General features: G+C 47.6%; 7 protein-coding genes across 9 annotated transcripts; 3 read left to right on the forward strand and 4 right to left on the reverse strand.

Moving 5' to 3' along the window:
• Nucleotides 14177-28201, forward strand: SFTPB (surfactant protein B). Of its 2 annotated transcripts, none has more exons than XM_018055372.1 (11): nucleotides 14177-14264; nucleotides 14846-14973; nucleotides 15429-15500; nucleotides 15841-15966; nucleotides 17558-17710; nucleotides 17922-18011; nucleotides 22177-22360; nucleotides 22503-22663; nucleotides 23477-23557; nucleotides 24319-24403; nucleotides 24523-28201. In XM_018055372.1, the coding sequence occupies exons 1-10, from the start codon at nucleotides 14201-14203 to the stop codon at nucleotides 24379-24381; spliced, it is 1122 nt and encodes a 373-aa protein (XP_017910861.1). In that variant the 5' UTR covers nucleotides 14177-14200; the 3' UTR covers nucleotides 24382-24403; nucleotides 24523-28201. The 2 variants fall into 2 exon arrangements, with proteins under 2 accessions (XP_017910861.1, XP_017910860.1); XM_018055371.1 differs by having other exon boundaries at nucleotides 14187-14264; nucleotides 25713-26065.
• USP39 (ubiquitin specific peptidase 39) lies at nucleotides 39893-76909 on the reverse strand. The gene is made up of 13 exons (XM_018055373.1): nucleotides 76538-76909; nucleotides 72396-72465; nucleotides 69168-69262; nucleotides 67602-67738; nucleotides 65554-65706; nucleotides 60902-61127; nucleotides 59492-59569; nucleotides 58410-58477; nucleotides 57353-57541; nucleotides 50051-50193; nucleotides 42915-43050; nucleotides 41329-41415; nucleotides 39893-40380 (listed from the first exon to the last, which is right to left on the reverse strand). Exons 1-13 carry the CDS (start codon nucleotides 76803-76805, stop codon nucleotides 40333-40335), a joined length of 1698 nt encoding a protein of 565 aa, XP_017910862.1. The 5' UTR covers nucleotides 76806-76909; the 3' UTR covers nucleotides 39893-40332.
• C11H2orf68 (chromosome 11 C2orf68 homolog) lies at nucleotides 80130-86088 on the forward strand. Its single transcript, XM_018055376.1, has 4 exons — nucleotides 80130-80415; nucleotides 80499-80617; nucleotides 81780-81931; nucleotides 82298-86088. Exons 1-4 carry the CDS (start codon nucleotides 80309-80311, stop codon nucleotides 82418-82420), a joined length of 501 nt encoding a protein of 166 aa, XP_017910865.1. The 5' UTR covers nucleotides 80130-80308; the 3' UTR covers nucleotides 82421-86088.
• TMEM150A (transmembrane protein 150A) lies at nucleotides 88429-93506 on the forward strand. Of its 2 annotated transcripts, XM_018055374.1 has the most exons (8): nucleotides 88429-88543; nucleotides 89069-89252; nucleotides 89676-89723; nucleotides 90041-90127; nucleotides 90957-91024; nucleotides 91325-91452; nucleotides 91561-91738; nucleotides 91961-92731. In XM_018055374.1, the coding sequence occupies exons 2-8, from the start codon at nucleotides 89188-89190 to the stop codon at nucleotides 92200-92202; spliced, it is 816 nt and encodes a 271-aa protein (XP_017910863.1). In that variant the 5' UTR covers nucleotides 88429-88543; nucleotides 89069-89187; the 3' UTR covers nucleotides 92203-92731. The 2 variants fall into 2 exon arrangements, with proteins under 2 accessions (XP_017910863.1, XP_013823167.1); XM_013967713.2 differs by lacking the exon at nucleotides 88429-88543 and having other exon boundaries at nucleotides 89176-89252; nucleotides 89676-89865; nucleotides 91961-93506.
• RNF181 (ring finger protein 181) lies at nucleotides 93629-106725 on the reverse strand. Its single transcript, XM_018055375.1, has 6 exons — nucleotides 106673-106725; nucleotides 95372-95526; nucleotides 94613-94743; nucleotides 94317-94426; nucleotides 94045-94119; nucleotides 93629-93767 (listed from the first exon to the last, which is right to left on the reverse strand). Exons 1-6 carry the CDS (start codon nucleotides 106673-106675, stop codon nucleotides 93708-93710), a joined length of 534 nt encoding a protein of 177 aa, XP_017910864.1. The 5' UTR covers nucleotides 106676-106725; the 3' UTR covers nucleotides 93629-93707.
• VAMP5 (vesicle associated membrane protein 5) lies at nucleotides 98479-106794 on the reverse strand. Its single transcript, XM_018055377.1, has 3 exons — nucleotides 106673-106794; nucleotides 99400-99537; nucleotides 98479-98925 (listed from the first exon to the last, which is right to left on the reverse strand). The coding sequence occupies exons 1-3, from the start codon at nucleotides 106673-106675 to the stop codon at nucleotides 98716-98718; spliced, it is 351 nt and encodes a 116-aa protein (XP_017910866.1). The 5' UTR covers nucleotides 106676-106794; the 3' UTR covers nucleotides 98479-98715.
• VAMP8 (vesicle associated membrane protein 8) lies at nucleotides 109232-112614 on the reverse strand. The gene is made up of 3 exons (XM_018055378.1): nucleotides 112364-112614; nucleotides 110933-111088; nucleotides 109232-109674 (listed from the first exon to the last, which is right to left on the reverse strand). The coding sequence occupies exons 1-3, from the start codon at nucleotides 112364-112366 to the stop codon at nucleotides 109531-109533; spliced, it is 303 nt and encodes a 100-aa protein (XP_017910867.1). The 5' UTR covers nucleotides 112367-112614; the 3' UTR covers nucleotides 109232-109530.

A 121896-nucleotide genomic window follows, 5' to 3' on the forward strand; every position in this document is an offset into this window, starting at 1 on the left:
GTGGCCAAAGTATTGGAGTTTCAGCTTTAGCATCATTCCTTCCAAAAAACACCCAGGGCTGATCTCCTTTAGAATGGACTGGTTGAATCTCCTTGCAGTCCAAGGGACTCTCAAGAGTCTTCTCCAACACCACAGTTCAAAAGCATCAATTCTTCGGCACTCACCTTTCTTCACAGTCCAACTCTCACATCCATACATGACCACTGGAAAAACTATAGCCTTGACTAGATGGACCTTTGTTGGCAAAGTAATGTCTCTGCTTTTGAATATGCTATCTAGGTTGGTCATACCTTTTCTTCCAAGGAGTAAGAGTCTTTTAATTTCATGGCTGCAATCACCATCTGCAGTGATTTTGGAGCCCAGAAAAATAAAGTCAGCCACTGTTTCCACTGTTTCCCCATCTATTTCCCATGAAGTGATGGGACCAGATGCCATGATCTTTGTTTTCTGAATGTTGAGCTTTAAGCCAACTTTTCACTCTCCTCTTTCACTTTCAAGAGGCTTTTTAGTTCCTCTTCACTTTCTGCCATAAGGGTGGTGTCATTTGCATATCTGAGGTTATTGATATTTCTCCTGGCAATCTTGATTCCAGCTTGTGTTTCTTCCAGCCCAGCGTGTCTCATGATGTACTCTGCATAGAAGTTACAGAAGCAGGGTGACAATATACAGCCTTGACGTACTCCTTTTCCTATTTGGAACCAGTCCGTTGTTCCATGTCCAGTCCTAACTGTTGCTTCCTGACCTGCCTATATGTTTCTCAAGAGGCAGGTCCGGTTGTAGAGAGGTCTAAATAAAATTTTATTTTATTAGTTCTTGCTTGTTTTGGGAGCTCCAATTATGTATTAAAATCTGAAGACACAGTTTTTTTAGTCTTTGTCAGCATTCAAGGCTACTGCCTGTCATTTTCCATGGTGATGACTTTATCTATGACTTATAACCTCTGATCAGAAGTTATGATCCTTGGACAGGCTATTGAGGATAACTTCCTGTATGAATGATGACTATTCTCTCTTTTCCCTTTTTATCCCTCTCCAATTATAATGTGAGCTCTAAAAAATACTCTTGTCCAAGCTCATTATCTGTTTTCTTGGTACCTGGTAACCATCTGTGCTACTTCAGGTAGTCATCTTTTTACTGAAAGTACAGACTCCAGCATATTTGAAGAGGAACATTTCTTGGTTCTACTTTGTCAACAGTTTTCTTACTATTACAGTCGATTGGTTTAATTGTCACAAGATTAATTTAAGAGACATCATACTGGACTTTCCTAGTGGTCCAGTGGTGAATAATTTGTCTTCCAATGCAGAGGATGTGGGTTCAATCCCTGGTCAGGGAACTAAGATCCCATGGTCTACAAGGCAACTAAGCCCTTGGGCCACAGCTACTGAGCCTGAGCCCTCTAGAGCCCGTGCTCCACAATAAGAGAAGCCTGAGCTTCACAACTAGACAAAAAAAAGAAAAAACCACACACTTCAGTGGTGACCCAGAACATTCAAAAAAAAAAAGAGGGAGAGAGAGAGAAAGAAAACATTATTTGCAGTTCCATTTGTCAACTGGAAACTCCGCTCTGTCCACTTTTAATTCATAATCTTGAGCAAATTGAAAAGTCAGTAATAATTTTTTTATATTTTAACAACTTAGTTTTAATATTAAAGCTAATCAAAACTTACTACTACAACAAAATCATAATTTTTAAGTGAATTAGAATGAAGACACAGGACGTACAAAAATGAACTGAACTGTTGCTTTCCCCTCTAACTTTTATACCTCTTTATAATGCATATTTTAAGACTTTGATACTATTCATTAAATAATGCTTTCTTTTCAAAACATGATAATTCCAAGAAACAGTCTATACCTGTCCAGGAACATTGTATATTACAAATGATACTTTGTAATGAGTTAAATGAGTTAATTTTGTTAACTTTTAACTTTTCTAAAGTTAAATGAGTTAACTTTTGGATATACTGATATTTGTGTTACCCAGAAAACTACTGAATGCAAACTGTTATGTAAATATGAGATTCACTGCAGACTTACTGCAGCCCACCAGGCCCCTCTGTCCATGGGATTCTCCAGGCAAGAACACTGGAGTGGGTTGCCATTTCCCTCTCAAAAGGAACTATAGAAAGAAAGAAAGTGAAGTCACTCAGTCGTGTCCATCTCTTTGTGACCCCATGGACTGTAGCCTACCAGGCACCCCAATCCATGGAATTTTCCAAGCAAGACTGCTGGAGTGGGTTCATTTCCTTCTCCAACCTACAGTAGAGCACAAGGATTTATATTAAATATCTTGTAATAACCTATTACCAAAAAGAATCTGAAAAAATAGATATCTATGTATATGTATGGAGAAGGCAATGGCACCCCAATCCAGTATTCTTACCTGGAGAATCCCAGAGACGGAGGAGCCTGGTGGGCTGCTGTCTATGGGGTCACACAGAGTCGGACACGACTGAAGCGACTTAGCAGCAGCAGCAGCATGTATATGTATAACAATCACTGCTGTACACCTGAAACACTGTATATCAGTTCTGACAAAGTGCAAGGTTAGTCACTCAGTCGTGTCCAACTCTTTGTGACCTATGGACTGTAGCCCACCAGGCTCCTCTGTCCGTGGGATTCTCCAGGCAAGAATACTGGAGTGGGTAGCCATTTCCTTCTCCAGAGGATCCTCCCAACATAGGGATCAAACCTGGGTTTTGTGCATTGCAGGTAGATTTTTTTCACCATCCGAGCCACCAGGGAAACCCATATCAACTCTATTTCAATTTAAAAAACAAAAACAAAAACTTTTAAACCTGTCAGCAGCAGCTTACCACTCAAAATATAAATTCGAGAGAGGAAAACCAGACAAAGACAGCTTTGGGTGGCTATTATGGTTAGACTCTCTCACCTCCTCTTTTTCCTTCTTTTAACCTAACAAGGTTGGAAAGTTACACCAACACTTACCAGAATTCATTGCAACTTGCGTCTAGGTGTGAAACCATGTCTACAATTAGATGCACTGAAGTGCATTTGGGACACTGACCCCAAGACCATCTCTCTATTCTCTTTTGACGATTTTGGCTGCTGAAGCAAGGTCATAGAAGTGTGACATTTGGGGGCAGGAGCATTTCCATTACCAGAAGTCTTCTTAAATTGGCTTTCCAATCCCTGGATGGCAGTTTTTGATGTGTCTTCTTGAACTCTGAGCTGTAGAACCAGCTTGAAATTGTCTTCAGAAACAATCATTGAGGGCAAGTTCTTAAAGTTCCAGGAATATTCCTTGAAGCCCATTTCAGAGCCTGCTTCTTCAGTCCCACAACCATTTTTAATGACCCAAATCCCTGTGTTAAGTCCCCTACTCTCAAACTACCTGGGATGTTTCTCTTTCTGGCATTGAACACTGACTGACGTAACTTTCATAATCCCAGTAAGCCTTCCAGAGAAGAGAGAAGTGGGTAGGGTCTAATGAACTCTGCCAAAGACAGGCTTCTCTGGAGTTGCACTGTGTCCTCCATGTCTTCAGTGGACCCTGAAGGTGTGGTACACACACACACACACACACACACACACAGTTTTGTCCTCATAACCCTGCGGTTTAAACTGCCAACTCTTGACCACGTGCTTAACAAGCATGTGGCTGAAGTTTTGAAGAGTAGATCAGTGTTAGAGGTGATAAATCATCTTAGAAGGACGAATGCTCATCCTTTGCACCACTTCCCCTGTCCATCTGAACCAATGGGGTTGACAGTGCAGCCTCTCAGCCAATGTCCTTCATTAATCTGTCTCCATTTTGCTCCCTGAAGCCCTTGACCAATGGAACATTGTCTTCAGGACCCCCTTATTAGTTGTTGTTCAGTTGCTAAGTCGTTTCTGACTCTTTGTTACCCATGGACTACAGCACATCAGGCTTCCTTGTCCTTCACTATCTCCCAGAGTTTGCTCAAACTCGTGTTCATCAAGCTTGTGATGCCATCCAACCATCTCATCCTCTGTCACCCTCTTCTCCTCCTGCCCTCAATCTTTCGCAGCATCAGGGTCTTTTCCAATGAGTCGGCTCTTCTCATCAGGTGGCCAAAGTATTAGAGCTTCAGCTTCACAACAGGCATTCTAATGAATAGTCAGGGTTGATTTCCTTTAGGATTGACTGGTTTGATCTCCTTGCTGTCCAAGGGACTCTCAAGAGTCTTCCCCAGCACACAATTTAAAAGTATCAATTTGTTGGTGCTCAGACTTCCTTATGGTCCTACTCTCACATCTATTTTCTTGGGCTCCCAGATCACTGCAGATGGTGATTGCAGCCATGAAATTAATAGACGCTTGCTCCTTGGAAGAAAAGCTAAGACAAACCTAGACAGCATATTAAAAAGCAGAGACATCACTTTGCCACAAATGTCCATATAGTCAAATCTATGGTTTTTCCAGTAGTCATGTATGGATGTGAGAATCAGACCATAAAGAAGGCTTAGTGCCAAAGAACTGTTACTTTCAAATCGTGGTGCTGGTAAAGACTCTTGAGAGTGCCTTGGACTGCAAGGAGATCAAAGCAATCAATTCTTAAGGAAACCAACCCTTAGTATTCATTGGAAGGACTGTTGCTGAAGCTGAAGCTCCAATACTTTGGCCAACTGATGTGAAGAGACCCTCGCTGGAAAAGACCCTGATGCTGGGAAAGATTGACAACAGGAGGAGAAGGTAGCTACAGAGGATGAGATGATTGAATGGCATCACAAACTCAGTGAACATGAGTTTGAGCAAACTCTGGGAGATAATGAAGGAAGGGGAGCCTGGCATGCTGCAATCCATGGAGATACCAAGAGTTGGATACAATTTAGTGACTCAACAACAACAAGAGGTCAAGTGTGTTCCTTTCTGAGCTGTAGAATGTGCCAGCCAATGTGAAATCCTCAGGGTTCTCTTTTCCTGGCATGGTGAGTGAAAATGTTCAAGATGGTGCTCTGTGTCAGCCTGTACCCCAGGGCGGGGCTGTGATGAGCTAGCCCCTGGCCACCCACCATGCACAAGAACTTGAACATGAAACAGACCTCTGTGGTCTTAAACCACTAAGCTTTGGAGTCTCATGGTCATAATTTCCTGAGCTTGAGGTTCCTGATGTGTGAAGAAATAGTTATCAGGGTTTCCTCCCAGTATCTGCTGTCTTCCTTTTGTGTCACTATTGCGAATTTGAGGGCCCTGTCCCCCATCACTTCAGTCATCTGCCAGGACAGAGCCTGACTCTTCCCAACCAATCACTGTGTCCCATTTTCATGGCACAGTCATGGGCTGAGGGGTGGGGTGTATCCCAATTTCAACCTTGCTTCCCAGGTGGCTCAGTGGTAAAGAATCTGCCTGCAATGCAGGAGACATGCGTTCGATCCTTGGGTGGGAAGATCCCCTGGAGAAGGGAATGGCAACCCACATCAGTATTCTTGCCTGGGAAATTCCATGGACAGAGGACCCTGGCTGCCTACAGTCCACAGAGTCACAAAGAGTCAGGCATAACTTAGCAACTAACTGAGCACGCACACACAATATGAGATATTTGCTGTGGTTTTAGAGAAGAAAGGCTTCTTCTGATCCGGCTCCCTAAACAGCACCCACTGGGTGGGAAGCTCTTTGAAGGTAAGAACAATACTGAGTTTATTCACAGATGTATCTCCAGTGCCTAGAACAGTACCTGGCACATTGCCGATTATGTATCACTGTACCTTTCTTAATTCAGTGTGTGTGTGTGCTCAGTCACTCAGTTGTGTCCGACTCTCTGTGATCCTATAGACTGTGGCCTGCCAGGTTCCTCTGTCCATGGAATTTTCCAGGCAAGAATACTGGAATGGGTTGCCAGTTCCTACAGCAGGGGATCTTCTCGACCCAGGGATTGAAGATGTGTCTCTTACATCTCCTGCATTGGCAGGTGGATTCTTTTACTGCTATGCCACTTTGGAAGTCCCCTTAATTCAGTGAAATAAATAAATAGTCATTATTCTTCAAGTCATCCCACGCTTGGTTGCTCAGTTATGTCCCACTCTTTGTGACCCCATGGACTGTAGCCCACCAGGCTCTTCTGTCCATGGGATTCTCCAGGCAAGAATACTGGAGTGGGTAGCCATTACCTTCTCCAGGGGATCTTCCTGAACCAAGGATCAAACCCATGTCTCCTGCATTGCAGGCAGATTCTCTACTGTCTGACTCACAAGGGAAGCCCCAAGTCATCACAACACAGGCTTAAAAATGGAATCAATGTGAGCGTAATAACTTGAACTTCCTGTATCTCTCCCTTCCAGTTACGGCAAGAATCTCAGCCCTTACAAAGTCTCTTCCACTCTCTGTATCTCAGGAGTTCCTGGGCTCACCCTGGTGTCCAGGAAGGCAGTGAGCATTGTGATTTAAGCTCCCAGATCATTAACTGTTCTTTGGTCAAATGAATGAACAAATGAAAGTTCTTTCTAAACTCCAAGTTCCATTGTCCTCCCTCCCTCTTTTCCCTTCTCCCAAATAAATAAATTTCTTCTTTTGAAAGAAAGTAAAACACAAGAAAAAGCTGTGCTGGGACTTCCCTGATGGTTCAGTGGTCAAGACTCCACACTTTCACTGGAGAAGGTGCAGATTCAATCCCTGGTGGAGGAACTAAGATCTTGCATGCTATGCTGCGCAGTCAACAAAATAAAATAAAATAAGTAGACAGTCAGAAGAAAAAGGGAGAAAGAAATGGCAACCACTCCAGTATTCTTGCTGGAATCCAGGATGAGGCTGGGTCTCTGTCCATTGGGTTGCACAGAGTCAGACACAACTGAAGCGACTGAGCATGCATGTATGCATTGGAGAAGGAAATGACAACCCACTCCAGTATTCTTGCCTGGAGAATCCCAGGGATGGAGGAGCCTGGTGGGTTGCCATCTATGGGGTCGCATAGAGTTGGACATGACTGAAGCGACTTAGCAGCAGCAGCAGAAAAAGAAAGAAAGGACTGTGCTGGGAAACCTGGCATTTGCCTTGTTTCCTCCCATGGGTTCTACTCCAAACCCAGAAGCTATATTCAAATACACTCCACTAGGACTTCGCTGGTGGTCCAGCAGGTAACAATCTGCCTTTCAGTGCAGGGAACAGGGGTTCAATGCCTGATCTGGGAAGATTCTACAGGCCACAGGCAACTTACTTTGTACATCAGAACTATTGAGAGTCTGTGCTCTTCAACAGGAGAAGCCACCACAATGAGAAGCCCAAACACTGCAACTAGAGAGCAGGCCCTGCTCTCCACAACTAGAGAAAGTCCACGCGCATAGCCTACCAGGCTTCTCCGTCCGTGGGATTCTCCAGGCAAGAATACTGGAGTGGGTTACCATTTCCTTCTGCAGGGGATCTTCCTGACCCAGGGATCGAACCCTGGTCTCCCGCATTGGAGGCAGACGCTTTAACCTCTGAGCCACAGGGAAGCCCTAACAAAGACCCAGCCCAGTGAAAAAGAAAGTAATTAATTAATTAATTAATTAATTTAAAAAGCACACCCCATAAAAGAACAGAGGTGGGAGAGGGGAAGAAAGTCACAGACCCTAATGAGTCACTCCAAGAGCAATGTTGGGGAAGTGCAGCCTGAAACGACAAAAGGAATTGATAGGAATTCTCCTCTTCCCTTTCATCTCTCAGAGGATATAAAAGAGATTTCAATATGCAACCTGTAACAACACTTGGCTGATCCTCTTGAGTCTCAGCTTTGAAGGCTCTCAAGTCCCCACTTTGGAGCTTCGTGTTTCTCACAATTCAAAGAAAAACAGGGGGAAAAAAGACGAAAACAAAAGACAAAACGAAAGAGAAACAGGGAAGTCCAGTAGTTAAGACTCTGTGCTTCCATTGCAGGGTACAGGTCTGATCCATGGCCAGAGAACTAAGATCCCACATGCATCGAAGCCACAGAAAAAAAGAAAAGGAAAACAGTTTTTCTCTCCTCCAGCTTGACTTATTTCTTGCCTTCTCTTCTCTCCACCCCACCCCATTTCTTTTTAACTGGGGTAAAACATTGAATTTACAATTTTAGCAATCTTTATTCCCTAGCCAGGGATTGACCCTGCACCTTCCAAATTGGAAACAAGGAGTCTTAACCACTGGACCACCGGGGAAGTTCCATTGTAACAATCTTGAGCATATAGTTCAGCGGCATTAAGCACATTCACAATATTGTGTAACCATCACCACCATCCACCTCCAGCATTTTCTCATCTTGCAAAGCTGAAATTATGTCCCCATTAAACATTAACTCCTCACTTTTTCTCCCCTCGGCCCCTGGCAACCACCACTCTACTTTCTGTCTATGAATTTGACTGCTCTAGAAATTTCATATAAACAGAACTACACATTATTTGTCCTTTTGTGTCTGACATTTCACTGAGCATCTTGTTTTTAAAGTTCGTCTATGTTGTAGCATACATCAGAATTTTATTCCTTCATATGGCCACATACTATTTCATTGCTGGTTTCCCTGGTGGCTTGGTGGTAAAGAACCTGCCTGCCAATGCAGGAGACACTGATTTGATCCCTGATCTGGGAAGATCCCAGATGCCTACAACAGAGAAACTAAGCCCCTGCACCACAACTACTGAGCCCGAGCACCCTAGAGCCCAAGCTTTGCAAGAAGAGAAGCCACCACAATGGGAAGCCCTCACACTGCAGCTATTGATAGAGAAGAGCCCCTGCTGGCCACAACTAGAGAAACCCCACAGAGCAACAAAGACCCAGCACAGCCAAAAATTAATTAATTAACTAAGTGAAAAATTCATGATATCAAAAAAAAATTGTTACTAAAAAAAACACATACAGATGGCCAAGAGGCACGTGAAAAAATGTTCAACATCACTAATTATTAAAGAGATGCAAATAAAAACTATGAGCTATCACCTCACATCAGCTAGAATGGCTATCACCAAAAAAATCCACAAACAATAAATGCCAGAGAGGATGTAGAGAGAAGGAACCCTCCACACAGTCAGTTCAGTTCAATTCAGTCACTCAGTCATGTCCAACTCTTAGTGACCCCATGAACTGCAGCATACTAGGCCTCCCTGTCCATCACCAACTCCCAGAGTCCACCCACACCCATGTCCACTGAGTTGGTGATGCCATCCAACTATTTCATCCTCTGTTGTCCCCTTCTCCTCCTGCCCTCAATCTTTCCCAGCATCAGGGTCTTTTCAAATGAGTCAGCTCTTCACATCATGTAGCCAAAGTATTGGAGTTTCAGCTTCAACATCACTCCTTCCAGTGAACACCCAGGACTGGTCTCCTTTAAGATGGACTGGTTAGATCTCCTTGCAATCCAAAGGACTCTCAAGAGTCTTCTCCAACACCACAGTTCAAAAGCATCAATTCTTTGGCGCTCAGCTTTCTTCACAGTCCAACTCTCACATCCATACATGACCACTGGAAAAACCATAGCCTTGACTAAACAGACCTTTGTTGACAAAGTAATGTCTCTGCTTTTTAATATGCTGTCTAAGTTGGTCATAACTTTCCTTCCAAGAAGTAAGCGTCTTTTAATTTCATGGCTGCAATCACCATCTGCAGTGATGTTGGAGCCCAGAAAAAGAAATTCAGCCACTGTTTCCACTGTTTCCCCATCTATTTCCCATGAAGTGATGGGACCACATGCCATGATCTTCGTTTTCTGAATGTTGAGCTTTAAGCCAACTTTTTCACTCCCCTCTTTCACTTTCATCAAGAGGCTCTTTAGTTCCACTTCACTTTCTGCCATAAGGGTGGTGTCATCTGCATATCTGAAGTTATTGATATTTCTCCCGGCAGTCTTGATTCCAGCTTGTGCTTCATCCAGCCCAGCGTTTCTCATGATGTACTCTGCATAAAAGTTAAAGAAGCAGGGTGACAATATACAGCCTTGACGTACTCCTTTTCCTATTTGGAACCAGTCTGTTTTTCTACGTCCAGTTCTAACTGTTGCTTCCTGACCTGCATACAGGTTTCTCAAGAGGCAGGTCAGGTGGTCTGGTATTCCCATCTCTTTCAGAATTTTCCACAGTTGATTGTGATCCACACAGTCAAAGGCTTTGGCATAGTCAATAAAGCAGAAATAGATGTTTTTCTGGAACTCTCTTGCTTTTTCCATGATCCAGCAGATGTTGGCAATTTGATCTCTGGTTCATCTGCCTTTTCTAAAACCAGCTTGAACATCTGGAAATTCACTGTTCACGTATTGCTGAAGTCTGGCTTGGAGAATTTTAAGCATCACTTTACTAGCGTGTGAGATGAGTGCAACTGTGCAGTAGTTTGAGCATTCCTTGGCATTGCCTTTCTTTGGGATTGGAATGAAAACTGACCTTTCCAGTCCTGTGACCACTGCTGAGTTTTCCAAATTTGTTGGCATATTGAGTGCAGCACTTCCACAGCATCATTTTCAGGATTTGAAATAGCTCAACTGGAATTCCATCACCTCCACTAGCTTTGTTCATAGTGATGCTTCCTAAGGCCTACTTGATTTCACGTTCTAAGATGTCTGGCTCTAGGTGAGTGATCACACCATCATGATTATCTGGGTCGTGAAGATCTTTTTTGTATAGTTCTTCTGTGTATTCTTGCCACCTGTTCTTAATATCTTTTGCTTCTGTTAGGTCCCTACCATTTCTGTCCTTTATTGAGCCCATCTTAGTGGGAATGTAAATTCGTACAGCCACTGTGAAGAACAGTATGGAGGTTCCTTAAAAAACTAAACATAGAACTTCTGTATGATGCTGCAATCCCACTCCTGGGCATATATCTAGCGAAAAACATGATCCAAAAGGATGCATACACCCTAGTGTTCATTGCAGCACTGTTTACAATAGCCAGGACATAGAATCAACCTAAATGTCCATCGACAGAGGACTGGATAAAGAAGATGTGGTGCATATCTACAATGGAATATCACTAAGCCATTGGAAAGATGGAATAATGCCATTTGCAGCAACATGGCTGGACCTAGAGAATGTCATGATGAGTGAAATAAGTCAGACAGAGAAGGAGAAACATTGTATGACACCCTTTATATGTGAAATCTAAAAAGAAATGATGGAAATGAACTTACTTACAAAATAGAGACTCGCAGACTTAGAGAACAAACTTGTGGTTTCAGGGTTTGAGTGGGTGGAGAGGATGGGGGAAGGAATAGTTAGGGATTTGGGGATGGTCATGTACACAGCACTGTTTAAAATGGATAACCAGCAAGGAATTCTGCTCAATGTCATTTTGTAGCCTAGATGGGAGGGGAGTTTAGGGGAGAATGGATTCATGTATTTGCATGGCTGAGTCCCTTTGCTGTTTACCTGAAACTATCACAACTTTGTTTGTTAACTGGCTATTCATCAATACAAAATAAATAGGTTAAAAAAAAAAAAAAAAGGTGGGTCAGGACAACTAGCTATACAGCACATCTATGCAGCCTCTCCCTGTAGAAGCCCAATATTATTTTCTTTCTTTTCCTTTTATTTTTTTGTTTTTCTCTTTTTTAATCTATTTTTCATTTAAGGAGAGTTGATTTACAATGTTGTGTTAATTTCTGCTATACAACAAAGTGACTCAGTTATACACACATGTGCATTCTTTTTTATATTGTTTTCCATTATGGTTTATCACAGGATGTTGAAGATAGTTCCCTGTTCTGTACAGTAGGAGTTTATTTTTTTATCCATTCTATATATAATAGTTTGCATCTACTAACCCCAAACTGCCCACCCTCTCCCCCCTCCTCCCACCCCTGAGAAGTAAAATTTTAATCATAGATTGAGATGCAGGTAACATCAAAGCAAGAAAAACCAGAGACCCACCCAGGGACCAGGAGGCCAACAATCTCACCCCTGCCCTGGGCCAAGGCAGCTCAGTCTATGACTGGTTTTGTGTGTTTATTTTATCCTCTTGGATCGCAGCTCTAAAGAGTGGGGTGACCTGGATCTCTCTTTGAGGATTTGGGGGTGAAGGGGGGCTGAAGCAGAAGAAAATAGCTTTATTACTTTGCCAGGCAAGGGGGGACACAGTGGGCTCCAGCCTCAAAAAAGTATGTGTCTTAACTTGGAGGAGTTTTATAGTAATGGTTCATACTCTACATACAGTTCATACAATGGTTTATAGTAAAGGGTGTGATCAGCTCATGGACTTTCTTCTGAGTTTGTGGTGAAGCAATTGGGAGTCAGCATCATTAATCTTCAGGTCCAACTTATCTGGGGTCTATGTGCTTAGGGGCAGCATACGAGTTACCTTCTCCCACTTGAAGGAGTTTCAGTATCTTTACTTCAAGGTGGTTGTCTGAGACATTTGGTCACCTTGTAAAATGGAAATTCTCTCTGCCCCCGACCCCTGCTCCACTCCCAGAAGCTGCCTAGGCCAACTTTATCCTCCTGCCATAGCAATTGGTTTGGAAACCTGTGACCTAATTAGAGCCAAATGTAGGCTTCCCTTCTTCTGGAGTTACTGTGTCACGAGGATGTGAGTCCAGAGCAGCAAGCATCCACAGTGCCTAGTTTCAGGACTTAATGAAGCTCAGATTCTTGATGTCTCATTGCAGACAGAATTCAGTGAGAGACAAAGTGAAAGGTAAGAAATGGATTTATTTACACAGAGACATACTCCACAGATAGAGCATGGGCTATCTCAGAAGGCGAGAGCGGCTCTTTGAGGATTTGATGGGAGCCGTGGACACACTATTCAGAAACCCCCCCAGAACACACAGTGTTGTGTTTAGCATGATGGATCTGAGACAATGCCATGTGTCCAACCCCAGGTCCCATTCCCCTGGGAGCCTGGGAGCCTGGGGTCTCCCAGCCTTCCCGCCATTAAGTGGGACAGTGTGATGGAGTCCTGCCCCACGAACTGGGAGCAGAAATGAAGGCCACTCTTGGGCCTGATCCTCAACTCCCCACTCCCCGTCTTTCTGCAGTCCAGATACAGAGGAACCAGGGGAGGACCCCAAGGCCTGGGGAACAGCAGAACAAGCGGAAGGATGGGCCTGGGCCCCAGAGTGACTGCATGAACCTGAGCCTCCCTGCTGAACCAGCCTGCCGTGCGGTGTGCTGTGAGCAAGAAGACAGTTAGACACCCTGACCATCACCCCACAGGCAGCCCCCACCCTCTGCGGCTAGGGCAGTCCCGAGTGTGCCAGGGCATCTCCTCTGTTAAACGCTCACCAGTCCCACCTTCTTAGGAGGAATTCAAACCACAGGGACCCATCTTTGTCACATGTTTACACACACTCTTGGCTGACTCCTGTGGTAGCAACAATTTGTCATACTGATGAAGGCTTGAGGCCAACAGAAACTGCCCAAACCCCTGTGCGACCTGGAGAGCCATTCAGCTATCCTGAGTCCAGTGGTACTGATTCCCACCTGCCTGAGCCAGAAGTAGCACCCGTGATCCTCTGCTGGAGAGGACTCAGCCACACTGGTGGCCACGAGCCCGCACCTGACTCCCTGCCCTCACCCCTTGTGTCTGCCCATCATGGGTGGTCAGCTTATTCCTGGATGTGCGCTGCCCGGGGGGACCTGACCAGGCAACTGTGAAGGACAGTTTCTTCCCCCTGAGCTGCCAAGCTGTGCCCGTTGTCTCAGATACTTGGGATACTTGGGCTTTTTTTTTTTTTTTTCTCTCTTTGCTTCATGTAAACGCTCTTCTGACCGATGCCAGCCATGTTCTCAGAGAAACAGAGGAGTTTTCTAGAGGAAAGAATAAGGAGAAGGTCGCGGTAGGTGGCCATCTCCAGGCTCGCCCCTCCAGGGCTTGCCCCTGGTCAAGAGCCAGGCAGGAAGCTCTTTAGAGTCATTGCTCAAGAGCAGAGGAGGCCAGAGAGGCCCCGGGTGGAGAAGGGAGGGGACTCACCCCTGCTACTCTGGTCCTGTCTCAGTTCCCCTTCCGTAACCCAGGGAGATGGGATTGGATGTGAAGGATCAAGAGCCCCCAGGTTGGAGGGAGTCCAGGGCCCTGAGAGGAAGAATGTGTGTTTGGGGGTGAGAAGGCGGCAAAGAGAGCAGGGAAGGTCGTCGGGCAAGATATGGCAGGGTGGGGGTGGCCAGGGGGGCAGGCAGGGGTATCACTGCTCGGAAGAGGTGGGGATCAAAGCATCTGGAGGGCTCTCTAGGGCAAAGGCAAACACTAAGGTCATCGCTGCTCCCACAGAGCCCTGCCCCCACACCCCAGCCCCCAGCTATAAGGGCCCCCGCCCCAAGCAGGGTGTCCAGGCTGTGGAGGTGCCATGGCCAAGTCACACCTGCTGCCATGGCTGCTGCTGCTGCCCATACTCTGTGGTCTGGGCTCTGGTGAGTCCCCCCAGCCTCCCCTTGCCTCCCCACCCTCCAGGGCTAGGTGTGCAGGGGGCATTGCAAACTTCTCCACCATTTGCTGAGCCCTGGCTCTGTCCCAAGCATTATCCTTAGTTTGGACATTATCCTCATTTTAAAGAAGAGGGAGCCTTGACTCAGAGACTCCAGGGCTTGTCCAAGGTCACACAGCTGGTAGGCACTAGAGCGTGTAGAGGGCTTCCCAGGCGATGCTATAGTAAAGAACCCGCCTGCCAATGTAGGACATGCAAGAGACATGGGTTCGATTCCTGGGTCAGGAAGATCCCCTGGGGAAGGGCATGGCAACCCACTCCAGTATTCATGCCTAGATAATCCCAGAGACAGAGAAGCCTGGGGGGGTTACAGTTCAAAGGATCTCAAACAGTTGGACACGACTGAAGCAACTTAGCATATACACACAGAGCAAGAGAAGCCAGAGCTGTCTGACTCTAGCAAGTTTAAGAGCCGTGCATCCCAGTAAAATTAGGTGTGGAGTTTGGGGGAGGCCAGTGCACCAGGTGTGGCATGGATCCCAGGGTTTCTCTGGCTTCAAACAGCAGCTGCGGGGACCACCTACTCCCTGGCCTGTGCCCAGGGCCCCACATTCTGGTGCCAAAGTCTGGAGCAAGCTTTGCAGTGCAGAGCCCTAGGGCACTGCCTGCAGGAAGTCTGGGGACATGCGGAAGCCGTGAGTACTATCCAAGGATGTAGGGAGACAAAAGGGCTCAGGGTAAAGGGTCCTGGGTAGACTCGGGATGTGCCTGATGGATTGGAGCCCCTGTAGGGGATAGGATGGGATGGAGTGGAATGGGATAGAATATGATTTGGATAGGGTGGGGTGGGATGAATGGGATGGGGTGGATGGGGTGAGATGGGATGGGATGGGATGAGATGGATGGGATAAATGAGATTGGATGGGATGGGGTGAGATGGGATCGGATGGGATGGGTGGGGTAGGATGAGTGGGATGGAATGAATGGGATGGGATGGGATGGACAGGGTGGGATGGGATGGGATGGGATGAATGGGATGGGATGGGATCATGGACACTTGCCTGTGTCTTGGAGTGCCCTATCAGCCTTAGCCACCTGAGCTGGGAGCATGCCCCCCATCACGTGCTCCACCTTGGGGCCCTCTCCTCAGGATGACCTGTGCCAGGAATGTGAGAACATCTCCCGCATCCTCACCAAGATGGCCAAGGAGGCCATTTTCCAGGTAATGAGGCCCATACCCTGAACTGAAGTTTGGAGGTTAAGAGATGGAAGAAGAGGTGAACCTCTTAAAGGAGCATCTCCAAGCTGGGGGTGATGCCTGGGTTTACCAGGGGTCTCCTGGTTGGGAGAGGGTTCTGGGAGTGATCTCAGCATCACAGTCTTTCCTAAGGGGAGCTACCCTTCCTGTGCCCAACCACTCAGCTCCTTTAGCACCCTCCCAACTCCAGAGCCCTGGGCGAAGGTGACCAGTCAGCTGGGCAGTGGCCCCATGTCCAGGGGCTCAGATGGGGCAGACTTCAGAGAGGCCAGGCTAACAGTCCTCTCTCTGGCCTGCCTCCCAGGACACAGTGCGCAAATTCCTGGAGCAGGAGTGCGATGTTCTTCCGCTGAAACTCTTGGTGCCCCAGTGTCGCCACCTGCTGGACACCTACTTCCCTCTGATCATTGACCACTTCCAGAGCCAGATGGTAAGGCCTGCCCACCTCGCCTCACAGCCTCCATGCCTGCCCTTTCCCAGAGTCACCCCCAGCACACACACACAGACACATACACGCACACATCCTACCCACACCCAGTCCAGGAAACTCAGTGCCCCTCAGCTGGTGCCCAGATTACAGCCCCACCCACTAAGCTATACACAGTGGGCCTGCACACTTGCAAACACCTACACACACCCTCACACTCTTCATACAAACATATACTGGGTCACAAATCCATACTACAGACACACTGCTGCTGCTGCTGCTGCTAAGTCACTTCAGTCATGTCCAACTCTGTGCGACCCCATAGACGTCAGCCCACCAGGCTCCCCTGTCCCTGGGATTCTCCAGGCAAGAACAATGGAGTGGGTTGCCATTTCCTTCTCCAATGCATGAAAGTGAAAAGTGAAAGTGAAGTCACTCAGTCATGTCCGACTCCCAGCGACCCCATGGACTGCAGCCTACCAGGCTCCTGCGTCCATGGGATTTTCCAGTCTCCTTTCCAGTCTCCTTTCCAGTCTCGCCTTCTCCACAGTGTCAGGTAAAACTCACAGCATCCCACAAGAATAACAAATTCTACTTTGTGCTAACTCTGAGTAGGCTCTAAGCTTTAAGTCCTTAAAATACTGTAATTAAAGGAACCTTCCAACAACTGCTTCAGAGGAGTTAACACCCAAGAATGTGTGTCCTTAGTCACGCAGTTGTGTCCGACTCTTTGCGATCCCGTGGGCTGTAGCTCACCAGGCTCCTCTGTCCACAGAATTTTCCAGGCAAGAATACTAGAGTGAGTTGCCATTCCCTTCTCCAGGGGAACTTCTCGACCCAGGGATCAAACCCCAGTCTCCTGCACTGCAGGTGAATTCTTTACCACTGAGCCACCAGGGAAGCCTTGGTGGTAAAGAATCATCTGCCAACGCAGGAGATGCAAGACACACAGGTTCGATCCCTGGGTCAGGAAGATCCCCTGGAGTAGTTAATGGCAACAAACTCCAGTATTCTTGCCTGGAAAATTCCATGGACAGAGGAGCCTGGAGGGATACAGTCAGTCCCATGGATATGACTGAACACATAAATACCCAAAGATACACAGATAATAATTGGTCAAGCTTTGATTTTGACCTCTGTCCTTTGAATTCACAACTCACATTCTTGATTAAGGAAAGGCAGCGTCCATGTAGTTTAAAGGTTTATTACAGAAAATGCAAAAAGAATAACAATTTGTCTAATAAAATTTGAGTTTCTCCTCCAGAAAAAAAATAAAAACCACATCATCTGCACACTCACACAAAAGATACAACCTCATGTACTTATACTCCTTCATTCCCACAAACATCCATGCTCACACTCATTCACACACATCCACAGACAAGTGCCCCAAAGCCCCCACATGACCTCCCTCTCTGCCTTTGGTCTCCCCCATCCCCTCTACAGAATCTTAAACCACAACCCCAAACCAGCCTGCTCCCCTCATTCCAGGCCAAAAACAGTGGCCTGGTATCTGAATCCTTGAGCCAGACTGAGCAGGAGTGGGGCTCCCTCCCCCACCCTAACCACCCCCTTACCCTGTGTTGTGCCCTAGAACCCGAAGTTCATCTGTCAGCACGTGGGCCTATGCAAGCCCAGGCACCCAGAGCCAGGGAAGGGGCCAGAGCCATGGGGTCCTCTGCTGGACAAGATGGCCCTCCCCCTGCTGCCAGGGGCCCTCCAGGCCAAGCCTGGGCCTCAGACACAGGTGAGGTGGGGATCCAGAGCAACAGGGCCACAGCCGAGGCCCTGGAGGCTGGGAGCACTTGACCTGGGAGGGGCAGAGCTGGGAAGGGCACTAGCAACTACAGACAGGGCCTAAGACGGGAGCAGGAGGAGAGGAGAAGGAGGCAAGGCTGGTGAGCAGAGCCTGGGCGAGCCTGCTGTCCAGCCTGCCTCCAGCATGATTCTTCCACCAGGACCTCTCCCAGCAGCGGTTCCCCATCCCTCTCCCCTTCTGCTGGCTCTGCCGGACTCTGATCAAACGAATCCAGGCTGTGATTCCCAAGGTGAGTCGTCCAGGGCACAGGGCTCCCCACTGCTCCACCTCCCCCATCCTTCCTCAGAGGTTAGGAGGGGGCCATTTGTGCATTGTTCCCACCCGAGGCACCCTGCCCTCGGGCTGGGCCTCTAAGTGCCAGGACTAGAGCTTCTTCAACAATTGTGAAGCCCTCACTGGGTGCCAGGCACTATGTGTGTGTTCTCAGTCACTCAGTCGTGTCCGACTCTTTGCGACTCCATGGACTGTAGCCCACCAGGCTCTTCTGTCTATGGAATTCTCTGGGCAAGAATACGGGAGTGGGTTGCCATTCCCTTCTCCAGGGGATCTTCCTGACCTAGGGATTGAATCTGCATCTCTTAGGCCTCCTGCACTGACAGGCAGATTCTTTCCCTCTGTGCCACCAGGGAAGCCCTCCAGGCACTATGCCAGGTGTCAAAATACAGAAAAGAATCTCAGTTGTCTTTGTGGAAATGCTGCTTTCAAGTTTTCTATTCAGAGTCATATCCTCATATCCTGAAGGTTGGGATATGTATGTATCAGAAACAAAGTGAAACATTGTTCCAGTAAAATCTATACCAAATTGCTGGGAAAGAAAGAAAAAGAGAGAAACAAAGAAAGAGGGAGAGAGAAATGAAGAAAGGAAGGACGGAAAAAAGAGACAGAGAAAGAAAGGGAAAGAGAGAAAGGAAGAAAGGAAGAGAGAGGAAACGGAGGGAAGGAAGAAAGCAAGAAAAGGTGCTTTCATTTTACAAAAGAAGAATTAGACACCCCATCCTTGCCCACCCTGAACATGGAGTCTTCCAAATTTTGTAGTGACCATCGCCCGACAGCCCTGCCTTGAAATGGGGCCCAAGTGAGGAGAGACATGCCCTGTTGGCCCTTCCAGATGGGGCCAGTATGGCTGCCTGCTCCCTGAGGGCGTGTCCACCCTCCTGAGTCTGCATTGCAGCGGGAGAGATTTTTTTCAGGTAGTGATGAGTTAGAGCAGAGAATTAAGACAGATGAGGGAAGGAAGAGTGACAGGAGAATGCGGGTGGGATGGTTGGTCAGAAAGCATCCCTGAGGTTAAGTTGAGACCTGAGGAACAACTAGGACCAATGGGCAGAGTCTTAAGCAGAATGAGCTTGGGCTGCAGCACGCAGCCTGCAGGGAGAGGTTGAGAAGAGAGCAGAGGGTAGGCCAAGTGAAGGGACCCTGGGCTTTGTTCTGCTGCTTCTTTCTTACGGTTTTATTTATTTATTCATTTCCGGCTACGCTGGGTCTTTGTTGCTGCACAGGCTTTTCTCTAGCTGCAGAGCTCAGGCTTCTCACTTCTGTGGCTTCTCTTGTTGCGGTGCACAGACTCAGCCGTTGTGGCGCACGGGCTCAGTCGTTGCAGAGCACGGGCTCAGTCGTTGTGGCGCACGGGCTCAGTCATTGTGGCGCACGGGCTCAGTCGTTGTGGCGCATGGGCTCAGTCGTTGCGGTGCACGGGCTCAGTCGTTGTGGCACATGGGCTTAGCTGCGTGTGGGATCTTCTTGGGGAAGGGAGCGAACCTGTGGCTCCTACATTGCATATGGAATCTTTACCACTCGGCCACCAGGAAAGCCCTGGGCTTTCTTCTGAAGGCAGTACACAGCTGTGGAAGGGTTTCAGACAGGAGGAGCCATGACTGGATTTACACTTTAGCAAGATCGCTCTCCTGGTGTTTGAAGATGGTATCAGGCAGAAGGGAGGGAACAATGAGAGCAAGGTGAGTCCTTAGGAGACCACGGCAGGAAGCACGGTGGGCCTGGAACTAGCAGGGGGACTGGGGTCTGTCTGGGAGGTGGGCTCCGCAGGACTCGGTGATGGAGGTCTGTCTGGGAGGTGGGCTCCACAGGGGCATGAAGACAAGTGGGGAGTCAGCCATGATTCTATGGACTTTGGCTTGAGCAACAGGCTCTTTGGAATGCCCCCCACCCCCCACTAAAATGGGTGGATTTGAGAAGAAACATGTCTGGGCAGAAAAATTAGGACTTCTCTCCTGGCCGTGATAAGTTCGAGTTGCCTGTATAACACACAGGAGGAGGCGACAAGCAGGCAGCCTGCCAGATCGCTGGCCAGGTCCAGAGACGTCAGTCTGAGAGTCGTGGCTACAGACAAGATTTAAATCCAAGATTTAAATCCAGGGATGTGGGGTGGACCAGGTGGAGGAAGAAGAAAAAGCCAGCAAAAGAGCCTGAGGAGGGACAGCCAGGGAGGTGGGGACACCACAGCGTGAGGATGTGGAGCCTGAGAGAAGAAAGCACTTCAGCATGGAGGGAGTGGTCACTGGGGTGAAATCTGCTGACGGGTCGACGAGACATGACCGGGGGGTTGCTGGTGACCTTGAAAGCTGTTTTGGAGGAGTTCCAGAGACAGAACTACAGCATTCAGTATTGATAACTCTTGAAGTTTTTCTGGGAAGGGAAGAAAAGATGGGTGAGACTTTGGGTTTGTTTCTTTTGTTTTTACTTTTTGGCCTGTGGGATCTTAGTTCCCTGACCAGGGATTGAACCTGCGGCTCCTGCAGTAGAAGCACAGTCTTAGCCACAGGACCCCCAGGGAAGCCCCAAGATGGGTGAGAGTTTTTAATGACAGAAGCTATTTTAGCATGTTCACATGCTGATGAAAGGGAAGGGCAGGAGGGAGAAGCAACGAAGCAGAACAGAGGGGGATGCAGGGTGGACCCTGTGCACAAGGAGATGCCCAGCCTTTGACAGAGCTGGGGCCCCTCATCATAGCGGGAGGAGAGGACGAGTTGGGATCTGATGCAAGCAAAACGGGTCCTGTGGTGAGATGCGTCATTTGGAAGGTGTCACATCCCCAAAATATACATGTCCCCCTGTTCTACTCCTTCCTTGGCTGTCCTGATGCTGAGGGACAGCAGGGGCTTCAGGCAGGAACAGGGCCCAGGCCAGCCTGCGGCATACCGGTCCTTTTTTTAAAATTGAAGTATGCTGCTGCTGCTGCTGCTGGTAAGTAGTGTCAGTCGTGTCCGACTCTGTGACCCCATAGACAGCAGCCCACCAGGTTCCCCCATCCCTGGGATTCTCCAGGCAAGAACACTGGAGTGGGTTGCCATTGCCTTCTCCAATGCATGAAAGTGGAAAGTGAAAAGTGAAAGTGAAGTTGCTCAGTCGTGTCTGACTCTTAGTGACCTCATGGACTATAGCCTACCAGGCTCCTCTGTCCATGGGGTTCTCCAGGCAAAAGTACTGGAGTGGGTTGCCATTGCCTTCTCTGAAAATTGAAGTATAGTTGATGTACAAGGCTTCCTGATGGCTCAGCAGGTAAAAATCTGACTCAGGAGGTGCAGGTAGGATCCCTGGGTCGAGAAGATCCCCTAGAGGAGGAAATGACAACCCACTCCAGTATTCTTGCCTGGGAAATCCCATGGATAGAGGAACCTGGCAGGCTACGGTCCATAGGGTCGCAAAGAATCGAACACAGCTGAAGCAACCGGGGACACACACACAAACATAGTTGATGTACAATATTATATAACTCACAAGTGTACAATATAGTGATTCACAACTTTCAAAGGTTATACTCCATTTATAGTTATTTAAAATATTGGCTATATTCCCTGAGACGTGCAGTAGATCCCTGTAGCTTATTTCACGTATGAAAGTTCTTTACCTGAATTGGCTGAATGAATAAAGGAGTGGAGGAATAAGCGTGCCTGCATCCTCTCTCCTTGCTCTTCAGCAGGGAGGTTGTGTTTGGAATCAAGGGTGGGGTGGGGTGGGGATACTCCTTACTTCCCCATGGGGCTCCTGAAACCAGGGACTGCTTGACTCTGGGAGCCACAGACAGGAGCTTGTCCACCTGTGGGGGAAGCATGGCACTGCCAGGTTAGGAGGGAAAAGACTCGGGTTGGTTCTGCCTCTGCCCCAGGCTGCCATGCAGCCTGAGCAATGTCCACTTCTCTGAGAAACTCTGGAATTTCAACAATTCCAGAGTCTTTGAAGTCAGAGTTGGGGTCTATGGCCTGGTTCTCGCACCAGCTCAGTGACTCTGGACAAGTCCCCTGGACTCCCTGATGTTCAGCGTCTGTCTGCAAATAGCATGATAATTCTCCAAGGCGTCCAGGGAAGGTCTGCAAAGCACCCTGAGCAGGTCTTTCGGGGGAAGGTCCCACTCTGTCCTTTCTTGGCCCCCACCCCAGGGTGTACTGGCCATGACTGTGGCCCAGGTGTGCCACGTGGTCCCCCTGCTGGTGGGCGGCATCTGCCAGTGCCTGGTTGAGCGCTACTCTGTCATCCTCCTGGACACGCTGCTAGGCCGCATGCTGCCCCAGCTGGTCTGCGGCCTCGTCCTCCGGTGCTCCAGCGAGGACAGCGCTGGCCCAGGTGAGCCTGCCGCCCCAGCCCCTGCCCATCACCTGCTCCCACCTCCTCCCCTGCCAACCACAGCCCTGCATGACCCTCCCCTTCTTGGGTCCACCTGCACTTTGCCAGTGAGGACAGGAACGCGGCTGTTTTTTCTCTCTAGCCCTCCCTGCCCTGGGGTCCCTGCCTGGAGAATGGCTGCCACAAGACTCTGAGTGCCAGCTCTGCGTGTTTGTGACCACTCAGGCAGGGAACAGCAGTGAGCAGGCCATGCCACAGGCAATGCGCCAGGCCTGCCTGGGCACCTGGCTGGACAGGCAAAAGGTGAGGGGCAGGCGTGCGGGGGGCTTGGGACCCAGGAGCTGCCCAAGGGGGAGGGTTGGGTCCAAGACAGGTTTCCCAGACAGAGATACACAGAGTGGGCTGGACTTCTGCCCTTAAGGTGCTCAGACACAGACAGGACGCAGGACAAACAATGATATCGTTGTAACTTAGGGCAAAAGGTCAGGAGATGTCTCTGACCCAGGGGCATGGGCTCAGGAGGATGAGCAGGCCTCCGTCATGGACCAGGAGAGAGGCCCGGTCATCCGCCAGGAGATGAGTAATGCCAGGCCAGCTGAGCAAGAGAAGGCCTGGCCTCCTCTCCAGGTCCCAGTCCTGTCCCTGCCCCAGGGCTCCTCCCGGTGTGACTCAGTGGGGACCAAGCCACCGGCAGGAGAGACCTGGGCCTGGGGTCCCGGAGCCCTGGTGTTCTCTGAGAGTGGGTGACACGCCTGCTGACTCCTGGATAAGGCCGCTTTCCGCACAGTGCTCCCCTTGTCAGGTCTCTAGGAACAGATGAACTTCAGGGTGGCTTCCAGAACTGAAATGGAGAGGGGAGGGAAGAATGGGGTCAGGTTCTGCCCCTCAGTCTCCATCTCTGAGGTCCCTGGTTTTCCTGACGGAAACCCCCATTTCCACCCAGTGGCTTGTTCAGTCTTACAGCCAGAGCTGCTCACTGGGGGCCGAGGGCTGGACCTACACCAGGCCCAGGGAGCTCTGAGGGGATCCACATAAGTGGGGAGGCCAGACGATAAGGCAGGAGGGCCCTGCCCCGGGCCTGGGTCCACCTAGCCCTGTGTCTGTCTCCTCCCTCAGTGTGAGCAGTTTGTGGAGGAGCATGCGCCCCGGCTACAGACTCTGGTGTCCAGCGGCTGGGATGCCCACATGGCCTGCCAGGTATCCTCACCCCTTCCAGCTGGTTCCAGGACTTGCCTCAGCTCCCAGAGTCCTTCCCCAACCCCAGCCCCCTGCTCTAGTCCATAGTTCTCAGTGCAGGGCAGCCCCAGGAGTGCCGGCCCACGACTGGGTGGTGTCCTCCTATGTTTTACTATAGACAAGGCAGTCTCAGAGAAGTCAAGAAAACGCCACAAAAGGATGAAAAGGGGGGAGTATGGGAAGGAAGGAGCTTCCCAGATGGCGCTAGTGGTAAAGAACCTGCCTGCCAATGCAGGAGACCTGGGTTCAATCCCTGGGTCGGGAAGACGCCCTGGAGAAGGAAATGACAACCGACTCCAGTACTCTTGCCTGAAGAATCCCATGGACAGAGGAGCTTGGCAGGCTCCAGTCCAGAGGGTCGCAAAGAGTCAAACAGGACTGAAGGGACTGAGCGTGTGGGAAGGGGGACAGCCTTAACGAGTGTGGTTTGATGTGTTTCCGGGGATGGGGGTTGTTCACTGAGCAGTGTGTGCTTAGTGGGGGTGGGGGCGGGTACAAATTGTGTGTCCTGGGGCAAGTATACCCCTCCTCTGGCTCCACACCCTGAAGGCCTGTGTCTTGGAGGGTAGCCTGAGGGATCCACAAGGTCACACCAAGAACGCTCGCAAGGTGGCAGGTGGAGTGAGAGCTGCCCCTATGGGGGTGGGGGAAGCCTCCCCAGCCTCTTAGAGCTGGGAATCAGGGGTGCAAGGCCTCAGGGCCCTAATACTGTCCCATGGCAGGCCCTGGGGACATGTGCGACTCCATTCAGTCCTCTCCAGTGTATCCACAGCCCCCACTTCTGATGAGAACGCACAGCCATGGCAGGTGAGTCCAGACTCCCACTGATGGAAGCGGGGGCGGCCCTGCCCCCATCGGGAGGCGGGGGCTCTTCTGTCCCCAAGCAGGAAGAGGCAGCCTCCGATCTTCCATCCTCCTCCACACAGGCTGAACTCAAGGCTCCTGAGGGCCCCGGCAGCACCATCTCGACTGTCCTCTCTCAAACCCGCTCACCCCTCTGCCCAGATCCCCGTGGTGTTCAGTGCCAGGCCCGGCTCCCAGCTTGCTGGCCCTCCCCCAGCCCAGAGGGAAGCTTCCGCGCCTGACCATGGCTTTCCCCTCACAGACCACCCTCTGCATGCACTGATCCTCAGTACCAAATGTGCTTGCACCAAGCCCTGCCTTTCCTGAAACTCAGGGGACACCAGACTTTGCTCCCCAAAGATGTCAGGAACTCCTCCATCGCCTGACTCCTCCTACCTGAGACTCCTCCCTGTCTCCCTCAATGTCACTGGGTCAGAGGTGACCACTTAGGACAGAGTGGGGGTCAGAGGCAGACTCCATGCCAGGTGCCTCCGGAGAGGGAAGCGCCCCTGAGAAGAGACCTGGCAACTTCACAGTTCTGTCCAGAGCAAGCCCCCAACATGAAGGTCATGTATTCATCTCTTCTCACTCGTTTTTTTACAATGCAATGAGTACCTGTGACCAGGCCACATTCTTGGAGCAAGAGCTAGAGGTGTGAATAAAAGAGTGAGCTCCCCCTTCACCCTCCTGGAGCTCACGCCCCAGGGCCCATCTGCGGGTGGAGGGAAGTCCAGCCTGCTCCAGAGACCCTCCAGAATCACGAGCCCCTGGGGGAGGTGGTGGGGAGGAAGTGTCTGTGACAATTCAGACCCTCCCTGCAGGGACAAGTTTAATGTCATCCCTCCCCATTGATGGCAGCTTCTGGGGCCAGGGGGTGGGGGTGGGGGTCAGGGAGCTGCCAGAAAGAGCTGGGCCTTCCAGCCCTGTTGAAACAGGAAGAGGAGTGGTTGGCACAGAAGGCCTGGGCTCTGGTCTGAACTCTGCCAGCCCCTGGCCGTGGGTCCCCAGCCAAGACACACCACCCCTCTCTGGCCCTCACTCTTCTCAGTGACAAAGGCAGAGCTGGGTGAGGTGGTCTTCAGGACTCTCCATATGACAAGACCCCACCTCTGGCTTCCTGCCCTGCCCACACTGAGAAGAAGCGTGGGCTTCATTCCCATGCCCCCCTTCCCCATCTCCTTTCCTCCAAAGGCTCTGAGGCTGGTAGGCCACAGGCCTGCAGATTGTGCCTTCAGTCCTGGGTCAGCCTGGTATGTCTTATCTCTAACCACAGCCTGGAACCAGAGGCACTTCCATCCACTTTGGGAGTGAGATGTGGCGAAGGCCTCATCTTCTGGGCAAGGAATGCAGATGGGGCCTCCAGCCCAGGGCCACCTGCACATCCCACCAGAGCCAGCCCAACGCTCACAACACCCCCAGCACTGGGCTGAGGCGACCTTGTCGTGGGCTCTCAGTCCTTCTCCAAGTCCTGGCGTCAAGAGGACAGTGGGGGGAGAATCCTGTCCTGGCATCACTCCCATCTCCATGTGCATGAGATACTAGCTTTTACGATCACTCTGCAAACACTTTCACAGAATTAAAAATTCAGAAGAATAAAAGTGGGAACAGAAAGTCCCAGAAAAGACAGACACATGAAATCCTTAAACTTTTTTTAAACATCAAGAAATCCCTGGTGTGGTCGAAAATGGGCACAGCGGGGCTCAATGCTGGTGGACGGTAATTAGGCACGTTGTATGTGAATGTTTTCCTGTTGCTTTTTGTTAAGACGTAAAAGGGGGTTTTCTTTTTATCTTTTTGTACGGTTGTTGTTCAGTTGTGTGTGACTCTTTGCAACCCCATGGACTGCAGCACTGTTGAACTTCCAACTTTTGTTAGAAATGTGAGGGTGGCTCGATTTCCTGCTGTGATTTATCTCCTCAAAGCTCGCATGGGGCTGGGCACACTGAGGATTGGTTCCCAGGTAATACAGCGCCTGTAACGATGCCAACAAAGTGCCATCTCCTTGTCCTGAAAGGAAACACACTGCCCTTTAAGATGCTGCGGAAGCCGCAGCCCCTCCCTGAAGGTAAGCCAGGCTGGGGGCTGCCTCACTCTGCTCCGTGTTGGCGAAAGAGATGCCCGTGTCGCCTCTTTCTCCTGTCACTGCCTCCAGCCTGATCCCTACCTGTGACCCTGCCCCCACCAAAGAGTCCTTCCACTGAGATGAGCTAGGGTGCCCTAAACTCCAAATATGCCCTGCAGAATTAATCTTCAGCATTACAGACCTAAATGCCTGGAAGTGTCCCTTCACTTATAAAAGAGCTTTTGTCATTACGTCTCCTAGCATGAAAAAAATACACATTTTTAGAAAGGATCCTGATGCTGGGAAAGACTGAGGGCAAGAGGAGAAAAGGGGACAACAGAGAATGAGAAGGTTGGATGGCATCACCGACTCAACAGACCTGAGTCTGAGCAAACTCAGGGATATAGTGAAAGACAGGGAAGCCTGGTGTGCTGCAGTTCGTGGGGACGCAAAGAGTCGGACACGACTTAGCAACTGAACAACAATAACCACATGTTTATTGTAGAAAATTCAGAAACTGCAGATGAGAAAAGAGTAGAAATCACCCACAATCCTACCAGTCCCAGGAGAGAGCCATAGCAGACGGAGACTGTGCCCCTGAACTACAGACTTTTCCAGTCCACCTGGCTACACTTTGGTTCTACCCTGAACGGCTCCACTGTTCAAGCAGGGAAAGCTTATTATACAACCTCCTGTCGGGGCAGGGACGGACACAAACCCTTGGCCTCAGAATTTGAAGTTTTAAAGAAGTCTTCTTGTAAATCTATAGCAGACCTTTGTCTTGAATGCCATCACTTCAATTACAAGTTCAAGCTCTCTGAGACAAAGAGTGTTTTACATTTTGAAAAAAGCTTGGTTGGGAAGATGAAGATCTACAGCCTGGAGGAGAGGAGGCATTAACTGTTAACCCTGGAAGCAAGCATAACAATGAGCTCCTGATAGCCGAAGAGGAGGCCTCATTCAAAAGGCCAGGAACTGGGACTTCCCTGGTGGCCCAGTGGTTAATAATCTGCCTTTCAATTCAGGGGATGCAGGTTCGATCCCTGGTCAGGGAACTAAGATCCCACATGCCGTGGAGCAACTAAGCCTGTACACTGCAGCCACTGAGCCCACACGCTCTGGAGCCCATGTGCCATGACGAAAGAGCCCACATGATGCAATGAAGATTCCATGTGCCACAGCTAAGACTCAGGGCAGCCAAATAAATACATAAATAAAAAGTTAAAAAAAAAAAAAAGATCAGGAGCTGATCCCCTGTGGGAGGAGAGAACTGGCAGGAAGAGCCAACCTCTGTCTCCAGCTGAGACGCAGGAGTCCCTGAGATGTGTTCAGCACCCTGCACTCCCAAAGAAGGTGGGAAGGAGAAGCCCCAGGAGGGGTTAGGGCCCCAGTGCATGGGGGGCTTGTTCTTCAGTTGCCAGGGTATGGCCTGAGGAGGACACATCAGAGTGGACTCTGGGAGGGACCCAGGTAGGAGGGCTTGGGGGCTGCCTCAGAGGGAGCCCCTCAGTCAGTCACTTCAGTTTAGTCGCTCAGTCACGTCTGACTCTTTGCAGCCCCATGGACTGTAGCATGCCAGGCTTCCCTGTCCATCACTAACTCCAACATATCACTGCTAATTGCTTTTTTTATAAAACCTTTTTGTTTTTTAAAGCAACTATTATCAACAATGTTGTGAAGAATAAAAATCCTGGCAGTAACATCTTTGTTTACCAGTCCAATTATTTCCTTAGAATCAATTCCAACTCAAACTTATGAGTTGATGCCATCCAACCATCTCATCCTCTGTTGCCCCCTTCTCCTCCTGACTTCAATCTTTCCCAGCATCAAGGTCTTTTCCAATAAGTTGGCTCTTCACATCAGAGTACTGGAGTTTCAGCTTCAGCATCAGTCCTTCCAATGAATATTCAGGACTGGTTTCCTTAAGGATTGACTGGCTTGATCTCTTTGCAGTCCAAGGGACTCTAGAGTCTTATCCAACACCACCATTCAAAAGCATCAGTTCTTCAGTGCTCAGATTTCTTTATGGTCCTATACTCACATCCATACATGATTATTGGAAAAACTATAGCTTTGACTAGACAGACTGTCATCAGCAAAGTGATGTCTCTGCTTTTTAATATGCTGTCTAGGTTGGTCATAACTTTTCTTCCAAGGAGCAAGTGTCTTTTAATTTCATGGCTGCAGTCACCATCTGCAGTGATTTTGGAGCCCCCGAAATAAAGTCTGTCATTGTTTCCATTGTTTCCCCACCTATTTGACATGAAGTGATGGGGCAGATGCCATCATCTTTGACTTGATACAGAAGAGCAAGCACACCCCACAGCCCAGAGGCCATCAGGATGGGCTCTATGTTTTTTTCCCAACAAGATGGATGGCCCCACGAGAGCCCACAGTTGGTGACGAAGCAGTGAAAATTTCAAGGACCTGGAGAGGATTAGAAATCATACCTGTGCAGCCAACGTGAGATAGCAAAGATAGGCAAAATGAGTGACACTTGGGGGAGGGGGCCTGGAGGGCCCAGGAGAGCACAGTTGTCAACATTTCTCCTCAAGACAGTGTAATGTGTCAATCAATCTCAGGGGAAACAAAAGGAGGGCTCAGTGGGTGGTCACCCAAGATGAGCTGCCTGCATTTTAAACAAGAAGGGACTGGGCTGTTTTCAAATGGAAATATTAAGTAGGAAGAACTTACAAGCCAAAACAAGTTCCGTTATAGAGAAATAAAGACAATTATGGATATGTCCCCCTGCTTAATAACTGAAGTTTTAAATCCATAACACAATCGTTGTAACATTTATAACATATATAACATATTATTCCAAACCTTTCTCCACACGTGCGAAGATAGATATAACAGATTTACAAATACGGGAATACCCTATACACACTGTTTTGTAAACTGCTTTGTTCAGTTAAAATAATCTTTCCTCTAAAATTAACAACAAAGATCTACTATATAGTACGGGAACTATATTCACTATCTTATAATAACCTAGAATGGAAAACTGAAAGAGTATATATACGTGTGTGTGTATGAATTACTTTGCTGCTCACCTGAAATTGGCACACAAAATTGTAAACCAACTATACATCAATCAAGGAAAGTAAACAATTTTTTAAATTTAAAAAAAAAATCCTTTCATGTTAATAAATATAGATACCTATCACCACTGCTCCATGCTTTTTTTGACAAAAACTCCTTGTTTTTTAAAACAACTATTATCAACAATGTTGTGAAGAATAAAAATCCTGGCAGTAATATCTTTGTTTACCAGTCCAATTACTTCCTTAGAATCAATGCCAAGACATGAAATTCTGGGGACAAAAACCATGTACATCTTTACTTCTAAGATAGTCTGTATCATCAATCTGGCTCTGTGCCAGCCATACCAATTTCTGCCTCAACAGTAAATAAGTGCCTTTTTTCCACTCTCATCAACCCTGGATATTAGCAATCTTTCAAATCTTCGCTAAAGTTTAAAAGATCTCTAGTTATTCTAATTTGCGTTTCTTTGGTTACTAAGTAAACTATTTTCAGAATTTTTTTGGCCATTTATGTCTAATCTTTCATGAAATGCCTATTTGGGTTTTTGGCCTGATTTTCTTTTTTTTTAATTAATTGGTTAATTTTTGGCTGCGCTGGGTCTTTGTTGATTCCACTTGCTTTCTCCTGTTGCTGTGAGCAGGGGCTACTCTTTGTTGCAGCACACAGCCTGCTCAGTGTGGCGGCTCCTGTTGTTCCAGAGCACAGGGCTTCAGCAGTTGTGGCTCACGGGCTCTCGAGCGCAGGCTCAGTGGTTGTGGTACACGGGTTTAATAGCTCTGTGACATCTTCCCAGACCAGGGATCAAATCCATGTCCCCTATATGGCAAGCGGACTCTTATCTACTGCGCCACCAGGGAAGTCCCTTGCCTGATTTTACACTGGGATGTTCTTTTTATTGTCTTGCCAGTAAAAATATATCATGTATATTTATTTATTTACTGTCCCATACACTGCAAATTTTTCCCTAGTAGAGATCTTTCAAATTTGGGATGTGTTTTCCATGTGTTGTGACATCCAGCTAAGAAAGCATGGATTTCACTTCTTTCCCATCTGCGATTCCGACGGGCCAGAGTTTGAGGTCTCCAAACAAGAAGCATCTGCTGAAATCACAGCTGTAAAGACACATGAGCCCAGAGCCCTGTTCAGACAGTAGTGGCGGAAGCCAGCCACATATCCCTCACAAAGGACCGCAAGCTACTGTACACAGGACATGACAGTCAGCCTCAACAGTGGTCCCCAGCATTTCAGACAACTGCATCTATCGTCAACTCCTTTGTTGCTATTGTTGTTCAGTTGCTAAGTTGTGTCCAACTCTTTGTGACCCCACGGACTGCGGCACCCCAGTCTTCCTTGTCGTTTATTATCTCCTAGAGCTTGCTCAAACTCATGTCCATTGGTGACGCCATTCAACCATCTCATCAACACCTTGGGAAGGGTGTAAAGAGACCAAAAAAAAAAAAAAAATCATCTGTGCAAAAGAAGGCTACAGGGAACACAGACTCAGCACTATGCCATTTGCTTAATGGACACTATTAATCATTGACTCCAAGGTGTCAAGCATTTCCCTAGAAAGTGAAAGTGTTCTCAGTCACATCTGACTCTTTGCGACCCCATGGATTGTAGTCCACCAGGCTCCTCTGTCCACAGAATTCTCCAGCAAGAAAACTGGAGCAGGTAGCCATTTCCCTTCTCCAGGGGATCTTCCTGACCCAGGAATCAAATCCAGGTCTTTCTGCATCGAAGGCAGATTCTTTACAGTCTGAGCCACCTATAACTAGGCACAAAAGAAACAGTTTCTGTCTGCTTTTTTGGAAATTAGAGTCTAGTTGAGGACACAGACATTAATCGCAGAATCGCAGAAAACAAAACAGGAAGCTTCAGGTGCCCTCAATTAGAGCTATGCATGGTGTTGAGCAGACACAAGGGCCAGAGAGGTGAAAGAAGAGTGGCAAAGAGAGCACCACACGCAGAGGAAGCAGATGGCACAAAGGCCTGGTATCTGGTGGTACATTTGAGCAACAGAATGAAAGCCAGTGAGTCTGGGAATCAAGATCAGGATAAAAGTCCCGAGAGGTGAGACTAGAGAGGCTGAGGATTTCAGTCTGTATTGTAAAAGCCAAGGAGTGTCTCAAGAGGGAGATCAGGGTGTGGGGAAGAAATGATTCAGTTAGACTGGTGCTTTAAAAGATTACCCTGACTAAAGTGCATGTGGGGAGAAATTTGGCAGTAGCTTAGACAAGAATGACAGTGGCAGAGGGCCTGTGCGGAAGTCACAGGGATCTTAGGGAGCAACTTCAGACAATCATAAACTTAATCAGATGCTGACTCCAGTGGGAGATGTTGTCCCAGACGTATCAACATCTTTGCTGACACAGCGTCATCTTTACTGATACTGCATATCTACTGATCTAGCATCTTTACTGATACAGCACAGCCTCTGCCACTGTGTATGCCTCATTCTCCATGCTAGTTTATAAAGGTCCTCAGAAGTCATGTGCTTCTCCCTGGTAGGGCCAACAGTACACCTTCACATTTTTTCATAAGAATGATGTCAATTTTCCCACTCTCTATCATTTAAAGTCTACAGACATCTTGATCATCTTGATATCCCACAAAACAGTAGTCCACTATATTGATGACACTGGATGTCATAATGTCCAATAAGCAGGAAGTATCAAGCATTTTATTACTTTTTTCAATTTTATTCATTTTTGGCTGTACTGGGTCTTCATGGCTGCACACAGGCTTTCTCTAGTTGTGGCGAGCAGGGGCTACTCTCTACTGCAATGAACAGCATGGCCTCTAGAATGCAGGACCAGTAGTTGTGGCAGGTGGGCTCAGTAGTTTCAGCTCAAGGGATTAGGTGTCCCATATGGAATATTACCAGACTAGGGAACAAATCTATGTCCCCTGCATTGGCAGGTGGATTCTCAACCATCCTGTATCAAGTATTTTTAAATGTCTTAGTGAGACATACACAATGGCAAAACCAACACAATATTGTAAAGCGATTATCCTCCAATTAAAAATAAAATTAAAAAAAAGACACACACAAACAAGAAAATGGGATTTAACCCCAATACAATTCAGGGACGGTCACCTCAGTGAAGTTTCTTGGCGTCAGTGGTTGAAAGTATGCAAAGTAGCTCCACAAAGGTGCTGTACCTCATATGACCTAACACACAGACACACACACAGGCAATTTAGTAGGATTTTTAAGTTTTGGAGACAACATATATCACATTTGAGTGTGCTATTTTGATCGATCTAGGAGTCACTTGCAGCTGTATAACTGTAGCTTCATGGAGACCAGAAAGAGAAGATTCTGCAGTAAATTTAAGTGGCACAGACACTCTACTACTTGGGCCTTATTACCCAGGAAATCTATGATATCTTGAAGTGTTCATGGCAAGCAGGAATGCTGTATGGAGCCTCCAGCAAGGACCAATGTGAGAATCACAGTGCAGAACTCCAGGATTTTGGAGCAAGGCTATGCCCTTTTCTGCAAATACTTACTCTCCTTTAAGAAATAGTTTATACAAGTGGTAGAGATGGAGCATCTAACAATAGGACATCAGGGGGCCATGCAGCCTGGCCCTCCTGTCATGAACTGGCTGCCGTCTGACACCTTGCCATGCTGGGCATGTACAGCTGCAACCTACCATTAAGTGGACCTAGCACACAAGACCAAGCTCAGACAGGGCCAAAGTCCCAAGTTAACATGAGAAGATCCCTTTAAAAAAAAAAATTTCTGCGCTGGTCTCCGTTGCTGTTGCACAGGCTTCTCACTGTGGCAGCTTCTCTTGTTGCAGAGCACAAGTTCTAGGGTGCCCAGGCTCAGCAGCTGTGGTACACTGGTTTAGTCGCCCGGCAGCACATGGAATCTTCCCAGACCAGGGATCAAACCCATGTCCCCTGCATTGGCTAGTGGATTCTTATCCACTGAGCCACCAGAGAAGTCTTTGAGCAGATTCCTGACACAACTCCTGTCCCATTGCCTCCTGGGGTGTCCTTTTAGGTCAGTTGGACAAGAAAAGACAAAACTCAAGCCAGGTTTATGGATGGATCTGCACATTATGCTGGCACAACCAATAAGCAGTCAGTTGCAGCACTTCATCCCCACACTGAAAGACAGAAATAAAGGAAAATCCTCTAGTGGCCACACCTCAAGCGGTATATTTGGTTGTTCACTGTTTGGAGTGTGAGATGGCCAGAAGAACAGATCTAGACTAATTCAGAGGCATTTGCCAGTGATTTGGCTGGATGATCAGGAATTCAGAAGGCACAGGATTGTAACATTAGTGAAAAAGAAGGCTAGGGAAGAGGGATATGGATGGACAACTTGAGTAAGACTGTTCGCAATAATAGCTGTGTTCCATATGAATGCCCACCAAAAGGCATCTGCTGCATTAGAGATCCTTAATAGTCAGGGGTACACAAGTGAGATGCTTTGTGGATGTCACCAGTAGCTTCTTCCTCCAGCCGCCCCTAGCACCTGCTCAGTGACCTCATGAGCTATGGTGGCAGGGACAGAGACTATGCATGGGCTCAACAATACAGGCTACCGTGATCTGAGTTGTATTGTTATTCAGTCACTCAGTTGTGTCCGACTCTTTGCGACCCCAAGGACTGCAGCATGCCAGGCTTCCCTGTCCTTCATCTCCTGGAGTTTGCTCAAACCCACGTCCATTGAGTCGATGATGCCATCCAACCATCTCATCCTCTGTTGTCCCCTTCTCCTCGTGCCCTCAATCTTTCTTTCCCAGCATTAGGGTCTTTTCCAATGAGTCAGTTCTTCACATCAGGTGGCCAAATTATTGGAGCTTCAGCTTCAGCAACAGCCCTTCCAATGAATATTCAGGGTTGATTTCCTTTAGGATTGATTGGTTTGATCTCCTTGCAGTCCAAGGGACTCTCAAGAGTCTTCTCCAGCACCACATTTCGAAAGCATCAATTCTTCAGTGCTCAGCCTTCTTTATGGTCCATCTTTCACATAACTACTGTGAGAACATGACTACTGGAAAAACCATAGCTTTGAATATACCGACCTTTGTTGGTGAAGTGATATCTCAGCTTTTTAATATGCTGTCTAGGTCCGCAGATCTGGATCTAATTTGCAAGTCCAGCGATTAACACTGAGTGCCCAGTATGACCACTATTTCTTATCGGGATTGGCCAGCCACCTGGTGCCAGGCTGATTACCATCTTCCATTATTGAAGGAGCAGAGGTCCAACCTCAGAGGAATGGAAATGTTGTTTTGGATACAGATTTATCTTCCCTGCCCATATTTCTACCAGCATCACCATCTATGGACTCTCAGAATGCCTTATCAACATGGCATTCCACACAGCATTGTATGTGATCAAAGAATTCTTTATAACAAAGCAAGCGCAGCAATGGTCTCGTAACCATAGGATTAACTGGACTTACCACATACACGTCATCATCTGAAAGTGGGTAGCCTAATTGAAAGAATCACCAGAGAATTGCCTGGCGGTCCAGTGGTTTAGGACTTGGTGCTTTTACTGCCAAAAGCCTGGGTTCAATCCCCGGTTGTGGAACTAAGATCCCACAAGCCACACAGCACAGCCAATTAAAAACAAATGAGCAGATAGGTCTTAAAACAAACAAACAAAAAAATTATAGTACTGTAGTGCTTGTTTTGGAGAAGGCAATGGCACCCCACTCCAGTACTCTTGCCTGGAAAATCCCATGGAAGGAGGGGCCTGGTAGGCTGCAGTCCATGAGGTCGCTAAGAGTCGGACACGACTAAGCGACTTCACTTTGACTTTTCACTTTCATGCATTTGAGAAGGAAATGGCAACCCACTCCAGTGTTCTTGCCTGGAGAATCCCAGGGACAGGGGAGCCTGGTGGGCTGCCGTCTATGGGGTCTCACAAGAGTCGGACACGACTGAAGTGACTTAGCAGCAGCAGCAGCAGTGCTTGTTTTATGGGATGTAATATGTGCTTTGAATCAGAGACCACTGTATGGTGTTCTTTCCCCCATAGCCAAAATATTAATACATGGGCCTAGAAAATAGGTGGATGTCAGAGTGACTCCTCTACTGCTCCTAACAGACTTCTCATTGAATTTTTGCTTCCAGTTGCAACAATTGAAGCCCCACTGGTTTGGGGATCTTAATTCCCAAAGAAGGAATTCTCCCACTAGAACATGCGATGGTTCCACTGAATCGGAAGATGAGACGACCATTTGAGCTCTTTATGGACATTTTGAGCTCTTTATGCTAGTGAACCAACAGATGGCCAGGGGGTGGGGGGGAGTACAGTGGGAGAGTGTAACCTGTATTTGAATGATAATCCTGATTACCAAAGGGAAACTGAGTTGCTTCTACACAACAGAGGCAAGATGGACTATGTTTACTGTGCCTGCATGCTCAATTGCTAGGTCATGTCCAACTCTTTGCGACCCCATGGACTGTAACCCACCAGGCTCCTCTCCCCATGGGATTTCCCAGGCAAGAATACAGGTGTTGCCATTTCCTTCTCCAGGGGATCTTCCCAACCCAGCGATTGAACGGCGTCTCCTGCATCGGCAGACGAATTCTTTACCACTAAAACACCAGGGAAGCCCATGTACAATAGCAAAGGTTAATGAAAAACTACAGCAAGAAAAATGGGGGAGGGTGGGGTGGGCCGCATGATTAAGGAGCCAGGCCCTTAGAGACTGATTCCGGGCACTGCACCAGGTAAATAACCTGAATAGCTGCGGTGTGAACCAAGAGCAGCGTAAACACAGAGGTGTGCTGGAAGAAGCAAGCATTGGTATCAATCATTTACAGAAATGAGGACTCTGAGTAGCTTTATTCATTTTCTAATTGCTTGTTACACGTACATGATAATCTGTACTAACCATTTTTTCTCTTCTTCCCATCTTTAAGTTACCTTGTTAACTCTACAACCAAAGTCTTTAGGGAACAAATATTCAGTGTGGCTGTGACTGATGCGTGGAGTAATATATATAACCAGCCCCTTCATGGATCACACCCTTGGTGGGGTGAAGAGGCTTGCATAACTCATTGAAGCTATGAGCCATGAGACACAGGGACACCCAAGACAGACGGGTCATAGAGAAGAGTTCTGACAAAATGTGGTCCACTGGAGGAGGGAATGGAAAGATTGAAGGCAAAAGGAGAAGGGAGCAGCAGAGAATGAGATGGTTAGATAGCATCACTGACTCCATGGACATGAATTCAAGCAAACTCGGGAGACAGCGGAGGCCAGAGGAGCCTGGTGTGCTGCAGTTCACAGGGTCGCAGAGCCGGAGGTGACTTAGTGACTGAACAACAACAAATATATAACTATCAACGGATACGACTCTTGGAGCTGCACCTCAGTTTGAGAAAGGTTGGTAACTGTTCTCTTGTAGGAAGGGCAGCTGTTTTTGTAAGGCATAAAGACAGTTGTCTTCATTGCAGTGGCAGTAGCATGCAAGTTCAAGGGTATGCCAAAACACATATGGTGGCTGAGTCATCAAAGGGATGGGCTGGGCCTTCACCCCTTCTGCCTGCTCTGTGAATGGACTGGAGCCTTTAGATTTCCACCCCCAGCTGCCACTGAGGCTCTGTCAGGAGAGGGTGGTGGAGACACAGCACAGGAAGAAAGGGCGTGGCTTTCTGGTTCCTGTGGGTTCCCTTGCAGGCATCGTGCGCAGCTTTCGCAGCAGCAGGCTCTTGCTGTGCTCAGAGTCTCCAGTGCCTGGATCCAGTGGTGCACGGCAGCCAGCAGCTTCACCGGGCACGTCCCTTCTCCCCAGGCAGTTCGGTAGCACAGCAAGAGGCCTCGCTGTAAACAGTTTCCCTTAGTGCACTAAAGAGAGCATTCCTGACAGGTTCGAGTGGACACATTTTCAGCAAAGTCTGGATTTCAGCCTTGGACACTTCATGTCACCCCCAGGGGCAGTAGCTGTTCCTTCTGTCTGCTATTCCTATTCTTTCGTGGTGCATACTAAGTCACTTCAGTCATGTCCAACTCTTTGCGACCCTATGGACTAGAGCCCACCAGGCTCCTCTGCCCATGGACTTCTCCAGGCAAGAATACTGGAGTGGGTTTCCATGCCCTCCTCCAGGGGATCTTCCTGACCCAGGGATAGAACCTACATCTCTTATGTCTCTTCACTGGCAGGAGGGTTCTTTACCACTAGCCCCACCTGTAAAGCCCTCCTATTCTCTTATTTCTAGCCAATTCTTCGTTACTCCAGTCCCATTACAGTTAATAATTCCTGAAATCAAACTTCCCCCGATCAAATTTTTACACTGTTTCTCTCTCCTGATTGGACCTAGATTAAGCTGGGGCTTGATGTGACTGCTGCTGCTATCACTTCAGTTGCGTCCGAGTCTGTGCGACCCCATAGACCGCAGCCCACGAGGCTCCTCTGTCCCTGGGATTCTCCAGGCAAGAATACCGGAGTGGGTTGCCATTTCCCTCTCCAATGCATGCATGCATGCTAAGTCGCTTCAGTCGTAGCCAACTCTGCGACCCTATGGACAGCAGCACACCAGGCTCCTCTGTCCACAGGATTCTCTAGGCAAGGGACTGGAGTGGGTTGCCATTTCCTTCTCCATAGTTGTGACTAAACAATGGGAAAAACGGAAACAAGTGGGGAGATTCAAGAGATACAAGTAGGGAGATTCAAGAGATACAAAGCAAAAGACAAGACTTTGTAATGGATTAGACAAGAGAAGTAGGGGTAGACAGAGGATGACTCCTGGGAAAATATCCAGTTTATAGATGAACACGTTTATAGACTAGATGAACAGGGGAACGCTTCACCTACAGACTTTTAGAAAGGGGTCACGATCGAGGAGAAAACTTACAAGCTCAGTTTTGAACAATCCTGAGCTTGAGTAGACTTTAAGACACCCAAAACATACCAGGTAGGCAGTTGGCTCCAAAGTTCAAGAATTTAGTGGAGTCTAAGATTAAGAGTGGGTTTCAATGCTGGCTCAGACAGTGAAGAATCCGACTGCAATGTGGGAGCCCTGGGTTCAATCCTTGAGTCAGGAAGATCTCTTGGAGAAAGAAATGGCTACCCACTCCAATATTCTGGCCTGGAGAATTGCAGGGACAGAGAAGCCTGAAGGGCTACAGTCCATGGGGTTGCAAAGAGTCGGACACGACTGAGCGACTTTCACTTTACACTTACTTTCGGATTGAGAGTACAGTCATCTGGAGTTTCCTGGTACTCCAGCGGTTAAGACTCCATGCTTCCACTACAGAAGGCATGGGTTAGATCCCTGGTCAGGGAAGTTCCACATGCTGTGAGGTGCAGCCAAAAAGAAAAAAAGAAAAGACTGGGATCGTCTCCCTTAAATTGGTAAATAAAGCTGCAGACATAGCTGAAATGGCCCGGGGAAAAAGTAAACAGTGAGAAGAGGGGGCCTGGTGAACCTGCAAAGGGTTGCTGGAGCTATAAGAGGTGGAGGAAAACAAAGACGGTGCAGTTGGCCCCCCACATCTGCAGGTTCTGCACCTGTGGATTCAACCAACCTTGATTGAAAAGATTCAAGGAGAAAAAATTCCAGAAGTTTCCAAAAAGTAAAACTTGAACTTGCCATATGCCTGATAACTATTTACCTTGCATTTACATTGTATTAGGCATCATAAGTAATCTAGAGGTGACATGAAGTAGACTGGAGGATGTGTGCAGGTTATGTGTAAACACTAGACCATTTTATATAAGGGGCTTGAGCTTCCTCAGAATTTGGTGTCTAGGGCTGCCCTGGAACCAAGGTCACGAGGATACTGAGGGATGACTCTACTGTGTCCTGGAAGCAAAGAATGGCAGCCTGAGGTGCAGGGCTCCGACCTGCCACATAGAGAACTTGCTGCAGCTGACTGACTGCCCCCCACACTTGTGTCTCCAGATCGCTGTATCTTCAGGTCTGCCACAGCGCCCAGCCCCAGGCCACACTTCCTCCAGGCAACTCATAATCAATGAGTAAGCTGGGCCGAAAACCACTTCTGCTTGATGTTTCTGTGCTCCAAGCTCCCCGCTGACCTGGCTGAGACGTTCTCAGAACTGTACTGTGGTCAGACACTCTTCCTCCCTCCTTCCCTCTGCCATTCCTCACGGAGCCCTGCACTGCAGGCTGAAACTGCCCACTTCCAGAGATCCAGCTAAGACTGATGATGATTTATATCTTTTAGTCAGATACTGTCTTACTTAGAGGATGGATGCATCCTAACTGACACACCACGCACAGGCTGACAGAAGCATGATGTCCACCGGATGAAAGATCATAGGGGAGACAGTTTGTGAGGACTTTCTTTTTAATCCCCCCATAGGCAGAAGCCCAAGGGAATGATATGAAACAAGAGGCTGGTTTAAAAACAGGAAAATATTTAATCCATCCCAAAACACATATCAAGAAATGAAGAGAGCCACAGGAAAATTACTTATGATGGAAGAAGGGTGTTACTGGCTTCAAGCTCTAATTCCTATAATCCTGAGGCTTTGATGCTTCAAAGAAACCCATCTAGTCCTTTAGTATTTCTGGCTATTCGGAAATAAATTACATACATCTGTAAAAGAGTTCTGGCCTGCTAGAAGGGAGCTAGCCAGGGAGGAGAAAGGGGCACCAATCTACTGCAAATGATCAAAAACCAGCTGAGTGACAGCACGGAGCCATCGGAGGCAGATGGACCACTGATGCTCTGGTGAGAACCAGAACACAGGGCTGGCTCAGGGGCTTGTGCCATCCACCTGTGCTCAGAACGACGTCAGCCAAAGCCCCTGGGAGCAAAGTTCTAAACACCTCCTTCATGCCCCCTGCTGGTTGGTTTCATCATTATCTCGCCTCTTCCAAATCTGTAAGAAATGAATACAACGGATACTTAGGAGCCTGTGTTCCATCCACAAATATTTATCATGCACCTAAATCTGTGCTAGGAAATAAGCAAACTATCACCCCAACTGTGTATTTGCTAAGTTCCCTAAAACTAACTCCTAATCTTTCAGAAAATTCCCTTCCATTTAATTTTCACTCTTCTACCCATCCTTCTCTTCCCATTCCAAACTCCTTTTCTGAAAAAGGACCAACAGTCAGGCCTGCAACTTCAGACAAAGAGTTCTCCTTGGAACAAGCAGTATCTCTCTCCTTTTTTATAAAGCTGTGGCCTTCTCTTAGCCTCAGTCTTCCTTCTCTGCAGGGACTAGGACAGTAAGAAAAAGAAGACAGGGGCACTTCCTTGCAGGTCCAGTGATTAAGACTCTGCGCTTCCACTGCAGAGGGCATGGGTTCGATGCCTAGTTAGGGAAATAAGATCCCATATGCTGCACGGTGTGGCCAAAAAGTAAAAATTTTTTAAAAAAGAAGAAACAGAAGATAGAGGCCCTCAGTTCCATGAACTCCCAACACAGTGGAGAGGACAGTTAAAACATGCAGCTGCTGCTTCACAGACATGGGACAGTGCTGTGGGGTCACAAAGAGTGCTGACTTTGCCTAGGAACTGGGGAGAGCTTCAGAGATGACTCCAGATGATTCTGAGCTCTTCCTCCTTGAAATCAGACCACATATTTGAAAAACTGACCTGGCTGACCGCACACACAGAGAACCTCCTTGCTCACTCATAACTCGTCCGTGCTTTCCTGTCCTTCTCTTCACTGAAGATCACTCCTGGCCCCGCCTCACTCCCCACTGCATGTCAAAAGGCACCCAAGCTAACTCAGTCCCACTCCCTGCCTTCACCCTCAACACTTCTCTCACCAGCCCCCAAACCCCATCACCTCCACGCTCATTGAGTGAAGCCAACCCACCTGAATGTAAGCCTCCGACAGTGTGATCATCTGGGGAAGGATGTCGGTCACCTGGAGGTCCTGTAATTCATACCATTTGCCTGTCCCCTGCAAGGAGTATGAAGGGCTAGGTCAGTTTGCTCCCGGAAACCAATAGAGTTTTAGAGGTAAAGAGATGCAGCCAAAAGCTAGAAAAGTCAGAACAGTCACTAGACCATCACCCAGCAAGAGTTCTAAGAAAGAAAGTATAAGGCCTCTGCTGGGCATCATTCAATGTCAAGAGCTTTTAGGGTGTTGATCTTGACAAACAAGTCCTGCTGAGGACTCCTTAAAGCACAGTGGAGTCTCAAACACTGTTCGTCTTTTAGGAAGAGACTAGGAGGATAACACAGAGAAAGAAGAGGAAGGCCCTACTCCTCATCTGAGATGCCTGGATTATGGCAGAGATACTTCTGGAAGCTCATCTGCCTCATCCATCCAAACTTTCAAGAAATGCCAAAGACAAATATATTCCGGTTATTCTGGATATTCCAGTAGTTCAAATAGGATACACAACAAAAGCTCAGGATCCCATAATGAAAATCCCTATTCCTGGTGCGAGGACTGGTTAATAAGAATACAGTGAAACCTAGTATCCAGGTTCCAATGTCAACTCTTCTAACTTCAGATCAGTTATTCCAACTCTAAGCTAGGTTCCTCACTTGTAAAAAGATGGTATTAACACCTGTCTTGGAAGTGTGTTTAGGGATATAAACAAGATGAACATACATGAAGTATGTGGCGTACTATCTAGCACATGGCCAAGTGCTTGACAGATAGAAGCTGGTTATCATTAAACCCAGATTCTCAGAAGACTCATCAAGTTAGAACAATCTGTGCCAGTAATCTGTATGATACCAAATACATCCTAAGCACGTTTCCCCCATTTTCAGCAAATTCACAAAATTTTTTTTAGCTGAAAGGGAACCTCTCTACCAGTGCTTTGTAAACTTTAATTTCATACCCTTCAGAGGGTCTTGTTAATCGGTAGACTGTGATTCAGGAGGTATGTGAGGGGTCTGAGATTCTACGATTTCTAAGGAGTTCTCATATGATGTCAATGCTGTGGATCCAAGGCACTTTTGGTGGCAGGTGCTAGTCTAGGACAGTGCTTCTCAATCTTGGCTACACACTGGAAATCTGAGAATTTTAAAACTATCAAGATGCCTGGTTCTCACCTCCAGATAATCTAATCAAGTCTTAACTCCAACATTTTGGACCAGAAAACTCTTTGCTGCCTGTGGGGGCTGCCTGTGCATTGGAAGATATTCAACAGCATCTCTGGCCTCTGCCCCAGTGGAAAATCAACAGGCACAAATTACAGTTTTCACGTAACTGGTCTGGGATGGCCCAGGCTTCAGCAGTCTAAAACCTGCCCCCAGGGAAGTCCCACATGCAGCAAAAATTGAGAACAGTTGCCTTAAACCGGTCCCTGACAACTCTGTTTCTCACAGAATCCCAAAATCAAGGACAAGAAAGAGCAAACTGAAAGGAGCTGCCTTCCAAAAGGCCAAGGGAACACCACCGGCTTCTGCCACTCTGCACAGTGAGAAGTCAGCCCTACTCACATGATGGAGCACGTGGATCCGGTAGGAGCCCTCGGAGGGTTTGCCGTCGTGTACGATGTTGGCGATGAGGTCATAGGTGGTATTCTTGTGCACTGCCTGCACTTCTTCAGACAAATACTCTCTCAGGTCCACATTTCTGAGAATGAGGAAAATAAGGTGAAGATCAGACAAAGCCTATGAGGTTTGCCCTGTAGAGGTTAACTGTCCTCCCTAAATGGACCACGAAGCTGTGGAACCCTATTTTGGGAACTTGGGTCTAGGTGGGCTTGAATAGCTAGGGAGCCCAGGTTTGTGGAAATTTATAGTTTGCCACAAAAATGGGTCCAACTAGGAGGACTGGCTCTATGGGAAAAGCATATTTTAAAAGCATGCCTAGGGCTTCCCAGGTGGCTCAGTGGGAAAGAATCTGCCTGTCAATGTAGGAGACACAGGTTCAATCCCTGGTCTGGGAAAATCCCACAAGCCGCGGAGCAACTAAGCCTGTGTGCCACAACTATTGAGCCCACAGGCCTCAACTACTGAAGCCCAGGTGCCCTAGAGCCTGTTCTATGCAAGAGAACTACGAAAGTGAGAAGTCGGCCCACCGCAACTAAAGAGTAGACCCCCTCTCACTGCAACTAGAGAAAGCCCACATGCATCAATAAAGACCAGTGCAACCATAAATTAATTAATTTTAAAAAAGCATGCTCAGAGACATTCCTGGTGGTCCAGTGGCTAAGACTCTGCACTCCCAATGCAAGGGGCCCGGGTTCGAACCCTGGTCAGGGAACTAGATCCCACATACCACAACTAAGAGATTGCATGCTGCAGCTAAAGATCCTGCAACTGAAAGATCCTACAACTGAAAGATCCTGCATGCTGCAACTAAGACCCTGCACAGCCAAATAAATATTTTTAATTAAAAATTTAAAAATAAATAAATAAAAGCATGCCTAGGGGAGTCATGCCTCGTGGTCTTGTGGTTGGACTCCATGATTTCACTGCCAAGGGCCCTGGTTCAATCCCTGATTGGGGAACTACAATCCTTCAAGCCACGAGGCATGGACAAAAAATATTCAAAAATAAAAATTAATGCATACCTAGCAGTCTGAAGTACACAGCTTGGAGTCATTCAGACCTGAGCTGGAATCGAGGCTCTGTTACCTCGGAGCTGTGTGTAAGTTTAAGCAGGTGACATAAGCTAAGGCTCTTCTATAAGAGAATGAGAGTCACCATCTCCTCTGAGATGAGAACAAGGGTAACCGCCTCACCCTCTGCTCCGTCAGGGGATCGGCTGCAGTGGCAGTGTTCAGGGGGTACCTGGTCTCTGGACTCAGGCTATAGAAGCCTGCTCACCTGATCATGTCAGCTATCACTGTATACAATCACTGTGACAATTTCAGTGTGGCAAAACAGGACTTCCCTGGTGGTCCAGTGGTTAAGAATCCGCCTGCCAATGCAGGGGACACGGGTTCAATCCCTGGTCCAGGAAGATTCCACGTGTTGCCAGGCAACTAAACCACCCCTAAGTTGTGATCTGCAACTACTAAGCCCACTAGCTGCAACTGAAGCTCTTGAGCCCATGCTCCACAGCAAGAGAAGTTACCACAGTGAGAAGCTCCTGCACCGCAACCAGAGTAGCCCCTGCTTGCCACAACTAGGGAAAGCCCATGCACAGCAACAAAGACCTAGCACAGCCAAAATAAATATATCAATTAGCTTTTTAACATACAGCAAACCAGGCAGATCATTCAGATGTGTTTCTTCCTTTGATTTTATGAGACTGTGTTTATTGATTATTCTGCCTTTAGTCAAGTAGGCAAAATGATTACAAGTAACAGAAATCCACCTTGGGCAGCCCAAGTACAAAAGGGGGATTAACTGATTCAAAGTTTCAGACTAGGAAATGCATCAGAAACCAGGCACTAGAGAAGCAGCAAGATCCAAGAGTTACCTGCCCTCTTTTCTGCTTTGAAAGGCTTTATCCTTTTCCCATCCAGCTTTCTCTCCTTTATGGAACCCACCTTGACTCCCCCACAGCTTCCAAATTTCTCAGTTCTGGTTGTCAACAGGGACTACTGACTAGGTTCCTTCAATTGGGACTTAAAAACATCAAATTTATTTTTAAGACTTGAACACTCATTATTTTAAACACAGGGAAGCATTCTTGATGTACTTGGAATAAAACCTCCTTTTGTGTTTTATCTGTTGATGTACAAATGTGGTATAAATGTATACCAGTTTTTATGAAGTCAAGAGCTATAATACAGGCTTACTGTGAAGACGGCAATCACAATTACCAAGAACTTTCAAATTGGGAAGTAGATTGACAGTTAACGTGACTATTAAGAGAAAGCTAACTATACTATTTTCAGGAAAAATATAACCTTCTGACACCTACAAATATTTATAAAAATGTAAATACATGGTAGAATAAGAGAGAGTATGTGTGTGCTCAGTCACTCAGTTGTGTCCAACTCTGTGATCCCCTGGACTGTAGCCCACAGGCTCCTCTGTCCATGGGATTCTCCAGGTAAGAATACGGGAGTGGATTGCCATTCTCTTCTCCAGGGGATCTTTCCAACCCAAGGATTAAACCCACATCTCTTGCACTGGCAGGGAGATTCTTTACTACTGTGTCACGTGGGAAGCCCAAGAGAGATCATATCCTTTTTCTCATCTCTAGAACCGTCTGCTGTGCTACCACTCATAACATGAAACACAGCACTATCATCTCTAGAAAGATTTACAATAAATGGTAACAGTGATCACATCCAGGGATCATTTCTAGATATGTATCTCCTTTTGAATTTTACACTAGGAATTTATGAATATATCATCTGTCCAAAAAATACAAAAAATTTCAATGTAAACCATGTATTAATAAGCAGGCAACTTTGTTCTAACTATATTATGCAGCTTTCCATGTGTTAAGGATAGCTACTTATTTCCAAAAACTGACAGCGACCCATATAGATTGCAATAAATAGTCATTGTTGTTTGGGGGCTTTTGGGATTTTTTTTGGCCCTGCCATGCAGCTTGCAGGATCTCGGTTCCCCAGCTGTGGAACACAGTGAAAGTGCTGAGTCCTAACCACTGGACTGCCAGGGAAGTCCCTAAACAGCCACTGTTAAAATACATTTTAGATAGGAGTCTGAGGAAACCGATGAGGGCTCAAGAGAGCCAAAATGTCTGCCAGCTGCTAAGAACTGGCTTCTCATACTGTCTTCTCAGCTTTAACAACAGCTGTTTGGACTTCTTTGAACAAGTCCAGAAAAGTCTTCAGAAGTATTTATACTCAAAAATTTCATGACTGAACCCAAACTGTTTCAGTGGCAAAAGGGAATAAATTGATGTTAAATCATTTTGCTTTAGAAAACAGTCAACAGGGAAAACCCTATTTGTCCCCCCATGAAACAGTCCAATGTTGAGACCACCTAACTAGCTGGAAGTGAAACTTTATACCTGTGCCCCAGAAACCCTATCTCCAAACAAGCAGGGGGCCACTAATCACTGCACGTCTGATGGATCTCTACTATGAATAAAACACAGGAGAAGAATTAGATCTGACAAAGGGTTTTTCAAATGGGGACTTGAGCATAATGAGAACTGTATTAGTCTAAAAGTGACGACACTGCATTAATAATCAAAGTCTAGGTTTCCAGGACAGTCACACAGTGTGATGGTCTCCATTGGACTAGTGGAAAAGTAATCTTTTCCTCAACTTCTCCAAAGCTTTCTGATAAGACAAGCTACTAAAGTCACAGTGACCAAAAATCCAATTGTAACTGGTGGCAAAATACACACACTCCAGGTCCATAATATAAAAGAAACTTCCTACCAGTGAAAGGAAATTTCTGTGCTGACTGAGCAGGAACTACCATCAACACACAGTCCTGCCTAGGGGGCTGCCCTAGAGTCAAGAGGGCTCCTTCCTTCCAGGCACAGACTGGTGACTGCAGCAATTCACAGAAGTCCAGCTCTGAATGAAAACCCCTAGTCTTTCAGAGAAAGCCCCTCTGTGGTCCTACTCAAGTTAGCAGACAGCTGGCCTTCATATCCCCAGATTTTATTCTACTTGTCACACAAATAAGATATTAGAGAAGAACAGGAAGAAAAGTGCATGAAAAGAGAGAAAGAAATTCTCCTGTAACCCTAACTACTACAAAGGTTTTCTCTCCTCATCCACCGCTGTTCTCAGAGTCTTGGTGATGCTGGAACCAGAAATAATAAAATGTTACACTTGGAAGGATCCCTAGGGCTCATCTAGTCCAGGCCTCTCATTTAATCCAGGAGAGGGTATACAAATGACCTGCACAAGGCCACCTGGCTAGGACAACATAGAACTCAAGACTTCTTTAAGTTAAGTTGCTACCCTCTTAAACACTACACAGAATTAAGAATTGGTACTATTACGAAAACACTGGCAGTTCAGTTTGGGCAACTGGAGGGGATAGAGGGAGAAAGACAAGAGAAGGAGATGACCATTTGCCCATTACAGCCCCCAGACTACCTTTTAAAACTTTCTGAGGTTTAAAATAACCACACTTCTGAGCTAAACAGCATGGTAATCCTATCTTCTAACCATTCAAATCCTTCCAGTAAGAAATCATGTTAGGGCTCCTTATCTAAATGCCCACACACAGATGCACCTTTCTTCCTGCCAGCCCCACCACCAAGCCTCTCTGTGGTCTCATCTCTTGGGAACTAAAAACCAACTGTCTACCCCCAAAAGGGTCTTGCAGGAGCCTTCTACAGCTCCTCCAAATTCCCCATTAAAATACTCAGACGCAGAGAGCAGACATGTGGACACGGGCGTTGGGGGAGAAGGGGAAGGAGAGGGTGGGATGAACTGGGAGATTAGGACTGATGATATAAATACACTACCATGTGTAAAACAGCTAGTAAGAAGCTGCTCTATAGCACAGGGTGCTCAGCTCCATGCTCTGTGATGACCTAGAGCGGGGGATGGAGTGGGATGTGACAGGAAGGTCCAAGAGGGAGGGGATATATGTATGCACATGGTGGATTCACTTCATTGTACAGCAGAAACTAACGCAACATTGTAAAGCAAATATACTCCAATTAAAAAAAAAAGAGGACACCTATTGAAAAAAAAATTATATGAATATCTGCAAAAAGACAACTGCACGGTCAATTAAAAATAATACTATACATCAAATTTTATAACTTTCTCATCAATAGGCAGACACTGAACACATTCCAGACTTTATCCTCTAGGGAAAAAATAAGATAGTAGGGTTCCAAGAGAGTAAGGCAAATCTAGAGTCATCCCTACTGTCCACACTTAACTAACTATAGCACACAAGATACAGTGATAGGCAGACAGACATACAGACTAACTATTCAAGATTACCTTCAAAGCCAGGAGACTCCTACCTGTCCTACTTTTACCAACTGTTCATCCTTATACTGAAAGACTACAATTCTCAGCAGGCAACAGGAGAGAAGACAAAAGCGGAATTGCCTCCAAGTAACAAAGCTAGTGGAGGTGATGGAATTCCAGTGGAGCTGTTTCAAATCCTGAAAGATGATGCTGTAAAAGTGCTGCACTCAATATGCCAGCAAATTTGGAAAACTCAGCAGTGGCCACAGGACTGGAAAAGGTCAGGTTTCATTCTAATTCCAAAGAAAGGCAATGCCAAACAATGCTCAAACTACCACACAATTGCACTTATCTCACATGCTAGTAAAGTAATGCTCAAAATTCTCCAAGCCAGGCTTCAGGAATACATGAACTGTGAACTCCCTGATGTTTAAGCTGGTTTTAGAAAAGGCAGAGGAACCAGAGATCAAATTGCCAACATCCACTGGATCATCGAAAAAGCAAGAGAGTTCCAGAAAAACATCTATTTCTGCTTGATCGACTATACCGAAGACTTTGACTGTGTGGATCACAATCAACTGTGGAAAATTATGAAAGAGATGGGAATACCACACCACCTGACCTGCCTCTTGAGAAACCTGTATGCAGGTCAGGAACTGGACGTAGAACAACAGACTGGTTCCAAATAGGAAAATGAGTACGTCAAGGCTGTATATTGTCACCCTGCTTCTTTAACTTCTATGCAGAGTACATCATGAGAAACGCTGGGCTGGATGAAGCACAAGCTGGAATCAAGATTGCCGGAAGAAATATCAATCACCTCAGATATGCAGATGACACCATCCTTATGGCAGAAAGTGAAGAGGAACTAAAAAGCCTCTTGATGGCAGTGAAAGAGAGTGAAAAAGTTGGCTTAAAGCTCAACATTCAGAAAATGAAGATCATGGCATCTGGTCCCATCACTTCATGGGAAATAGATGGGGAAACAGTGGAAACAGTGTCACACTTTATTTTGGGGGGCTCCAAAATCACTGCAGATGGTGACTGCAGCCATGAAATTAAAAGATGCTTACTCCTTGGAAGAAAGTTATGACCAACCTAGATAGCATATTCAAAAGCAGAGACATTACTTTGCCGACTAAGGTCTGTCCAGTCAAGGCTATGGTTTTTCCAGTGGTCATGTATGGATGTGACAGTTGGACTGTGAAGAAGGCTGAGTGCCGAAGAATTGATGCTTTTGAACTGTGGTGTTGGAGAAGACTCTTGAGAGTCCCTTGGACTGCAAGGAGATCCAACCAGTCCATTCTGAAGGAGATCAACCCTGGGATTTCTTTGGAAGGAATGATGCTAAAGCTGAAGCTCCAGTACTTTGGCCACCTCATGTGAAGAGCTGACTCATTGGAAAAGACTCTGATGCTGGGAGGGATTGGGGGCAGGAGGAGAAGGGGACGACCGAGGATGAGATGGCTGGATGGCATCACGGACTCGATGGACGTGAGTCTGAGTGAACTCTGGGAGATGGTGATGGACAGGGAGGCCTGGCGTGCTGCGATTCATGGGGTCGCAAAGAGTCAGACACGACTGAGCGACTGAACTCAACTGAACTGAACTGAACTCAACTGAACTGCCATTCATCTTTGAGGTCCCTAAAATGTTTGTATCCTTCCCATAGAGACCTTAACTTATATAGTGTAGGTAGGTTCCTTACAATCTCCAACTAAGACGGTCCAATATTAAGAGTGGCACAAAGAGATAAAAAAGGAACTCAAGCTCATGCCCCTAATGGAAGTGAAGGAGGGGAACACTCACGTAATCGGGAAGTTGACAATAGTCGGATTCTTCTCCACAAAGAAATTGTTCTTAGTGAATCTCTTAATACAAAAGATTAGATATGGAGGCAGCTTGGTGAGCTGGAAGCGCTTCAGAAAGTTCTCCTTGTAGGTCTTATATTCCTAGAGAGAGAAAAGAAAATTATCAAGTTAGTGTTGGAGCATTAGAGCAGGAACACAAGTTTTGTTTTGGCTTGGTTTGGGTTTTTTAATAGAATTTTGTCTTCCACTTAGAATCCAGAAGACACCTGACCCCAGCAACCACCTGCAAGGGTTAAGAACAGCTATTTGGCCAAAGCTGAAATACCTCATCTGTGGGCTGTGTTTCAGCCAGCACGTGACCAAACTGTTCAACTCTAACTGTAGTAATGTAGGTATTTGTTTCTATAAGGAAAACAAAAATGTCAAGTAAAAAAGAGGATTTGTTAAAAGTTCAGAATTTAAAAACCATGAGTTGTTTTTTGTTTAGTCCCTCAATTGTATCCGATTCTTTGTGACCCCAGGGACTACAGCCCACCAGGATCCTCTGTACAGGGGATTTTCCAGGCAAGAATACTGGAGTGGGCTGCCACATCCTTCTCCAGGGGATCTTTCTGATCCAAGGATCGAATCCATGTTTCCTGCATTGCCAGACAGATTCTTTACCACTGAGCCACCTGGGAAGCCCCTGAAAAAATATATAAGAGTTTTACTTAATTCAAAATAAAGAAGAATGTCCTGACCATTTGGCCATCAGACACATGCACCATGGAACAGGCACCTGTGACCAACAAGGAGCACTTTAACAGAGAGGGTTTTCCAGAAGAGCTGTCAACTGACATTCCATGTTCCTTCCTCCTCCAAGGCCCCAAGACTCGTAGGTCAAGTATAGTCTGTTGAGCAACACTTAACTGAGGTCTCACTCAGGACTTGAATATCTCACTTTCAACAGTGGACAGACAACCAGGCAGAAGAAACAGAAGACCTGAGCAGCATTATAATTAGGCCTAAAGTTGCACCACCATCAGCTTAATGGACACTCTTCTCAAGGGCACATGGAATGGTCTCCACCAAAGACCATATGCCAGCCCAACAACAAACATAAACAAACCAACAAACATAAAATATAGAAACAATACAAAGTATGTTCTCTGCCCACAATGGGATGAAATTATTAACAGAAATCAGCAACAGAAAGAAACTTGCAAAATTCACAAATATATGGAAATTAAACAATACATTCCTTAATGAGTTATCGGTTAAATAAAAAAGAAATAAAAAGGAAAATTAGGAAAGAATTCAAGATGAATAAAAATGAAGACACAACATATAAAAACTTATGGGATGTAGCTAAAGCAGTGGTCAAGAGGTAAATTTAGTTATAAATACCTAAATTGAAAAATAAGATCTCAAATCAATAACCTTTCATCTTAAAACATTGGGGAAAAAGCAAACTAAACCTAAAGCAAGCAGAAAAAAGAAAAAAAATATATCAGACCACAAGTTAAAAAAACACAGAATAGAAAAACAACATTTCAGAAAAATCAACAAAACCTGTTTCTTTGAAAAGACAAACCTTTAGTTAGTTGAACAAGAAAAAAAAAATTCAAATTACTAGAATCAAAAATGAAAAAGGGAACATTACTAGGACCTTTACAGAAATAAAAATGATTATAAAGGAACACTATAAACAACTGTATGCCAAAACAGGAGATAAGTTAGATGAAATGGATAAATTCCTAGAAAGACTCAAACTACCAAAACTTAAAAAGAAACAATCTGAATAAACCTACAACAAGTAAAGAAATTGAATTAGTCATTAAAACCTACCCACGAAGAAAAGTCCAGGCCCAAATTTTTTCACTGGTATTTTCTACCAAACATTTAAAGAAATTACACCAATTTTTCAAACCCTTTTCCAAAATATGAGGGAATACTTTCCAACTCCTTTCATGAGGCCAGCATTACCCTGATACCAAAACTAGGCACAACTACAGATCAGTATTTCTATGAATATGGATGCAAAATTCCTCAACAAAATACTAGTAAACCAATTCCAACATAAACAACAAGAAAGAATTATACACCAATTATACACGACTAAGTATGACTTATCCAGGAATACAAAGGTGGCTTAACATCCAAAAGTAAATTAATATAATGTACCATATCATATAATAAGAACATAAGGCAATAAATAGCTAAATAAGATAACAAATAGCAATAACTGAAACACACAATCATCTCTGTAGATACAAAAAAGCATTTGACAAAATCCAACACCTTATCATGAGAAAAACACTAATAGAGACAGAAGGGAACTTCCTCAACCTGATAAAGGGTATCTATGAAAAACAGACATGTGATGTTATCCACAGCTAACATCAAACTTACTGGTAAAAGCCTGGATGCTATCCCTCAAGATCAGGTACAAGATAGGATATCTGCATTTTCCACTTCTATTTAACCCTGTACTAGAGATTCCAGCCAGTGCAACCAGACAGTAACACTTAAATAAATATGAAGCATCCAGATTAGAAAGGAAGAAGTAAGACTATCTCTGTCTGCAGATGATATGATCTTGCATATGGAAAATCTTAAGAAATCCACTTTAAAAGTTTGGCAAGGTCGCAGGCTACAAAAATCAATATACAAAAATCAACTGCGGGGGCTTCCCTGGTGGTCTAGTGATTGAAAATTCACCTGCCAATGCAGGGGTCATGGGTTCAATCTCTGGTCCAGGAAGATTCCACAAGATCACAACTAAGCCCATGAGCCAAAACTACTGAGCCCACGAGCCCACGAGCCTGCACTCTGCAATTAGAGAAGCCACTGCATTGAGAAGCCTGCGCACCACAACGAAGACCCAGTGCGGCCAAAAATTAAAATAATAAAAATTTATATTAAAATAGTTCAAACTTATACTCCAAAAACTATACAACACTACTGAAGGAAATTAAAGAAGATAAATAAATGGAAAAATAACCCATGTTTATGAATCAGAAGACTGCTATTATTAAGTTGTCAATAACTCCCAAACTAATCTACAGATTCAACACAATCCCTGTCAGAATATCAGCTGGCTTCTTTGTAAAAATCCACAAGCTGATCCTCAAATTTGAGAAATTGCAAAGAACCCAAAATAACCAGAACAATCTTCTAGAAGAATAAAGTTGGAAAATTCAGTTTATAATTTCAGAACTAACTACAAAGTAGTAATAATCAAGACTGTGCTCTAGACACATACATCAATGGAACAGAATTGAGAGTCCAAAAATAAACCCATGTGTCTATAGTCAAATTATTTTTCAACAAGGATGCCAAGACCATTCAACGGGAAAAGAACTGTCTTGTCAACAAACAGTGCTAAGACAACTAGACAGTCATATGCAAAAGAATAAAACTAGACTTTGTACTTTACACCATATACTAAAATTTAACTTAATACACTATTGAGCCCACGAGCCATATCAGTATTTTTCTAGAGAGTGATACAATAAATACCACTATGTGAAGTTGTTAGAGCTTAAAATTGATGAAGGGTTCATTATACAATTTATGATTGTCATTATTATTTATATTTTGCTCTGTTAGATATTCATTCCAATGAAAAATTTTCAAAAATGATGCATCATGAAATTTTGAGTGAAGAATTTTTCAGTGAATTTTATGAAGATATTTTCTCTGACTACCTGAGGGATATATACACTAGTGTCTTAGAAGATGACAGTTCTTTGGAATATAGTTCTGATTCAGATGATGTGAATATTAGATCAACAAAACGACAAAAAAACTTAGTCAATGATTCTGATACAGAAAGTGTAAATGAAACTCATGGTGCTGGAGAGGGTTCCTTTGCTCTTACAGAAAAGTGAACTGAAGACAACATTTCAATTCAATTAGAAGATTCTACAGGTGTGTCAGGTGTAACTATTGAATGTAATAACTCACAAAGTGTTAGTGAAATAACAGAATTAATTTCAGGTTAATCAAAATAAACTTACTGACCACAATAGTTAGTTTCTGCAAAAATCCCCCGATCAATGGAACTTCCTTGGTGGCTCAGATGGTGAAGAATCCACCTGCCAATGCAGGAGACTCCGGTTTGATCCCTGGGTTGGGAAGATCCCCTGGAGAAGGAAATGGCAACCCACTCCAGTATTCTTGCCTAGAAAAATCCCATGGACAGAGGAGCCTGATGGGTTATAGTCCATGGAGTCACAGAAGAGCTGGACGTGACTTAGGGACTAAACAACAACAACAGCAAAGGCCTGAAATGTAAGAGCGAAAACTATGAAAGTCTTAGAAGAAAACACAGAAGTAAACTTTCATGACCTGGGATTTAAGAATGGATTCTTACATATGACAGCAAAAGCCCACACTATAAAAGAAAAACTAAGCAATTTCATCAAAGTTAAAACCTTTATGCCGCAAATGATACTACCAAGAGGGTAAAAATGCAACCTACAGAATGGGAAAAAAATATTCGCAAATCATACAATTTGATGAGTGACTGGTATTGAGACTATATACAGAAATCTTACAACTCAATAATAAAAAGATAAACTAATTTTTTAAATGCACAAAGGATCTAAACAAACATTTCTCCAAAGATGATATACAAATAAGCACATGAAATTAGTCACCAGGGAGATACAAATTAAAACCATAATGAGATACCATTTCACACCTACTAGGATGCCTAAAACCCGAAGATAAACAATAACAAACGTTGGTGAAGATGCAGAGAAACTGGAACACTCGTACACTAGTGGTGGGAATATAACAGTGCGGTCACTTTGGAAAACAGTTCTTCAAATGGCTAAATGTAAGAGCTACCACCCAGCAATTCCACTCCCTGATATCCAGCCAAGAGAAATGAAAACATGTCCATAACAAAAACTTGTAGACTGACCGTGATCTCAAAGTTTGTTTCAAAATTTGCAAGCATCAAGTGTCATTCAAAACTAACTAGTTGCTGTCTAGGGCAGGGGGACACAAAGGGGTTAAAATGATAAGTAAAGGGTGATTTTTAAAAACATCAATGATGAAAGTATTCTAAAGTTGACCAGATCCGTGGTAGCCCATATCTGTGAATATAGTAAAGCAAAAAAACAAACAAAAAAACCTGGCACTGTAAACTTTGAATAGGTTAACTGTATGCTACTGTGTATTATATCTCAATAAAACTGCTCCTTTTTAAACAACTAAGTTCCCCGCCACATGATGAACCATCTGAGAGCACTGGAGAAATAAAACCTTCCATCTCTAGTACACACACCAGAGCCACACCTTCCCTCTGGTAAATTTCTCATCATCTGTGGGTATAACCTAAGGAAATAAATGTCTTTTTGGTGATAGGAAGTAACTCATTTCTGCGTGGTTGAAATAAAATATTGTGCTAAACGCAAAAAAAAAAAAAAGAAAAGAAAAGAAAAGTTCCTAATCAAGTAAACGCCAAGAGATTTCACTGCTCACATCTGTGTCTATGAACAAGCTGGCATCATGAGGCACTATTTTTAATTATCTCAGAGTAGTGAAGGACAGATTTAACACTTAAATACCATCACAACCTAACATGAAAAGGTTTCTCTGAAATTTACAAGGGAACACTGGGAGCACGGGGTGGAGGGAGGGGAGGAATTTCACACTGGACATCAGTACAGCAAGGTTTTAGCTAAACTCACATTACAACAGTGCTATTAACCAGTTTTATTGATTTCAAAGTTTTGTTTACATAAAAGTTAGTCATAATTTAGTACTTTCCTTAAAAGCTATAGGTATGAAAAGTGTATACTAACATTGATGTTTACACTGATTTAAGTAATACTATCATAACAATAAATGTAAACCAATACTGAGGGTCCACAGGAATCTCAACATTACTTATATTTGAACAAACAGTAATAATAGGGACCATGCGGTATAGTTGAAAAAGTCAGAGAAAAAATCTGACTTTAGATCCCCAGCTCTGTCACATAAAATCAGTATAAAATAAAGCCAAATAAAATAAACAGATCTAGATAAGCCCTAAGGTCTTTCGCCTCCCCCAAATGAAATGAGTCTAAAAAAGAGAGGGAAAAAGGTTCAGAATGAGGCATTGAGGTTAAAAAAATACTTTTTTTAAGTTTAAAAGAATGAAAAAGGATTAAATTTATCTAGGATGAAGAGAGGAATTAAACCAAGAAACAGTTAACTCTGCAGATAAAAAGAAACTTTCAACTTGATGAAAGGTAATGTTATAGTAAGAATAATTTTTTCATTTTATTTATATTTTAGTGATTTTCTTCTGCTTTAATATCTACATTATATTTTTTAAAAGATGGGAGTTTTTCATACTTTTGTGAGTTTCTACTCTCCTAAATACCCTCTCCTTTCTCCATACTACCCAGAGGCACTTTAATTCAAGTTGAAGTGTGAAAGTGTTAGTAGCTCAATCATGTCTGACTCTTCATGACCCCATGGACTGTAGTCTGCCAAGCTCCTCTATCCATAGAATTTTCCAGGAAAGAATACCAAAGTGAGTTGCCATTTCCTTCTCCAGGGGATCTTCCCAACCCCAGGATCAAACTCACATCTCTTGCATCTCTTGCTTTGGCAAGTGGATTCTTTACCAGCTGAGCCACCAGGGAAGCCCCCAGGTAAAGAATCAACCTGCAGTGCAGGAGACCTGGGATTGATCCCTGGGTTAGGAAGATCCCTTGGAGAGGGAAATGGCAACCCAGTCCAGCATTTTCGCCTGGGAAATCCCATGGACTGAGGAGCCTGGTGGGCCTCAGTCTATGGGGGCACAAAGAGTCAGAAATGAGTGAACAACTAACACTTTCACTACACTTTCAATTCAAGTTGAGTTGAGGGTAAAACAGCAGAAAGTCTGGGAGGCTCAATAAATACCATACACTTTAAAATACACGCATTACACATAAGTGGCAATTTTCAAGTTTAAAAAGAAAAACATCAAAGTGAAAAGGTTGGACTTTCATGGCGGTCAAGAATCCACCTGGCAATGGAAGGGACACGGGTTCGATCCCTGATCTGGAAAGATTCCACATGCCATAGGGCAACTAAGCCCACAAGCCATAGCTACTGAAGTCCATACGCCTAGAGGCTGTGCTCCACAAGAGAAGCCACCACAATGAGAAGCCCACGCAACACAACAAGACAGTAGCCCCCACTCCCCACAGCTAGAGAAAGCACACAGGCAGCGACAAAGACCCAGCACAACCTCCCCCCCTCATAAAATGATACAGCAAAAAAAGAGAGAGAAAGGGCTATGAGCAGGGCAGGTGTGCAGATGGGTTACCTTCTCAGTGATGCCGTTGAACTTGGCCAGGATGTTGAAGAGAGGCACCTGGGGGATAATGAGCTGCTCCTTCTCGTCCTTGTACAGGGGGGCGGTAGGCAGGTCCAGGGTCAGGTACATAAACGTGGACTCCACCATCGTCTCCTGGTACTCGTCATTATGCAGCAGCTGCTCTTTCTCTTCCGCTGGCTAGAAGTGAGGGAGAAGGAAAAGGAGGGAAGCAGTGTGAGCAAAATAGAACACCACAGCTGGAAAGAAACGAGGGTTCTGGGACGCTTATATTTACTTCATTTAATATTGCAGGCAGGAGGGGTACCCAATTCCATAGGCACCTGCACAACCTGTATGCATGCGCGGGTACTCAATCGTGTCCGACTCTTTGCGATCCTGTGGACTGTAGCCCATCAGGCTCCTGTGTCCATGGGATTTTTCCAGGCAAGTGTACTGGAGTGGGTTGCCATTTCTTTCTCCTAGGAATCATCCCAAAACAGGAACTGAACCCACAGCTCCTGTGTCTCCTGCATTGGCAGGCAGATTCTTTACCACGGAGCCACCTGGGAATCCCTATAGATTAATGCAAACACTGGTCTTTCATTTCATAGAGATATTATTTAAATACCAGACTATTTGAAATCTAGAAAGTTTATCTGAGCTTTAGGAACAAACACACTAGCACCACCTAGCGGCCAGAACACTGAAATTGGTCGTCCCTCCTTATCTGTGGTTGCCTCCAGGACCTGCCTTGGATACCAAATTCCACGGATGATCAAGCCTCAACCAACTGCTAAATGTAAATAGAGTGCTTTTATATACTGAAGAAAATCTGTGTATAAGTGAACCAGCGCAGCTCAAAACTGTGTTGTTCAAAGGTCAACTGTACAATCAACCACCACCTCCCAAACTTAGCACACTGGTACACAGGAACCTAAGGGACATGCCACTTGGCAGGCGCCTTGCAGAACCTCTTCCTGGAGCAAAAGGCTGTACCAGTTATCTAAGCATCTTTTTGTCAACTATGAATCCTCTCGGGCAATATAAACCAGTCCAAGACACTCACCAGATCAGGATGAGGCAGTTTTTTAGTGAAGATCCTCATGGATCCCTGGAAAACGTCAGTTACAATTGCTGTACAAACAAATCAAAATGCAACTTCTGTGTTGAAAGCATTTCCAAAATTCAGTCCTAACTCCTACATTTTTGAAATAAATCAGCATCTTCCAGCATAAGACCCAAAGCTCTCACTTAAAAACAGACATATACCACCAAATTATACCTTTTTACTTATTTGTGTAAATAATTACTCTAGGGGATCTCTAAGACTCTGTGCTCCCAATGTAGGGGCCTTGGTTCGATCCCGGGTCAGGAGACTAGATCTCACATACCAAAACTAAGAGTTTGTATGCCACACACAACTGAGACCTAGTGCAGACAAATACATAAATATTTTTTTAACAATTATTCTATGTCTTTCTTCTCCCCAAGATGGATGGGACAGACTGGCTGAAGACACCTAAAGAGGGGGCAGGGCCACCTGGTAAAAAGAGCACCAGGCCACAATCCCACATCAAGAAACCAACACCATCAGAACACAGAGAGAAGAAAACTGCATTAGGTCTCCAAAACAACTTACCTGGTTCATCAGTCTCTATGTTATTTAAGGCATTCATGAAAAATGTCCAACTACTGCTAAGCCAACCTGGATGCTAAGAACATAGGGACTCAAGGTCTGAGCCTCTATAGGAAGGCAAGCCTATCTCTCCAAATATAGGCTCAAGGCAAGAAACTAGCTTTTAGTCTGTTATTCCAAAGAAGCAGCCAGGCCTGAGGACTATCCACTAAGTCTTCACTCTGGCACCACGAGCCCACCAGCATGTCTACAACACATTGCCCAGCCCCTCAGTTTGAAACTAGGTCAGGATTTCTAGAGCACAATCATATCCATTTCTACTTATTAAAAATGCCATTATATACAAGCATGCTCTAATAAAGAAAAATGGAAAGGAAACTATTCAGGAACAAGATACCCTAACACAAAAAATACACAGGTAAGAAGAAAGGATGAAAAGTGGCAAAGTGTTTCCAAAAGGAAGCAAACAAAAAAGTGCTCGCCTTCAAAAATAACAAAATAACACGACTTACTCTTTTTTTTCTTCTTTGTGCCCCCCAGAGCTGAGTGTAGAGCATTCAAAAACCAGGACAGAAAATCAACTCCATCCCCTGGAAAAGGAGAGGTGGGACATCAGACTGAATGAAAGTCCAAACCACACGCTGCTCGATATGACTCCACATTCTCAGTTTTCCTCCTTCCTCTACGGTCATCCCATCCTGTGGGCAACCTCCTCTATCTGGCCACTACACACTGACACTCCTCAAGGCCAAGATCTTAGTCTTCTGACCTTACTCACCCCCTAGACAATCTGGCTCAACCAGAACCTTCACTTATCAGCTCTATTCCAACCCTGAGTCTCACCACCCATCAAAAATCATTACTGGGAGTTCCCTGGGGGCCAGTGGTTAGGAATTGGCATGTTCACTGCATGGACCGGGTTCCAACCCTGGTCAGGTAACTGAAATCCTGAAAGCCACACAGCTCAGTCAAAATATTAAAATAATAATAATAGCCATTACTGAATTTCTAAGTCACTCCTCAACAAGAATGTTTTAAAACAAACATGTGACAGAATATCTTCACTTAAGAGCCTTCACTGACTCCCCACTGTTATCAGGATGTAATCCAAGTTCCTTATAGCAGTGGAAAATAAACCCAACCACCTGGTCCATCTCGGCACTCACTGTTGGATCCAAAGGTCCAGCTACAAGCAGTCTCTGTGCCAGGCACCTCCATGCTCCTGTCCAGTGTCCTCTCTGCCTGGAATGCCCACCCCCAGCGTGTCTCCCCACTACCTAAAACCCAGGTGTCTCTTCCTTCTCTCTGAACCTCCCATGTGTTCAATGGGCGTCTTTGCTCTACGCACCCTCCCACAGCATGCTGTGCTTCCGCTATCACAGCACTTAACACGTGTAATCACCTTTCTACAGAACTATCTTCCCCACTAGAACAGGAGTGCCTGGAAGGAAAAAACTGTATTTTTTAACCCTGCAGCATTAAAACCTAGCACCATGAGTGAATGGTCAATCAACTGACCTGGAAATTAGACAGTATCATATCACATCCTATGAGCTACTCATGTGGCAATAAATCACTGGGTTTGGAGGGATAAAATTAGTCAGAATAGAACAGTCTGCGACATGACAAAATGAGAAGCAAAAATGGCAGGCACTTAATAATGGTTGGTGCCTTTTCCAGCCTCCTGGTTTTCCCAAGTCGTAGTTTAGTTCAACAAATCAGACAGACTTCCTATCCAGCTGACAACCCCTGGGACTCTGGGCAGGGCAGGCTGATGAAGGAAGAGTGAGGAACCTGAACACGCTATGCACTGGACACTCACTCCAGCTACTGCAGAGTTCACTGCAAAGTAGCAGTAAATGTGCTCACCAAACTGGTGCTATTGCCCAAAAGTCAGAAGACACGAATTACTCCTTCCCTACCCTGTTTCGTGATCTGAAAAGTCTTCTTGCTGCAGAGGACAACAGCCTGCAGCATCTCATGGGGAGAGACATGTGCTTTGAAATTGCGAGGGTTCCAGAGTTTTCTCATCAGCTCTCCGAAACGCTGGACCAACAAGAACATGATATCCCCAGGAGGACGTTTGATGTTCTTATAATTGTCTTCTTCCAGGAAGTAGTTCCGGAGAGGAGGAACGTTAGACAGAGCCTGGAAATCAAACATTCCGATTCTGATTAATCCACAGCCCTTCTGCCGGAACCCCTGGGACTTAGGCTCACCTACTTAAGCTCTTCTTAAAACTGTTACACCTTAAAGAATCAGAAGTAAAGGTGTCTTTCCCACATGTGGTATTAAGAGGGTGGTAGCCACCTCATGTGAAGAGCTGACTCATTGGAAAAGACTCTGACGCTGGGAGGGATTGAGGGCAGGAGGAGAAAGGGACGACAGAGGATGAGATGGCTGGATGGCATCACTGACTCGATGGACGTGAGTCTGAATGAACTCCGGGAGCTGGTGATGGACAGGGAGGCCTGGCGTGCTGTGATTCATGGGGTCGCAAAGAGTCGGACACGACTGAGACTGAACTGAACTGAACTGAATAAAGCCATACAACTGTATATATAAATGAATGTACTCTGTTATGATGGAAATAGTCAAAGACTTTAAGAGAATAGAAATTAATTTTATCTCATTAAGCAAAAAGATAAAGACCCACCATGTTAGTTCAGGAAGAAACACATGCTTATTAATGTGATATATGAAACTGGGAAGGAGACCACAGAACAGATCCTACATAAATAACAGTCTCAGGTCTTTTCTGATAGGGTCATGAATCCTCATCAGCGCTGTGCTTACCATGTGCACAACTTTCTTTGACAAGGTAATTCCTTTAGCAAGGAGTAAGGAAAGATGCTGCTAAATATATAAACCCAGGCATCTCTGGGGAAAATAATTCAGGAGGCAACTCAGGATAATGATACAGGTGATCAGGAAAGCCTTTACAAGTTTGGGGCTTCTCTGATGGCTCAAGTAGCAAAGAATTTGCCTGCAACGCAGGAGATGCAGGTTCAATCCCTGGGTCAGGAAGATACCATGGAGGAGGAATGGTAACCCACTCCAGTATTCTTGCTTGGAGCATCCCATAGACAGAGGAGCCTGGCGGACTACAGTCCATGTGGTAGCAAAGAGCTGGACATGACTGAAGCAACAGCCTGAAAGCCTACAAGTTTAGCTCAGCTAAAGAAACAAGGATTTCCTGCTGAGAAACTGAAAGTAAAAGTTGCTCAGTCGTGTCCAACTCCTTGCAACCCCCATGGACTGTAGTCCATGGAATTCTCCAGGCCAGAATACTGGAATGGGTATCCTTTCCCTTCTCCAGGGGATCTTCCCAACCCAGGGATCGAACCCAGGTCTCCTGCATTGCAGGCGGGTTCTTTACCAGCTGAGCCACAAGGGAAGCCCTTCCTGCTGCAAGTTACTCTCAAAAGGAAAAGCGTGTGGATAAAGTTTATCCTAGCTCTGTTATCCGTGCTCCACTGTGGACAGAGGTTGCTCCCTAGCTTCAGTGACAATACAAATAGTAGGTGTCCTCAGAGAGAAATTCATCAGCCTCTGTGGAGTACTTGGTCCATTCAATAACATTTTAGTGGAAACATCACAGAGGATTTGTTCATCTACTTACATGTATAAATAAAAAGAACTTCCTATGGGGGCTAAAACCCATCACAAAGTCACAACTTCCCTGACTATATTCAAAACCCTATCTGTCCTCGAACAGTCTTCACAAAGAGGAAAAGAAGAGGAAAAGTCAGCAAAATCTCTCTCCATCTAAGAATTCAACCTTTCCAGGGACCAGAAACATTCAAATACTAAGATCATGGAATCTGGTCCAAATACTTTGTGGCATATAGATGAGGAAACACTGGAAACAGTGCATGACTTTATTTTCCTGGGCTCCAAAATCACTGCAGACGGTGACTACAGCCATGAAATTAAAAGACACTTGCACCTTGGAAGAAAAGCTATGACAGACCTAGACAGCATATTAAAAAGCAGAGACATAACTTTGCTGACAAAGGTCTGTATAGTCATAGCTATGATATTTTTTTCCAGCAGTCATGTATGGATGTGCGAGTTGGACCATAAAGGAGGCTGAGCGCCGAAGAACTGATGCTTTCAAACTGCAGTACTGGAGAAGACTTCTGAGAGTGACTGAAAGGAAATCCAACCAGTCAATCCTAAAGGAAATCAACCCTGAATATTCATTGGAAGGACTGATGCTAAAGCTAAAGCTACAGTACTCTGGCCACCTGATGCAAAGAGCCAACTCACTGGAAAAGACCCTGATGCTGGGAGAGATAGAAGGTAGGAAGAGAAGTGGACAACAGAGGACGAGATGACTGGATGGCATCACCGACTCAATGGACATGTTTGAGCAAGCTCCAGGAGATGGTGAAGGACAGGGAAGCCTGGCGTGCTGCAATTCATGGGGTCACAAGGAGTCGGACACAACTGAGCGACCAAACAACTAGGGACCAGGCATGACACCAACAGCAGACAGCAAAACTCAGAGATATGTTTTTGCAATGTTTTACCCAATTCTTTATGCAAAAACACCATACACAAATTTTAAAGGCCAACCAAATAAGAACCAGAATATGTGCAACACACACACACATATATATAAATATACACATACTTTTAAAACTCAATATAGTGTAACACTAATAGAAAAATGAGCACATAAGGCCCACAACTCATGAAAAAATATAAGAATCAACTTTAGAAGTGAATTTTTTTAAAGTAAGTTAAATGGAGATACCTATCAAAATGGAAGAACTTCTATTTAATGCTAACAGTGACAATGCAACACCCCTTTGGGAATCCTCCTACACTGTCAGTAGGAATTATCAATAAACGGGTGTAGCGACTAAGGAGAACGGCATGAAGGTTTCTTAAAAATCTAAAAACAGAGTTACCATAAGATCCAGCAACTCCACTCCTGGGCATACATGCACCCTAATATACACTATAAATGTGTATATGAAAGCACTATATACCATAGCCGAGATACGGAACAACCCGAATGTTCATCGACAGATGAATAAAGACGTGACGCACACAGAATACTACTCAGCTGTAAAAAAAAAAAAAAAGAATGAAACAATGCCATCTGCAGCAGCTGGACGGACCTAGAGATTATCACACTAAGACCAGAAAGAGAAAACTACCATATGATATCACTTACACGTGGAATCTAATACACAACACAATTTATCTATGAAACAGATTCACTGACACAGAAAATAAATTTATGGTTACCAAAAGGGATAGATTAGAAATTCTGGATTAGCAAATAAAATTTACTATATATAAAATAAACAATAAGGTCCTACTGTATAGTACAGGGAACTATATTCAATATCCTGTAGTAAATCATAAGAGAAAAGAATATGAAGAGGAAAATAAATATCTATAACTAATTCACTTTGTTGTTTAGCAGAAACTAACACAACATTGCAAGTCAGCTATACTTCAATTAAAAAAAAAAAAGAGCAGACTTTTCTGTGGCTGGTGGGTTTATATAATACAACTCCCCTATAGCCTAGAATCAAGGCTCACAGTACATTAATACAAGAAGTGAAGGCTGAACGAATCAAATTCAACAAAACAGAATGACATGTAATCATTAAGGATGCTGCACAAGAATATTTATTGATCTCACAATAGGCTTTTAAGTTAAAATATATACAAAGATACACACATATACTATGTTACTTTCTAGATTAAAAATCTAAGTATTTGAAAAGTCTAAAAAAGAAATAAAACAAAATATAAGAGTGTCACAAAAAGTGCAAGATGGATACACACTGCAACACTGGTAACAGAAAAAACCCTGAGACAAGTGAAATTTTATCTATCAATTGAGGAATAACAAAATAAACCATAATATTGCCACATGACATTATGCCTGTGTGTGTGTGTGTTTAGAATAGTTCTGGAGCTCTCTGTACTGTTAACTACCCCAGGGCAGAGCACTAGGGAAAGGAATAAAGCTCTCCTGTTACACTTTCTGTATCTTTCTTCCCTACTCTCTGCAATTTGTTTACAGTTTAATCATTTTTTTTTTTTGAGTGAAGCAGAATTACTGTTAATTTTCTTATTTACGCTTATCGATGTTTTCTACAATGTACACTATTACTCATGTAATTTTTTTTTAAAGCAAAACTTAATTGCAAACAGGACAACTTTGGCTTTCTGCTTTTCCCATTTCAGGGTTTACACACAGGGGCAGGACAGAGACACCTCAGAGCCAACATAGTAAACATCTACACCATGGAAAAAAAAGTATCACCTAGCATACGTGTCTCTTTTTGGGTCCTCCAGGCCACATGCAGATTCTACCCCTCACTCCCTGTACACTCCAGAGGCTAAAACAGGCCCACCACTTGGCAGCAGCCCTCAAGCAGACACAGGAGTGTTCTGCTTGGTGCAGAACAAATAGGCCAGCAGAGTTCCCAGCAAAGAATCACAATCTGAGGACCACTAGACTCCACCAGAAAACAGTCACTTCCTGGCTGACCTTCAGTGTTCCTGGGTTGCCCCCTCCCACACGGTTCCCATTCTACCCTACCTGAAGGACGGCGTTGGCGTAGTCATTGGCCTTTATGTTATTCAGGCCCACAATACCTGGCAGGTAAGTGGTGCCGTCATATGCCCGGGACAACTTGGCTTGCTTGTCCAGGTTAGCGATCTGCTGCTTTGTGAAAGTGGGCTTCAACACATACTGCAAAACAAAAGAAAATTCCAAGTTGTTTTAGGACAACTATATCTATAGAGCTGACAAGACATACTTGCAACAGCAATTTTTGCAAAAGCAAAAAATACTTTGCCACGAACAGCCACCCAAAGGGTTCCCAACAGTAGGTCTAAGGACGGAGGTGACGTGGAATGGGCCCACTACACACTGCTCATCTATCAGTTCAGTTCAGTTCAGTTGCTCAGTCGTGTCCAACTCTTTGCAACCCCATGAATCGCAGCACGCCAGGTGATTATCAACAACCCAAAATCACTGAGTCCCAGGCCTTCCCTCAGAGAGCATGTCTGGCCAACCCCATAACAAACAACAGTGAGAAACTGCAGGATACTCAAGTCTGCAAGTGGTGGGAGTCTGAGTCCCAGGTAGGAGCTTATGCAGGGTCAGCATGTGGGCTGCTGCATAAGCAAGAATGTCGTTCCCCCTCTCTGTGGAGGTCTGCTGTGATTCCCTGTGACTAGAGGGGCGGGATCAGACCCTTCCCAGTCCCAGAGCTATGAGGGTCATTAGGTCACAGGCTGGTCAGAGGGCACCACTGACCCACTTTGTTTCTGTTTTATGTTTTGCTGTTTTGGCTGCAAGGCATGTGGGATCCCAGCTCCCAGACCAGGGATCGAACCTGCACCCTCTTCATTGGAAGGCATAGTCTTAACCACTGGACCACCAGGGAAGTCACCACTGACTCACTTTGAAAGCTTGAATTTTAAAAAAAAGGCTTGAATTCCTTTCAGTTTCTCCCTTGTGCATAACCACTTAAAATTTCAATTTTAACAAGACTATGAAACTTATGGAAGTGGGGTTAGTGTTTCAAACACTCTGAACACCAAGCTTTCCTTAAATAGAACATTCCACTCTACTGAACATGCAGCCCTTTGCTGATAAGGAAAACAATAATCAACAGTTCCAATAGTAATCAAAGCCCAAGAGGACTTTCCAGGCTCCCCACTTAAGTACAGGGACTCCTGGCATAAGGCACAAATCAGAGCCTGCAGGTGGAACATGCTGGCCGTTTTGGCCACATCATGTCAAAAGGAGCCGTGCATGCGTGCTAAGTCACTTCAGTTGTGTCCAACTTTTTGTGACTCTATGGAGTATAGAGTCGCAAAACTATAGCCCACCAGGCTCCTCTGTTCATGGGGATTCTCCAGGCAAGAATACTGGAATGGGTTGCTATGCATGGAATAACAACCCCACCCAGGGATCTTCCCCACCCAGGGATCAAACCCGTGTCTCTTAGTCTTCTGCATAGGCAGGCAGGTTCTTTACCACTAGGGCCACCTGGGAAGTCCAAAAAGGAGCTGTGAGCTGGTATAAATCTCTGTCGTATACCTGGCTACACCAGGCTCAATTCACATCACCACACCAAAGTGTGGAAGGGTAATTTATTTCATAAAAATGCTTTCACCCCAATTACAAAGGCGCCCTATTTCTTCAGTCCTAACTAAAAACAGAAACAATAGCTAAGCTGCAGACCATGGGCCATGACTACAAATTGTGGGGCTTCCCAGGCAGCTCAGTAGTCAAGAATCTGCCTACTAATGCAGAAGTAGGATTGAGCCCTGGGTCAGGAAGATCACCTGGAGAAGGAAATGGCAACCCACTCCAGTATTCCTGCCTGGATAACCCCATGGACAGAGGAGCCTGGTGGGCTACAGTCCGGGGGGTCCCAGAGAGTCGGATACAACTAGGCGACTGAGCACACGTGACCTCTTTCTTCAGTTTCCCTGGTTCCTCCCAAAGAGAAAGGAGATTCTCCAAGTCCAAAGGCCTGAGACTCTCTCCTGACCTTGAGTGGGGAAGATCCCAGGAGCCCTGGGGTAGCTCCCAAGAGAACTAGTTCCAAACCAACCCTCCTGGACACGCACCGTGATATCCTCTAGGGAGGAATCGATGATCTCATAGTTGTCAGGGAGGCAGTAAAACTTGAGGGTGTGGAGGTTGAGGAAGACATGGTGACTAAACTGCACACTGTGAATGTAGGCGTGAGACTTCAACCCCCGGCCTGCAGGAAGGAGGAAAGGCTGTGAGCGAAGCACAGACTCCACAAGCGCACAGACCATGTCTAATTTTCCCTTCTTCATTTCGTACCAGAACATGTTAATATCAGCAAAAACAAAGCACTACACCACTCCTGAAAATTCATCTCCGCATGAATTCCTCTCATCATACAAGTCAGCAAGGAAGAACAGCACTTTATTCTCTAGATAACATAAAACATAGGGGGACTAATTTCATATACACGAATATGGAAAATGTGTGGGTATCTGTGAGTATGTGCATACGTGTATGTATACATGTGTGAGTAAGTATATGTGTATGTATACAAGCTAGTTTCATGTGCCATCAGAAACTAGGGATATGCATGCATATGTTATAAATAATACACGTACATACACATATGTACGTATCTCCGTCATTACTTAGCCCTAATTTTCCAGCTGCCCACATTCAGGACAATCTCATATCTACGTAACTTTTGTTCATGTTACCACTCCTTTCTAGAATATTTCACCCTTCACCCATTCAAACTGTATATCCTGCATACAGAGAACAAGTTCCTCCTTCACCTCCTTCATGAACTTGACATAAACATTCCAGCTAACAGTGACCTTTGCATATTTCAACTCCTATTGTCCTTATTTATTTACACTCGGTGCCACATGGGCCAGTAGTAATCTTTATGGTCTTAAGAGAGTTTGCTGATTGTTTTGTGTGTTACCCTTGACTATTTATCAGATCCTTATAAGAGCAAGGAATGTACTTTACATTTCTTCTAAATCCTCCACTATACTGCGCAAATAGCACTAGCTTGGTCTGAATAAACTGATACAGTTAATTTTCAGAAAAGGACAGAATGGAAAAACTCCTTACAGTAAAAGGATTCTCAGAAAAAGACATTGAGTACAGAAAAATATCACAGATTCAAAAACCCAGTCAGCACCAGGGGCCAGCCAATCCCAGAGCTCTCCCCCGTGGTTGGTTCACAGGCCAAACAATCAAACAGAAAAGTTAAATAAATAGCAGCAGGGCCAGAGGCAGTGGAACTGGAGACAGCAGGGCTTCAGTGGCCTTGCCTGTCCTCCTTCACCAGTGACGACCAGCATTAGGCAGAGAAAGCCACCACCTTAAAAAAATAATAATAAAACTAGAACTTCTGAGATTTCCCACACAGTCTCACATGTGGCAAGTTCTTTCTCCCTTTCACATATATTCAGATTCTTACAAATAGAGAACCTCCTATGGATTTTCTAAGAGTATTCCAATTTCCTGGGAACAAAGATAAAAGTTTATTAGACATGACTCTTAACAGCAACTTACTCTCTTAAAAAAAAACCACAACAACAAAAACCTGTGGCTAGCCAGCACACAGCACACAGTCAGCACACAGACCTGTGGCTGTGCTGAAAACACAATGCAAAATATTTATTTACCTTGAAAGTACTTGCCACACACCAGACAAGCATATGCATTGATGTGCGAGAGGGAGATGGAACACAATTTCTCAAAGTCAAAGTCCAGCACACTCCTAAGAAGATGAAAACAAAACAGAAACAGTTAATGGTGATGGTGGCCCAGGCGAGCACCTGAGTTAAAGCAGCGCCGTTGGCTCCATGCTCCCCAGCGTCATGCAGCATCCTTCTAAGAACAGGTCAACAATCACATGCAAATTATGGGGAACGTTAACTCTTCCTTACTTAGACATTCGGGCTTTCCTGGTGGCTCAGATGGTAAAGCATCTGCCTGCAGTGCAAGAGACCCGGGTTCAATCCCTGGGTTGGGAAGATTCCCTGGAGAAGGGAATGGCTACCGACTCCAGTATTCTTGCCTGGAGAACTCCATGGACAGAGAAGCTAGTGGGCTACAGTCCATGGGGTCGCAAAGAGTCAGACACAACTGAGCAACTAACACTTTCACCTAGATATTTAATATAGCGCCCCAACCCACCAACCCCCAAAGTAGTGCAAAGGTATCTCTACCAATGACCCTCTCTGAGTATCCACAACCAGTTGAGAATCTCCCATTACTTTCTCTGGAGGAAAAGCCACAAGTAGGACCAAAGTAACAGGGTGCTAACAACATTCCAAAGTAAAAGACATAAAATGAAGGACATAAAAAGAGTGAATAACCCCTTTCATAAAAGAAAAGTTTATTTCTGTCCATTAAAAAAAGTCAGAAGCCTGAAGAATTGTAGGGGAATACCTACAAAAAGATCTATCTGTTCAACTGCAAAGTCACGGTGAGTACCAGGCAAGTTAAGTACTTTTTAAAAAGTTACCTCTACTAAATCCACAGGTGCCAAGGGTTTTCCTTCTCAAGCATTAACTCTAATTAATCGTTAATGGTCCCTGGAAAGCTGCACTGTCCACTAAAGGGGCCATTAGCCACACACAGCTATTGATGTAAAATAATTAAAATAAACTTTAAAATTCAGTTCTTCAAGCCACATTTCAAGTGCTCAACAGCCACAAGTGGTTTGTGCCTACCACACGGACAATTCCACTGTTGCGAAGAGCAATTCCAATGTTGCAAAAGCAGTCCAGTAGTCAAGGCTACACTAGAGCATAAGTGAAAAACCATCCTGTAACACATCTGGGGAACCAAAGAATGCACTGGGATGAGATGACCACCTCTGCTTTAGGACATGTCTTTGTCTGTTTTTCCTTTCCTGAATCCCAGGCACCAAGAGCAGTACCTAGCACATCATGTGTGTGCGTGCTCAGTGGTGTCTGACTCTGCGACTCCACGGACCGTAGCCTACCAGGCTCCTCTGTCGGTGGGATTTGCCAGGCAAGAATATTGGACTGGGTTGCCATTTCCTCCACCAGGAGATCTTCCCAATCCAGGGATTGAACCCAAGTCTCCTGCATCTCCTGCACTGGCAGGCAGAGTCTTTACCCACTGACCCACCTGGGAAGCCCAGGCACATACTGTTCAGTTCAGTTCAGTCGCTTAGTTGTGTCCGACTCTTTGCGACCCCATGAATCACAGCACACCAGGCCTCCCTGTCCATCACCAACTCCCAGAGTTCACTCAAACTCAAGTCCATCGAGTCGGTGATGCCCCAGCCATCTCATCCTCTGTCGTCCCCTACTCCTGCCCCCAATCCTTCCCAGCATCAGGGTCTTTTCCAATGAGCCAACTCTTTGCATGAGGTGGCCAAAGTATTGGAGTTTCAGCTTCAGCATCAATCCTTCCCATGAACACCCAGGACTGGTCTCCTTTAGAATGGACTAGTTGGATCTCCCTGCAGTCCAAGGGACTCACGAGAGTCTTCTCCAGCACCACAGTTCAAAAACATCAATTCTTCGGTGCTCAGCTTTCTTCACAGTCCAACTCTCACATCCATACATGACCACAGAAAAAACCATAGCCTTGACTAGAAGAACCTTTGTTGGCAAAGTAATATCTCTGCTTTTGAATATGCTATCTAGGTTGGTCATAATTTTCCTTTCAAGGAGTAAGTGTCTTTTAATTTCATGGCTGCAGTCACCATCTGCAGTGATTTTTGAGCCCAGAAAAATAAAGTCTCTCACTATTTCCACTGTTTCCCCATCTATTTCCCATGAAGTGACAGGATCAGATGCCATGATCTTCGTTTTCTGAATGCTGAGCCTGAAGCCAACTTTTTCACTCTCCTCTTTCACTTTCATTAAGAGGCTTTTTAGTTCCTCTTCACTTTCTGCCATAAGGGTGGTGTCATCTGCATATCTGAGGTTATTGATATTTCTCCCAGCAATCTTGATTCTGGCTTGTGCTTCTTCCAGCCCAGCATTTCTCATGATGTACTCTGCATAGAAGTTAAATAAGCAAGGTGACAATATACAGCCTTGATGTACTCCTTTTCCTATTTGGAACCAGTCTGTTGTTCCATGTCCAATTCTAACTGTTGCTTCCTGACCTGCATACAGGTTTCTCAAGAGGCAGGTCAGGTGGTGTGGTATTCCCATCTCTTTCAGAATTTTCCACAGTTGATTGTGATCCACACAGTCAAAGTCTTCGGTATAGTCAATCAAGCAGAAATAGATGTTTTTCTGGAACTCTCTTGCTTTTTCCATGATCCAGCGGATATTGGCAATTTGATCTCTGGTTCCTCTGCCTTTCCTAAAATCAGCTTGAACATCTGGAAGTTCACGGTTCACATATTGCTGAAGCCTGGCTTGGAGAATTTTGAGCATTGCTTTGCTAGCGTGTGAGATGAGTGCAATTGTGCGGTAGTTTGAGCATTCTTTGGCATTGCCTTTCTTGGAGATTGGAATGAAAACTGACCTTTTCCAGTCCTGTGGCCACTGCTGAGTTTTCCAAATTTGCTGGCATATTGAGTGCAGCACTTTCATAGCATCATCTTATTGAGCACATACTGAGTGCTCAATAAAAATGTAAGTTGGTGATTGCCATTGATACCACATATGCTTTTAATTTCCTCATATAAATTCAAAACAAGCTGAAAGTTCTTTCTGCATGTGCCACCCTAAAACAACATGCTCTCTGATGACACTTTAAACTGAGGGGAAAGATTAAAAAACTTGGCAAGAAGCACAGTTTTCTGGGCAGAAAGCTTTAGAAGAGATAAAGTTTCTGAACATATCATACAATACAAAGCACTTTCTACAAAGATTCCCTTGTGTGTCGGCTGTCCCAGGCCTCTGTGTGCTACCCACCTGTTAATGGTATCCAGGTACGGGCAGTGGCGGCTCCTCCGGTCCTCAGAATCCACGCGGCCATTCTTTGCTGAAAGGAAAATCATCAAAAGCTCTGAAAATGGGAAACCCATACTCAGGGTCAACTACCAGTACAAACAAACACAAAAACGGGAAAAACAAATCAGGACGAGTTCCGTTACAAACAGCCTGAAAACACCCCAAAATGCCCACTTTAACGGAAAGTGAAAGTGTTAGTTGCTCAGTCGTGTCCAACTCTTTGCAACCTCATAGGCTATAACTCTCTGTTCATGGGATTCTCCAGGCAAGAATACTGGACTGGATTGCCATTCCCTTCTCCAGGGGATCTTCCCAACCCAGGGATCGAAGCCAGGTCTTTTGCGTTGTAGGCGGACTCTTTACAGCCTGAGCCACCAGGCTACAAACTGAGACAGTATACTTGAAACACATAAAACCAACAAAGAAATTGCTTGCAATTACAGAAAGAAATCTGGTGAAGAGTTTTATAAAAAGACAACCCAACAGAAAATGAGGAAGATAGCCCACAAATATATGAAAAAATGCTCAATCTCACCAAGAAAATGCAGATTCCCTTGCACAATAATATACCACTTCACACCTACCAGAGAGGATAAAACAAAATCAAGCAATTCCAAGTGTTGGCAAACATGAGGAGCAATGAGAAGCCTCGCAGACTGCTGGTGGGAATGTAAACTCTGACAATTTCTTAGAAAATAGTGCAGCTAGACTGAAGCTGAAAATACACAGACCCTTTGACCCAGCAATCTCTCTTCCATTAATACTTATATCTACCCTAGAGAACTTTTGAATATTTTACTAAAAAACATTTATAGCTACAATATTTGAAAGAGATCCAACTGAAAAAAAAAAAAAGAAAGAGAGAGATCCAACTGGAAACAAGCAAAATGCTTACCACATACCAAAAATGGGAGAAATCAGGCTTGATCCCTGGGTTGGGAAGAGAGGAAATGGCAACCTGCTCCAGGATTCTTGCCTGGAAAACTTCATGAACAGAGCAGCCTGGTGGGCTACAGTCCATGGGGTCACAAAGAGTTGGACAGGACTAAGCATACACACACATATCAATAGAACACTTTGTTGCCATGAACATCTACCTGAATGAACCTCAACAATATGACTAGTTAAATTAAAAAAAAATTGGCAAAACAGAAGACTATATATATAGTATGATTTCACTTGTAATAAATACAAAATAAAATACAGTTCTACTTAGGGATATATGAGGTGAAACTATAATTTACCTCAATATATACATGAGGTAAATATATATAAACTATACAAGTTTATAGTTTATATATATAGTTTATAGTTTTACATATATATAAACTACAAAACAATAAAAGCAAAAACAGAAAAACTTCAGAACAGTGATTACCCCAGCAAGCAAGGAAGGCAGATGCAACTAGAAAGGGGCCTGTTGGACCTTCTAAGGTACCGTCTTAAACTTCAACATTCAAAAACCTAAGATCATGCCATCCAGTCCCATCACTTCATGGCAAATATATGGGGGGAAAGTGTAAACAGTGGTAAATTTTAGTTTCTTGGGTTCCAAAAATCACTGTGGAAGGTGACCGCAGCATGAAATTAAAAGATGATTGCTCCTTGGAAGAAAGCTATGACAAACCTAGACAGCATATTAAAAAGGAGCGACATCATCTTGCTGACAAATGCCTGTGTAGTCAAAGCTATGATTTTTCCAGTAGTTACGTACAGATGTGAGAGTTGGACCATTAGGAAGGCTGAGTGCCAAAGAATTAATGCTTTCAAACTGTGGTGCTGGAGAAGGCTCTTAAGAGTCCCTTGAGAGCAAGGAGACCAAACCAGTCAATCCTAAAGAAAATCAACCCTGAATATTCATTGGAAGGACTGATGCTGAAGCTCCAATACTTTGACCACCTAATGCAAAGAGCCGACTCATTGGAAAAGACTCTAATGTTGGGAAAGATTGGGGGCAGGAGAAGAAAGGGGCAACAGAGAATGAGATGGTTGGATGGCATCACCGACTCAATGGACACGAATCTGAGCAAGCTCCGGGAGATGGTGAAGGACAGAGAAGCCTGGTGTGCGGCAGTCCATGGGGTTGCGAGGAATCGGACACGACTGAGCAACTAAACAACAAGGTACTAGTTAAGCACCACTTCTGAAGCTGAACAGTGTCAGGAGGCAATTCTGCATTGCTCTCTCCTGTTTCTGCATATACTGTGACCAGAGGTACAGACCGCCTCCAGACTATCTTGCCAAAGATGTTGGCATAGTGAAGTTTGTTTGTACAGCCTTGGAAGTCAGAGATCATGTGTCCTTACAGAACAAAGGCGAGGCAAGCTCAAGGCCCACTGTAGAAGATTCAGGTTCTCTAGGTTCGGAGTTGTTGTCTTGTGCACCCACTCCCCGTGAGTATGGATTCTCATCATGTCGCACTATAGGAACTAACTTAGGAAACCATGACAATGCTATATTCTGGCTACTGTTACTGCTGCAGAATGCTGTCTGAGGCCCAGTAGTTCAATGTCTTCTAACAGCATCCATGAAACCGTTAGCCACTAGCATCCATCCAAGTTAGCCACTACCAGGCTAACCTGGTAGTGTACAAATAGGGTCAGACCCTTCACAATCCTTGACAAGTGGTAGATTTAAGGGTATATACTCACACTCTTCTTTAAACTATACATGTGCATGACATTTAGTCTATCTTAGTACCTATGATCTATTTCACAATAAAAATAAAAGGAAAAAAAGAAATAAGACAGTATCCACAACTGGTATCCTAATCTGTCCCAGAGAAAACAATCTCCTGACCACAACTAAGCAAAATATCTGAAAAACAATTTCTCTTTCAGAGAAAGGGAAACCTGAGGCTGACAGAATATATAAGAAAAGAAACCAAAGAATACCCTGAAATTACTAGATTATTCAAAGAATGTTTATCAAGTACTTTTCATGAGCAAGGTGTGATCCTAGACTCTGTGTATAATACAAAAATATGTCAAATGCAAAACCTTGAGCAAGAAATTTAGGAGTTAATATAAGAGTATAATCTTGTATTTATTTGGATGTGCCAGGTCTTAGTTACGGCACACAGGCTCTTCGATCTTCACTGCAACATGCAAACTCTTAGCTGCGGCATGTGGGATCTAGTGGCATGTAGTTCCCTGACCAGGGATCAAACCCAGGCCCCCTGCATTGGGAGGGTAGAGTCTTAGCCACTGGACCAGCAGGGAACTCCCCAAGAATATAATCTTAAACAGATAAACAGGCACAGAGACAGAATTATAAAGTCTTGGAGAATGAACAATCCCGGAACAAAGAACACTGCCCCTACAGTGTAGCCTAGTGATATGTTTACCTGCTAACTCACCAGAAAACAAGTATATAGGAAACCTGTTCAAATCAGAAGTTCCAAGTTCAGATATGGAAAAGATTAACTGAGCTTAAACAGGAAAAGCTTCAGACGTGATGGAAACCTACTTAGTGACTGGTAAGGTATCAACAAGTCGGAAAACTACACACTTCAGAGTACCAAGGCTGGGCCAAACGATCTCCAGCAATTCCCAGGAGAAGCACAATGAGTCCAGGAGAAGGCAGAGGGTACAGTCACAGAAGTGACTGACAGGGCTCTCAAAGCTCATGGGTTCCAGTACTCCTTCCATCGACTTAAAGAGGGACAGACACATGAAACCCAGATTCCCAAACCAGTGACCCAGTCTCAGAGGCCGGACTAGAATCCAAACCTCCTGGCAGCTACAACCCCAAGTGACAGAGCAGTGTAGTCCAAGTGCCCAGAGTTCAGGCTCTCCACTCTGAATGGTCTGATTTCAGGAATTACAGCAGGGCTCATTCGTCAGGTGTTTTGTAAAAACTCAAGGAGGTAACACCTGTAAAACAACGAGCCTGGCCCCGAAGCTAGGCATCCGATAAAGGAAAGCTGCTGTTATTATTAAAGTTGCTAGAAACATTAGAGCTACGATTACCAAGACTAGTAAAGTCCTCATTAAAAAGCAGTCGAGTCGGATCGCGTGTAAAGTGTCTTTCCCGCGGGGAGAGAAGGTTGGAGAGAGAAAAAGAAGAACGCGAGAGAGGAGCCCGCGCCCGGCCCCGCGCACCTCGCACCTCCCGCTCAGGTTCCGAGTCCTCGTCGGCCTCGCGCTCCCGCTTCACCCTCACCGCCGGGACTACCGGCGTCGGGGCCTCGCGCGCGCTCGCCGGCTCGACCTCCCGCTTCACGCGCACCGGGCTGCCTCGGGAGCTCGGCGCCTCGGGCTCCCGCTCCCGATCTCGTTCCCGTTTGACGCGAGCCGAGCTGCTCCGCGACTCGGACTCGCGCTTCCCGCGGGTCGAACCGCGAGACTCCCGCTTGGACCGGCTGGACATCGCCACTACCGGCCGAGTCGCCCGGCGCAGCCTCCAGACAAGACCGAGCGCGCGGCAAGCAGCCAATCAGAAGCGGCGCTGTTATGGAGGCCAAGGTTCTCTACGAGTCGCCGACGGGGACAAATCACGCCGCAGAGAACTTCAGGGAAGTACTGTGCCTTTTGTGGCTTCTTTGCTGCTGCGTGCGCACCGGAGACCGGTAGGCGGATCTTCTGCACTTTACCCTTTTCCGGTTTAAAGAGGCAAGAACCTTTCACTGACTGGGGATTTCTGGATGACAGAAGCTGTCGTTGGACCCCCGGTGTCTTCAAGACACTTTGTATCCCGAAACGAGAATAGGGAGGTCGTCTCCACAGTCTCCGCGCCTCAAAGATCAACACCCCTGCACAGAACCAGGCGACATTACCAAGTCATACCCTTCTTGGAGCAACCTGGCGACTCTTAATTCCACACTTAGAGGAATCACAGAAAAATGAGAATGACGAGCAGAGAGAAACTAGAGAGTGGAGCCAATAAAGCTGAAGCTTCAGGACCTGTGACTTTCATGACCCCTTCCACACCCTGAATTACTTTACAGTTCTACTAAGGTGTGATTGATATACAATAAAAAGCGCGTTTAAAGTGTGCAGTTCAGTTCAGTCGCTCAGTCCTGTCCGACTCTGCGACCCCATGAACCACAGCACACCAGGCCTCCCTGTCCATCACCAGCTACCGGAGTTCACTCAAATTCATGTGCATCGAGTCGGTGATGCCATCCAGCCATCTCATTCTCTGTTGTCCCTTTCTCCTCCTGCCCTCAGTCTTTCCCAGGATCAGGGTCTTTTCCAATGAGTCAGCTCTTTGCATCAGGTGGCCCAAGTATTGGAGTTATAGCTTCAATATCAGTCCTACCAATGAACACCCAGGACTGATCTCCTTTAGGATGGACTGGTTGGATCTCCTTGCAGTCCAAGGGACTCTCAAGAGCCTTCTCCAACACCACAGTTCAAAAGCATCAGTTCTTCAGCGCTCAGCTTTCTTTATAGTCCAACTCTCACATCCATGCATGACCACTGGAAAAACCATACCCTTCACTAGACGGACCTTTGTTGGCAAAATAATATCTCTGCTTTTTATTATGCTGCCTAAGTTGGTTATAACTTTCCTTCCAAGGAGTAAGGATCTTTTAATTTCATGGTTGCAATCACAATCTGCAGTGATTTTGGAGCCCAGAAAAATAAAGTCAGCCACTGTTTCCGCTGTTTCCCTGTCTATTTGCCATGAAGTGATGGGACCGGATGCCATGATCTTCGTTTTCTGAATGCTGAGCCTTAAGCCAACTTTTTCACTCTCCTCTTTCACTTTCATTAAGAGGCTTTTTAGTTCCTCTTCACTTTCTGCCATAAGGGTGGTGTCATCTGCATATCTGAGGTTATTGATATTTCTCCCGGCAATCTTGATTCCGGCTTGTGCTTCTTCCAGCCCAGCGTTTCTCATGATGTACTCTGCATAGAAGTTAAATAAGCAAGGTGACAATATACAGCCTTGATGTACTCCTTTTCCTATTTGGAACCAGTCTGTTGCTCCATGTCCAGTTCTAACTGTTGCTTCCTGACCTGCCTACAGGTTTCTCAAGAGGCAGGTCAGGTGGTCTGGTATTCCCATCTCCTTCAGAATTTTCCACAGTTTATTGTGATTCACACAGTCAAAGTCTTCGGTATAGTCAATCAAGCAGAAATAGATGTTTTTCTGGAACTCTCTTGCTTTTTCCATGATCCAGCGGATATTGGCAATTTGATCTCTGGTTCCTCTGCCTTTCCTAAAATCAGCTTGAACATCTGGAAGTTCACGGTTCACATATTGCTGAAGTCTGGCTTGGAGAATTTTGAGCATTGCTTTACTAGCATGTGAGATGAGTGCAATTGTGCGGTAGTTTGAGCATTCTTTGGCATTGCCTTTCTTTGGGATTGGAATGAAAACTGACCTTTTCCAGTCCTGTGGCCACTGCTGAGTTTTCCAAATTTGCTGGCATATTGAGTGCAGCACTTTCACAGCATCATCTTCAGGATTTGAAATAGCGCAAGTGGAATTCCATCACCTCCACTAGCTTTGTTGTACATTTTGCTGAATATTGATGAAGATATGTATACACTCTGAAACCAGCACCACGATCAAGATAATGAACTTAGGAATTTCTCTGGTGATCCAGTGGCTAAGATTCAGCTTTCAAAGCAGGGGGCCTGGGTTTGACCCCCTGATCAGGGAACTAGATCACACATGCTGCAATTAAGATTCGGTGCAGCCAAATATATATATTTAGATATATAATTTAGTCACGAATTTAGTCACCATTCACCAAAAGTGTTTTCCTGCCCTGACCATTGATCTGCTTTCTGTTGCTACAGATCAGTGTCACTTTCTAGAGTTTTATACAAACGGAAGCACACAGCGAGTCCTCTTTTTAATCCCTGGCCTGTTTTTCTCCGCCTATTTGTTTTGCGATTCATCCACTTTGTTGGGTATATAACAACTCACTTCTTTTGGTTGCTCAGCGGCATTCCACTGTGTGGATGTACCAGTCTGTCCCTGTTCTACTCATGAACTCCCAGTTTTGTCTCTTTTTAAAGAGGATCCAAAAATGACACAGGCTCAGATATCTGAAAAGCCCCGGGGCCACCCACGGGGAGAGTTTAGACACCGATCCGGTGGGCGCCGAGAGGAACCGGGCGGCGGGAAAGTAAGCAGAAATCGGGCGTTGGGCGGGATGGGAGGAGTGTCAGCCGCTGGTGGTCCCTGGAGAGCCGGAGGCTGGGCTGCGCGGCCAGGGCGCCGCTGTGTGCCCAGCCCGGGCACTCGCCTCCTCAGGATCTCTTTGAAGGTAGCTGCTGTCAGTGCCCCCACTTACAAATGAGTAAACTGAGGCACGGCTGGGTTCAACAGTCGGCCTATGCCACGGCTGGTGATAGTGTCACACATCCCAGCAGAAGAAAAAGGAAGAGAAGGCTCCACAGCGAATTCTGAGTGGTGTGATGGGTGCTTTGTGTTTTTCTGGATTTTCTGATATATCAGCACTAAACCTAAATCCTCTTTTCCTTTTGATAGTGTCACAAAAGGAAAACCCCGGCCAGGAAGAGGAAATTGAGCTCGTAGTATTTTCGTCTGCCCTGCCCCGCCCCGCCCCGTCCCTCCGCCCCGCCCCGCCCCTCCGCCCCGCCCCTCCGCCCCGCCCCGTCCCTCCGCCCCGCCCCGTCCCTCCGCCCCGCCCCGTCCCTCCGCCCCGCCCCGTCCCTCCGCCCCGCCCCGTCCCTCCGCCCCGCCCCGCCCCGTCCCTCCGCCCCGCCCCGCCCCGCCCCGCCGGCGCCTGGAACTGCGCGCAGAGAAGCTCGGCCCTGCCCTCCTTTTCCCGTCGTCAGGGCTAGAGGCCGAAAGTCGAGCGAGGGGCGGTGCTGAGCTCTCGGGGCGCGAGGGTGGCCGTTGGGGGCCTTTAGGCAGGGACGGCGGCGGCTCCGCGCACAGGGCTTAAGATGGAAGCGGCGCCGAGTCCCGGGTCGGGACTCTGCTACAAGCCTGGAGGGCGACTGGACATGAGCCACGGCTTCGTGCACCACATCCGACGGAACCAGCTCGCCCGGTACCGCCCCGCCCCGCGCCACCGCCGCCGGCCCCGGCCTGGCCTGGCCCGGCCGTCCCTGACTCCCGCTCGGCTCCCCGCAGGGACGACTACGACAAGAAGGTGAAGCAGGCGGCCAAGGAGAAGGCAAGGAGGCGGCACACGCCTGCGCCCACTCGGCCCCGAAAGCCCGACCTGCAAGTGTACCTGCCGCGACACCGAGGTGAGGCCGCCCACCCGCCTGCTTCCTCGAGCCCGCGCGCGCTCTTTTGGCGCCGGCTCAGCCTCAGTGCACTCTTCTTTCCTATGTGGGAAAAAGCTACTTCTTAGCCCCCAAGGCTCAGTTCGTCTCGTCCCTTCTCGGAACATCTACCTCGATGGTCCCCAATCGCCGCTAGTGGTTCTCCCCGTAGAACACAGAGGGCTCAAGTTAAGCAACACTGTTACCGGACAAAGCTGGGAGTCTGCAAGTTGTCTTTCGCTTCCTCTCCACCACACTATTTTCGTATTCCCGTCACCTAACAGAAAAAAAATTTGGCACTGCTCTAGGCGACAAGGACATACTTGTGGAATGAAGCCCAAACCAACTTAATGGCTTTTTTTCCCCTTCGACCCAGCAATTACAGTAGATAACATATGATGCTAAATTTGTTGATCTTCCCTAAGTGTGCCTTTAGAGGTTGTATACATTTCATTCATTTAGCTTTCAGAGGACCCCATAAGATGGGAACCCATTATCATTTGTGTTTCACAGTCTGCAAAACGGATACAGAGAGGTTCAGCAACTTGCCTGAAATCTCAGGGAAGTAAATGGCAGAGCCTGGATTTGAACCCGGGGAGAGCGCAGTCCACCTCTCTACCACCTTCCAACACTGTAGACAGATGTGCATTGTGTACCTCCTGTGTGATGTGACTGTGCAAAGGTGAATAAGATCCCTGATAGGCGGCACATTTCACACACACATTCTGGGTCCATGAGAAGACTGGTGCTTTCTTTTCCCCTAAATTCAGCTTTTTTCTTTTTTTATTTTTGGCTGTGCTGGGTCTTCGTTGCTGCCCACGGACTTTCTCTAGTTCCAGTGAGCAGGGGCTCCTCTCCACTTGCAGTGCTTTGGCTTTTTATTACGGTAACTTCTCTTGTTTTGGGGCTCGGACTCGAGAACACAGGCCCAGTAGTTGTGTTCTAGAGTGAGCAGGCTTAGTTGGCCTGAGGCATGTGGGATCTTCTCGGACCAGGGATCGAACCTGTTGCCCCGGCTTTGGCAGACAGATTCCCAACCACTGGATTACCAGGTTTTCTTTCCAGTCTATTTTCCTGTATCATCTCTGGGCAAGGGTTCCAGCAGCCTTCCTTTCTTCCCTCTCATTCTGGTTCATCCCTCCAGATGGTTCTACCCATCCAAGCAACCCAGACTGTGAGGAGTCCGGTGAAAGCAGCAGTAGTGGCAGCTCTGAGCCAGAGCCTCCTGGCCATCAGCTTTTCTGCTTAGAGTATGAGGCGGACAGCGGAGACATCACCTCAGTTATCGTGTATCAGGTACGCCTGGTGGAAACAGCTGCAGCCTGAGGGTCCTGGGCCGTGGTAGAAATCACTGTGACACCCGGAGCCACTGTTGTCCTCAGGGACTGGTGGGAAGTATCTGTCTCACATGGGAGCACAGACTGCTGGGCAATGCTTTAGAGCACAAGCCACTCCCATCACACAGTGATTCTCAGCGGGCGATGGGAAGGGCACGTGGCCCACAGTCGAGAATCACTATTAAGGGGACACCTGGGCAACGACAGGCACTGGCAAGAAGCTGTGAGTCCCACGGAGATCTTTGAGAGTGTTGTCTAGGGACAGGGCAGGCTACCTTTCCAGAAGAGACTGGGCCCTGAGCTTCCTGACTCTTCCTTCACGTAGGATGATGATCCAGGAAGGGTGAGCGAGGAGGTGTCAGCCCACACGCCTCTGGAGCCACTCATGCGAGAAGCCCTCAAGTTGCGCATCCAGGAGGAGATTGCAAAGCGCCAGAGCCGACACTGAACAGACTGGAGTCGCTGCCCAGGGAGCCATCTCTAGTTTGGGGGTGCTGGGACCAGTCTGAGATGATCTTAAGATACCCCTGTACCCCCACCAAAGCTGCCACATCCACAGGAAAAGGGTGTCACAGGGACTGGGCCTGGCCATCTCCCTTGTAGCCATTTTTTCTTACATGTTGGCCCATTTGACCACCCTAATATTCTGAAAATTTTTGAGAATTTTGTTTGGTTAGCTTGGTTTTGTGGAAGCAAAGACTCTGGGGAGAGTTGAGGTTTATGAAACGCTGTGCCAAAGTGCTGCTTTCTCACCAAGGTCATATCCCCCAGGGCACTTGGCCGCTGCTGCTCCACCCAGCTCCATGAGCCCTGTTTGCTATTTATGGCTCCTTACTTCTGTACCTTCTGTTCACTTCTATGCATTTCCTAGATCTTTTCTGGCGTTTCTTTGTTCTCTTCTTTCATTCATCTTTTTGTCTCCCAATGCATCAGTTACATTCCCCCCCACCTCCCACCTTTAGCTGCTAAGGATTTTGGATGTGGGGGTTCTGGCCTCTGCCTTTCTGGCAAGCTCTGCCTGTAATTCTGATACCAGTCAAGGGAGACCTCCTTTGATGCCTACTTGCAAGCATGTCTCCCTCCCCTTACATGACTTTTGCAGGTTTCTCCCATGCGCCACACTTCGCCCAGTCTCAAAAGATGATGCCAGAACTCAACTGTGAGGTTTTTTTGCCGCAAAACCTGCCTGAGCTAGGACTACATAATTCCAGCTTCCCACCTGATCCCTAGCTGTGAACAGGCCATCTGTGCTCAGGCTAAAGGAGAACTATCAAAACAAGCCAGAAACTGTGTTTCCAGATGTGATTTAACAGTCTTGAATGTACGTACAAAGGCAGATTCAACATGAGCAATTATTGCCTGTTTGGAGCCCTAGGGCTTAGACGGTAAAGAATCCGCCTGCAATGCAGGAGACCCGGATTCAATTCCCTGGGTCAGGAAGATCCCCTGAAGAAGGGAATGGCAACCCACTCCAGTATTCTTGCCTGGAGAATTCCACGGACAGAAGAGCCTGGCGGGTTACAGTCCATGGGGTTGTAAAAGAGTCAGACACAACTTAGCAACTAACAGTTTCTCTTTCACTTGGAGCCCTAGTTGGGAAAAGGAGGGGAGCCTGAAAAGTGTCCTGGAGGGAACTAAGCAAGCCTCTTTCATCTTCCCTTCCCCTGCTCTCTTTCTCCTGTGCTACCTCCCAAGAGTATATAAAACTCCTAAGAGACCCTAATACTAAAGATCCCAGGAAATCACTGCTTTCACTGAAGTGAACATTCTTCTTAACAAGGGTTGGACTAAGGTCTGAGAAATCCACCAGCTGTCCCGTACACGATGGTTCCAAGCAAATGGGCCTAACCTCAGTGACTTGAAGTGTGGGATTTAAGTGAGCCCATGAGCACTGGGACTTCAGACCAACACTCCTCCTGCCCCAGAGGTTTCACCTCAGGGTCTCAAGATTAAGTCTGGCTGGTCCCTTTCAGCAACTTTTCTCATAAAGGACATCTAAGGGCATTTTTGCTTTGTGCCCTACAGCCCAGAAATGGGGCAAGGCAGCTACTTCAACTACATCATTAAAATGCAGCAAGTCACAGCTCGCTGGGAAGGTGAGTGAGGTGGATAAATTAGAAGGACCTGGTTGTGAAGGCAGACAAGGACCAGCATGATCCTGACTCCCAGAGCCGGCCCAAAGCCAGTGCCTTAAACTGGCCGGTCCTGGGCTCAGTTCTCTTTCAGGGGAGCAAGTCTGCCCCCATTCGGCCCAGCTGGAAGTGCCTTTTGACTCTTAAGGTTAACTACCCTCCAGAGCCGCCCAGGTCGAGACTGTGCCATACTCTGTCCCCTGTCTTCCTGTACCTCAGAGCACCAGACATTTTCATCTTGCATCTCTTCAGCTGATTTTCTCACTTGGACATAGGATTTCACCGAACCTCTTAGGCTTCCTAGTCTGGAAATACTTTTTGGGTTTGTTTTCTCATAGCTGGATGGCCTGTTTTCCTGGATTTATTATAGAATTTAGAAACAAATCCATGGGGGCATGACCTCTAGAGTTTAGCCTCCAACCCTGTGTTGTGAGAATCGTACCAATTCTGTCCTTCTGCGTGTTGACTGTGTAATCCTCACACTCTCAGGTAAGAGACTGATGGGAACATCTCATGTGTAAACTTGTTGTTGAGGCGCTTTGCTAATTGAGTGCATATAAAATATCTTCCACCCAAGAAAGCATTCTAATTCTTAGCTAGTTTATGCTGCACAACTGTAGGAAGCACTAAGCCTGGTACTTAAGTGAGAGGTTGTCCTTCAGGGCAGGCCTAGTGGTGTTGATGCTGCCATGGCTCCAGATGTGCCCGAAATGCTTCTCTACTGACAGCTCTCAGCCCATTGACAGCTCCGCTCATTGCGTCTCACCCCTCACTGCAGTCCAAGATGGTGTCATACTCTCCATTATATTTATTGGACTTGCCTCCTGATGTCTTTTCAGCTATTTTCAGTTGTTGGTGCCTTGCCCTCAAGGAGCAGTTTCCAGGGCTTTTCCCAGAGGCCCTAGAGCTGTCTCAAAAGAGGACTGTCCCTGCTGTTTCGTGCATTGGCTACAGCATTAGACTAGCTTTCTGGCAGACTGCTTCAGGATCAGCACTTATTTGATTAGATATAGTCTCAGCCGCCTAGGAAAAAAAAAAAGTCTGGGAGCCTAATAAGCATATTTCACGTTCATCCAAAATGAAGCGTTCTTCAGTTACTGAGGCTAAGCCTTGGACGTTAAGGCATTGTGTGTCCCGGGCCACAGTGGGTGATGTCACTAACAGAAGGAAGCTGGATTTGCAGGGGTTTGGGGCTGTGCGAGAGTAAACACTAACACTTGAGTTCCAGCCAGCTGGCAAGGATGAAAGTATTTGAAGAATGTAATACAAGATGGGAAAAGGAGAACGTAAAGCTTTCTGTCCTGAATGAGAGTAGGAAACCGGCCAGCGGGACCAGCGTGGGCAATAAGAAATGCTTCTCTCTCTGGACAAGCCTTAAAGGGACATTCCATCTCCACTGCTCCACTCCCAGGGGTGCTGCCATGCAGAGATTAGCCCATGAAACTGGAAGAAACCCTTTGGAGTGGTGGGTATCCAGCTTACTGTGCATGTGGCACCATCTGTTGGTGGTAAGGTAGGGCCCCCAACTGGTTCGCAAATGTAAATGCAGCCTTTTGCAGACAGAAGCGTAAGGACAGGTGGCTTTCCTACCTATGAGCCTTCTTTGGGGAGGAGCATCATGGAATGTAGACAGTTATCTGAAACCTTTTAAGTTCCCTCATTGAATTCCTATCCTGTCCCTGAGGAATCATATGACCAAGAAACAGGCACCCACCCCAAATTTCCCCAGGAGGTGGAGTGATGCCAGAAGGGAAGAGAGTGAATGGCCCCTCTGCCTTCCCAGAGCCACCAGAATGAGGAACCGGTTGCACTGGTTGTATAACGTATCAGAAGCCATACTTTGTTCTGTTTTCTCATTTCCAATGTTCCTGCTGTGTGGATGAATAAAATGACATGTTGCAAATTTATTTGAAAATCCTGGAAGGAAGGTACTTTGCAAATACAGTATTCTTTTTAACCAATAAACGTACTATTTTTATAAGCACTGTTTTTGCCAAGAGTTGTGAAATCACTTGTGTACATAGGGAAGTGAAGACTACGTGTTGCCCTAAAGTCATTGAGCACAGAATCAGCACTGAAAATCTCATCTCTTGTTCTGCCTGACTATTTTAAGGACTGTCCTGGTTGGAGCATAACAAGTAGATTCACATGGCATTGGAGCTGGAAGGGCCTTTTAAAGACATCTGGTCCTACTTTCTACTGATATGCAACTCATCCCTCTCAGCATCCCTTGAAGAGCCCTTCTGTCTCGGGCTAATTCTCTGTTCTAGGGACTACTCAGATTGTTGTATTAAGCCAGCAATTAAGCCAAATCTGCCTCCTTGTCAAGGCTCTGGAGTGCTTGCCTTACCCCCACTTTAGGATAGAACAGCCAGTTTAGAACCTGAGTAGTCCTCCCAGGCCTTCCCCACAATCAAGGCTAAAAAGGAACGCAAACCCAACTCAACAGGAGATAGTAAGTGTTAATTAAGAATCGCCAAGCTTCCAAAGAGGTAGGAAATGCTGAGGGCTCACAGCACTATTGGGCAGATGAGAAAAAGTGCCTGCTCCCAGGGGAACACCCCTGGGCAAGAAGATGGTGATCTCGATAAATTAGACAGAGGCACTCCTTTGTCCTGGGGCACAAAGCCTGGCTAGCAGAAGGCGGACTGGTTTTATACCTCCCTGGTTCTTCAGCCAGGTGTTCTTGTACAGGGTCGTTCAGTACCGCCATACTTCTTGACCTGGTTTTAACTACTTACCCTAAAGCAGTTTGGAAGAGGGTCCTCCAACAGGTTTCCTGGTTCCATTTTTACCTTCCACTAGGTTCAGAAAGGTTTCTCCTTCCTCAAGGAAGCACACCCCCATTGTCTAGTTAGTGTATCTACTCCATTTCCCCCACAGTCCAAGGCCATTTCTGCCTATTACCTTTGCCTCACCAGTCCTGCTGAATTTAAGCTCCCTGGTTCCTGGCAGCGTGGGCACAATGCTCCCTTCAGTAAAGGTCTGTGGGCCCCCGGTGTTGCTTCATAGGGACTCCAACAGATGCTGGACTGCCAGTTTGAGTACTTTCCTGCCCTTTTAATCATGAAAACAATGTCCAAGAGGGCACCCTTGGCCTTAAAGTGTGTATGGTGTGTCAGCTACCCTTTCAGTAAACAAAGGATGTGGCCATCAAGGCGGTAGCCACTGTAGCCACCCCCAGCTGCACCCTGAGGGGATTCAAGGTGGAGAAAAGCTGGCTATTGGCCCCAGATAATTGAGGTGCATATCAAAGGAATGCTTTCAATGTGCCCAGACTCTTGTATCTTCCCATACAAAGAAAAACACTACATTCATTATGTCTGGTTACTAGTCTTTAATTAACAGTAAAGCTTTTGATATTCCAACTACCAGCTTTTTGTAATCTTTATATCCTCACTTCTTCCTTGCCTCTTTGGAGCAGTCCCACAGAGCTATGAGAGGCTGCCTCCCCTGTTGGAATCCTTAGAAAGTTTGCCAAATAAAACACAATTCTCAGCTTTTGGGTTGTGCTTTTTTTTTCCAGTCAACATAAAGTTTGGTGAAGCTGTTGGGTAATTTATCCTCACAGTATCCTGTTTGCTTTTTCCCAGATTGCTCTGGGTCTCCAGCCGTCCTCTCCTCTTTTCCCTCCTAACCCCTGGCCATGGGGGTGTGCTTAGAATGGATGTTTCAAGCCAGTGCTCAGCAGTCAGGAAACATGTTTTGGACGCTGACTTCTGGACGGTACTCTGTGTACTTGTACCCTTGAAAATAAAATGTATCTGATGAAAGTAGCTCTCCTCCAGACTTTGCTGAGTCCGAGGAAAGCAGAAGCCAAATGTAGGGCGCTAGAATTTCTTAAGGAACAGCCAGGTCTTTGTGCTCTCTGCTCTGCAGACCGGCCTCGCCTTGGACAGAGGCAGGCAAGGGGCGTCACACGGAGGGAGGCTGTCCGAAGTCCCCGTCGGCCAGTCCAGGTTGCAAAATGTGCCCGGCGGCGGCAAAGGAAAGCATCCTTTAGCCACGTGTGCAGTGACAATCACAGGTGCAGCTGGAAGGAGGTGCAGACCCCGGAGCTTCCCGCCTCCGGAAGCTTCCACCACAAGATCAGGGAAGACGGGGTTATCCTTTTGGTATCTCCGCATCAGATGCTCCTCGGCTGGGATCCCACGCCACCGCCCACAGATCCCAGGTTCCCCCCACGTCGGGGCACCGCCCACCGTTCCGGCATGACGCAGGTGCGGGGACTCGGGAACTGTAGTTCCCGGCTCGATCTGCGGCGCCGGGGCGAGGGTGGTGCGGACTCCAAGTCCCGGCGGGCGGCGCGACTCGGCCCCGGGCGCTGGGGGCGGGGCCGCCCGGCCCTTTAAACCATTCAGGGTCGCTCCGAGGGCCGCAGCCGGGGACGGCGCCACGCGGGGGCCGAGCAGGACGCGGCGGCGGGACGCTCCGGGGAGGTGCGTTCGGGGCCCCTTCCTCCCCCAGACCTCCAAAGATCACCTGCGAAAGCACAGGTGCTGGGGGCTGCGGACCATGGGCTGCGGGTGCCCAGGCGGGCGGGCAGGGGACCAGGCTGGGCTTACCGCGTGAACCCGCCCCTTCCCCGCGGCGCCGGCGCTCAGGTAGCTGCCTGCGCCCCGCTGCCTCTCCGCCCAGCCCCGGACCCCCTCGCAGGCTTTTCTTGGCGTGACCCGCTCCGGACTGTCCTGACTCCAGACCCTCTCCCAGCCCGGGACCCTCAGGCCAGGGAGGGTGGCTTCCTTTCCAGAGCTTAGGGCCCCGCGGCGTCTGAACATCTGGCTGGAACGCGGAGGACCCCGGTGAATGCCGGAGGGTGTCCACGTTGTGGTGGGGGCTCAGCCCCAAGCGTGAGCGCTCAGAGCCGCAGAGGGAGCCCTGCGTCTGGTGCTGACCACCTTTCTCCCCGCACCGGCTTTGGCCAGTCACTAGACCCTGGACTTTGACCTGTCTCTCTTCACCAGGCCCGGGCAGCTGATGGTTTTGACGAAGTATCTTAAGGTTGCCGGCCCACCCCCTCTTCTCCTGCTACCTCTTGTCCTCCCCCCCCTCCCCATCACCACCACCCTGGCTTCCCTCCCTCATGACCGCCTGGATCCTCCTTCCTGTCAGCCTGTCAGCATTCTCCATCACTGGCCTATGGACTGTGTGAGTACGGAGGGGGATGGGGGGAAGGCAACAAGGGGACAAAATGTGAGGAGGGACAGGGCCCAGCCAGGACCCAACAGGAGCCTGATGGCACACAGAAAGCCCCCTTGTCCTGTGGCAGGCTCCAGGGTGGTACCCAGGGTCACTCTGGCTGTCTCCAGAGCCTGGCCTGGCGCCTGGGCCCACAGCCCCTTGGGACACGCTGGCACCACTGCTGTCCAGCAGCGTGGTGCAGACAGACACACTTCTAGCCAGGGCAACGTCCAGAATTGGGACCAGGCTGTGGGTTCTCTAGAGTAGTGTCGGGCCACAGGGCCACCCCAACTCAAGTCCCCAGAAAGGAGAGTGAGGCAGAATGAAGGAAGAGTCGGAGGGGGAAGGCTGGGCGCGCCGTGGGGCGGGGTGACAGTTGTGCTCCCACAGGTATGCCATGGCCGTGATGAACCACCACGTGTGCCCCGTGGAGAACTGGTATGGCGCACTCTGCAGACAGCCTCACTCTAAAGCTCCCTTCATCTCTGTTCCCTCTTGGGCCGGGGCTGCCTCGAGCCAGATGGAGACACTGGGCCTCACTGCTCTTCTCTGACATTGGCAGCGCCTGCCCCCTCCCCAGGCATGGCTTCGTGCCCACCTACCTGCTTCCCACCCTCATTTGCCCCTTTGGCTTCTGTCTCGGGGGTCCTGGGAAGTGGGCTCTTCTGCCCCTGCCAAGGGAGGTCTGGGAGGGTATCTCCCAGAGACCTGAGGGAACCCCTTCCCCCCAGGCTATGCTCTGTCCTACCTGCCAGGTCTTACAACGAATCCTGCTCTCCTGACCCCACGAAGCAAGGGGGCCCCAAGACCTGCTGCACCCTGGATGACATCCCCCTCATCAGGTGAGGCCTAGAAACCTGGCAGGTCACAGAGACCCAAGGCCCAGCTAGACTTCCAACCAAGTGTCTCAAGCCAAGGCATATCCCTGGGTCCCAGAAATAATAATTCCGTTAAGAGCACATATGCCAACACTGCTTACCAATTAGGATGAGCCAGGCCCTGCACTGAATCCTTTACCTGCCTAAGGTCATTTCACCTTCCCAGCATTGAGGCAGCTATTTTCACGACTTTATAGGCAAGGAAACTGAGACTGCACTATGTCATACATCCAGCTCCCTCAGTTAGTGAGTGGAGTCACCTAGATGTGGCTCAGAGGTTAAAGCATCTGCCTCCAATGTGGGAGACCCGGGTTCGATCCCTGGGTCGGGAAGATTCCTCTGGAGAAGGAAATGGCAAACCACTCCAGTATTCTTGCCTGGAGAATCCCATGGACTGAGGAGCCTGGTGGGCTGCAGTCCACAGGGTCACAAAGAGTCGGACACGACTGAGTGACTTTACTTACTTACTTTACTTCTCTGCCCAGCCTAAGCCCTGGCATAAGGGAAGTCAGACCCACTGTGGACCTTAACAGTCTCAGGGATCCCAGGGAGCCTTGGGGTCCACTAGGCAATCCTGGGCTCTCCCAACTCCAGCAAACACCCAGCACTCTGCCTTGGGGGGAGGTGTGGTCAGCCTGGGGCCACTTGTTTGTAAGGGACACTGGCCTTTATCCATCAGGGTCTGGCCTGCAAAGGAACAGGTGCAGATAAGGGCAGAGAGAGCAAGTGGGCCAGGAGGGGGGCTTTCCAGTGCTTCTGCCCCTCTCACTCTGTCCCCACCCCCTCCTCTCAGCAAGTGTGGCTCGTACCCCCCTGAGAGCTGCCTCTTCAGCCTCATTGGCAACCTGGGTGCTTTCATGGGTGAGTTGTGCCCTCGGCGCCCCACCACCACCCCACCCAGTCCAGCCTACCCTCACCTCCACTCCCCAGAAAGCCCTGGCTTTGTGCAGCCCACTGCACCAAGGGCTAAGGCCAGCGGGGCCACTTCACTTGCATTCCATGAAGGCCCAAGGCTGACTCCCACACAGCCACCCTGGTATAGAACACCCCCTGCCTGTCCATTCTCTTCCGGCCCTCAGAGCATCTGGGGAAAGCTAGCTGGGCTGGATCGGGGCCAGAGAAGGCGCCAGAGCCGGCCCCTGCTGTGCTCTCCTCCCCCAGTGGCCCTGATCTGCCTCCTGCGCTATGGGCAGCTCCTGGAGCAGAGCCGTCATTCGTGGGTCAACACTACGACGCTCATCACAGGCTGCACCAATGCTGCGGGTCTGGTGGTGGTGGGAAACTTCCAGGTACGCCCGCCTGCCGGCCTTTCAGCTTCCTCTAGAGGGACAGCGAGATGGGCGGGGGATGAAGGGGTGGAGGGGAGGGGCTGATATGTGCTTGCTCTCCGGGCCCAGGTGGACCATGCTAAGTCTCTGCACTATGTCGGAACTGGTGTGGCCTTCACTGCCGGCCTGCTCTTCGTTTGCCTGCACTGTGCCCTCTCCTACCACGGGGCCACAGCCCCCCAGGACCTGGCTGTGGCCTACCTGCGAATTGTGCTGGCAACCATCGCCTTTGTCACTCTGATCCTCAGTATCCTTCCAGGATGGGGTGGCCAAGAACTCCTCCTGTAGCCCAGACCCTCTACCACCCAGGATGCTGGGGGGGAGGGGGGAACAGACACCCCTGCCCAGTCTGGTCTTCTGCCCCTACTCCTGGGAGGTGAGACTTGGTCCTCTGCCCCAGCCTATATCCAGGAAGGGTGTCACCAGGCTCCCATACCTCCTCCCGGACGTTTCCTTAGCCCCCTCCCAGGTGGGGTCTTCTTCATCCATGAGAGCTCTCAGCTGCAGCATGGGGCAGCCCTGTGTGAGTGGGTGTTCGTCATTGACATTCTCATCTTCTACGGCACCTTCAGCTACGAGTTTGGGGCGGTCTCCTCGGACACACTGGTGGCCGCGCTGCAGCCCACCCCCGGCCGGGCCTGCAAGTCCTCCGGGAGCAGCAGCACCTCCACCCACCTCAACTGTAGCCCTGAGAGCGTCGCCATGATCTGAGGTCTGGGGAGGGTGGCTGGCCCTGCCTCCGCAGCTCCCCGCATCTCCTTTGCATTTCTTTTGTACCAAAAAACCCCGATTTTGCGAAAAGTATTCTGTTGGGACACAGGCTGCCTCGCTCCTGGAGGAGGGGCCGTCCCACACCTGTGCCATAGAGGAGCGGGCCTCTTGGCAGGCTGCCCAAGCCACACAGCCCACTCCCCACACTGCAGTGTTATCTTTGTTTTAAAGGTCACATGTCATTCACCCAGCCACCCCTTCAGGTGCCTTCTACTCCCTCAGTGCCAAGGCTGGACCACTGGGGTTTCCTGCTGCAGGAATTGGGGGCTGGGAACAGCAAGAGGGCTACCAGTCTCGGGGGTGGTGGTGAGCACTCCTTAGTCTACGGGAAGGCCCCCTATGGGCCCACTGAACTGCACTGGGATTCTTCACTCTGCCCCTTTCTTTAGGGCAAATAACACAGCAGAACCACGTGGGTATTTTAGTACTTTTTTTTAATATATATATCTATTAAAAGAATTCTAATTTGCATGTTTGTAGTCTGTTCTGAAGAAACGAAGAGGGCCTTAATGTAGAACAGCTTCCCCTGGACAAAGGATGGGAGAAAGCCCCTGCCCACAGGGAGGGTCCTGAGTGCCCACTGAGAGCAAAGCTGCCAAGAACAAAGGATGCCAAGTGCTATCCAAGCACCCCTGAAGGGCCTGAAGCCCTTTCTGGGCCTCTAAACAGTCTGAAGAGCTGACCTGATTATTTCACACTTCCTACCCTGCTCAGGGGCTTCCCTGGTGGCTCAGATGGTAAAGAATCTGCCTGCAGTGCAAGAGACCCCAGTTCGATCCCCGGACTGGAAAGATCCCCTGGAGAAGGGAATGGCTACCCACTCCAGTATTCTTGCCTAGAGAATTCATGGACAGAGGAACCTGGTGGGCTGTAGTCCATGGGGTCGCAGAGTCAGATATGACTGAGCAACTAACACTTTCACTTTTTTTCACCCTGCTCAATTGTCTGGCTTGAAGACTGATTCCACACTTAAGGGATATGATGGAGGACAGGGTACAGAGAATAACTTGAAAATGTTAGAAGCAATCTGCAATGAAGCTAAAGAAAGCCCTGGGGATTCTAACACTGACTAAAGATTGCAGTGGGGAGGGAGAAATGTTGGCTAGTTTTTGGTTACCATTTTTAAGTCACTACTAGGTGCCCTGCCTGACACATTTTGTCTTTCAACCACAGACACATAGGCCCAGGCTGTGGCTGGTCTGGTAGCCAGGTTCTTGACCTAGGCCCTATTATCCTCAGGCCAGCAGGCTTGGTAGGGAGGGATACCCAGCCTGGGACCTTCCACGGCTTAGGACCCCATCCCAGTAGAGACCCAGTGGAGGGTACAGAGCCCCTTCCCAGGCCTGAGAGCAATGCAGCAGCAGGATGAGTGAAGAAACCTTTAATGAGAACTTGAGATGCAAGAGGAACATGTTGCAGAGGACCAGTGTCCAGCCCTAGCCGCCTCATGTGTACATGGCGCCGTGGAGGTTCTCGAGGCGGTGCTTCTGCTGCTGCTTGCGAGCCTGAAGCAAAGAGTGCACACTGGTCGGGGGCCATCCCCAAAGGCCTGTGGGTGAAGGGATAGGGCAGCCATCGTGGGGCTGGCTCACTGTTTTCAGGCCCCTAACATTTGGGCAGGAACATTGCCAAGGCCCTTGCCCCTCACCACAGTCACTGGGAAGGTGGCCAGACTCATGGACTGTGAGCCTACTCAGGCCTCCTAAGGTGGGGAATGAGGGCATCAGGAACAGGGACTCAGGGAGCCCTGTGACCACCCCCTCCACTTGCCCAGCCCCCTACCTTATCTCGCTTGTGCTCCTCATAAGTGTCATCATCAGTGGGCAGCTCATGGCGGCACAGAGGGCAGGAATTGGTCTGAGAAAAGCAGTGCAGTGTACCAGCCCGTCTGGTTTTCATAAGCTCAAAACAACCATCCCCAGCTCCCAATTCCCTACCCTTACCCCTCTCCCATCTCTGATCCCACACCCCACCCCAAAGGTCCATCAACAGAAAGAGGAGGCTTGAGGACTAGGCCCAAGGCAGGGTGAGGGCTGGGAGAAAGGAAACAGTACCTTGCTCAGCCAGGGCAGAATGCAGTTGGAATGGAAGAGGTGATGGCAAGGCATCTCAATGGCGGTCTCCGCCTCCTCAAATTCCAAAAGACACACGGGGCACTTGAGCTCTTGAGGAGGGAGTGCTAATCAGGAGAGCTGCCACAGGCCCTACCTCCCAGCTCCCACTCCTGAAGGACACACTTGCCCCAGCCTGACCTGGAAAACTGAAGGGCCAGACTGTAATCTGGCTTCCAGAGTTGGTCAGTCTGGCAGACCTGCCCCAAAGAATTAGTGGAAGGACTTAGTGTTCTCACCAGCCTGAGAGCCCCCGATGACTGTCCTGGGAAGGTTCTCAACTGCAGTCTTGGCAGCGGGTGGAGGCAGGTGGTGATCCCAATCCACTACCAATCCCAAGTCTTCAAAGTCCATCCTATTGAAAAGGGACCTGGGAAGAAGGATGCAAGGTCAGAACCAAAGAATCTTTGCCCCCATAATCCACTAAACATTAACAGACAAATACTCTGCCCAACTAGTCATACTAATAGCTACCCCTCAGTATTGCTCTAGATAAAAAGCACAGTGGGAAATGGCTTACAGCGGCTATCAGACAACCCCAGGCCATCAGACAACCCCAAGAATGCAGGTTATTTATTCCAGTTTCACACGAGAGAGAGAAATTATTTGGGCCACTCAGGAATGACCCGATAAAGCCAAATTCCAAGTGGCAGTGTAGCTTCCGTGCTTGAAGTGCCTAACGGATATACCTACTCACAGTCACATGGCCCCTGCTCCCATGACCCGCCTACTTCAGTACCTCCTAAAGCCCACTGCCCTCCAGTTCGGACACCCCCTCTTCCACACTCCAGATCGTTTTTTCCAGAATTCCCTTGCTCTAGTCCGTCCAAGGACGACCGAAATTATCGACTTCCCCCCGAATCTCACTGCGGAATTAACTCGCAGATTATTTATCCGTTTTACCCAGAAACTGCTGCCCCACATAATCCGCGTTCTCCAGCCAGCCTCAGCCCAGACACCTGCTGTGTGGGCCCTACCTCCCAGCCCCGCACACCCACCTTGCAAGCTCCAGCAGCATGTTTGTTCGGGGATCCCGTTCACGATCCAACGGCTCGCAGTCGTGTTCATCAAAATAGGACGCCATGGCAGCCGGGCTGTCTGACACAGCCCTCAGACCCGGCCGTACCTCAGTCTCGCGGCGCTGGCCAATAAACTAGCGAGTTGAGGGAGGGCAACCAATCAGAGTCTCCAAGAGGCGGGCACAGTGGCTCTTTCGCCACATAGGAAGAGGAAGTATTCATTTTGTCACCTCTCATTGGCTCGAATAAGTCAGGTGACCAAGGGCTAAAGCCAATGGCAGGGACCGAGGTGGGTCAGAAAACGGTCCTCTTGGACCCCTCGGTCTAGGGTAGGTTTCTGGGAGACGTGAGCGGATCGCATAATCTTGAGAAGCCAAGTGTTTGAGCTATAGGGGTCCTCCATCCGCTCTGCGGCTCAGAGGATCTCGGCAGGTCAGATCTTACAGGCCTCTCAGAAAGAGGGCGGCGTTGACTCAGGGGTCAGGGTTCTGCGAGCCTGGGGAAGCCTGGAGTCGGGGCTTTTCGCTGCTCTGCCGCATCCTCGCCGGGCGGTTCAGCACCCGCTGCGCTCTAGTCGGTTCAGGACTAGACAGTTGACGCCACCTCGACTTCCACAAAACAAATAAAACTTTCCTATTCAGTTCTGCTGTGTTAGGCACAATAATAAAAGGTGGGGTAAACTCCCCCACCCGAATAGAGGCCTTACCAGCTCAGGGAACTATATGTCTGTGTGATCTTTTAGCCCATTGCTCAGCGTTTCCCCTAGCTTCTGTAAAATTAGTGGCTTGAATTTAATAAGTAGTTTGCATCTCTGGCAACCAGGAATCTCTTGGAGGAAGAAAGGAGAGGTTGCAGCTTTAGGGGGAAAACAACAACAAAAAACTCCACACAACTGTTGTTTAGTCTCAAAGATCAAATTTAACTGATCTAGGCCTGTGTGTGTGTGTGTGTGTGTGTGTGTGTGCTAAATGATTTGGCTGCTAGCTATCATTTATTTGGCAACTAGAATCATTCCATTTATGTTGTACACAGGGTATAAATATAAATACTCCTCACAATTATCCAGGAGCTAGTATCATTATAGTCAAAGCTATGGTTTTTCTAGTAGTCGTGTATGGCTATGAGCTGCTGCTGCTGCTAAGTCGCTTCAGTCGTGTCCAACTCTGTGTGACCCCACAGACGGCAGCCCACCAGGCTCCCCCGTCCCTGGGATTCTCCAGGCAAGAACACGAATGGGCTGCCATTGCCTTCTCTGATGGCTATGAGAGTTGGACCTTAAAGAAGGCTGAGTGCCAAAGAACTGATGCTTTTGAATTGTGGTGCTGGAGAAGACTCTTGAGAGTCCCTTGGACTGCAAGGAGATCAAACCAGTCAGTTCTAAAGGAAATCAACCCTGAATATTCATTGGAAGGACTGGTTGCTGAAGCTCCAATACTTTGGCCTCCTGATTCAAAGAGCTGACTCATTGGAAGAGACTGATGCTAGGAAAGATTGAAGGCAGGAGGAAGAGAAGAGGGTGGCAGAGGATGAGATGGTTAGATAGCATCACCAACTCAGTGAACATGTATTTGGGCAAACACTGGGAGACAGTGGAGGACTGTGGGGCCTGGCATGCTGCAGTCCATGGGGTCGCAAAGAGTTGGATACAGCTTAGTGACTGAACAACAAGAAGTATCATTATTGCTTTTTACATATGTAAGAACCCAAGTCCAATTCCACAGGACCTCTAAGCAGTGTTGCAGACCTAAGTACAATACCCAGGGCTTCCCTCCATCTTTCCCAGGAAAGGCTGATGGTGGTGAGCCTAGCGGAAGTAACATGCTCCGTGAGGGTACAGCTCCACACAACTGGAGGGTCTGTTCTTGTTTCTTTGTCAGTAGCCCTCAGTCCCCCTAACAAGGAACTGCTTCTGTTACACACGTGACCCTGAGTTCCTCTTCCCACCTACACTTGAGTTTGAGATGCAGTTAAGTAGCTCAAGCAGTGGCTGCCTTGCTTCCCAGTTCTTGGTAGGACCTTTCCTTCTTACTTGGCCTTTACCCAATGCTCTTTCCTGGTGTCCCGAAGACACTGCCTCCCTAGCCCTGTGAAGTCCTAGAGCTTTGAAAAGCTCTTTCCCACAGGGCAAACTCCAGGCCATCCTTTGTGACTCTGCACCTTACAGCATCACATAGAAAAAAGCCCTTCCCTTTTCCTGCCACCTGCTACATCTGTATGGGCTTCCCAGTGGTAGAGAATCCGCCTGCCAATGTAGGAGATGCAGGGAACTTGGGTTCAATCCCTGGGTTGGGAAAAGATCCCCTGGTGTAGGGAACGGCAACACACTCCAGTATTCTTTCGGGGAAAAAAATCCCATGGACCGAAGAGCCTAGCTAGAGTCCATGAGGTAGCAAAGAGTCAGACACAACTGAACAACTGGAAATACAGGCATGCCGAATCTGTAATCTGGTGTAGAGCCTGAGGAAGAACTTGGGGGCAGAAACTAGAGGAGGTACCCAAGGGGGAAGAGCCTCCCTGAAGGTGAGAGCCTTGTGAGATAAAGATCACGGGAGTGCCTTCCTCTTTGTCATCCTATGGGTCCTCTGAACAGCCCCAAACTCAGAAGAATAACAGATTTCATCCTCAGGAAGACAGACTTAAAGGGCACCAGTTGAAGGTTCTGGTTTGGGGGCTGTTGTATCTTTACACCTGCACCCTAGAGGGATCTGTCTGTAAGACTGGATCAATGGGGAAGGGAGAAGAAGATGTCATCTTCCAGGGCTGAAGTCCTTTGGAACTTTCTATTTTATAAGCAGCCATGGGGGTGGAGGCAGAGCAGGATGAACCAATCTGAGGATCTTCAAACACACACATGTAAGTCGCTTCAGTCATATCTGACTCTGTGACCCCATGGACTGTAGCCCGCCAGGCTCCTCTGTCCATGAGATTCTCCAGGCAAGAATACTGGAGTGGGTTTCTGTGCCCTCCTCCAGGAATTCTTCCCAACCCTGGGATCAAACCTGCATCTCTTTTGTCTCCTGCATTGCGTGGCGGGCTCTTTACCGCACCACCTGGGAAGCCCTCAAACACACATACACATACACCAGTTTTTACCCAAACAGTGGTTTTTACTAAGCTCCAGGTGGGGGCTGGCTTGGCATGGCCAGTGCAGCAGGTTGCCCTCAAGGGCCAGTCTGTGGTATGACAGGAAGTAACCAAGGTGCACGCATTGAAGCTGCCCTCCATGCTCACTGGGGTGGCTCAGAGGGGAGCAAACTCCAGGGTTCTCTGAAGACCAGAACTGGCCAATGTGGCTCTTCAGCCTCTTTCCAGGCCCTGCTGGGTCATTCCCCAGGCCCCGAGGCAGGGCCTGCATCCTGGACCTGTGGGGCGCTGCCGCCCTTGCTGCTTTGTGGGAGAAGGATGACCAGCAACACAATCAGGAGGATGAGCAGGGCAACGCCCGCTGCCAGCCCCACGTAGATCCGGCACCGGGCATTCTCCCAGCGCTTCTTCTGGGCCAGAGTCTTGGTTGTCTTGCTGAAGGCTGAGCTCTGCAGACACCCCCCAGACACAGGGTGGGAGTTAGGGGTTTCCCCAGAGCCCCAGACCAGCTTCTACCAACCCCATCCCCACAAAGGGTCTCCTTATCTCCTTGCTCAGCCTCCCCAACCTGTCAGCTCCCTTTCTCTACAAAGCCTGTCTTGGGACCCTCCCAGCCTAACTCCTGGTCTAGACACTGGTGTAGCCCTCGACTCACAGCCCTGCGGGTTCACTCCCAGTTAACAAGGCCAGTCTTCAACTTTTTAGGACAATCCACAGCTTCAAACCAAGGCCTTCATCCTTCACAAGGCCTCCCCACCCATTGCCAGCTGGGCTAGGGGGCCCTCAAGAAACCCACACCGGCCTTTGGGTAAGCGTCAGGCCCCACCCATGGCTGGGAGAGCCCCGGGGCACAGTCTGAGTGCTCCCTCTGAGGGTCCCTTCTAGCCTCTCCCTCTCCCTCTCTGCTTCCCCAGGCCTCACACCATGTCCAGGAGTTGGTCTGAACGCTGCTCCAGCTCCGCCAGCTTCCCGTCACGCTCCAGGACCTTGTCGAAGTTGTTGAGCATGATTTCTGTCACCTCATCCGCCTGCCGCTGGCATCGCTCCAACTCTTTCCCTGCCTGGGCACCAAGCCCAAGGTCAGGGCTACGTGATGCCCCCATGTGGCCCTCATTTGGCCATGAGATTCAGAGGCCTCCTTGCCCCTAATGTGTGTGTGTGTGTGTGTGTGTGTGTGTGCAGTGTATGAGTAAGGGGAACAGCATTTTAACGGCATTATTCACATAAGGGTCTGATATGTGCTGAATGAAGGGCTGGTCTCTTGGGGAGTATGGCTCGCCTTTGGCTCCCCCCCCCATGCCCATCAAGGCAGGTCCTAGGTCAGCCTTGACTTCCAGCATCTCAGCTTCGTCTAAGGTGCCCCAGGATGAGACCTTCCCAGGACCTGCCCACCCTCCCACAAAGCAGACACTCGGCTCACGTGTTCGAAGTGAAGTGAAGTGAAAGTCACTCAGTCGTGTCTGACTCTTTGTGACCCCGTGGACTACAGACCACCAGGCTCCTCTGTCCATGGAATTCTCCAGGCAAGAATACTGGGATGGGTTGCCATTCCCTTTTCCAGGGGATCTTCCCCACCCAGGGGTTGAACCTGAGTCTCCTGTACTGCTGGCAGATTTTTTACTGTCTGAGCCATCAGGGAAGCCCCACCTGTTCAGGATGGCCTCAACTCAGTGTGCACCTGCCTTGGGGTTTTCCACTGGCCTAAAGAGGCACCGAAGAACAAGCAACTGAGATACTTGGCCACAGCCAGACAGGGAGGAGATCCAGCCCACAGAGCCAGAGAGGTCATTTTGGACCACCACATCTCATATAGCCTCTGCCTAACCCCATAGACACACACTCAGATTAGATCTCCCTTCCTCCCTGCCCCAGCCTCTGACTGGTCAGGCCAGTTCTGCCTCCTGGCCTGACCCTGCTCCTGCATCAATGCTCAGAGTTGACTCCCTGTCTGCCTGGGAGCCTTGGCCTTCCTGGCCTCTGACCTCCAGCTTTTCAGCTATAGCCGAGGTCTTCTTTGGGATTCAGCTCTTGGATTTCCCAGCCGGGGCAGCAGCCTCATCTGACAAAAGAACGTGGTTCATTTCAGAGGACTGGGAAGGGAGATTCAGGGTCCAGGCTGGAGGAGAGGTCAGGAAGAGGAAGAAAGCATGCGTCACAAGCAAGGTAGAAACTGGGCTTCAGATACATGCACCGGGAGAGACCCATGGCAGGAGGCTGGAGTCCAGAGACACACTGCCAGGATGAGATGAATCCCAGCAGATTAACAAACCACAGCAACTCTCCCAGCCCAGTCCCCCAGAGCCCAACCCTGTTCTCATCTCCTCCCCACAGAGCATGGGCCAAGCTCACTTTCCTGCCAGACTATATTGCCCATTGTCTGCAGCAGACGTTTCAGCATTTGACTGAATTCCACTTAAAACCAGAAAAAGGAAAGGGATCTGCTGGTCACAGAGGGCCACCTCCTACTCAGGCAAGAATCCCTATACAGGATCCTCGCAGCTGCCTTGCACATAACCTCCAAGCATTCCCAGTATATGAGTCCTCTCTCCCCAACTGGACCACAAGCTCCTGGGGGGGGCAGGGGCCAGTGCCCTGCCTTTGTCTGCCACCAGCCTGGGGACCCAGGAGGCCAGCGCACAATGCTGACCATCACAGGGAGTCAGTGAGTGGGCCAATTATAACTTATCCAAATGCAACTGATGTTCAAGTTTGTTACCCCAGTGTATTTCTCTAACCCAGCAGGAGTTTCGAGGGGGCAGGCATCTGTAACCCAAGTAGGTCAATATTTACTCATGAGCTAGAAAAGCCTGTTTCGAAAGGGGGGCCAGCAAACCACAATAGAAGGGTACATTCGGACTGGGGGAAGCCATAGTTGGGGAACGAGGAAATATCATGAAGAAAGCTGGGAAGTTGTACTCATCTCTATCTTTTCCTGAGTCAACCACCATCACCACTATTATTACAACTATATGAATAATCAGCAAGTCTCCGTTACTTGGGCTTCCCTGGTGGCTCAGCTGGTAAAGAATCTGCCTGCAATGCAGGAGACCTGGGTTCGATCCCTGGGTTGGGAAGATCCCCTGGAGAAGGGAATGGTTACCCACTCCAGTATTCTGGCCTAGAGAATTCCATGGACTGTACAGTCCATGGGGTCGCAAAGAGTCGGACACAATTGAGTGACTTACACTCTGTTACTTGGAGTCTCTCACATTCAAATAGTCCAAGGCATGCCTACATTCAAATAGTCCAAGACAAAAATCTGGGAAGGATTCAAAAACGAGAACCAGGGCTTCCCTTGTGGTTCACTGGTAAAGGATCTGATTGCCAGCGCAGCAGACATGAGTTCAATCCCTGGTCCAAGAAGATCCCATATGCCCCGGGGCAACTCCTGAGCCTGCGCTCTAGAGCCCATGAGCCGTAAGTGCTGAAGCCCACGTGCCCCAGAGCCTGTGCTCCGCAACAAGACAAGACACTGCATTGAGAAGCCCGCGCACCACAGCTCAAGAGTAGCCCCAACTCTTGGCAACTAGAGAAAGCCCACACACAGCAACGAAGACCCAGTGCAGCCGAAAGAAAAATAAATGAATAAATAAAAAAAAGAAAAAGACATGAATAAATTAAAACTATTAAAAAAAAATGAGAACCACTGCTAGAAACTGGAACACTGCATGTCATTTTTTTTTTCCTACTCTAAATGCTACAGCTGTTGTTATCTTATTCTCCAGCATGGGGTGATGTTGGGTCACATTCTTCTAGGGAGCTGGCTGTGCCTCCCACTGCAAGCTGCACTCTCCATTCTCCAACGGCAAAGCCAGGCCTGTCTGGAGCCTAGATGGGCCCAGGCCTAAAAGAACACATTCACTCCAGGGAACACACAGGCCCAAGGTTCAAGTCTCTGGGCCTCCTTGGCCTCTCTCAAGCAGAGCAGAAAGGACACTATATGCATGAGTCTCTGCCAGCAGTGATTAAAATAAAAAACTGTGGGATTTAAAAGGAGATAAGAGACCAGAGGGCAGGCTTCCTGCCGCACAGAACTCAGCATAACACTTGGCACACAGTGGATGCATGGAAAATATTTTCCGAATGAGTTGGGGCTGTTCTTGTAAAGATGGCTATAGGCTGGGGGAAAGAGATGTATATGGTACAATCAGAGGAGAGCGATCACTTCACACCATGAGATACAAATAGGGAGTGTTGGAGTTGCTGACAGACAAGTGATTTCCTGAGAACCGAGATGGACCAGGTAAGGTAGAGCTTGGACACTTCTGCCACACTCAGACAGAAACATACTCCAGACAGAGGTAGTAAGGGTGGAGGGGCAGGATGGGGCCTGAGAAAGCAGCACCAAGTAAAGAAGAAGTGGGACTTCCCTGGTAGTTTAGTGGTTTAGACTTGACGCTTCCACTGCAGGGGACACAGGTTTGATCCCTAGTCTGGGAACTAGAATTTCACATGCAGTGTGAGGAAGCCAAATAAAACAAGGACGCTCTCGAAAAGGGAGAGACGGATGGACCTAAAACTAGTGTAGGTTTCTGAGCCTGGAGGAGAATTTCTGTGTTGGTGGTAGACTGGCATGGACGAAAGTGAGATAACTCAGGCCAGAAGCCACTAGAAGGCATGTAGAAGTGCCATCAGCAAGGGTATGTGGAGATGTCCGGAGGCTGGGGGAGGGTGGAAGGGGAGAGAGGAAGGGTGAGTGAGAGAGGAAGGAAGGGTGAGAGGCACCTCCGAGAGTGGGGGAAGGGGTGGGGGTTGAGGGACAAAGGGTGGTAGTTACACAGGAAATCGACAGACCGTTTTCCTGTGTGCAGAACATGCCTCCTTCATTTCTCAACTCTCCCCTCAGGTTTTTCTGGCCAGAACAGCTGGTTCCTCGGAAAGACAAAGCTCTCAAAAAACCTCCCGTTCAAATGTTCCTGTCTGCCCTTTTTTCCTGGTTAGTGCTTATGAAACACTAGGCCAGCTGTCACCATTGTCATCCTTAGAGAGACCCACCCAGGTAGTGACCTGGGGTATCAACTCCTTCCTGGGTCAGTTCACAGCTGAGCTCACAGCTTAAGAGATGCACCCTGCATTATAGCCCCCAGCACCTTCAAATCCTGCCTCTGCTGCTCAACAGCTGAGCGACTAAAGACTGGGGACATGATCTTTCTGACCCTCCACTTTCTCATCTATAAAGTGGTAACATCTCCCACATTAGCTAAGGCATGTGATGTATGAGAAATAAAATGCCTAGCACAATTCCTGAATGCTCAATAAATAACAGCCATTATTATTGCTATAAGATCTCCTGGAGAAGGGAATGGCAACCCACTCCAGTATTCTTACCTGAAGAATTCCATGACAGAGGAGCCTGGTGGGATATAGTCCATAGGGTCTCAAGGAGTCAGACACAGCTGAGGGACTAACACTTCATATATTGCTATAGCCCAATTTTCCCTAGTATTTTTTTTTAAGCTGTCAGATCCCAGGAACCACACAATACTTGTGGTTAATAAATCCTCTTAGCCACAACTACTGAAGCCCACACGCCTAGAGAAGCCACCACAATGAGAAGCCCGCGCGCCGCAACCAGAGAGTAGCCTGCGTGAAGCAACAAAGACCCACCATGCTCAAAAAAAGTTTTTTTAATAAATAATAAAATAAAATAAATAAATGAATCTAAAAAAATTTTTTTAATAAAACTCAAATATTTTTAGAAAATACACAGCCAAGCAAGCTCTTCCCTATGGCCAACTTGTGCACATAATTGTTTCTAACCTATATATAGAACTTTACATGGGCCTTTGATAACTTACATCTAGTGCATTTCCATCAGGCCTTGCAGGCTGTTGAGAATGTTTTACATCTTGACAGTAATAACAGCTCCCAATCAATGGGCACATACTCTGAGCTAAGCACTGAGCTGCTAGCTGACTGCTCACTTTATCTCATTAAAGCCTCACAACAATACACTGAGAAAAGTACCCTTATCTCAGTTTTATAAGAAACCGAGGCTCAGAGGGGTTAAATCACCCAGCCAAGATCACAGAGTCAGTGAACAGAAAATCTGGGAGTTGAACCGAATTAGTCTTCAAGGATCACATTCTTAACCCTTGTGTTAAACTGGATGGTGCTAAAGGGAGGTCAAATGCTTTAGCTGACTGGCTAAAGACCCACCAGACCTTTTGATGCTGCCAACTCAATTTATGTGCAAATAAGGAAGGCCTGTGGCTCAAAAACCCAAATGGTTTGCACAGTGCATAAGTGAGGACCATCTACAAGATGAATAAATCAAGTCATTCCCCACTCAGTTTCTACCTTTCCCATCAGTATTTTGTTCCTACCCTATTCCCTGTACCCGTCACCATGACTAGCAAAGGAAATGCCCAAGAAACCCTTGTTAACTGAATGAATCAGCAAAGAAAAGGACTTCCCTAGTGGTCCAGTGGTTGAGACACGGATTCAATCCCTGCTCTGGGAGGATTCCTCGTGCCTCAGAGCAACCAAGCCCATGCACCACAACTACTGAACCCCACACACCCTACAGCCTGTGCTCCGCAACGAGAAGCTACCACAATGAGAAGCCTGTGCACCACAACTAGAGAGTAGCCCCTGCTCTCCCCAATTAAAGAAAAGCCTGAGCACCGCAACAAAGACCCAGAGCAGCGAAAATAAATAAATAAACATTTTAAAAAAAGAAGAAGAAGAAGAAGGACCAGGTAGGGAAGGACCAGATGGGAAGAAGAAAGGGAAAATGCTAGGGGTGGACAAAGGGGCAGGAGTGAGAGAAAACACAGACAGGAAGGGGCCAGGAGATGGTTGGGAGAGAGATCAAATCTCAGGCTCAGATCCACTATTTGCCTGAGATGAACCTGTGAGAGTCCCAGAGTTTTCCAGTACTCCCCAATAAATGATCCCATCCTCAGCCTTCATTTCAGGAGTTTCCTCTTCTCACCAAGTACTAAGGGCCAGCTGCAAGCCCATCCTAACCCTGCCTGATTTCTTGCTCTGCATGCTGGAAAATGGGCTCCAGGCTCTATCCCATTCTCCAGGCCTCCCTCGGTTTCCTGGCCCAGCCTTAGAGCTCATCGCTACCTTCCTGCCCGGCTTCCTCTTCCTGCCTCCAGTTCCCTGGAGATGAGGCCATCTTGGCATCTCAACCCCCAGCCAGACCACATCCATCACATCTCTGCTGCTTCTCCATGGCAGGATCTTTTTTTTTTTTTTTTTTGCTGCACCATGCAAGGATCTTAGTTCCTTGACCAGGGATCGAATCTATGCCCCCTGCATTGGGAGGTCAGAGTCCACCAGGGAAGTCCCTGCATGGCAGAATTTTAAAGCACTAAGCCTGCTTCCTGCTGGACACAACTTCCCTTAGTTCCAGGGAAGGGGAGAAGCGACTCACACCACCTGCTTCTAACACCTTTGCCTTGGAAATGACAAGCAGGGACAGAGGCCAGAGTCTACAGCACCGAGTAGGGGATGACTCAACTCAAGAATGTGTCCTTAGGTAAGGCTTAGACGGGAGTCAAGCTATGCCCCACTGATAACTTCAGTGGAAATTTTATTGTAAACATCTTCCTTTCTCTTTCCCCAGGAGAAGGAGTTTGCCCTCCAACACCCTGTCACAGGGCTGGCCTGGCCTCTACCACCCCATCTGCTCAGGTTTCCAACTCCTGGGCCAGACTTGGCTCCTCACCGCCCCAGGAAGGGCTGCAGAGGTCATCATATTACCCACCACTTCTCAGAAGCAGGTTCTGAGCGCCAGACAGATCTCTGCCATTGTATCTCCTTCAACCTCCTAAGGACCCAGCCAGGCAGGTACTGCTGACCCCACTTCACCATGCGGAAAAGGAGGTTCAGGGAGGCTAAGTGACTTGCCCCGGGGTCACAGAGCGTGTAAGTGGCCGCCACCAGGACCTCAGCACAGAGTCTCACTCCGAAGAAAGCCGGTGCGTAACTGCTCGGCTCCGGCAAGTCCCGCTCACTCACACGGCGAGGGGCAGCCAGGACCGGCAAGTTCCGTACTTTTTCCCTCCCGGGATGCGCGCGGGGAGCGAAGGGTCCGGACGGGTCCTGGCTCCCGGCCGGCCGTCGTCACCTCGCCGGGGAACGGGCGCGGGTCGCGAAGGATGCCCCCGCCCTTGGACTTCGGACTGCCGCCCAGCACCCCCACGCTCGCCCTCTGCCCCCTGCCCCGCTCCGGGCCCTCACCATCGCCGCAGCCGCCTCGCCCGCTCCGGCTCTTCTGCCCGAGTGGCCGCAGTGCCAGGGGCCCGGGAGGAAGCGGAGGGCGGGGCGGGGCCTGCCCGGAGCGGGCGGGGGGCGCGCCTCCTCTGAGCAGCAACCGAAACCCGGCCAAATCGAAAGCTGCCGGCGATGGCTCCCGGGATCCGGACACAGCGCCTCTCGCGGTGCTGGCGGCGCCCGGCTCGGGAGGATTCCCCAGCCTCGTGAAGTGGGGTCTCCAGCTAATCAGCTTGGTGCCAGATCTACACCTCAGGAGTCCTGTGTATGAAACAGTCGCAGTGGAGTGGGCTCGCGAACGCGGGCTCAGCGGATCCTCTCTGGAACTGCATCCAAATCAGGCAGACGAGTTCACCTGGAGTTCATCTGGACAGGCATCATTTGTTCATTCAACAGGCAGGCGCTCGACGGAGCGCCATTGTCCCGCGCTGCGCTAGGGGACTGCAGACGCAGTGAAGAGCCTGGCCAGTGTTGCTGCAACTCACCCATAACCAAAAACCGACCCCCACCCCTCCAAAGTTCTGAAACTGAATAAAGTTTATTCACAATAAATATCATGAATGCACTGCCTGACACTGGATTGTACATTTGTGTGTGTGATAGTTACACAGTCTGTGTCTGATTCTTTGCGACCCCATGGGCTGTAGCTCACCAAGCTCCTTTGTCTGTGGGATTCTCCAGGCCAGAATACCAGAGTGGTTAGCTATTCCTTTCTCCAGGGGATCTTCCTGACCACTGATCAAACCCAGGTTTCCTGCATTGCAGGCAAATTCTTTACCATCTGAACCACCAGGCAAGCTCAGATTGTACATTTGAAAAGGGTTGATTGTATGTTTTGTGAATTTCACCTCAATAAGACACACTCCAGTGGGGAAGGTGCTAGCCCTAGCTTTTTCTTTATTTCCTCTTCACCGCATGGGCCATGGCAGCCCTGCCCTGATAGGACCAGCTTCCTCAGTTGGAAGATGAGGGAGGCTGGCGTGTCTGTCTGTCCAGAGCCTTCCTGAGCTGAATCTGTCCATCTTCACCCCCTCCTTTCACTGCTGCACAGAAGCCAACACTAACCAGTTCTCTACCCGGTCTCGTACCAACCCAACATCTCAAATGTGGCCCCTCTTGAGGAAGAGGGTGTTGACTTCCCTCTCCCAGGTTGAGGCCCCTGTGAGCACAGACCCCACCCTCACCCTGGAAAGTCTAGGTCCCACTCACCCCAGTTGCTTGGACTTTGAGTCTAGGAGTGGACCAAGCAGGGAGAGGATGGACATGATGGTGACCAAGAGTGACCCCCCAAGGGCTCTTCGGTGCTTTCCTCCCTTCCTAGTTTTCAGAGTATGCTTCTAGAACTGCATTGGCCAGTACTAGTCCCCAGTCCTGTCTCCCAACCCTGCCCCTTCCAGACTTCTTCCCCCAGACAGGGCAGAGAGATGACAAGAACCCTCCCCCCAAACTAAGATGCACTGGGCACTGGAAAGAGTAACAGTGATGGTGGGACCTGGTGGGGAGGAGGGAGGCCCAAAGACAGAGAGGTCCATTGTCCAGGAGGGGAAGGAAAGCCACAGGCCCTGTCCTGTGACACTGACTGTGTCCAGCCACGCGACACGGTGAGAGATGCTCACTCCCTCAGGACTGCTAAGACCCAGAGGCTCTGCTAAGTTCCAGAAGGACAGTGGCAGACAAAAGACAAATAGAACTTGCAGAACCACAGGAGAAGGAAGAGCAATTTAGTTCCTCCACCCTCCCCCACCCCTCCCTTCCAGACTACAACAGGGCCATGGAAGAGAGATGCCAACGATGGTGGGGTGGGAGGAGGGGAGGATTTAGATTTCTAAATAGTCTGCCTAGGAACACTGCATGTCTCAGCTAACATTTCCTGCAAAAAGTAATTTAAAAAAATGGCAAGGGGCTTGCCTGGTGGCTTGGTGGTAAAGAATCCACCTGCCAATGCTGGAGACACAGGCTCAATCCCTGAGCCAGGAAGATCCCACATGCCACAGAACAACTTAGTTTGTGTGTCACAACTATCGAGCCTGTGCTCTAGCGCCCAGGAGCCGCAACTACTGAAGCCCAAAGGCCCTAGAGCCCATACTCCGCAACAAGAGAAGCCACTGGAATGAGAAACTCGCACACTGCAACTATAGCATAGCCCTTGCTTGCCACAACTAGAGAAAAGCCCACTCAGCAATGAAGACTCAGCATAGCCAAAAATTTTCAAAAAAAGAAAAAGAATGAAAGACAATGGCAAGACCCAGAGAGGACACTTAGGAGTCTTATATACCACCCTAAAATGCTGGGAAGGCCTTGAATTTTCCATACTCCAAGAGTTCCAGAAACTTCCTGCTCTTGAGACCCATGATGGAACGAGGGGCGATAAAAAACAGTTTCCATCTTTCTTCTCCAATCCTATGCTCTCTACCCCTCCAATAGCGTGGGCCTCCAATGGGAGAGTTCTGCCAGAGAGTGTCCTGGGAAGAAACGAAATAGAAGGGCCAAAGGCACAGTGGAAAGGGAGAAAGGACCTCACACGCGTAGGGATACCAAACGGTCTTTATTGCCCACTGGCCACCCTCAGTTCCATCAGTTTTCCAGCCATGTGCTAGGCCCTCTGGGTCTCTCCAACCAACTCTGAGGACCCCTGAAATGCAGCCACAGTCCAGCTCTCTCTTTCTGGAGACCAAGGTGTTCCCTGGGGTAGACAGGGGGCTTCAGAATGCAGGGCAGCAGGACCGAGCAGCATTCCACATGAAGAAGGACAGGAGAGAGGGCCCCCCTTGGCATGCACCACGGGAGGTGGTGGCCGAGGAGGAGGGCAGGGAGGGAGGGGTTCCCTAAGTTGGGATGGCGCCGGTGGCAAAAAGCACGATGAAGAGGACGATGATAAAAACAATCACACAGATGAGGACAATCATCTTCACGTTCTTCCACCAGAACTTCCGAGCCACCTTCTGTGACGTCGTCTTGAAGTGCTCTGACTGTTGGGGATAAGGCAGACAGAGACCCACATGCCATCCATCTAAATATTGAAGTGCTAAGTGGAGGTAACAGATTGCTAAGTAAGACAGCTTATATCCTCCTATCTTGACAAATGTACCTTCAGAACCATCTGGTGGGCCAAGTTCAAATTTAGAATTCGTGGGGCTCCCTCTGGTCCCCCTGCCCTCCCCCTTCTTTTCTCACCCCTGCCTTGCCCTGCCCTCCACATTGGGCTTTTAAAACATGCTTCCACCCAGGCTTGTGACAAGGGCAGCACAACCTGCCCTTAGGAGGGCAGACAATCGGGCTGAGGGGGCGCAGGCTCCAGGGGGCACATATCTTCCTGGTTCTATGGCTTCTGACCCCATGAGGACTGCCGAAGCCAGAGGAGAGGGTCAGGGCAGTACAGGGGCTGGAGCTGAGGGCAAGTGTCCTTCCTTCTCCCAGCATGAGTTGCAAAAATTGTCTCCTTGGGCCCTGCTCCCCAGATCGGGCTGAGGACAGAAACACTAAGTCTCCAGAAGTTAAACGAGCAACACTCAAGATTACACGCAGGACTCCAAAAGCCATGCCAGTCTCTCCCTGTGGACATGGAATCTTAGGCTCCAGACCTCTGCTGAACTTTAGAGTCACTCCTTCCCTGAGCAGCTGGCTTTGGCCTCTAGCTGGAGAGACAGGAGAATATCTAGCTAGATGTGTGGGAGATATTATTCTAGCCTTCAGCTAGCAGAAGAGTCTGGGATCAAAGACTTTTACTGCTCTTCCCAGCTTCTTTTTAAAGCTGGCTCAGCAAGACTCTAACAGTTTTTCACCGCCTGCCTAAAAACCTTGGGGAAGGCCAGCGGCCCTAAGAGGATGTTCCAGGGCCAATATTTTTGCCCTGGGATGGCCAGATCCAAATGAGAGTCAAGGGCAGCCTTCAAAGGGAAAGTCAGTTTCATAGGAGAGAAACTTGACAAAGCACAGGCTGACTGAGCCGTCTGTCTCAGAAAATGCCTCCATGGATCCACCCCCACACTCCCAAATCTGTCCTTAAACCCAATTCCAATCAGTGGAGTACAGCAGAATCAGAAGTGGGACTCAGCTCACGTCAATTCCCAGCACACATGAAAAGACAGACTTCCCTCCTTCACTCTGCCATCATGATCACCACACCCCCAGTAATCTTCCTTCCTCCTCTTCCTCTCATCCCCTGGGAGTGAGTGGGGGGTGGGGGGGTCCCCAGGGGGTAGGGTGAGGGGCTCCCTGTCATCTCACTGTGGCTTCCAGATCCTCTGTCTTGTTGCGAAGGTGGTCCAAGTTCTCTCCCCGGGCCAGGATCCGCTCCACATTCTGGGTCATGATATTCTTGACCCCTTCCACTTCATCCCTGAGGTTCCGCACACGGTCATCTCCTCCACCGCCACTGGCCTCCTGGACAGCCACACAACGGGTTAATTAGGCCAAGAGCTGGAGGGACTGAGACCCAGCCTCAGAGGCCAGAGGAGGGGGAGGCCTGAGGTGGACTTTAGCTTTTTGCAATGCTTGAACTGTTTGCAAAGAAAATGTTTTTCTGTAGAACCGCGTAATCAAAACCAAATGCCTTTATAAGCCCCAGATGGTGAGAGCCATCCATGGTAGCAGACAGACAGGACCCAACTTCTTTGTGGATTCTCAGGGCCCTTGACAGAACAAGAAGTAACATCAAACCCCTCTCCACTGCTTCCTTGTTCCTCAGAGAGGGTCAGAGGAGACAGCTGAGCCAGTACTTCCCAATGCACAGCTCCACCACTATGTACGAAATTCCCAGGTCCCAGGGGTCCTCATTAAAAATGCCTGTGCTGGGCGCAGACCACCCTCACCAAGGCCACCCTCCCTCTCAGACAGTGGCTGGAGAGCTGCTCCGGCCTTCCAGGCAGCCTGGCTGTGGCAACCAGGCTCCAAGTCCCTCCCAAGGCCCCAGGAGAGAGAACAGTTGGGCCACAAACTTCTGCTTTCCCCACCACTTAGCACCACGCGCAAGCACCAGGCCATGGCCTGCTCAGGCAAGTATAAAAAGAAAACAGACAGCCTTGGCGTTGGGGGAAATGGAGGGCAAGTCCTCCCAGGCTATAGCCTCGTCCCCAGGCTTCATGATAAGGTTTTTGAACAGGGAGGGAAAAACACTGTTAAGCTCCTCCCTCCCTGACCCACTCGAATTCCAGAAATAGATCAGGGGTGGGGGTCGAAACTATTGATAGATAATCACAGAGAACCAATTTCTGAGTCTTTTACAAACCCTCAGCTCTCTTCCCCTGGGGTGGCAGATTCCTTGGACTCAGTAGAGAGACAAATTCTTTGGGTTTCGGTACAGGGATAAAGTGAGAAGCAGAGGGGGATTCCAGCCGATAGGCTGGGCTCTGCCTTCGGAACCGCACAGGCACAGCCCAGGAATGTCACAAAACCCGCAGGCCGGCAGCGGCTGGAGGAGGAGATGAATTAGGTTCCAGCCACCCGAAGCACCGAAGCCCACTCCAGATCAGCTCAGGGGTCAGGAGAAGGAGGGAGCAGAGAAAGAGCAGGAACACCCACGCAGGCAGCTCAGACCTATTTGCCTCCAAGCTGTCAAAGAAGAGACCTCTCTGGCAGCCACTGGCCCAGCCCTTCGACTTTGCCAACCAACTTTCTTTGGGTAATCCCCGACCCCTTCTTCGTTTCCAGCTTTCTCACCATGTTTCCAAGCGGCTCGGGCCTCCCGGCAGCTGAACTCGTTGACTACTCGGTTTCCTCCCAGGCGGCCGTCGGTTCACTTCCTGCTTGTCCAACTTTCAGCCCGCCCCCGTCCACCTCGCATCCCAGCGGCTCCAGCCACACCTCGCTCAGGTTCTCCAGGTAGGCAGGCACCCTGCGCTGCCCTCCCAGTCTCCTCCGGAGCCGGGGCTTAGGCTTAAAGCGACAGGGTTCCCCGGCACCACATTTCTTCTAACTTAGGAACAAGAGAAGATCAGGCAGCCTTCCTAGGTTTCCGGATGTAGAAAGGGCAGCCGTCTCCTTTTTAAAAATTTTTATCATTATTATTTTTTTTTTGGCCCGCACACGCAGCATACAGGCTCTTAGTTTCCCAACAGGGCTGGAGCTGCGTCCCCTGCAGTGAAAGCGAAGAGTCAACCACTGCAGGGCTAGAGAAGTCTCTCACTTTAAAAAAAAAACACAACTTTTTTTAATGTCCTCAGTATCTGATCCCCAATTGTTAAAGAATGAAATCAACCCTAAGCACTCTGTCAGATCTTATTCACGTGGAAACAGAATGCAGATATGAACATTTCTTACTGGACAACCCTTGTTCCCAAGTTTTTTAGCGCAGAAAGCATTGAAACCCCCAAAGTCTGAAATGCTGTGATCCTGGGCTCTGGTGTCAGAAGCTGCAGACCCTGAGTGAACCTCTTCACATCTCTGTTCTTTGCAGATGCTGATCCTGACCTCAGAGGGTGGTGGTATGGAGTAAAAGAAAAGCTTACACCATGTACCTAGCACAGCCTGGAACAAAGGGCTGCCCACTGCGCAAATCAGGAAATGCTGGGTCACCAACTCTCCTATTCTAGAGTTCAACCGTCCTGCACGTCCCTTGTCCCTTCGGGGGCCACCTCGAGGGTTAGGGAACCGCAACAGAAATAAGCAGATGACTGCCCTATGGACCAGAGAGGGGGCCCAGGGCAAAGGATTTTTCCACTGACCTGGCTGCAGGCCAGAGAAAATCCACCCTTCCCGGATCGTGTTTATCAAGACAGAAAAACAATAACAGACCCGTTCAGAAGGAAACAAACATTCCTGTCCCATCCCAGAAGTAACAGTTCCAAGAGGGAAATGGCAGCTTCTCTTGACAAATGCTTTCTCTTTTTTTTGGACAAACTTTTTTTTAAAGACCTTAATAAATTTCGGACCTCCGTAGCATTTGAAGACCCTTTATTATAGCTTCCCAGGTGGTGCTAGTGGTAAGGGACCCATCTGCCAGTGCAGGACACATAAAGAGATGCAGGTTCCATCACTGGGTCAGAATAGCCCCTGGAGGAGGTCATGGCAACCCACTCTAGTATTCTTGCCTGGAGAATCCCATGGTCAGAGGAGCCTGATGGGCTACAGTCCACGATCTGCAAAGAGTCACACACAACTGAAGTGACTTAGCATGCACACACCTGAATTTTGATGGATAGTATCAGCCTGCTTTCACAGAGAACGTGGTACTCCACTCCTCATCATTCTTAAAAAGGCAACAGTGAAGTGAAGCAGAGGCGGGTCAGTATCTTTGATCTATCCTCTTTTTAAAATTATTATTAAATTTTTGGGCTACACTGGATTTTCCTTGGGGCGAGTGGGCTTTCTCTCGTGGGATGCGGGGACTTCTGCATTGCAGTGCTCAGGCTTCTCTTGTTGCGGAGCATGAGATCTAGAGTGTGCGGGCTCAGTAGTTACCCTCGGCATGTGGGATCTTAGTTTTTGAACCCAGGATCACAACTGCATCCCCTGAATTGGAAACTAGAAGTCCTAACCAATGGACCACCAGAGAAGTCCCTGTTGATATATACTATCATTGTCCAGTACAGTAGCCACTGACCACAAGTAGCTGTTGAACATGTGAAATGTGGCTCGTCTGACTGAGGTGAGATGTCAAACACACCAGATTTAAAAGACTTATTTTGAGAGAGAGACTGTAAATATCACTTTAGTAATTATATATATTCATCAATATATAAAATTGAAAAAATGTTTTGGATCTTTTTCCTTTTTTCTTTTTTTTTAAATTTGTAACTTGCTTTATTTATTTATACTTTTGGCCATGCTGTACGACATGCCGGATCTTAGTTCCTCAATCAGGGATCAAACCCATACCTCCTGAAGTGAAAGCTCAGATTCCTAACCAATGGATGACCAGGGAAGTGCCAAGTGCTTTATTTTTTATTGAATTATAGTTGATGTAAATATTATCTGTTCAGTTCAGTCACTCAGTCGTGTCTGACTCTTTGTGACCCCATGAATTGCAGCACGCCAGGCCTCCCTGTCCATCACCAACTCCCAGAGTTCACTCAAACTCACGCGTCCATCGAGTGGGTGATGTCATCCAGCCATCTCATCCTCTGTCGTCCCCTTCTCCTCCTGCCCCCAATCCCTCCCAGCATCAGAGTCTTTGCCAATGAGTCAACTCTTCGCATGAGGTAGCCAAAGTATTGGAGTTTCAGCTTTAGCATCATTCCTTCCAAAGAACACCCAGGACTGATCTTCTTCAGAATGGACTGGTTGGATCTCCTTGCAGTCCAATGGACTCTCAAGAGTCTTCTCCAACACCACAGTTCAAAAGCATCAATTCTTTGGCGCTCAGCTTTCTTCACAGTCCAACTCTCACATCCATACATGACCACTGGAAAAACCATAGCCTTGACTAGATGGAACTTTGTTGGCAAAGTAATGTCTCTGCTTTTGAATATGCCATCTAGGTTGGTCATAACTTTCCTGCCAAGGAGTAAGCGTCTTTTAATTTCATGCTGCAGTCACCATCTGCAGTGATTTTGGAGCCCCCCAAAATAAAGTCTGACACTGTTTCCACTGTTTCCCCATCTATTTCCCATGAAGTGATGGGACCAGATGCCATGATCTTCATTTTCTGAATGTTGAGCTTTAAGCCAACTTTTTCACTCTCCTCTTTCACTGCCATCAAGAGGCTTTTTAGTTCCTCTTCACTTTCTGCCATAAGGGTGGTGTCATCTGCATATCTGAGGTTATTGATATTTCTTCCGGCAATCTTGATTCCAGCTTGTGCTTCTTCCAGTCCAGCGTTTCTCATGATATACTCTGCATATAAGTTAAATAAGCAGGGTGACAATATACAGCCTTGACGTACTCCTTTTCCTATTTGGAACCAGTCTGTTGTGCCATGTCCAGTTCTAATTGTTGCTTCCTGACCTGCATATAGGTTTCTCAAGAGGAAGGTCAAGTGGTCTGGTATTCCTATTTCTTTCAGAATTTTCCACAGTTTATTGTGATCCACACAGTCAAAGGCTTTGGCATAGTCAATCAAGCAGAAATAGATGTTTTTCTGGAATTCTCTTGCTTTTTCGATGATCCAGCAGATGTTGGCAATTTAATCTCTGGTTCGTCTGCCTTTTCTAAAGCCAGCTTGAACATCTGGAAGTTCACGTTTCACGTATTCCTGAAGCCTGGCTTGGAGAATTTTGAGCATTACTTTACTAGCGTTTGCTACTGCTGCTAAGTCACTTCAGTCGTGTCCGACTCTGTGTGACCCCATAGACGGTAGCCCACCAGGCTCCCCCGTCCCTGGGATTCTCCAGGCAAGAACACTGGAGTGGGTTGCCATTTCCTTCTCCAATGCATGAAAGTGAAAAGTGAAAGTGAAGTCTCTCAGTCATGTCCGACCCTCAGCGACCCCATGGACTGCAGCCTTCCAGGCTCCTCCATCCATGGGATTTTCCAGGCAAGAGTACTGGAGTGGGGTATCATTGCCTTCTCCAACTAGCATGTGAGATTGTGAGGTAGTTTGAGCATTCTTTGGCATTGCCTTTCTTTGGGATTGGAGTGAAAACTGACCTTTTCCAGTTCTGTGGCCACTGCTGAGTTTTCCAAATTTGCTGGCATATTGAGTGCAGTGCTTCCACAGCATCATCCCTCAGGATTTGAAACAGCTCAACTGGAATTCCATCACCTCCACTAGCTTTGTTCGTAGTGATGCTTTCTAAGGTCCACTTGACTTCACATTCCAGGATGGCTGGCTCTAGGTGAGTGATCACACCATCGTGATTATCTGGGTCGTGAAGATCTTTTTTGTACAGTTCTTCTGTGTATTCTTGCCACCTCTTCTTAATATCTTCTGCTTCTGTTAGGTCCATACCATTTCTGTCCTTTATTGAGCCCATCGTTGCATGAAATATTCCCTTGGTATCTCTGATTTTCTTGAAGAGATCTCTAGTCTTTCCCATTCTGTTGTTTTCCTCTATTTCTTTGTATTGATCACTGTTACAGGTATACAATATAATGATTCACAATTTTTAAAGGTTATACTCTATTTATAGTTATTATAGAGTCTTCCCTGGTGGCTTGGATGGTAAAGTGTCTGCCTGCAATGCGGGAGACCCGGGTTTGATCCCTGGCTTGGGAAGATCTCCTGGAGAAGGAAATGGCAACCCACTCCAGTACTCTTGCCTGGAGAATTCCACGGATGGAGGAGCCTGGTAGGCTACAGTCCATGGGGTCGCAAAGAGTCGGACACGACTGAGCGACTTCACTTTCACTTTCATAGTTATTATAAAATGTTAGCTGTATGCCCTATGTTGTATGATATATCCTTTTAGCTTATTTTGTACATAGTAGCTTGTACCTCTTAATCTCCTCTCCCCTCTCTCTCCCCACTGCTAACTACTAGTTTGTTCTCTATGAGTCTGCTTCTTTGTTAAATTCAGTAGTTTGTTGTATTAATATTTTTTAGATTCCACATATAAATGATATCATACAGTATTTGTCTTTCTCTGTCTGACTTATTTCACTAAGCAGAATACCCTTGAGGTCCATTCATGTTGTTTTAAAAGGAAAAATTCCATTCTCTTTCATGGTTGAGTAATATTCCATTGTGTATATATATATATACACACATGGCTTCCCTGGTGGCTCAGAGCATAAAGTGTCTGCCTGCAATGCAGGAGACCCAGGTTTGATCCCTGGGTTGGGAAGATCCCTTGGAGAGGGAAATGACAAACCACTCCAGTATTCTTGCCTGGAGAGTCCCAGGGACAGAGGAGCCTGGCGGGCTATCGTCCATACCACATCTTCTTTATCCATTTATATGTTAATAGACACTTAGATATATTGAGTTAACTTAAAAAATATTGGTAAAATTAATTTCACCTGTTTCTTTTCTCTTTTAATTTCGCTAATAGAAAATGTTTAATTACCAATGTGGCTCAAATTATATTTCTACAGACACACTGATCTATACTTTAACATTTTTGTGACATTGGACAGATTTATGTAACATCTCTAAGCTCCATTCTGTGCCTGGTACTTAAAAAATTGTCAGTAAATGGTGGCTTTTGTGATTACTCAGAATTCTAGAAGCTAAGTGAATTGGTGGGTAAGGGAACATGAGAGATGCCAAGAAACAAAGACCAGAGTAGGATGTTTGAGGGGAACAGGAAGAAATGGAAGAGGATTCCCTGGATGGGAATTCCCTGGATGTTCCTTGTTGTAAGGAGAGTTACAACAGTTGAGCTATCAGGTCTGGTATGCCACCCCAAACCCTGGACATACATTGATGTCCCTGAGGGAGCTGACCCTTAGCCTAGATCTAGCAACTGTCTGGGAGATTCAGCAGCGCCTATGGTTGGGCCTGTAACCCGTTTGTCGTCATCTTCACCTTACAGAACTGTGTCCTCGTCTTCACCTTACAGAACTGCTGCAGGCTTAGCCTCACCTGTACAAACACTGCATTGTGATCCTTTATCAGAAAACTATCTGGGGGCTTCCCTGCTGGCTCAGTGGCAAAGAATCCGCCTGCTAATGCAAGAGATGTGGGTTCAGTCTCTGGCCTGGGATGATTCCACACGTCTTGGGGCAACTAAGCCCCGTGAGCCACAACTACTGAGCCTGGGCTCTAGAGCCTGGGCGCCACAACTATGGAAGTTCTTAAGTCCTAGAGCCCATGCTCTGCATCAAGAGAAGCCACAGCGATGAGAAGCCTGCCCACTGAGACAGAGTCACCCCCATGCGCCACAGCTAGAGAAAAGCCTGCACAGTAACGGGGACCCAAATGGCTTAGTAGTTAGGATTCTGGGTTTTCATTACTGTGGTCTGGGTTCAATCCCTGGTTGGGGAATTGAGATACCACAAGCTAGTGTGGCCAAAATAAAGGAAGAGGATCTGGCTACCACCCTCACAAGGTAAGATATTCAGAAGGTACTGAATGGTACTCAATGAGCAGAAATAGTGCTGTGGGCAGGGAACAAGGGAACAGAAGTCACTGATTCCTTTAGTCAAGGAAGGCTCTATTCCAGGAGGAGGGGAGTGTCAGTCACTTTGTAAGGAAAAGACGCTATGTGATAGGAGCTGCAGCCAAAGAAGCAATTGGAGTATGCTGAAGAGTCTTCTCAGTCCCTGTGTGATCGGATTTGGGCATCAGTTCCCCTGCTGCCTGGCTGTGGCATGCACCCTTGTGTGCTCAGTCGATTCAGCCGTGTCTGATTTTGCAACCCCGACTTTGTAACTGTAGCCCATCAGGCTCCTCTGTCCATGGAATTCTCCAGGCAAGAATACTAGAGTGGGTTGCCATTTCCTTCTCCAGGGAATCTTCCTGACCCCGGGATCGAACCAGAATCTGTTATGTCTATTGCACTGGCAGGCAGGTTCTTTACCACTAGAGCCACCTAGGAAGCCGATTGTTGTGGAGTCTTAGGCAAATCACTTCCCTCTGGGAGCTTTGGTTTCTTCATCTGCAAAATGGGAACAAGAATGAACGCTGTTTTGCAGGATTATTGTTAGGATTAAATAGTATGGGTATATATGTCTATATTTCTGCTAAAGCATATTACAAATGAAAAAGGAGACTAGTAGAACTAATGGAATGACAGAAGGGAAGAGGCATATAGACAGTCTGCAAAGCAATCAGGCAAGCTTTGCTGTACACTGGCATATACCCCAGTCTCATTTATGGCCCTAGTGGGCAGTTGACTCCTGAACCTTTCAGGGGAAAGGCTAGAGAACGAGGAAGCACATTCAGGAGGCTCAACTGGAATTGCTCCTGAAAGATCATAAACCTCTCACTGCTGCCAAGGCCTCTTTTGTCTCCCTCTTTATAGACTGTTACACAACGAGTCACCCCCATCTCTCCCAAGGTGCTCTCTTTCTTTCTGACCTTGCCCTTAGAACTGGAAGGTTCTGCCCTTGGCTATTTTCTGACTCCTCTCTCCTAGAGCAATAGTTCTCTCTGGGGTTGATCTTGCCCTCCAGGGAATGTGACAATGTCTAGACACATTTTTGGTTGACACAACTGATGGGGGTAGTGGTGCTACTGGCATCTAGTGGATAGAAGCCAAGGATGCTTAACTTCCTACAATGTCATGGATAGCCCACGACCCCCACCCCAAAGACAAAGAATATACAGACCAAATGTCAATACTGCCAAGGTTTAGAAACCTTGCTCTCCCTAGGGAAGTGTACTCAGTGCCTTTACAGTTTCAACAGCCATTTAAGGACGATCCCCAAATCTGTGAGTGCGTGCATGCTAAGTCGCTTCAGTTGTGTCTGACTCTTTGAAACCCTATGGACTGTAGCTCACCAGGTTCCTCCCTCCCTGGGATTCTCCAGGCAAGAATACTGGAGTGGGTTGCCATGCCCTGCTACAGGGAATTTTCCCGACCTAGGAATCGAACCCTCATCTCTTCTAGTCTCATGCATTGGCAGGCAAGTTCTTTACCACTAGCGCCCACCTGGGAAGCCCTGAGCTACTTGAGAAGGACCATCCCCCTCCAAATGCCATACCTCTCTCTAATTGCCACTGCTGCCTCTCCAATGTCCTGGACAGTCCACAGACACACCCGACAGCCAAACCAAACCCTTTATCTTTTTCTCATGTTCCTCCTCCTGAATAGTACTCCCATTCTACCACTGTCCCAAGTTAGGAACCCCTAAGCCATCCTATACACACAATCAATCAGTTCAGTTCAGTTCAGTAGCTCAGTTACGTCCAACTCTTTCTAACCCCATAGACTGCAGCATGCCCGTTTCCCTGTTCATTACCAATTCTCGGAGTTTACTCAAACTCATGTCCATAGAGCTGGTGATGCCATCCAACCATCTCATCCTCTGTTGTCCCCTTCTCCTCCTGTCTTCAATCTTTCCCAGGATCAGTGTCTTTTCTAATGAGTCAGTTATTCACCTCAGGTGGCTAAAGTATTGGAGCTTCAACTTCAGCATCAGTCCTTCCAATGAATATTAAGGACTGGTTTCCTTTAGGATTGACTGATGTGATCTCTTTGCAGTCCAAGCAACTCTCAAGAGTCTTCTTCAGCATGACTGTTCAAAAGTATCTATTCTTCGGTGCTCAGCTTTCTTTATGGTCCAATTCTCACATCTGTACATGACTACTGGAAAAACCATAGCTTTGACTAGACAGACCTTTGTCGACAAAGTAATGTGTCTCTGCTTTTTAATATGCTGTCCAGGATGGTCATAACTTTTCTTCCAAGGAGCAAGAGTCTTTTAATTTCATGGCTGCAGTCACTGTCTGCAGTGATTTTAGAGCCCAAGAAAATAAAGTCTGTCACTGTTTCCATTGTTTCCCCATCTATTTGCCATGAAGTGATGGGACCAGAGGCCGTAATCTTAGTTTTTTGAATGTTGAACTTTAAGCCAGCTTTTTCACTCTTTCACTTTCATCAAGAGGCTCTTTAGGTCCTTTTCACTTTCTGCCATAAGGGTGGTGTCATCTGCATTATCTGAGACATCACTAAGTCTTAGTCTCTCAAATATACCATCCTTTTCATACCAGCTTCTGCTTCCTAGGTAATGCCAGGATGATCTCTTCTCTGATCCACCTCCAAACTGACTATCTTCTCCCATCCATTCTTTCTATGGTTGCTCCTTATCTTCCTAAAACACCAATTTGAGAATGCAGCACCCTACCCCCAGGGTAAAGCCTAAACTCCTTAGTTTGGTATGCTAAGCTTGTTCTAAACCTGCTTTTTGAAGATTATCTCTCAAGAGACTCACCTTCCAGCCCCCTAGCCATACTAAATTACCTGTCCTTCCCAAAACAAACCATCCCTTTTTACATCTTTGCTCAAGTGGACTTGCATCATTGAGACAAGTGAATATCCTGCTTCATTCATCATTGCTTCCATGAAGTCTTCCAGATTTCCCCACTGAAATTCAATTTCTTCCTCTTCTGATCACCATCACACCGTATCTTTTATAAAATCTACAATAAGCTTTACCATTAACTGCATGTGCATGTATGTGTGCTAAGTCACTTTAGTCATGTCTGACTCTTTGCGACCCCTATGGACTGAGCCTGCCAGGCTCCTCTGTCCGTGGGATTCTCCAGGCAAGAGTACTAGAGTGGGTTGCCATGCTTGCCTCCAGGGGATCTTCCCCACCCAGGGATCAAACCCAAGTATCTTATCCTGCACTGGCAGCCAGTTCTTTACCACTAGCGCCACCTGGGAAGCCTCAAACTGCATACACATTAAAAAATATATTTATTTGGC

This window comes from Capra hircus, chromosome 11 (genome assembly GCF_001704415.2).
Source record: "Capra hircus breed San Clemente chromosome 11, ASM170441v1, whole genome shotgun sequence".
Lineage (NCBI taxonomy): Eukaryota > Metazoa > Chordata > Mammalia > Artiodactyla > Bovidae > Capra > Capra hircus.

What these genes read in the sequence shown, in the direction of transcription:
- TMEM150A (XM_013967713.2), top strand. Translation starts at nt 89,726, where the DNA reads ATGGCGCACTCTGCAGACAGCCTCACTCTAAAGCTCCCTTCATCTCTG. An exon ending in AGCGCCTGCCCCCTCCCCAG is followed by an intron (nt 89,866 to 90,040) that starts GCATGGCTTCGT and finishes CCTACCTGCCAG; the next exon opens with GTCTTACAACGAATCCTGCT. An exon ending in GATGACATCCCCCTCATCAG is followed by an intron (nt 90,128 to 90,956) that starts GTGAGGCCTAGA and finishes CCCTCCTCTCAG; the next exon opens with CAAGTGTGGCTCGTACCCCC.
- SFTPB (XM_018055372.1), top strand. Translation starts at nt 14,201, where the DNA reads ATGGCCAAGTCACACCTGCTGCCATGGCTGCTGCTGCTGCCCATACTC. An exon ending in ACTCTGTGGTCTGGGCTCTG is followed by an intron (nt 14,265 to 14,845) that starts GTGAGTCCCCCC and finishes TTCAAACAGCAG; the next exon opens with CTGCGGGGACCACCTACTCC. An exon ending in CCAAGGAGGCCATTTTCCAG is followed by an intron (nt 15,501 to 15,840) that starts GTAATGAGGCCC and finishes CCTGCCTCCCAG; the next exon opens with GACACAGTGCGCAAATTCCT.
- C11H2orf68 (XM_018055376.1), top strand. Translation starts at nt 80,309, where the DNA reads ATGGAAGCGGCGCCGAGTCCCGGGTCGGGACTCTGCTACAAGCCTGGA. An exon ending in GTACCTGCCGCGACACCGAG is followed by an intron (nt 80,618 to 81,779) that starts GTGAGGCCGCCC and finishes TCATCCCTCCAG; the next exon opens with ATGGTTCTACCCATCCAAGC. An exon ending in CCTCAGTTATCGTGTATCAG is followed by an intron (nt 81,932 to 82,297) that starts GTACGCCTGGTG and finishes TCCTTCACGTAG; the next exon opens with GATGATGATCCAGGAAGGGT.
- VAMP8 (XM_018055378.1), bottom strand. An exon ending in CAGAGGATCTGGAAGCCACA is followed by an intron (nt 109,675 to 110,932) that starts GTGAGATGACAG and finishes TATCCCCAACAG; the next exon opens with TCAGAGCACTTCAAGACGAC.
- VAMP5 (XM_018055377.1), bottom strand. An exon ending in CAGACCAACTCCTGGACATG is followed by an intron (nt 98,926 to 99,399) that starts GTGTGAGGCCTG and finishes GGGTGTCTGCAG; the next exon opens with AGCTCAGCCTTCAGCAAGAC.
- RNF181 (XM_018055375.1), bottom strand. An exon ending in ATGCTGCTGGAGCTTGCAAG is followed by an intron (nt 94,744 to 95,371) that starts GTGGGTGTGCGG and finishes CCTTCTTCCCAG; the next exon opens with GTCCCTTTTCAATAGGATGG. An exon ending in CATCGGGGGCTCTCAGGCTG is followed by an intron (nt 94,427 to 94,612) that starts GTGAGAACACTA and finishes TCCCTCCTCAAG; the next exon opens with AGCTCAAGTGCCCCGTGTGT.
- USP39 (XM_018055373.1), bottom strand. Translation starts at nt 76,805, where the DNA reads ATGTCCAGCCGGTCCAAGCGGGAGTCTCGCGGTTCGACCCGCGGGAAG. An exon ending in CACAAAGAAGAAAAAAAAGA is followed by an intron (nt 58,478 to 59,491) that starts GTAAGTCGTGTT and finishes TTGTTTGTACAG; the next exon opens with CAATTGTAACTGACGTTTTC. An exon ending in TGTCGGAGGCTTACATTCAG is followed by an intron (nt 40,381 to 41,328) that starts GTGGGTTGGCTT and finishes CATTTCTTACAG; the next exon opens with ATTTGGAAGAGGCGAGATAA.